Raw genomic sequence first — 140,258 nt, 5'->3', positions numbered from 1 at the left:
ATGCAGAGGAGAGAAGGATGTGGGATGTTGAAAGGGGTGGGCTGAATCAGAAAAATGGAGAAAAGAATGGAGAAAATGAGGCAGTCAGTTCCTCAGACATGAGAGAGAGACAGTTGAAAAAGGCACAAAGCAAGAATAATAGCAGCTGGGACTCTCCATCCATCAACTCCACCATCCCCACAGGCCTCCTGCTACATCTTCTCTCTGACTCAGTGCTGATTGGATTTTTATTTTATCTGAGTTACAGATGGCATTCTTCACAAAATAACAATACACAAGAACCCATCAATGTAAATGCACCAACACTGTGACGTTAAAGGGAGAGTTTGGCTTCTGTGAAGTGGGGTTGTGTGTATCAACAGTGGGTGTGTTACCACAGTAGATGGTGGTCAGCATCTCCCCAGTTTAGAGAAGCAGACAGAACAACCAGCAGTAAAGTATCTGAAGTCAGCAGCAAAATGTGCTTTAGCCACCTAAAGTAATCAATATCAGTGGAAAACTTGAACATGTTTTCTTTGCCATCAGGGACAAGAAACTCAGCTTTCTTCAACATTACCTGGAGTTATTGGTATATGCTGCTTTGGTGCTTAACATCTTAGTTCAGAATCAAACTTCTGCATTCAAGCTTTCACTCAAAAACTCCCATGAGAGAAATTTGTGTCTGAACTGCAAACAAAAAGTCAAAGAAGAGCTTCAGAACAACCCCAAAGATGGTGAAAATGAAAGTCTGATCCTTGAGAAAGAAGCTGTAACAAAAGACATACTGTGAAAAAAGGACAAATAAATTTGTTTTCGGGATAAGATGAGATAAGATAAGATGAGACAAGATAAGATTAATCTAGACAAGATGACATAAAATCAGATGAGATGAAACAAGAGGAGATGAGATGAGATAAGATGATATAAAATCAAACCAGATAAAATCAGATGAGAAAAGATAAAATAAGATGAGATGAAATGATATAAAATCAGATAAGATAAAAAATGAGATGAGACAAGATAAAATAAGATGAGATGAGACGAGATGAAATACACACGTGGACAAAATTGTTGGTACCCCTCAGTTAAAGAAGGAAAAACCCACAATTCTCACTGAAATCACTTGAAACTCACAAAAGTAACAATAAATAAAAATTTATTGAAAATTAAATAATCAAAATCAGCCATCACTTTTGAATTGTTGATTAACATAATTATTTAAAAAAACAAACTAACGAAATAGGGCTGGACAAAAATGATGGTACCCATAACTTAATATTTTGTTGCACAACCTTTTGAGGCAATCACTGCAATTAAACGATTTCTGTATTTGTCAATGAGCGTTCTGCAGCTGTCAACAGGTATTTTGGCCCACTCCTCATGAGCAAACAGCTCCAGTTGTCTCAGGTTTGATGGGTGTCTTGTCCAAATGGCATGTTTCAGCTCCTTCCACATATGTTCAATGGGATTCAGATCTGGGCTCATAGAAGGCCACTTTAGAATAGTCCAACGCTTTTCTCTCAGCCATTCTTGGGTGTTTTTGGCTGTGTGTTTTGGATCGTTGTCCTGTTGGAAGACCCATGACCTGCGACTGAGACCAAGCTTTCTGACACTAGGCAGCACATTTCTCTCCAGAATGCCTTGATAGTCTTCAGATTTCATCGTACCTTGCACACTTTCAAGACACCCTGTGCCAGATGCAGCAAAGCAGCCCCAAAACATTACTGAGCCTCCTCCATGTTTCACCGTAGGGACAGTGTTCTTTTCTTCGTATGCTTGGTTTTTGAGTCTATGAACATAGAGTTGATGTGCCTTACCAAAAAGCTCCAGTTTGGTCTCATCTGTCCAAAGGACATTCTCCCAGAAGCTTTGTGGCTTGTCAACATGCATTTTTGCAAATTCCAGTCTGGCTTTTTTATGAGTTTTTTTCAGCAGTGGTGTCCTCCTTGGTCGTCTCCCATGAAGTCCACTTTGGCTCAAACAACGACGAATGGTGCGATCTGACACTGATGTACCTTGGCCTTGGAGTTCACCTTTAATTTCTTTGGAGGTTGCTCTGGGCTCTTTGGATACAATTCCAACGATCCGTCTCTTCAATTTGTCATCAATTTTCCTCTTGCGGCCACGTCCAGGGAGGTTGGCTACTGTCCTGTGGGTCTCGAACTTCTGAATAATATCAGCCACTGTTGTCACAGGAACTTCAAGCTGTTTAGAGATGGTCTTATAGCCTTTACCTTTAAGATGTTTGTCTATCATTTTTTTTCGGATGTCCTGGGACAATTCTCTCCTTCGCTTTCTGTTGTCCATGTTCAGTGTGGTACACACCTTTTCACCAAACAGCAGGGTGACTACTTGTCTCCCTTTAAATAGGCAGACTGACTGATTATGAGTTTGGAAACACCTGTGATGTCAATTAAATGACACACCTGAGTTAATCATGTCACTCTGGTCAAATAGTTTTCAATCTTTTATAGAGGTACCATCATTTTTGTCCAGGCCTGTTTCATTAGTTTGTTTTTTTTATAATTATGTTAATCAACAATTCAAAAGTGATGGCTGTTTTTGATTATTTAATTTTCAATAAATTTTTATTTATTGTTACTTTTGTGAGTTTCAAGTGATTTCAGTGAGAATTGTGGGTTTTTCCTTCTTTAACTGAGGGGTACCAACAATTTTGTCCACGTGTGTAATATACCATCAGATGAGATGAGATAAAATTATACAAGATGAGATACAATAAGATGAGATGTGATGAGATAAAATAAGATAAAATTAGATTACATAAAATCAGATGAGATGAGACAAGATGAGATGACATAAAATCAGATGAGATAAAATAAGATGAGACGAGATGAGATAATAGACAATCAGACAAGATGAGATAAAATTATGCAAGATGAGATATGATAAGATGAGATGCGATGAGATAAAATCAGATAAAATGAGAGGAAATTAGATCAAATCAGATGAGATGAGCCTTTATTTATACCACAATGGAAAGATTTGCATTGTTGTAGCAGCAAAGTGGGGTTGTGCAAAAAATTATGGAATGTCAGTACAAAAAATTAAAAAATTAACCAAAATGTACACAAGAACTAGTGCGAGAAATATCAGTATTGCGTGTAACAGCGGTATCATTTGATGAAATTTGATTTGATGACAAAGCTGATTGTGTAGTTCTGAATAGCATGTAAAACAACTGAATTTTTTCAGTTCTGCATCAATAAGGGCCTCCTGAAGGCAAAGTAGAATGATGAAAATATTGCAAATATAGCATACACTTAAAGAAACATGGATTTTTAGATAGACCAATTTGTTGCAATTTCACAGTTGACACATCCACATGTAAAGAACTGTCCCTTTAACTCCCCAGTAGAAACACTCCTTCCAAAGTGGCACCACAGTCACAGTGACCTAAGATGATGAGGAGATGAATGTTCATTACAATGTGTTTCCATGGCTACCAGTGGTTACCAAAAGACGGAGGTATTAGGTGCGACAAGGTAAATTTAAAAAAGCACAGAGGTCACTAAAAGATCCAACTCACCAAACTGTTTGCTCTGACTGTAATCTTACAATAACAGCACAACAAACCTTCCTGTCCTACATCCATGTCAGTGCACTCACTAAACTCTGTGGCCTCGACGAAAAAAAAAACCCTCAACTGTATTTTTTTCCCACAGTCTGTTCAAACTGACAGCCAACTTCAATCTTAGGCTGTGATTTTTTTTTTTTAAGTTTCCTGCATCCTAATTTATTTGAACAAACAAAAGCATTGCTGCACAGGGTTATTAACTGGTCCTGCAGCCACACCACAACAATCATCGTTTAAGCTGTTTCTAGTCTGGTCTGCAGATATCCAGACAATATTTGTGGGGAAGTAAATTCCCCAACAACCACCATGGAGCAGACGAGGCTGAAGGCAGATTGGTGCAAAGCCTCCGCTAAACATATCATTATATAAAGTCTACAACAACATACAGGCTTATACATACTGTTCTAATGAGAGATGGACAACTTTCTGCTATATGGTTAGGACTGTTTCCTAAAGGCCCTGAAGGCAACACCATAGTAGATGGCATGTTTAAAGATGTTTGGTTTTCTCTCTAAGTATAACTTTCTTTCTTTCTTTCTTTCTTTCTTTCTTTCTTTCTTTCTTTCTTTCTTTCTCCCTCCAGGCAGAAGAAAACCGAGGCCCATAGGAATGTGCTGATGGTTGAGTGTTTCATCTTGGTCTCACATTACCGCCCAGACTGAACCTCACTGACCCAACACACACACACACACACACACACACACACACACACACACACACACACACACACACACACACACACACACACACACACACACACACAGATGTTGGTATTTGTCACCGTGCCTGTATTTTGATGCCCCCGGTATCCATGGCAACTGGTGCGAGTGCAAACAGTGGACTGGAAAGATAGAAAGCTGTCCTGTAAGCACACTGGTGGTTTTTTATACCCCCTGTTTCTGATCCTAGATATACTGCCTTGGTACTGTACGTTCAGCTGGTAAACAGTCATCTGACAGAAACGTCTTTTTTCTGACTGAACTGCCAAAAATATCAACAGCTCTGTGGTGCTTTAAGTGCTTCATGCTTTGGGTAGTTGTCATATTTCTGAAATATTTCTTGCAAAATGTTGATTGGGTTTGTGACCACGTACATGATGTGGAATCTTCTCCCTCCTGTCTTTTAGTGTCAGCCATTTATTTTACAGACCATTTGTCTTACTCTAGTATGACAAGCAATGAAGTTCATAGTGTCTGAAGTTAATATAATGTTTTAACCTTATTTTCTGTGATCAGAAACATAATTTTGTCAAAATTTATACCTGGCATGTTTCGACGGAGCCTGACGAAGACGCATGCAAACAGTCAGGAAATGGAGAAATACTTTAGTGATGAGATTTGTAGAAACTGACAATATTATTCTAGATGTTCTGTCCTTTAAAGAACAGCTTTGTAAACTGCAGGGTGTTGTAGTGAAATGCTACTGTAGCTCACAGACTCAGTAGATTAAGTGGTAAATGTCAGAAAGATGGTGAAATGCAAAAATGATGGCATCATGCTAGCATTTAGAAAACACAAATCATACAAACTGATGAAATACGCCTGTCGCCGATTGGCCGGTGTTTGTGTTTTTGGTCAGAGAGGAGTTCAGGTTGCAACATCTTGTGTTGAAAATAAGCCTCTCTGCAGATAGGCTGAATAAATTCCACCTGGCTGTCAACGCTGAACCAAAACATTTGCTGCTCTTTAGTAAATTTCCAACACTGACGATGTTGTGGATTTTGGAAAACCCCGAGTGTCACCGAGGCCAGTCCAATCTTCCACTGAGGCCTGCTGCTGACTCACAGCGCTGCAGACTGTGTGTGTGCTGGACTGATTTACGATTTTACAGTTCCCAGCAGTTTTTCATTAGCTTCATTTTGAAATTTAACTCGAGTTTTAGTTTTCATTTTGTTTTTTATTATTGTAAAGGCTTTCTGAATCAACCGGTTTCAGCTCTATTACGGTGGGCTGGGAGAAATAATACGGGAGCAACTTGGGTGGAAGGAAGCAAAGAGGTCAGAAAAGTGGATTAGTCATTTGATTACTGCTGGTTTGAGGCCAGATACGGGAATCTTATCCTTGGAGACGAGTGTTTTCGAGTGATTCCTGACATAAATAGCCACAATAAATGAAAACGTATTGATTAAACTGAAATTTAGAGGACTAATTTGTTCCAATTCATACACAAGCTAAAGCAGCTTATTCATTTGAGGGAGCAATTTTTAATGACGAGTGCTTCTATTTGCTTTGCAAGCTCAGAGACAGTCTTTTGGAGCTGATGCTGGAGGTGGGATATAGTGTGTTCACACAGCTAGAAATGGTACTAGTATCTTCTGTGCTAATTATCCAACTGCTGCCTGTAACTACCAGCCTGGAAGGAGCCTCTGTAGAGAGTTTTATGTGTTGGAAACTTTTACTGTGTTAGAAATCATTTGCTATAGAACAGCACGTATTGATAGAATTATTTTTTGTTTTTATTACTACTGTATAATGAAATGAAACAGGAGACAAAAGATGCTTTTCAAGTATTATATCAAAATTATACAGCTACAGAATAAGGGAAAATATTCATAATCTAACCAAACCAGCATGTGCATTAACAAATAATAAAAATACCATCAGTTAGGAAGTTTGATCCAAGTAAGGATGTGGTTATGCTTTTACAGCAACAGAAATACCAGAAAAAACAGTCTAAACTCACTTTGGATTTTCAGTGATTTTGTGTAAGAAAACACCTGTGATTGTGGTTCCTTCCATTTGCCAGACAGGAAGTGACAGCAGGTAAATGTTAATCTTTGGTGCAAATAATCAAGATCCACATTTTTAACTTTTATGGGATGCTATAAAACTGGCTAAGGTGTCCCAAGAATACTGCAAAATAAGATGATTTAACAGCTTCACAACGCAGTACATACTGAATACTATGCTCAGCAGTAGTATACAGTAGGTCAGGGGTGTGAAACTCATTTTAGTTCAGCCCAAAGTGATCTCAAGTGGGCTGGACTAGTAAAATCATTACACAATCTATAAATAATTCCAATTTTCTCCCTGTTGTTTTAGTGCAAAATTGTTCATTCTGAAAATATTCAGATTTAATGACCTACATTTTTGCAAAACATTATGAACAACCGGAATTTTTCAACAATATTATGCCTGAGTTTATCACTTAGACATTACAGATCATAGAGTGTCGGCAAAAGCACAGAACATTTAGTCACAGGTATCTGGAACTGAACAATATTGTTATTTGACTCTATAGAGAAAACAGCTTAATATGCTCTCGATATTATTTAAAATTTACAGTTTTACAAATTTACAATTTGTAGTTGATGTCTTCGCTATAATTTTTACACTTTGCAAAGTCGTCCCGCCGGATTGGACCGTCTGGTGGGCCGGTTTAGGCCCACTTGCTAAATGTTTGACACCCCTGCAGTAAGAGGCTTGGAATCCAGCCCTTGTCTTTGGATATATCATTGTATAAATACTGCATTACTACACACATTACTTTTCAAAAGTTTGGGGTCACTTAGAAATGTCCTTATTTTTGAAAGAAGAGCATTTTTTTCAATGAAGATAATATTAAATTAATCAGAAATACAGTCCAGACTTTGTTATTGAGGTAAATGACTATTCTAGCTGGAAACAGACGATTTTTAATGGAATATCTCCATAGGGGTACAGAGGAACATTTCCAGCAACCATCACTCCTGTGTTCTAATGCTACATTGTGTTAGCTAATCATGTTGAAAGGCTAATTGATGATTAGAAAACCCTTGTGCAACTATGTCAGCACATGAATAAAAGTGTGAGCTTTCATGAAAAACACGAAACTGTGTGGGTGACACCAAACTTTTGAATGGTAGTGTACATATTGTGTGTTTCAATTTATCTAAAGGCATTTTTTAATTTTTTGTTTGTTTGTTTGTGTTCTTTTTCACACTCAGTCTCCATGCAAAGATACTTCAGCTGTTATTCAACAGATACTAGTAAAACAGGGACAATTACAGACATGCTGTCTTTAAAGCCCCATTAAACTTAATGTCATATAATTCCATCATCTCATCACACAAAGATGCACAAACATTGTCATTACCAGGCAGAACTGTGCACAGCAGTTTGGTTGTCGGTTTGTTTTAGATCTGTATGTGTCTCATGCCAGACATGTTTCCTGTGCTGAGAGCTGTGGAATTTGTGTTTTATTAGACAGGAAAATCTGGCATTAGAGGTTTGACAAACATAATTACACCAAACCATCTTTTCAACACATTCAGCACTATAGCTTTGTGTACTTGTCTGTGCTTCACACACAATGTGTCAGATACTGGTTTGTTTTGTAAGATCAGTGGAAACAGGCTGATTGTTATGCCCCAAACAATGGGCCTCATTCATGAACGCGTTCGTAGAAAAGCGTTCGTAAGAACGGCTTTAAGAACTCCCAAGAGAAAAGTACGCTGGATTCACGAAGCGTTCTTGACAAGCCAAATCTGTTCTTAGGAGGGAGATGCGCCGGATTCAAGAACAGTCTCTACGAACACCCTCCCATCTCATTAACATGCCATTTACATTGTATTGACTTGTAAATGTAAAAGGTACACCCTCTAAACTTCCTTATAAGGCAGCAGCAAGAGAGTGTTTGAGACACGTGAGCACTGGAGTGCAGGTGAAACTCCGCCCACCAGAGTGATGGTCATTTCTGCAGATGACAGAGCTTCAAACAGCCAATAAAGTCTGACCTGAGACAGCTAAACTTTTATACTCAGAAAGGGTGTGTGTCGTAATAAAACACCCTCTGCCTCTGCTGCAGTGACAGGTAAAACTGCCCAGGCCATGTCCGCCTTGTCTCCCCGGTCAGCGCGCGTGTGCACACCGGGGCGCGTGCACGTGGCGGCGGTCATCGCGCGTGCACGTCGTAGTGGTCATTGGCTTGTACCTCCCACAGACCTCCAAACACGTTAATGTAACCAAGTGCAGCTTCAGATCTAAAATCTGATTTTAAGTTTAACTGGCACTGAACTATAAAACCATTGATCACTAAAATTCACTTGAATAAATCTAGTTTTAAATTAAATAATTTGTGGTAATATTTGAATCATTTTAAGAAAGAAATTCAAATTTTTCGATCAGTTTTGACTGTAACAAAATTCTAAAAGAGCAGATTTTTTGTGCGTAAGAGTCCTCCTGAGTGTTCTTAGAATTTGTTCTTACTTTTAAGAACAGGTCAGTTAAGAACACGTTCGTGAATGCCAAAAATCTTCTTAAAAAGGCTCTAAGAACAGATTTGTTCTTAAGAACGCTTCATGAATGAGGCCCAATGACTGTCCAATCACAGGGATCCTACAGCCTAAGGCAATGAAGAAGTAAGACATTTTAAGACTTTTAATGTATTTTGGGACCAACTTCACTGCAATCGCAAAAAGAAGGAGAATAGACTGGATGTGATCTTCAGACCAATAGCAGACATGCAGATCCAGATGTTTGCTTACTCTACTTACTCTAAATTTGCTGACACAGATGACAATGTCTTGTCGGAATTGCATGCAACATGTAAGGGCAGTTTAAGGAACACTGAGTGGAAGAAATTTCCTACTTGTTCATTTGACCGGGATAATTGCTATTTTGGCACTGTCCTCAGACACACAGTACCTCTGCTTTCAGTGTATCATACACCTGATTACTGCCCATAGATCTGTTGCTGTTTGCCCTAATGCTGGTATCAGAGATGGGCATGGAGACCAGGGTAGAAAAGAACTGGGAAATATCTGGCATCTGTTGGCAGGTTTACTTGGCAGTTTCACGTTTCTCACTCTGCACGTGGAATTCCACTGCTGTGATTCTCATCTCACTCAGCTTGAAACACGTCCTGAACAAAATACACTGGAATCATATACACGGCCTCATAATTTGTCTGTGTAGATGCTCAGTTGTCCAGGGTATGATGCTCAAATAGAAATAGAAATAGAAATTCTTCTACTTGAGATAGCTCCTCTGTGCTGCAGAGGAACATTATCTAGTATTAGTTTCAGCCATGCTGCAAAATGTTGGTTGAATAGTCAACTTTCAATAAATTTCCAAATGAAGACAGCAAATCTGCTTTAAACATCCATAATAGGCTATGAGTGTTAACATGATCTGTGTGTTGCTTAGAAGCGTTTAGTAAATTACCTATATAAATAATCATTTTGAGTTTTTAGATTATTGTTTAGATGTCAGCAAAAGACTGGTTTTATACCAAATATGGTCTTATGTTTAGATTAGTGGATTCCATGCCTTTTACGGCTTTTAAAGATCCACAGGAACGAAGAAACACATCTTAGCAAGCAAGAAGACACCGAGGTCTGTCAAGATTTAGATTTTTCCACTTTAAAGTGATGTGTACAAGGCCATATTTCAATAGTTAGCGGGTCGTAACTTTTTAAAATGCCTTTATAAAAGCAAAACCACATTAGGAAAAGTAGAAGGAAGCTACTAATGTTAGCATGTCCAAATAACTAGCTTGCTATATTTTTTATACAACAGTCTCTGTCTAGTTTTAATCCCATTAAAAAGACAACTTCATTCTTGTGGGGTATGTAGCAGACAGTTGTATACTCAGAATCTTTTTTTAAACATGATTTTCCTTAAAAAACAAGCCTACTGAAGATACCGACTTACAGAATTAGCATGAGTTAGCTGGCTAGCTACAGCTAAACAAAAAAATCTGCAAGACAAAGTTGTCACTGGCAAGAAATGAGAAGCCTGTCTGAAAGCAAAGACATACAAGCCATGTTGTCATAAAATTGTCAAATGTATTCAAAAGGAAACTGAAGTAAAATTTAAAAAAGAAAAGAAACTGTGAATTAAGCTCCATTATCTTGCCTTTCAGCTAAGGCTGCATAGTGTTGTAAAAAGTTGGTGCTTTTACATGTTAGGCTACACTGAAGACGAAACAAATGTTGAACTTTATACAAGACCAAAATGGAACAAAAGCTTGAGGAAGTATTTTCAGTTGGGAAAACAGAAATTTGTGTTCCTTGTATATTTTATGTCTACTATGTCAGATCTTCCTTCCTTCTCCCATAATGTAGATTAACTCAAAAACCAACTCAAGCAAGTATAAAATCTTCAAATAGTGCTATTTCCTTTAACCTTTTCTGATGCAATACTTCAAAATGCGCAAAAAAAAATACATATATAGACATTGTCAATAAACTAAGAATTTAAATTAGTAAATCAGCCCTGATTGACAGCCATAGCAACAAGTGCTGCTGAGTTTGACCAAAAACAACACATAACCGCTTTAAAAACTGAAAACAAAGACGAGAAAAACGGAAAGAAAAGAAAAAGCACGGTAGCATTGTTGATGTCGTGTCGCTCAGTGGGTGTCAGTGGAGCAGCGACTGGTGGAAACAGCTTGGAAAAAAGACGAGGAGCGGCCTCAGTGCCAGCTCTGCTCTGCTGAGAGGTGAAAGGAATTACAGTTCTGTGATGCAAACGTGGCACCAGGAGCTGACCCCCTCCCTCAGCACACATCCCCCTCCTCACCCTCCACGCTTCCTCCCTCTTCCTGCCAAGCCAGCGCGACCACTCAGGCCCCAGGGGCAACTTGTGTGGCACAGTCAGACTCCCCTCCTCCTCTACCACCACCACAGCCTCACCCTCTCCTCCCCCTCACAGCTTCTCTGTAACACCAGTCTTATGTATTCTGCTCCTTTATGACTGTACATGTGCTTATTGACACATGTCCAGTGCCTAACCAGAACTTCACAGCACCATAACAGCTCTGTGAAGATCTACGTGAATATCAGATTGGCTCCTAACATTGTCGTATCATTTTTCCTTTGTTGCTGTGGTACCAGCTTATTAGTAACTAGACTCCCCTGTGTTTCAAACTGTCTCCAGCAAGCTTGACTGTACCTTAAAGCTTTTATTACATGTAGCCCCCTGACTGGGAAGTAGGAAGGACAAGAAAGATAAACAGAGATCACAGCTTGTTCTTCCCACACACACAAATGGAGCTGGTTCTCAGGGATTAAGAGAAATAGGGCTGGTCTGGTTTACAGGCACTCAGCGGGGTTAGTACATGGAGGTAAGGCCCATGTTTCATCAAAAGCTGCTTGTTAAAGGCAGTCGGTGGAAGTAGCACTCAGATCCTTTACTTGGGTGAAAGCACCGACTCCAGAGTTTCAAAATACTAAAGAACAGCAGTAGTATCAGCAAAAATACAGCCAAATGTTCAGAGACATATTATTCTACTTAGCACCTTTAAATTGCTACTGATGTAACAATGTGTTACCAACAATTTACAATTGTATCTACTTTAGGTGCTGCTAATTTCAGCAGTTTTATTTACCCAGCCCAGATGTTTGGCATCTCCCAAAGGTCACGACAGAATTCCAAGGCTTCCTGGAATTACCGAGAGTAAGAAGAAAAAAAACTAAACGAATGAAGTTGACTGATGAAAGTCTGTCAGAGGTTTATTGGTATTGGAGCATATGTTATTGAATTCTGTACATATCCACATGTAAATTCATCATGCTTCACATATTGTCTTTATTATACCTTTATTCTACATTTATTTTTAGCCTTATTGTACTTTTGTAATTCTTGCCCTGCCTGTTTCATGCTGTAGCTAGCTGCTGTAACATAATATTTCTCTGATAAGGGATCAATTAAGTTTATGTTTTTATGTTATATCATGGTATTGTAATGCTATGCTATGCTCCATTGTGTTATGTTACATTGTCAAATTTGTGTTATGTAATATATATGCTATGCTACATTATGCTCTGTTTATGCTATGCTATGTTATGTTTATGATATGCTATTCTACATTATGTTCGGTTTATGCTATGCTATGCTATGTTATGTCTATGCAATGCTATGCTACATTATGTTCTGTTTATACTATGCTATGTTATGTTATATATATGCTATGCTACATTATGTTCTGTTTATGCTATGCTATGTTATGTTTATGATATGCTATTCTACATTATGTTCTGTTTATGCTATGCTATGCTATGTTATGTCTATGCTATGCTGCGCTACGCTTTGTTATGTTTATGATATGCTATGCTACATTATGTTCTGTTTATGCTATGTCATGTTATGTTTATGATATGCTATGCTACATTATGTTCTGTTTATGCTATGCTATGTTATGTTTATGATATGCTATGCTATGCTACATTATGTTCTGTTTATGCTACTGTATGCTATGTTATGTTTATGATATGCTATGCTACATTATGTTCTGTTTATGCTATGCTATGTTATGTTATATATATGCTATGCTACATTATGTTCTGTTTATGCTCTGCTATGTTATGTTTATGATATGCTATTCTACATTATGTTCTGTTTATGCTATGCTATGTTATGCTATGTTATGTCTATGCTATGCTGCGCTATGTTATGTTTATGATATGCTATGCTACATTATGTTCTGTTTATGCTATGTTATGTTATGTTTATGATATGCTATGCTACATTATGTTCTGTTTATGTTATGCTATGCTATATTTTGCTATGTTATGTCTATGCTATGCTGCGCTATGTTATGTTTATGCTATGCTATGCTATGCTATGCTATGTTATGTTTATGCTATGCTATGCTGTTATGTTATGTTACATTATGCTAAGTTTATGTTTTGTTATGTTTATACTATGCTACGCTATGCTACATTATGCTATGTTTATGCTATTCTATGCTACGTTATGTTATCTTATCTTATGCATCAATATAAACTTTTTTTTAGACAGTGTGTCATCATGTAGTTTGTCAAGCAGCACTCCATTGTTTACAATACTCATCACTGTCGGCAGCATATATACAGTAGCAGAGCACACAATGGTGCGGAGTAAAGTGATGTCTTCATGGTATCTGGTAAGCTGTTTTTTCATTTTCCCTTTTTTATATAACTTTAATACTCTCAGCTTCTCTATTTTCTTTCTATCTCTCTCCAAATAGAGAGTTTTTTAAAAATTTCCCCAAAAATCAGCATTAGCATCAGCTCTAGAAATCCAGTCAAGCTTAAATACTGCCACTGGAAAAGCTAATAGCTTCCTTTTTCAGTCACTTGTCCCTGTCAAAATGAGCATAAACCACTGATTTAATTGTCCGTATAGTACTGAACAGTATTGTGCAGCAGTGTGTATTTGTACTTGAGTAAATGTTCTTAGTTACTTCCACCATTTAGTTTCACTGCGTGTATAGCCCTGATTTGGACTTATGCTGTGTTGTTTTTTTCAGAACAAATGAAGGCTTAACCTATTAAGGTAATAAATAAGGACAATTTATTGTAGGAGTTAAGGGACTGCGTATAAATTACTTGTGTGCTTTTGGGAGAAAGCTCATTCAGCTGATACAGTTCATGCCACTTCATTCATTTCAAACTACAGGTTGATTAAAGATTTTGTTAAGATAGTGTAGTCGTAGTTGTAAGATAGCCACCAAATCGCACAAAGGAAATGGAATTAACAATTGCCAGTATTTCTGGCACCCTGATCCTGGATTCCTAATATTACATCTGTAGTGTATTTTGTTGCTGTTTTCCTTTAATCTCCCTAGGGAAGGCTAAAATATGTAGATTTGGGTTGGCAAAACAGTTTAAAGACCCTCCACTGTTTTCTGTTGTAAATATGACTACTCTCCCTTCAGGAAACAGGAAAATAAATAAATAAATACACAACCTTAACCCTTTTATGACCCCTAATAATTCCTGTACAATCCCTGGATCTATCAGGCTTCTCCAGTTGCAATAGTCACATCCCGAAGAGATCAACAGTCTCCAGAGTTTTTACATCATTGGAAGGAACTGCATGCCTCAAAGTAAAAAGACTCGACCAGAGACTGGGAGGACCTGATGTGACCAAACTCTGGGACTACATACAAATCTCACAGTTACATGCTGTTTGCCTTAGCCAACTGAGCAGCCAGGACACCCACAGTCTGCACTTTTTCAGGCCGGACCGGGTTCTCATGCCATAAATGCGCTCATGTGCAAAGTTACTTTTCCAAATTTTCTAGGTATATTTGCAGGCCTGGTTTGCATTAATTCCCACATCCTATTATCAAGCCTTTTTATTTGTCATAGAAAGTAAATGGGGGAGAACTCTCTGCCCCATGAAATTTCATCTGGCATTTAACTGCTGTAATCCAGCGTGAACGTAATGAAGAGATTCAGATTTCAACCATGTTTAAACAACTGCATTTTGGTTGCACCCATCTATTGTGTGTAGAGGATACATGTATTTATTTAGGAGCTGCTGAAATAGTGGTTATACACTCTGTGACTTGGTATCCAGCAAAGTTATTCACTTCAAGAGCTTTTACTGACGAAGTAATGCCAAAAGAGAACCATGCATTGTCTCAAATGGAACAGTTTGAAACTTATACTGAGAAAAAGGAACCAGAGATTAAAGACAAAGTTTAGGTGTGGTATGACTGCATGGAAAATACATCCACACAAACACAGGCCAAATGAAACAAAAGCACATTAAAGGCACTAGACATTGACCACAACTTGCATAACATAATTTATCCCAGAGTTTGGAGCTGGAAATGACATCACACCCAAGTTGACGAGTTGACTGCATTCCAGTAAAAGTCAGAAAATCAGCATAGACCCCCTCAGGAGAACCTTTGTTCTCAGGTTAGCCATGGTTAGCAATACGAATTGATTATAATGCATTATGCAGTATTTTAAACACACAAACATGGCAGCTACATGTATACAGATTTGGATGGTGCTAATAAACAGTATATTTTTTACAGCTTTTACTGGTGTTGATGCACTGAACAGTCACATTTGGATTTCGAAGGTTGGATTGGTGCGGTTCTTTTGACTTTCTGAGGTGTTGCAGTTGAAATTTTTTACTGGGAACTCAGAACTTGTGACAGTTCAAACTGAACACACCCTGACTCCTTGTCCCATTGTGGATAAAGCAGGCAATAAGGGAACAAAGAAGGATCTGCTGTTTTGATTTTGACATACACTACCATTCAAAAGTTTGGGGTCACCCAGGCAATTTCATGTTTCCCATGAAAACTCACACTTTTATTCATGTGCTAACATAACTGGACAAGGGTTTTCTAATCATCAATTAGCCTTTCAACATCATTAGTGAACTCAATGTAGTATTAGAACACAGGAGTGATGGTTGCTGGAAATGGGCATCTGTAGCCCTATATAGATATTCTGTTAACCCTTTGATGTAGCCTAGCCGCGCTAGACCCATGCTCTGAAGACGCAAGGGTCTAGGCACGCTCGACAGGGAGGGAGGTGGGCTAAAAGGTTGTCTATCAAATCACTCTGCAGCAATTGGGTAGGCATACAACCAATCAGCGCAACGAATAGGCTCCTAGAGCGTCGGAAATCAGAGGATGCGGTAGTTCGGTGAAGCCTTATTTATACAGTCAATGGGTGAAGCTCAAGTATATTACAGACATGTTAACAGAAAGATTATTCAGAGTCGGTGCTAATGGAGCTCAACGACTGTTGTCGTTTTTGTTGTCGACCCTGGCAGAGAATTAAATTCGTTGCCGTGGGTTGTCTAGCGCGGCTAGGCTAGTTGTTTCCGGTTGTTTCTGTCAGAATCGTCGCGCCTCCGTCGTCACTTAGTTACGCCCGCCTTCTGACTCTACACTTCATGGTGAATCGTCCGGCCAGTTTTAGGAGCATCCAACCTCGAGCCTTATGGAGGGTAACTAGATCCACCCTGGCAGAGAATTAAATTCGTTGCCGTGGGTTGTCTAGCGCGGCTAGGCTACCTTTGATGCACAACATGGATCAAAAGTGACCCATATACAACGGAAAATGGGTATCTCTTGACTCATGTTGTGCATCAAAGGGTTAAAAATCAGTCATTTCCAGCTAGAATAGTCATTTACTACATTAACAATGTCTACACTGTATTTCTGATTAATTTAATGTTATCTTCACTGAAAAAAAAGCTTTTCTTTCAAAAATAAGGACATTTCTGAATGACCCCAAACTCTGGAAAGTAGTGTATGTTTTAAGTTTCTGTGAGCAACAATCAGAAGCACAAGTTGGTAGAGCATCAGCATCTCAGACAAAAACAGACAGGTCTGTCAGTCACACCTCTCCCCTCTATTTAGATACAATTACATCCAGTAAGGTGACGATAGCTAATAAGAAATGATCCAGCCACAACCATTAGCCCACACTAGCATTGTTACAGACACAACAGTCAACTCAAGTGACTAACTAAAGGCAATGTCAACTCAAGTGACGTTATTGTCACTTCACATGTCCTCTGTTCAATTTGTCATTGTTCCACAATCTGTCGGGTAGATATGAGCAGAGACAGAGAATCAAAGTAGAGCCTCAAAACAGCAGAGACCTACAAAATACACAGTTTCAAAGGAAGGGACTCACATGCACATGTGGTCAGACCAGCTGCAAAACAGAGAACAAAGACGCTGGGATTATATCACACAGAGTGACCTCATTCCCTGCTAAGGATGTCAGTACTCTGCTGCATCTTTACGTGGCAGACAGTTTGGTTGCTGGTACATTTATGTTTAAAATCTTTCATATTGCACCTTTAACTAACCTCCAATGACTTACACTGCTAGAGTCGTGCTAAGCTAATGTAGTACCCTTTTAAAGCCCACATCCTGTGAAAATAACATTGACTTACAATTAAGTAAACACAAAGGAAGCATTTACAATATTTAAATAAATACACTAGTCCCTTTAAGTTGATGCTGGAGCCAGATAATCAAGTTGTCCAATCTAACAGAGGTAGTTCTGTTTGGTGAAATGTTATATAAGAAATAAATAGATGCTTATGTTCTGTCACTGTGGTTTCCATTTTGTCCTGTAGTTGTGCTTGAGTGAAACACAACTGAATCTGTGTAAAACTTTACATGATTTTTATCAGGTTTAAGGACTAAAAATAAAACACGTCTCTTCTAGGGTGAGTGCTGGATCAGCCTTCCAGTGCAATGCTCCGTGACTGAGAAACACAAGCACAAATCGTCTCGTAAAGCTGCAATGATAGTCAGATGTCATCACCAACCACAGACTGAAAAAAACACGGCCATGCAAGACGATAGGACATAATCTAGTGACATAAATTGTCATTTTTCCACTATCCTGCCATGTCATGCGGTTTGGCTGCAGTGATATGTAGGCCAGCAGTAATTATGCTATACTGGGGTGTGTGTGCATGTGTGTTTCCATCAAAAATGTAACTGCCCTTCTTCTGTCACAACCAAGTAATTTATATGGTTTGTTCTGAAGAAAATCACTGCAGTGATGCTGTCTGACTCTCTGACAGGAGGCCAGGAAGACTCTCCTGACATTTTATCCATCATTATACCGCAGTAATAAACTTTATTTATAAGGCACAATTACTAAGCGCCTCAAATTGGTAATAAGAGAGCATGGCACAGAATAAAACCAAATTTGAGGAAAAACTAAATGCATAAATCAACATTTGTTTGCTGTCTTTGTCATGCCTTGTTTATGTATGTGAACTGGTGTCCCTGGAGATTTTTTAAACTGCTCATTTTGATTTTATGGCTGAGATCACTTAATTTTTATTCACCTTGTGTAACATTACATAAAAATACAGTTTAGCACACAATCTTTGGGTGAAACCTGCAAATTTTGCTTATTTCATGACAATAAAACAAACCCAGATCACCAACATCCTAAACAAGTACCTCCATATATATGGATTTGCATTCACAAGCCTCACTACGGTCAGAAAATCAAGCCCTGCAGACAAAAACTGACATATAATTTAACTTTGGTAAAAAAAAAAAAAAAGAGTGCTGTTTGCCATCAGCCTATTGCCACTTGCAGCTTCCCCCCATTGCAAAAAAAAAAAAAAAAAGCACTATAATGGAATTCTTTCCATGGTTGCATCTGAATCACCATACAATTATAATGTAACATTTTCAAAAAGAAAACCAGACATGATTTTTAATGTGACAGATTGCTCTTCTTCAGCATGTTGCTGCCCTCCGCCTGATGTTTCATGACCACATCGAAATGAGCGGCTTCCTGGAAATTATGTAAAGGGACTCAAAGCTGCTGGTCGGGCCTGAGCTGAATCCAGTCTGAGGTTTTACTGCTACTGTCTTAATTAGTCTGGAACGACTGTGGTGGCTGAATCTTTAGATAGATGCTGCTGCATGATGAAGGGGGCAAATTTACAACTCTTACACCAAAATTTAGCTCGTCGCAGATACACGAGTGGTTTTTAACACAGATACGAAACAGCAAGTAAACATAAAATACACTACCATTCAAAAGCTTGGGGTCACTAAAAGGTCCTTATTTTTGAAAGAAAATCTGTTTTCAGTGTAGATAACATTAAATCAGTCAGAAATACTGTCCACACATTGTTAATATGGTAAAAGACTATTCTAGCTGGAAATGGCTGATTTTTAATGGAATGTCTACATAGGGGAACATAGGAACATTTCCAGCAACCATCACTCCTGTGTTCTAATGCTGCATTGTGTTAGCTAATGGTGTTGAAAGGCTAAATAATGATTAGAAAACCACTGTGCAATTTTGTAAGTGCATGAATTAAAGTGTGAGTTTACATGGACACATGAAAAGGTCTGGGTGACCCCAAACTTTTGAACTGTAGTGCAGATACCTTGATGCCACTAAGAGTTTTTCCATCGAAGTGACAGTATTTTTTCACTGACTATTTGAAGATGTTGTTTGATTGTTCACATTTTGACCATATTTCACCAGAATTTGTGAATAATAGTCTATCATAATTCTGTTGTCTACCCAACAACAACAGATCTAGCAAGGTGGAGAAATAAGAAAAACGATGGTGCAAGCAGGGAATGCATTTGCAACATTTTTATCACGTAGCGACGCTGGGAGTGGATAAAGTGTGCAGACTGTTCAACAAGCAGATGCTGCAACACCGTCAGTCTATTATAATCAATAAAACAGCTACATCTAAAACAAGAAAAACACTCAGAGAGTGCAGCCAAGGCCTTTGTATAATTTCCAACAGATAAGTCCCAATCAGTCAGCAGCGGTGGATTTGTAGTAGGATCACAATCACGTGATCGTCAGCAGGCAGCTGACGTAGTGTTCGCTTGTTGTCATAGTTACAGTGATGCTATGCTGCTATCTTGCAACGATACAGAAATCTTTAACAAATCCATGGATCCAGACTATAAGGCGCATCACTTTCAAAATCTAATCACTTGGTCCCTGTGTCATTTCTGACCTTCCCTGAAAATTTCATCCAAACCAGGTATTCTGTTTTTGAGTAATGTTGCTAACAGACAAACGTGCTCCACCATGTTCCTTGGTAAAGTAATGAAAGCAGTGAGTCAATACAGCAAAGATTTACATTACAAGCATAAAACAAGTCAGTTTTCTATTTATATTATTTATGCATGGCTCATAGAGTTGTTTTTTTTTTTAATCAAACTGCATCTATATAGGATGCTACAATTTGGTATTGAACAAAGCTTTATCTTTGGAGTCTTGATCATCCTGTCAGCAAATATTTTGTTAGCAGGTGTCTCTACTGTAGTCTGGAGATGTTCATTTACTTCTATTGCACAAACTTTCAATCTCATCATCTTGTTTTATTGAAACCTTACATCTTGTGTGCTGCAGTTTTAGGTGTCTCTTTTTCAACCTTCAAACAAATGTAGATGAAACAAATGATCAAAATGATTCAACATATTTGTGTTTTGTAACATGCTGATGTTGTATTTTAAGTATTTAAGGTCAAACATCAGCCATTTTTTTTAACCAGAAATTAAAATCCCAGTTGGTACTGAGTGGAAACACACTGCTTTTTTCGTTTGCCAGGATTCTCCTACGTTCATGCAATTCATCTTTTCATTTATCAGAAGAAATTTGAATTATATCTCCTTAAAAAATGTCTCTAAGTTCTTCAGTTAATACACCACTTTATTTGCATCATGGATGACGGTTTGTTTTGATTTCCCAGCCAGTCTGACTCAGACCTGAAACCTTCCAGTCTAAGTTCTGCTGCTCTGACCTCCAGGTGACCATGGCCTCACTTCTTCCCTTCAGTTGGGGAAATCTGCCTGTGATAAGGTTCATATCAGAGTCTAATACCCTGTGGGCCTCGGGGAGATTCACCTAAGCTACAGTCTGGTACAGTAAAAGCTCTGAGACAGTCTTCTGATTAGAAAGAAGCCTTCTGATTGGCTGCAGGGCAATGAGGAGATGGTTACTTTGCTTCTGGGGGATGAGTCAGTGTGTCTTGTACCGTAAACCTGAATGTGGGAGGAGTGTGTGTGTTTACCTGGCACACTTGGCCAGCTTTGTGGGGTGGGAAGGTGGGTCAGGACTAACGTAGCTCTCAGCTGGTGTCTTGGCTCAGAACTCAGGTTGCACTTAATTGGGTTTCTGATTCATCTAGGTGCAGTTGTCCATGTGTGTGCGTCTGTGTTTTGTGTATCTGAAACATGAACATCCAGCACTAGATCCATCTGCTGCTGTCCTACTTCAACCAGGAACATGATGTATGTCACTGCAGACTTTCCTGTCACAGCTTATTGGCCTCTTTACAATGAAACGTGAACTAGTTGTGAACTCGTTGTGTTTAAAGACTGCTCTGGACTGGGTTGTATCAGCTAAATGTATTTCATTAATGTTAGCTGAGTGTAAAGTCAATTTGTAGTTCATAGTTAGCACAAACTACATTAAAAGTAGTGTTTTAGCAAGCATGGCCACACCATTAAAAGCCTTTTACTACGCCAAGCAACGGTGGAGTTATGTGATGATCCATCTGTCTGTCTGTCTGTCTGTAGGCAACATTACTCAAAAAGAGACAAATGGATTTGGATGAAACTTTAAAGGAAGGTTAGAAATGACACAAGGACCAACTAGATTTTGGCAGTGATGCAGCTTATAGTCTGGATCCACGGATTTGTTAAAGATTTCTGTGTCATTGTGAGATAGCAGCGCAGCGTCACTGAAACTATGACGCTACGTCAGCTGCCTGCTGATGATCACATGATTGTGATCCCCCCTTCAAATCCACCACTGCAAACTTATCGGGACTTATCCATTGGATATGATACAAGGAACAATTGATTAAATTGTGGGGTTTCTGCTGCCCGCTACATATTTAGGTCACTCGATTTGGTGTCCGTATATAATGTACACATGCACAACACACGCCTGTGCTCAGCACAATGTCATTTTGTTCGTGGGTACATCTATATTAAATAGCCACATTCTATGGTGCTGTGATTTCTGACCCAAATTTTTCAAGATTTTAGTCATCGGAAATTATATAACGACTGAGCAGCCTTGGTGGAGTACTGCGCTCTCTGAGTGCTTTTCTTGTCTTTCTTAGATTTAGATCTAGACAGTTGTCTGCCTGTTTGGTGGATCCAAATCTTTTTCATTCATAATTCATTAAAATGTCATCTTCTGAGCCTTTTCTATCCTGATTCACTCACTATTCTGAGACCAATACTAAAACATGCCCCAAATTTGTTACTTGATACTGTACACTCTGTCAGCATATCAAATTATCTTGAAATAAAACTCCAATTATGAACATGTCATGCGTAGGTGTAGGTTTAGTTTGAATACTGGAGGGGCATATAAAGCAGGAGATCTGGGGGTCATTCTGAAGGACGTTTTGAGTGTCAGACATTTTACTTACCTGTTGGTGAATTTTTTACACCACCTTGTGCCTTTTCTATATCAATTTTGGGTGGGACTGAGTTCACTTATGGGAGGAAAAACAAATTCAGTCACCAAGTAAAAATCAGAAGTATATCTTTTGTGTTTTCTGTTTGGTGAAGTTGTGTGCGGTCAAGAGTTTATGTCTACACACAAGCCATGCCAGTCAAACTCTCAAAATGTTGGTTTGGAGACATTTTGAGAAAAATGTCTTCCTATCAGAGCTCCGTCTCCTTCCCCCCTCTGGCTCCTCCGTGGTTATCAAGTCGCCTGCATGCGTTCGGCGCCAGAGGAGAGGAGGAACCACCACTGATTGAGATCACAACATTGTGTGTGTGTCTGTGTGGGTGTGGGTGTGTGTGGTGAGGATAATTACGTTTGCCACAAAAGATTCAGTGGTTGCATGGTCTCATAATTCATATTTTGGGAACAAAAAAAAAAGACCCAGTCCTGTAGGAAAAGAAGATCTTCCTCTGTTGGAGGCATTGCTGGATCTATGAGTAGAGAAGGGCATAGTGTTGTTTTCAAAATAAAAGTCCTCTGCTTCTTTCATGTTTTTAATAGTGGGTCAGACCCATCTCCAGAATTTACTCTTCCTACTATTGAGGAACAAAGCTCAGAGATCAAAAAAACACCAGAAATGACTATTACTTTTTTAGTGTGTTGTTTTGTCTTCGTTGATATTTTGAATCTGTAGTTGTTTTGTGCCTCTGTGGACAATTTACTTCTCCATGTGGTTGTTTTGCTTCTCTTTGTGCTTCTTTTGTTGTCTCTTTGTAGATATTTTGTACCTTCTTGTGATTGTTTTGTTTTGCTGTGGACATTTTGTCTCTTTGTGTTTGTTTTTTGCCTGTTGGGGTATTTGTCTCAATGCTAGATTTGTATCTATATGAGGTTGTTTTGTGTCTCTTTTGAGAGATTATGTGGTTGGTTTGCTTCTCTTTGTGCTTGTTTTGTGTCTCTATGGATATTTTGTGTCACTTTATGGTTGTTTTGTGTTTCCTTTTGATTATTTTGTGTCTTCTTGTGGTTATTTTTTGTCTCTGTGGTCATTTTTGAGACATTTTCCACTCTTTGTGTGTTTTTTTGTATGTCTTTGAGGGGGTTTTTGTGTTTTTTTTGTTTCTGTCTCTTTCTTTTTTTACTTCTGTTTGAGGTTCTTTTGTTTCTCTTTGTAGATATGCTGTATCTCTTTATGCTTGTTTTGTGTTTGCTATCGACATTTTGTCTCTTTGCAGTTATTTTTTTGTTGTTGCGGTTGTTTTGAATCTCTTTGAGGAAATTTTGCATAGCTTTGAGATTTTTTTTCTCTCTTTGCCATAATTTTGCATCCAAATGAGATTGTTTTGTTTCTGTTGACAGTTTTTTTTTTTAATCTCTTTTTGGGTTTTTTTGCTTCTGTTTGTGGTTGTTTTGTGTCTCTTTGTGTACATTTTGCATGTGTTTGAAGTTGTTTTGAATCTGTTTCAGGATGTTTTGTCTCTCTGCTGCAGTTTTGTATCTAAATGAGATTGTTTTGTGTCTCTGTTGACAGTTTTTTTAAATCTCTTTTTGGCTGTTTTGCTTCTGTTTGTAGTTGTTTTGTGTCTCTTTGTGTACATTTTAAATCTCTGAGGTTGTTTTGGGACCCTGAGGTTGCTTGTCTTCTTTTTGTGTTTCTGTTTGAGAATGTTTTGTGTTGCATCAATGACAATTTCTATGTCTTTGTTGTTGTTTTATGTCTGTGAGTTTTTTTCAGAATGTTTTATGCCGTTGTGTTTTGTACTTTGTATTGCCGTTTGTATGTTTTTGTTTCTTGTGGTCAGTTTGTGTTGTTTAGTCTTTTTTCACATTTGCATCTCTTTGTGGACATTTTGTGTTGTTAGGTGTTACGTTGATTTTTTTGTGTATTTTTGTGGTTGTTTTGTGTTGCTGTGTCTCATCTTTTTGCAGTCGTGTCTCTGTAGCTGTTTGATTTACTTTTCAACAAGAAATCTTAAGGTCATTCAAACACAGGCTCTGGATTAGGGCCGTCAGACACATTGGGCCCCTGGTCTTGCGCCAGACAGACCTGTTAGTAATCCTCCAAGCTTCCCGCCATGCTAAGCCTTGGAAACCTGCCTTGTCTTCTAACACCTTCCATTGGCTCTGCTCCCACTGGGCGTTGTGACGTGGTCTGTCAGACCATCGGGTGACCAGGTTCACTGTAGTAGTTTACGAGTATTAGGTGACTAGCACACATACCATAGTATTAGACGAGGTTTAGGTATGAGGCAGGTGAGCGTTAGGTAAGTGGATGAGGCTCTAGTGAGAGCAGGAATCCAGGGATTAGATTTAAAGCCACCATAACTAACCCTACAAGCACATGCTTGCACACACACACACACACACACACACACACACACACACACACACACACACACACACACACACACACACACACACACACACACACACACACACACACAGGCCAGCCAGCTCTGGGCTGAGAGGATTTAACTTCTTCATCTATTCTGGTTAAAGTCCTCTGTTATTCTGGACAAAAGTCTGCTTTGCATAACAATCTCCTGTATTTATCCCACAGAGAGCACACACACTCCTCTCATAAACATCCTGATGACTCATGAATGACCTCCAGTTCCTGTAAGTCAGAGCAGTAGATTATTGTAGGTTCACCAGCATCAAGTCCGCATCACACTGAAAGGGATCAGTGTTTAGAAATAATGGTGGGCTTTGTTGAAAGGCAAGCCAGCATGACACTGATCCAGGAGCTGCAGCAGGGAGAATTAATAAGAAAACAAATTTGTGTTCGCAGTCAAAGCACCAGAGATACACTGGAAACAGTTCTGAACTGTTTACTGCAGCTATAAAACAAATCACATTTGGAAATTCCCCCAAATGAAGTCCTTATGCCAGTCGCAAGGTAATCAAGCCAATCAGAGCAGGAAAAACAAAAATTAAAACTAGATTTTATGTCAAAATATTTTCTTTAAAGAAAAATTATGATGAGGGGAAAACAGCAAATATCTAAAGCGATGTAAGCTGCACAATAGTCCGTGGTGGAGGGAAAAATGAGTCAGGAAATGAATAGAAATTAGAGCAATGCTTTGAACTCAAACACGGCAAGTAGCAGTGAGAGTGTTTCTGTAAGGTCATCTAGGGACCGAGAGTCTTCCAGTGGAAACACACAAAGGGCCCTAACAATGTGGCGTAGGCTTAAAAGGCTGCTTAGGAGTGTTTTTGTTGTCTGTTAATTAACAAAAATTAGATTTATGTCTTTTTTCCTGTGACGTTCTTGTGAAAGAAAGGCTTTGCTAAAGTATGGTTCACCTGACGTATAGTTGGGAAAGTGCTGGCGATGCTAGCCTTTTGGTGAAGCTAATACGCTAAATCTGGATCACAACAATATGTAAACAGATTCTAATATAATACTCTCCATGCTGTCATTGATTTCACAAAAAACGGCTTGCCTAAACTTGTACTGCCCTTCAAAATATATAAATATTAAACATTTTCTTTATATCCACGTTAAAGCTAATATTTAACAGCACATTAGCTTACAAATGATAATGTTATATCAGACCTTACTGCATGCTACAGTGAAAATGTTAATTACACACCTTCAAAAGGTTAAAATAATATAAACTATGAACATAAACCCATTAGCTGGTTAGCAGATGAGTATGAGATCTACAAATGGACCCTTCTCAAACTGTCCATGCAAACAAACGCTGCTAGGTTGTGTTCGATGGAAGACCCCAGATAGCTGCTACTTTTCAGACATATCTGCTACATGATTAATTTGGCTCCCTCAACCAGGACAAAAAAAATAAAAAAATAATCACCTTAGCATCAATGGTAGAATTGATTGAGTCCATGTTAAATATATTAGCTTAACCATGTTTAAGTCTAATATTGAACTGTGTTCTCCCACAATATTCCTTTCAACGGGAAATGGTTCTGTAGACACAACTACCTAAAAGAGACAAGCCACAGTTGATGGATGTAGGATACAACCTCTGTACAATACTGCTGTCTGCAAATAGAACTTGTTATATTCTTTTATAACACCGTAAATCAAATATCTATTAAACCAGACTTCTACCTGGTCAAAATATAACAGATATCTTGAATTTCAGATTTGCATAGTCAAAATGTTGCAGGCATACTATACAAAGATACATTATATTAGGATTTATTTTTTAAAAAGGCACTGCTAGCACTGACTAACACTGAAAATGATATCACCATTGGAATAATACAATATTGATATTAATACCATTTATTGTGCAATAAATGCATGAACTGTGCTTGACTTTTAAGAAAGAGAGATGAATTCTCAGGCTCTGAAGAACTGAATACATGAGGGACACACCCAGGGACAGGTCAAGCTGGAAAGTTCTTACACATACATGCACCAAAATGATAGAGATTTTGCTTTGCTTCACAGTGTGTTCCTATTTCCTTGTAAGGTAACAACTAATTGCACTGAAACTGCTAACTCAAGGTTGTTTAAGGGTGAAAACCATAACAATCCTCCCTATGAGACACCTGCATCCTCCCTATGAGATACAATCAGTGGCTGCCTCATCACAGCTAACAAGGAATAAAATTGACGGGTAGAGAGTGGGAAGAGGGTGCTAGGAGGGTTCTTTTTACAGGGTGTGGTTATAGGGGATCGGATAGATCGTGTGTCAAGAGATATGAACATATCTGTGCACCAACTAATGGGAGAACTAAGTGTAAACCACAGTTTATCCCCACCTTTAGCTAGTCACATTTCAATATCTGAATTATATGTTAGTGTTCTGCAACCGATCACATTTCACCATACTGTATAAAATGTTCTGTTAATATCTGACTTTATCCTTCTCTGGAAGGCAGTACCAAACAGAAAAGGTCCTACACTGATACTAGAAAATGAGCAGCTTAATTGGAGAGAAGTAGTTTGTGTTCTATCTCCAAAAAATGAACATGCAATCTCAAAATTACTTCCGCTAAACACTGCTTAAATGCTTTGCTGGACCAATAACACAACAAATTTTTATTGTTTTATTATATAGTGGATGAACTTTATAGCTGAGAATTTAAACAGCACAACAAAATGACCGATTCACAGTATAGAGCAGCATAGAGATGGTTAATAGATGTTCCCATCAGGGCCCTGCTGACCATTGAGCTTCAGAGTTAGCTTTTGCTCTGTAAGCTAATGGTCAGTAGAAATGGAAGCCACAGAAGTTGTAATTACAGCCTATAAGTTGGGAATTTCCATTTCTAAAGGGAACATAGTGCTTATGTCTGCTGGGGGCGGTATGGTGGAGATTTGCTGGTGAGTCCAACTTTTTCTGGACATTTTTATTTTACTTCCATTTTTGATTGACCACCTCCTGTGGGGAAGATTCCAGCATACGGACAGAAGTTAACTAATTTGTGGGTGCAGCTTTAATTTGTGATTCAGTTTGACAAGCTGGGTTTGTTTGGGGAGATTTTTGTACAAAATAAGATCAAAACAGAGTTCCAATGTTGTCATGTGACTAATGAATCAATAATCAGCGCTAAAACTAAGTAACTAAATACAATTATAGGACGAACAAGAAATTCAACTCACACCATTTCAGTCACGACTTTGGAAAGGATTAGTGTTAAACTTTATCATGTCCACTTCAGTGGTTTTGCTGCACTCAGAAAAAAAATGAGACACTCGCATAACGATGTGGGAGTTGCATAAAACACACGACTGACATCCAAAGTCAAACTAAAATCAGAAGTCTGTGTGACAACATTACGACCCTTAGACATCAGCCTGTGTCCAACCTCTCAGAAACCCTGTGCTGTGGCATCAGGGTCATGGGTCTGATGGTGGGGAACATAGACTGAGAATAAGGCTGACTGGGCGAGTGACCGCAAACACAGCGCTCCCTGTGAAATTCCACCGTCAATAGGGGCTTTTTCCAGGCCCGGTGCGCCACAACCCCACCGAGATCCTTGGTTGGCTGGACTTACAGAGAACCAGTCCAGAGCTGTACTACTTGAAAAGTCCTGTCTCCATGTAGCTGCTGCAAAAGATGGAATAATGATGGGCACAATTTACATAAAAGTAAGAAAACCTTCTGTTGGCTGTTTGCTATGACAGATTATTCACTAAAGCTGAACACAGCTGTTGAGGTTTCTGCTCTTAACACTTAGTCACTGCAGCTTCCTTCCTCCCAGGCATGAAGTGACGCAATTTACAGTTTTGGTGAGTTTGTAATAAACGGAAGGTACTTATCATTAGCGCTGCTGCATGCTCTAGTTAAAAAGCAAGAGAGAAGAGCGCCACCTACAGAAACTCAAACTTCATGAATAGAAATTGCTAGAAACACTGTTGGATTACCTTCCCCCCATGCTGTTTGATTAACAGGTGGCTGCTGGGAAATGCAGTGCAGAAACAGAGTAAAGGTAATGTGAATGTTGCTGGATTGTGTGTAAGAGTACATTTATGTCCAGACTGTCATCTTTAAATGCAACACTCAGTTTGATGCTAGTTAAAGAGCATTTTGGTGAATCAAGAAGTAAAGCTGTATAGCAAACATGCAAAGATACTAAACTACAATATGTGCCCTTTTGAAAAAGTATTTCTTACACTGCATATTTTTTCCCCTGAAGAATCTCTAACTGGCCAACGCTGCTTTCAAGGGACACACATGCTGTAAATCATCAGATTCTCGTCTAAAACCTTTGACCAGGACACACAGTTCACTCAACTATTTGCACAAGAGCACAGCGCCATCTTGTGGTTCTGATAAATCTGGACTTGCAGGTATGGAAACACCTCATTTTTAGTGGAAAAACTTAAACACTGCTTTTGTTTTTTAAATAGGTTGATTTTATCCAACAGTTTAAAAGCATGTATATTAATTTACCAAGTGTGAAATAATCTATAAGTGTCATTCATCACGTTTGAGCTTTAGATATGACTGTTCTAAGAAAGCTTCATCCAGCTGCTTTTTCTTTTGAGAATTTGAAATATTAAAGACAGGGATAAAAATGTATTGAATGTTATTTGCTACGAAAAATTACCCATTATGGGTTTTTATTGAACTTAATTATACAGTTATGCAGACAAATTATCACATATCACTTACTCATGTTCAGATGTGTAAAAATGTACTAAGATGTGTAAGACAAGATGTAATTATGTTGATTTGTGCAACAACAGTGTCCATTTGCTTTCATCCTGACTGATGTTTAACCCATTAAGGTTTCTCAATGAATGAAGAAAGATACAATACTTTCAACTGCAAAGTTCTCTAAGCAATCTCAGTTAAGAAAACATCTCAAAATGTGGAAGAGTGAGTTTGAGTTCTCATTTGGTTTTGTTTGAATTTCGTTCAGGAGCCTGAATATGTAAAAATTCTAGCAATTCACAAACATTAGCTAAAGTCTGAAAAAAATAAACCTACTTTTAGCTCATCTGTTCTCTTAATTGTTTGAAAGCTATCATGTGAGTTTCAGTTAAAGGTTAGATTTATACAGAAACTGAATCATATATTCATGTTTATGTTTTAGCGCATAATCATCTGAAAGTAAGAATTGTGGTGCTTCCATTACCTTCAAATTAGCCCTCCATATCTCCAGAAGGAGGAGGTGTTTTTCTACAATGTCCACTAGAGGTGGACGTATCAATCCAAATATGTTTTTCGTATTCATCATTACAAAAATAACTGTGTGCCAAAAATTTTATATAAAAATGCATCTTCAAAGAGCATTTCCTATTTCTGTGACAGAAGTATTACACAAATATTGACCAAACTGTCAAAAATGAATGCTGTTAAAGGAGGTTATCCCCCTCACATTGTGATTGTGCTTTCATCAGCATCCCACAGTCTTTCTCATCTGATTCATAGAAAACCTACCCAGGAATTAGTCTGATTCTTAGATCTCATCTTCATTCCAGATGTGGACGACCATATAGACCAATGAACCTTTGTTCTAAACCTACCAGCTACTGAAAAAGTTAGTCTGAAATATCGGTATCGGTGATAGTGGCCCTGCATTTACTTCGTATTGGATCGATACCAAATCTTGCAGTATCGCACACCACTAATGTCCACCATGTTGCATCTACAGTGGCCCAGAATGGACAAAATAACAGTGGCTCTAGGAAGGGGCTGCCAGGAGCCACCTTACTGCCAGATGCCACAAAAACTCACACACTGGTCATTTAATGTTGACGTTTTAAACATCTTCAAACACTTGAAATTTGCCGGAAGTTGACTTGAGCACTACTTTGAGCACTTGTCCTATTACACATTTTTTAAGTGCCAAACTTTTTGCAAACTTAGACTAAATGTCACTTGAAACGCTGAATCTGTCTTAAACCCTAACTATCCATGCTAACGGAGGTGAAGTAGTTTAGGACACAGTAGAGTAAAATTCACAACTTTAAACGGACACAAATGTTGCTGCACTATGCATCAAACAAGATCTTTCTTGAACTTTGTCTGTCTGACCTCTGTGTCTGACGATGACTCAGATTTTAGATGTGATTTGCTGAGAGGAATCAGACTTACAGAGTAACCTTGAGGATTTTTTTCTGAAGCCAGGGACACAACATATGTAAGATAAAGTCTCTGTCCTGCATTAAGGGGGCAGAAGAGCAATTATTGCATAGGCAATAAACTGAGGGTGTATTACATAGACTCTATATATAAGATAGACATAGCCACAGTGACGTGACTCATTGGTTTGTGGATGGCTGTTTCAAAGCCTTGGCCATTACCATTTGATCTTTTGAAGCCAGATGTGAATAGCCTGTGGTGTAAAGACTTAAAACTTGCTACACATGCCAAAATGGTTGTCATCTGTCAATCATAAAGTAGCCACGCCCTAAAGCACACCCTGTTTATCGTAAATATAACTTTAAATCAGACCATAATTTATTAAATGAGCACCATGGAGTATTTACCCTGTTTATCGTAAATATAACTTTAAATCAGACCATAATTTATTAAATGAGCACCATGGAGTATTAAAGAAGACTTGACACCAGCAAATAAAAGTTTTAAGACCTTAAAACAGTTACTGATGTAAAAAATCAAGTGAGGAGTAGGGTCAAGGGTCTTCATGCAATCTCAGCATCTGAAGAACTGAAGACCCTGTGGATTACTTTAATTCTAATGTCACCATAACAGGAAAATCCTCAGTGTTTTCATGTTGTGCAAACAGTATCACTAACTTTGATTGTAGGCCCACAGGTCAGAGCTCTGTGGAAACTGTAAAGTTAAAGGACTCTCAAAAACCAACAAACAGCTTAAACTCAGCAGGTGTTTACATCGTTTTTCCCTCTCCTGCTTTGTGTGCTTAGGTATGCTGCATTTATATACAGCAGATTTCCTCCCAAAAAGCTGTTTTCATTTACATATTTTTACACAAGTATAAAGTAGTGACTGGAATGCATCCCATTAACACAACACCTTCAACAGGGGTCACTTCAGAGCCATTTCCTGCAATGTTGTCTGACAAACTCACCGTACATGAGTTAAAAACAAAGTCGTGCTGGGTATCCTGTGGTATTTCCATGCCAAATGATTGCTCAGATAGGAAGTTTGCAGCAACGATAAGTCCTCATCTCTGCAGTGTGGTAAATTATTTTGCTTCAAGTTGTCAATCAGATGCAGAGTTTTCTTCTTGGTGGCAACGTGGACAGCAGCAACTTGTTTAGAACAGGGCTAAAAGCAGTGATGGTGAAAAAATCTTTGCAGCATTTTGAGCTGAAGAACACTCTGGGGACGTGAGATTTGTCTTAATTTGCTGGAAAGGGGCACAATGAGACATTTAAAGGCGATGTAGACTCAGGGTTCACCCACACAGGTATTAACCACTCTCTGGGGGTTCTGTGTTACTCATGTCTCCTCGTCATGTTTCAGATCCTGCTGCTGAGGATGTGATGATGGGAAGAGACGTGAGGACAAAGGAGCTAAAGCTGCCAAATGAGAAACCCTTCATTCCTGAAGTGATGCCAATCACTTATGAGCTGCATCACCTGTTAAGAGAAATCCACCCTCACATTTACTCGCAATCCACAGCAGAATTTTCACATCTCAAAACGACCTCCATGTACGATACACCTGTCTGTCCTCACTCTAAGCTCCTCTTTTATTGAGCGAGATTTGAGTAACTGGAAATTACAAGGGGCTAAAGTGTTTAGAAACAGGGTGCTTGTATTGCTTTGTCCATTTTGAGAAAGGAAAATTAATAAACTAATAGATGGTAGAAAACCAAAAATGTCCCTTTTTGAACAAGAAAAGCACTCAGCACGCAGTACTATGCCAAGGCTGCTCAGTCGTATCATTTCCCACGGATGAAGTCTTTAACGAAAAATGACCTTACGATGAGCGCAGGTGTGTGTTATGCATGTGTACGTTATGTACGGATACTGAATCGCGAAACCTAAATATGTAGCTGGTGGCGGGAATTGACGGGGCTCGGAAACACCCCCACATTTTAATCATCTGTTCCTGGTATCATTTCCAACATATAAGTCCCAATAAACCTGCAGCGGTGGATTTGTAGTAGGATCGCAGTCGTGACCACAGCAGGCAGCTGACGTAACGTTTACTTGTTGTCATAGTTACAGTGACGTTCCTCTATCTCGTAATGATACAGAAATCTTTAACAAATCCGCGGATCCAGACTATAAGCTGCATCACTGCGAAAATCTAATGAAGTGGTCCTTCTGTCATTTCTGACCTTCCCTGAAAATTTCATCCAAATCTCTTTGTCCCTTTTTGACTAATGTTGTGCACAGACAGATTCACTGAAGGACAAACGTACGCCAATCATCACATAACTCTGCCGCGATCCTTGGCGAAGTAAAAATCACCTTCTGTGTTGAAGAGTGAAGGGCATTGGTTTTAGTAGTTGCTACAGCACTATGCAATGGCGTCTCTTTTATAGTTCCATGATCTTAAAACTCTGCAATCCTTTTCATATTGTAGTATCACGAGGCCCCTTTAAGTTTAACATGATACAATGGTGCCTGCTAAATCTTACCTCCTGAAGTACTGAAAAAAAGAGCACAAAGTGAGGACGGACACAGGGATGTGCAGTCAGATAAATGGGGACAAACACCCAGTCGTGGTTCACCTCAGCGAGGATGCTGTAACAGGAGCCGCTATCGATAAAGTTGTCAGCAGAGCGTTTCCCATCCTGATGCTCAGTGACCTTCACAGCTGAGACAAGAAGAGCTGAATGCTAAACGAACACAGCGGAATGAAGGTGTGCCAGCATTTATAATGTTTAGATATTTATTCTGTAAAAGACAATGAGGCCCAATGGTCAAGGCGACAGCTGGGAATACATTTCAAAGTGATAGACATGAATATTTAAAGCCACTGACAGTGGCAGCTGATTATCTGACACAGGAATCAGATCATAGCAGGCTTGTACCTGTAGTTTGACATTACTTTAACAATACTTATGGCTGGTGCTCTATGAAATCTGCAAAATCAGACATAAAAATGAGGTCTATGTCTATTGTATTGCACATACAGAGAGAAATGCTCATTCAAGTTTGCATACAATGATTACCAAATTTCCCTTTAAGAACCACAGGTAAAGGGAAAGCAGAAAACAAAACGCTCTGGATGTAAATAGGAAACTGTAATGAGCATCAAGGCTGAAACTGGTTAAAAAAGATAAAACAGAATGAAAACGTTCTTGATATGGTGAGCTGTGGCTCAGTTCAGGTTTATTCCTCCCACTGATGGAGAATGATGTGTCAGGAAGGAGCGGTGAATGAAAGCAAAGCCCACCAAGACCCTGAATAATCACAAGAAACCCAAATCTGTCAGTGCTATGTTAGTAACTGACACACAGAAGCAGAGTGGTTTTGCTTCTCTAGGCAGATTTAAGGTTTGCAAATTTAGAAAAACTTCAAGGTTTCAGGAAAAAAATGTACAAAATTTACACGTCAAATAAACTATGTTCATGTTACTTGTAATTTTAAATCCAGTTTCAAAATGTGAATATAAATTGATTCTATATATTCAGCTGGATTCATTTTGCAGTGGTTAAATGTCACAGTTAGGTATTCAGTGGCTTTTAAAGTGAAAACAATTATGGCCTTATTTCCATACATATAGGACAAACTAAGAGCATCAATGACACGCTTGATCTGTTTTTAGTCCTGTCTTGTTTTATGTGCTAACACTCAGCTCACTGACAGCTAATCAGACGTACGACAAAATGATTGGAAATGAAAAACAGATAAAGTTCTATTTCATGATATGCACGTGATTCATTAGTATTAGAAACCAAATGCAACTCAGTGGATTTTCACAGCACTCAGACACAAATCTGTCACAAACGGAGCTGGAGTGAGGCCTGATGGAAACTTCAGCCTGGAGCTGCCAGCATAAATTCATGGCTTTGTGCTACAATGTGCAGGCAAAAGCAGTACTGCACTGCTCAGTGCGAAATTGAAATACCCTTTGAATCACAAGCAAGATGTCTTGAGAAAAGACTTTTTGACACTGTGACATAAATTTGTCGCTTTGTTCCCTCTCATACTCAGTGAATTTACCAGAAAGCGACCACATAAAAGGCGTCACGACCTAAATTGGAGAATCTGGTTTATCTGCCAGGAAGGAAAATGTGATGACTGTTACTTTTCAAACATGGTGTCAACTTTTCGCTTTCATATCAAACCCGTGAACTTTTGATGAGGGGCTGTTAAAGAGGCACAGCAGCAATTTAGTATTTAAATTCAGAAAGTTGTGGGACAAATAGTTTGAAAAATGGTCTCAATTAAAGCAGCAGATCCTGTGATATCCACACTATAAACCCTTGTAACATCTCAAGTTCCAAAAAACCACCTATATTTCCCACAATGCAACTGAATAGAATGGTAGATTTGAGTCTTTTTGCCTGGGTAACGCCCATATCCTTAAAACTCCACACCTACAGTTTGCAATGGGAGCTTTGTGCTGTAAATGGCTAATCTCCAAGCCCTTTTTGAAGAGATGATCATCACATCATTAAAGTTAATTTCTCTTCAGCAGTACCTTGAATTTTCTATCCGAAGAACCCCCCCCAAAAGATCTGCGTCTTCACCATGGTATAGAGACCAGCTCAGTTTAGGCAAATTAGTCACAACTATACAACAAACTGATCAAATCCAGTCCATTAAGTAGCAGTAATGTTGCTAGTTCCTGCAGTGAAAATACAACTATCATTAAATGTTACGCACTGTCCCGTAGCAAGTAAATTGACTGTAAAGTTTAGAACACTGGAGTGTACTTGCAGGTCATGCCACTAAATCAAAAATATTCCCTGTGAGGCTCACTAGTACTTCTGGATAACCTGAAAAATCTGCAGCTTTTTGTAGCCTTTAGCTTTTCACTCACCGCTCCATAACAAAGCATCTGTATGCTGGTGAAGAAAATGGACAACTATTTTTCCTCAAAGTAACCAAACCACATCAAGAAAAAAAGGCAATTACATTCATCAAGTGGTGAAAAGAAGGACAACTACCTCTAAAGCAACTGAAGTGATTATATAAGGGCTGTGCTCCCTCCTGGTGGTGGTGGGGGTCATTAAGGGGAACGCAGCTGTTAAGACAATACTTGTTGCATGGGAGTTTCTCTTTCCCTTCACAGACAGCAATAATGACTTAATCTCCGATTTGTACACCACTATTGTCTTTGTGAGCTACATCAAATTCCAATGTATTATGGGTCGAACACGCACCCATCATATGTTTTGTCTACGAGACTTATGAAATCTTAAAAAAAGGCAGCAGTTATAGCTTAGATTGATCTAAGAGTTCCTGAATTTAAAAAATACAGAAGGCTTAGCCTAGCGGTAAAACCTACGTCTTTCCGGACATTAACCCTTTTTTTGTCTTGTAGAAGGCACACAAACTACCACAAAAGTATAGTAACAATGTTTAAATGTGCAAAAAAGCTCAGTTTACAATATTTCCTCAATTAAAGAAGGAAGGAAAATGAGAAAGAAAATGTTCAGCGTCACGCTCTTTGCCTTCCTTTCTTGTTTCTGTGGAGGAGAAAAAGATGGCAGAGCACAGTTGATAGGTGTCATAGTAGAAATGTGCTTTAGAACCAACACCTCTGCATTTCCTCCATTGGCACGTAGGTCAGACAAAAGGGCAGAGTTTAGTCATAATGTGCACATTTCATATGTGGCTTTAAAGGCTGTGAGCTCTGCTTCAATTCAAGATGGCTCAAAGCAGGTGAAGATCTCCAGACTTAGTGTGACAACTGGAACAACTCGGCAGAGGAACACATTGAACATGGTACGTGAAAGAAAGCAGCATTTGAGTCACTCTCTTATTTATTTATTTTTTGCCTAAAAATAGTTTTGTACCTCCACAGTTTAATTTTTATTCAGTAACAGTGTCTGTTGTCAAAAAGAATAAGTTATCCAGCACTGGAGGCACATCTGGTCCTTCATCTGCATGACTCCTCCATCGTTCCTCTTTGTCCTGTTATTCAGAAGCAGGGGAGGAGGCCGTGGTGGTCGGTGACAGCTTGGGGGCTCGGAGGGCCTGCGGGTTGACGATGACCTGGATCACAAAGTCCTTCTGGATCTTAGTGTCTTGTAGCCGCGTCTTGTCTGTGAGTAGCTTCCCGGAGAAGAACCAGCGTTGGTGGGTGGCATCGATGTCTTCCTGGGCCTGCAGCTGCTTCTTCAGCTGCCCGATGGTGTCGGCCATGCTGACGCTGAGGCGTAGATCCTTTCCTGTGGACAGTCGAACCTACAGAGGAACAGGGCGTGGAAGAGTCAATCAAGAGCTACCTGGAGTGGTGTAGTGGAGTCAAAGTTTATTTTGGTTGCTGAAAACCCTACCCATTTGCCAAACAATTGACTGGTGACAGAGAAAAAATCTGGATGTTGTCAGTAGATTAACTGAATTGACTTCTACCTGCTAGCGTTTTTTGCTTAAATGAGCTACAGATAAAGACAAAAAGCCAGCTTTTTGGTCATAGATTTGAACACAACACAACTCCACTGATGACTTCATTAACATGGTGTTGATTAGTCTGGAGCTGACTCAGATCTTCAGTAAATGTTAAATAAGTTACAATTAGCAGTTTCCACTGGGTTGTGTGATATCAAAGTTGTGGAAAAAAAAAAACAGGTCTTAAAAGGTTAGATTACTCCCACTGCCAAATATAATGCATTCATCCTGGAAGGTTGTTGATACTGATCTTTTCTCTTTATGAAAGTAACACTGGTGATTGTCTAACCAATGAGAACATATGTAAAACCTGCTGACTAAAGACCTGGTGGACACAGTGACTCACAATCGAGGTTGGTTACTCTTCCAAGGAACACGACGGAGTTATGTGACAATCTGCGTTGGTCTGTCTGTCGGTTAGCAACATTACTCAAAACGGAATAACAGATTTGGATGAAATTTTCAGGGGAGGTCAGAAATGACACAGGGATCACCTCATTAAATTTTAGCAGGGATGGATCCTATAGTCTGGATCCATGGATTTGTTAAGGATTTCTGTATCAGTGTGAGATAGCGGTTGTGCATCACTGTAACTATGACATCAAGTGAACACCGTCAGCTGATGATCACATGACTGAAATTCTACTACAAATCGAATGCTGTGGACTTATTTGTTGGAAATGATAAAAGGAACAAATGACTAAATTGTGGGGGTGTTTCTGAGTCCCATCACTTCCCGCTGCCTGATACATATTTAGGTCACGCGATTCAGTAACCATACACAATGTACACATGCATAACACACACATGTTCTCAGCACAAGGTCATTTTGTTTGTGGGTACATCTAAACTAAATGGCCACAATCTCTGGCGCCGTGATTTTTGCTATGAATTTTTTCGACTGTGCAACCTTTTTGGAGTACTGAGTTCTTTTCTTGTTTTCATATGGTACAGATGGATTATAAGTTGCATATCTGCCAGTGTATCATCTTCCTCAAAATCTATTTCCACTTTTTATTCTGTGTGCTGACTAATAACGACAGGAAGTTAACATTTGCTGTCGCAATTCTGTCCAAAGTTGCCTTTCTTTTTGCCGCTTCAAACTACTGAAAGACCAAACAGAGAAAGACCAGGAATTTGCACAGATTATCCCAATTGCAGAAATGATCAGTGCATTGTAATGGTTTGAGACGTGCATTTATGCTTTAGTTATTAAATGTTATACAGTCACAGTTTTAATTTATGCACATTGTTTAGCATGCATGTGTTCATACAGAGGTGAAACACTTGATATACTTGAAGCAACTCAGTGCAGGTTTTAGGAGTTGTGTACTCATCATGGTACCTTGAGCTGGAATTCCTTCTTGGGTGCTACTGGGGGTTCAGGGCTGTCGCTGGGGTCCTCATCACTACGCTCTGAGATGAGGTTGATGGGTGGCGCCAGGCAGTAGACAGGCAGCTGGTAGCGGTTTCCGAGTTCATCATAACACTCTGTCAGAGTACCTGGGGAGGGATGTCAAAGAAAACAAGACAGGCTGTCACTCAAAATTACTGATACAGAAATGTGATAACCACCTGGGTTGTCCTACATATGTACAGCTTCGATAAACCAGTTCTTTCTGTGATTTGTGTATTTCACAGAATTATGAGTATAAAGATGTCCTTTGTATTAAATCTGAAATGGTTAAGAACTGTGTGTTTTGCAGACTGCGTTTCTGTCCTCACCATGTGGCAGTGTGATGCTAGCTCCATCCACTATAGCCTGGGCTAACTCATGGTCGTTACACTCCAGGGCCACGGCAGCGGCTTTCAGGGCATCCCAGATCTCCTTTCTGCCCTCAAAGGCTGGTGCTGTGTCCCAGAATTCATCTCTCTTGCTCCGTAGCTGACCCTCCGTCATTGGATAGTCGCTCTTCCACTTGGGCCGATCTTTTTTAAGAGGCTCGTTACGTCCTGCAATTGATAATAGATAGACAAGTTAATTAGTGTATATCTTATGACTCAGATTTTTTTAATGCACTGATTGTTACTGATAAAGCCTAAAGTTAATAGTGGAGGATGTAGGCATAAGATGGTGCATTTTCGGGTTGGAAGCATTAAACTTTCCACACTTATAAAGTAACCCCAGGTGAACATTTCTAGATGGGGAGGCAAGCCGTCTGAGCCCCCTGGTGGCCACCGCAGGAACTAACATTTTTCTACCTGGCGAGCGTCACAAAAACTGTTATATATGGTCATTTTTTAAAATATTTTTTTCTTCTGCATGTGTTTTAAGCAGAAAATCTCATTTAGAAACCCCAAGTGAACATTTCTAAAGAGTTGACAGGCAGTAGGCACCACCTGGTGGCAACCGCAAAAACTATAATTTCATTACCTGGCAAGCGTCAGTTAAACTGTTAAAAGTGAGCAAATCTATCTCAAATTTTCATTCTCTGTATGTTGGAAGCAGAATATTTGGCACATTTGTAAACACAGATAAGCATCTAAGGAGAGGAAGATAATCCCTGATTGACATTGCAGGAGCTTAACCTTTTTTCCGAATGTCCATGAAACTGTTAGATATGATTTAAATGATTAAATATGACACCGTTATTTTCATATTTCATCTTAATAATTTGGAAGCATAAAGAAATTAGCATGTTTGAAAAGTAGTGTAAGTGAACATGATTTTATAGAGAGGCATACTGCCAGATTTCTCTGGTGGCCATATCATCAGCTGAAATTATGATACAAACATGCATGAAATCGAAATTCAAAATTTCAGTGAATGTTGCTTTACACAACTATGGTTAGGGAGTAAGCTGGTCAAACTATCAAGTGGTCCATCCGTATGGCTTGTGAAATATTTTATGATACAGTGAAAGCCATGGAAATCTACAGGAACCAAACGCAAGACAACTGACATGGCCATTAATGATGGCAGTTGTTGCGTGGTCCAGTCTGGGTATAGGCAGAGTAGATGATGGGCAGACGAAACCTAGTGAGACAAGACGGGATATTGCGGCTACACTCAAGTTTAAGTTGTCTGTCTGGAAGCAATGGCCTTCACAGTGGCAGAGGCCTGTGCACTTGAGCTCTGCATTGTAGCAGGTACACGCACCTCTGCACGAAACCCTACAGTTACAATGGATGAGCTCATAGCACATCTCATGAGCCTGTTGGAGGGTGGTCCACTTTGGAGTCCACCGGCAAGATCCCTCATCCCATTCCCAACCAAACAAGGAAGGGCTAGGTAGAGGTGCTGCTTTTTCAAGGGATTTGCCCCACATGTGTCCTCCTTGGTATGTGGCTCTAAGGATGTGCTGTCTGAGTGCAGCTCCTGCTGGAGGGATGCCGTCAAATGTTTTAGACTTTCTTGAGAACATATGCTGTCTGGCCTCATTGACACTGGAAAGTTCACTTGTGCGGTCATACATTACCATAACAAATCTCTCAACAAGAGCAACCACATCCTCTGGTAAATCATTTGGCGTATCTGCCAAGAAAGAGAATGCGTCTGTTGCCTCTGGGAAGGCGGTCCAGGTATCCCAGGCCCTCTTCTTCCCTCTACTGGAAAAGAAGGATGTGACATTGCATCCTGTAAAGGCATGGAAGAAGAGTAGGGCGCGTGCCTTGGGTGGTGACAGAGCAGAAGCAATCTCATGTACAGCAATGTATCTTTGGCTTTTCCCAGTGCCAAACAAAATCCACAGCTCTGAAATAATGAAACTGTGAAAGAAAGCAATAGCAAGAACGACAACATCCGTGTCCACAGTCCTGATCAAGATACATGTGTGGCCTTTGCTGGCTCCATCCATTACATGGAGCATGATGCGTGTATCAGCCTCTTCCTGAGTACACGGTTCTGGCTTAGATTTGTCTGCTACTCCTGAACTGCAGACAACATTCTCTTTCACTGTGCACAGGACTTGCTTATGTTCCACTTCAATTACAGCAACATGCTCAGTAAGAAGTGAGAACAGTTCTGTCTTATTGTCATTGTTTCGGAGAAAGCTCTGCCAGTTTGGAGGGATCTGATTGGTGAGAGCAACACGTCTACGCACACCAGACCCTCGCTTCTCCCTGGTTGATGTCTTCAGGCTATGCTTGTCATACACATCAAAGACCACATCGACTTTGTCCACACTCTCCAGGAGATTGCGAATGTGAGGCAGAAAGACTTGTGAGACATAGTCCGAGAATGTCTTTGAAGTGTTTGGTTTGAGAGAGTGTGCTAGCATGGCACCATCCAGAACAGCTGTGGTGGCCTTTGCCTCGGTGATATCAGAGTCAGCTAGCAAGTCAGCTTTCTTGCCAGGTCTCATTGCCCCTGACTTTGCCATATTTTCAGCAGTTTTGGTGATGTTCGCCAGGTAGTAAAATCATATTACCTTCGGTTGCCACCAGGTGGTGCCTAGTCATTGTCCACTGTTCAGAAATGTTCATCTGGGATTTCTAAATGTGTTAGCTTAGATTTTCTCCTTTCAACACACACAGAAAAAAAGACAAAAAAAATGACCATATCTAACAGTTTTATTGATGCTCGCCAGGTAGAAAAATTATAGTTCCTGTGGTGGCCACCAGGGGGCTCTGACGGCTTGCCTCCCCATCCAGAAATGTTCACCTGGGGTTACTTTATAAGTGTGAAAAGTTTGATGCTTCCAACCTGAAAGTGCACGAAATGACCCCGAGGCTGGTCTTAGCTCCCCCACTATAATGCTTAGCTCAGAACTTAGAAATTTAAAGATAGAAGCTTTAAGCTTCACACTAATAACTCAAAAGTTTCGTTACAAACATAAACAGGCATGCTGCTATTGCATAAAGCGTCTGTGTGTTAAATTAGGGTCAATTTTTAACACAGAGAATTTTGTGCCACCACCTAAAAAGTTTGAACCAGCGCCAAAGGAAATTCACCAGCACAGAATGATAAAAATAGAAAATGAAACAAATCTTAAGAATTCAAAAAAATCCATTCTTTAAGAAAGTGTTTTGTTAATTGAGGTTTCATTTACTTAAGTTTACCATCTGTTTATGACCATTTATAATTAATGGGCCCCAAAACACTCATGTGGAGCCAGAACAAACCCAGATACTCTGTATATTTCTGTATCTAAACAACCTGAAGGTGCCCTGTGCAGCTTCCTTGGTAAAAGGGGAAAAAATGCATCTTTACTGTTAGTGTCTCCCAGCAAAAGACTGTACACATCCTCAGTGTGTAACAGACATGCTGAATGCACAGGCTCATTTAAAGCAGTGCTCTGTACCACTATAGGATGTCAGACAGGGATCCTATGCCAACACTAACCTAGTTTTTTTGCAGTTTCTCTGCAATCTAGCTGTGCAATTTCTATCTTCAAACAGAAAGACAGAGGAGATCTGGAATGCACACAACAGTTTAGAGACACCACTTTCTGTTGGACCTCATAACAATGTGAAAATGTGCACCACAGAATGCAGAAAATAAGCAGGTTGATAAAAAGCAGAATCAAATTCTGTACTTTTATCTGTCAACAGTAATAAGCAGAGCTGGCAGCAGACAGAAATGCAAGCTGTCACCAGAGACAGAGAACATCCCACCCTGCCCCAACATGTCATCCAAATCTAAAATTAGGAGGTCATTCAGAGTTTGCAATATGCATGAAGCATGTGTAGCCTATATCTGTCTATGTAACCTTACCTGTGCTTCCCACCATTCAATATTAACACAACGCACACCTCGACCAGGAGAGCACTTACTGAAGTGAAGAGAATACACAAGGGTCACGCAAACACACGACGCCAGCATCAGACAGCTGACAATCCTGCCAGCTATGATTTGCCACCAATGAATCTCTTCATGATTTACTGCACCAGCTTGCTGTCCTATGTGGTAGAGTTCCTCTAATATAACAGGCTGCTACTTAAAAAGAATCAGTGTGTTAAAGAGGTGCCAAATGTTAGCTGTTTCAGTTCGTTTTCAAAAGCCTCTTTTACTTCATTTTAAAATTAAGTACTTAACCTGCATAAATCTATATTTACAATTGTTGGTGGGCAGAGATGCCAGAAACCGAAGTGTAGAGTGATGGAAAATGAAGAGGAGTATAAAGAGAGACAGCACACATCCAAGAGGTTGCCTTTCTTTCAAACTAATTATTTATAGTGCAGGCAGCTCAGGAGGAGTAATTTGGAGGACATGGGCTGGTGTAGGATTAGCATTTGGAGTAGAGTGAATCCCAAGACAGGCAAAAGGGCTTCCTCAACAACACTCAGTTAAAGTACAAATGGGCATGTGGTGTCTATGCAAGACACAAGTAGGATTTGTGGCTGTGGTCCATGTAGTGCAACACAAGACACACATCCAAATGTAGATACATAATACTGTATGATCATGTATAAAAGCACAACAAAATATACCTCTTCTCAAACAACAAGCCCAAGCACCTACCATGCGTAGACCAGATGAGCATTTAGCAGTCAATGACTTGTGGTGCAACCTTTTAGAATAAACACATTATTAATACGACTACCACTCAATATGATCTCTCTGAAAGGCTTCTGGCAGATCATCCTGCTTCCACTTTGTGGCAAAATCACTTTGGCTGAACAGGTAGTGGAAATATTATCAAAAATGCAATGCGACACGTGTACTACTTTGATAGTGCCACAATATGTCATTATAAATGAAGCATTGTGGTGCTACAGAGATGTTAGAGAATATTGTTGTTTGGGACAGACTGCAGAACAAAAAAAAATCCCATGACCATTTTTGATAGTTGTTGCAGGGGACAAAAAAAAAAAAAAGTGAAATATCACAACTGCCAACTCGTACTGCAATATCTGTTTAAAAAAATGTCTATATCTATATGATTTTTGTTGCATAATGTTCACCCTAGTAAAAGAGAGCAGAAAAATGGATTTTGTGACGTTTTGAAATACTGACAGGTGGATTTCATTACAATCACAAGTGAGGTAAGCCGATTCTCCATGTTTTCAGTCTTTATGGTGAGCTAACTGGTTTCACTAGTATTTACTTTTACATTACACTTTCATCAAAAAAATGGAATATTTCCCAAAATAGTAAACATTAAATAATGACACACTTGTTCATTTGATTATGTGTGTCCTCAGATTATATATCATCTCTGGGACATGTACACAACACACATTACAACACATGACAAAACTTAAGTCTAACTATATATCATGTAAGACAGAATATCCTCTAGAACAACGGTTCTCAACCCTGTTCCTCAGGACCCACTGTCCTGCATGTTTTAGATGTTTTCCTGCTCCAACACACCTGATTCAAATGATCAGCTCGTCATCAGGCTTCTGCAGAGGCTTGATGACGAGCTGATCATTTGAATCAGGTGTGTTGGAGCAGGGAAGCATCTAAAACATGCAGGACAGTGGGTCCTGAGGAACAGGGTTGAGAACCGTTGTTCTAGAACACGGGTGTCAAACATGCGGCCTGCAGATCAAAATCAGTCCGTCAAAGGGTCCAATCTGGCCTGCAGGACAAATTTGTGAAGTGTAAAAATTACAGACAGGACATTAACTGCAAACTGTAAGTTTGTAAAACTATAAATTTAGAGTAATTTCCTGACCTTGACAAGTTGCTTTGATCATAAAGTAAAATACTAGATTGCTCATTGTTCTTTTGTGTCTGATTTTTGTCATTTTTTTTTTTGTCTGAATTCCGTCATTTGTCTCATGTTTTTGTCGTTTTATGGTTTTTTGTTGTTTTGCGTTTCCTTTTTGTCTTATTTTTGTGATTTTATGCTTCATTTGTTGTTCTGTGTTTTTGTCATTTTTTTTACTATTTTTATCTAGCTTGAGTTGTCTACTTTTTTGTCATTTTGTTTCTTGCCTTTGTTATTTTTGTTTTGTTTGTGTCATTTGTATAATTTCTTGTTTCATTTTGTCATTTGTCACTTTGTAACTTGTCAAATTTTTTGTAGATTTTTTGTTTGGTTTCGTGTAGTTCGTCTCGTTAATTTTTTCGCTTTTGTCATTTTGTGTCTCATTTTGTCATTTTATTCCTCGTTTTGTGCATCATTTTTGTCATTTTGTTTTTTTGTCTCACCTATGTTGTTTGTCCATTTTTTGTCGCTTTAACTTTTTTGTAAAATTTCTTTGTCTCTTTTGTTTGGTGTCCTTTGTCCCATATTTTGTCATTTTTTTCTCGTTTTTGTCGATTTGTGTCTCATTTTTGTAATATTTTGTCTTGTTTTGGTGTTTGTTTTGTCCGACTTTGTCATTTTGATCACAAAGTAAAATACTATATCGACTGAATCAATCATCAACTATTTTGATAATTGATCCATCGGTTTAAGTAACATTTTAAGAAAATGCTAAATATATGAGAATATTTTCTGGTTTCTTTACTTCTGTTTGACAGTAAACTGACCATGCTTGGGCTATGGATAAAACAACACATTGGAGGATATCATTTTCAGCTTTGTGAAACAATGATCGACATTTCTCATCATTTTCAGACATTTTAAAGACCAAACAGCGAATCAATTAATTGAGAAATAATGGACAGATTAATCAAGAGTGCAAATAAGTTTCAGCACTAATCACAAGAGACCAATAGCAGTAGTCATAGGAGCTTTTCTCATCTTGTTTGGATCTCTATTGACTTGTTTTGTGCATGCACTGTCATTACATTTTTATTATTACCTTTTTCGATCCGAATTCCTCATAAAAAGTCTTTACAAAGTGAACTAAACTGTGTACAAAAGAAAATGTCGACTGAAACCGCATTCTAAAAATGTAAAGGTTATAGGAAAGTACTGCAGAGACTGCCCCATGGTTAGATGGCTCGAGTGCAGAAATAAAATCCATGGAAATACATGTGGTTTTGTGTGTGCATGTGTGAAAAGCAGGGTGTAACAAAAGGAAGTGATTCAAAGACTGACCTCGTTTAACCAAAACTGAGACATAAAGCAAAGCATTGCAGACACATGAAGCAATATCAGGGTGTTTTCATCCTGCTGGGCTCATAAAACAGGTGCCACGTGATGAGGCTACAGTGAAGTGTGTTGTATTTATGAATGTTAATGAAATGTGTCATAAACAATGTGCGAGGACACAAAGCTTCTCTGAGCTGGATGTGGGCGCACAAACAAAAACCGCACATCCAGCAGCTACAGGTGGCTGGTAAAAGATTACCTGATTCTTGGAACTTAAGCATAATGTTGCTTTGGCCTTGTAAAAGACATTTAACAGCCTCCCACATTCTCCGACATGAGGCAAATAATGAAAGTGGGGTGTTATTCTGCGTTTCTCTTTAGAAGCAAACATCAGTGAATGTTCACTGAAGCAGATCAACAGTGGTTAGATGAGAAGAGTTCTCTTTAACCCAACACACACTGGATAGATGTCTGACTGCTTCCTCAGAACACACACTCTCCCACGCGGGCTGCTATCGCTGTAGTCGATCATCTTATCGACACAATGTTTCCTTCAGCTTTCTGCAGCTGAAGATAAAGTCAGCCTCTGAACCTTGCAAAACTCCTCCATAGCCTCCATGAAGCTACTTTTGACAACATGCTCAGCAGAATAGGAGCAACTGGATTTTTTTCTGCCACTGTTCACCACTCACTCTCCTTAGAACTGGGCAGCTTGTCTCAAGACTTGTGTGCTTTTGCAATGGGCTTCTGTTGTGACTTATTGTTTTAATGTATGACTGTTATGTCTTTTTTTCTTTTTACCGAGGGACTGTGGATGTAAATTAGCATTGTGCTATAATCCGGCATATTTACTTCCATTGCTGTATAAATAGGCGTTCATTAATGTCCACTGTCCCCTACCAAATAAATACAATAAATAACTGAATAAAAAACTACTTGAACTGTTGTTTGAACGTTTTTTTAAACTGTGATGTGAGAGTATGCACACTTATAAATCACAAGAAAGCACTCCCTTTAAAAAAAAAGTACTATCAGTTAAAAGAAGCATAAAAAGTACCCAGTAAAAAGTACAGTGTAATGAAGTACTGTGTAAAATAAATTAGAATTTAAATACAATATTGCACATGGTTATTCAAGTACTGCACATGAGGTTGAGATATTGGACACATTTTGGAGCTTGCACTGAGAAAAAAAACTAACAAAAATGACAAAAGTACAGCGCAGCCCACACAGAGGCTGCTATCTTGGATATATCATCATGCAAGCTAAAATATGTTCTCTGCTCGTTCTGTTTGATTAATGCGACTACAACAGCAAGAAAACCTTCTATAGCTACTGACGTCAACTCATCGGGCCATAAAACAGAATCAGAGTACAAAGTAAAGGCTCCATCCAAAATAGTACATTTTTAATTTAAAATGAACATTTTAGTCTCATTCAGAAATACTCTGGATCATTTCAATAATTTCTGCTCATCCATCTCTGAATGAATATTTCTAAAAGTTAGCTTAATATATTAATACTTTCCAGGCTTACTTTAAAAAAAAAACTGCACACTTTCAAACAAATTATTTTGCTCATTGAAATTTGAGGTTATGTTGGATTTTTGGAACTAGAAAAGGTACAAACTTCACATTTTCACTGTCAAGTCAGCCTGACAAGAACAAGAACATTGATTGAGCAACACATTAACAAAATATTGATAATGAAGAAGTCAGCTGGGGATATTTCTGAACAGTATGCACTGCATGTCAAATTAATACAAAATAAAATGGACTTTTTGAATACTGGTAATTGGTAGATAGCCTCATCCAAGTAGAACAGAGCTCTATTTGGGCCAAAAAATTGTCTGTAGTTTGGGACACTAGGCCTAAATGTAGCAATCCTTAGGCACATTAAAGCAAATACGGTATTAATGTAGACAAGTTAATACTGATTAATTGAGAGTCGACATCATCTTTGCAGCCTGTGTCCTAAAATTGCATTGACTAACCTGCACTCTCAAATTACTTTCAGAGAGAAATGTATTTTTTCTCAGAATATGTTTGTTTTTAGCCTAGGCGCGCTAGACAACCCACGGCAACGAATTAATTCTCTGCCAGGGAGGGTCTAGTTACCCTCCATAAGGGTCGAGGCTGGATTCTCCTAAAACTGGCCGGACCAATCACCATGAAGTGTAGAGTCAGAAGGCGGGCGTAACGAAGTGACGACAGAGGCACGACGATTCTGACAGAAACAACCGGCGCACAATAAACAGTTATCTTTCGACTCGGCTTTTGGCCACAGCCCTTAAAGATTTGAAGCTAAAATTCAACTTGAAAGATAAACAAAGGACGGCACTTAAGTGTTTCATTGAGAAGAAAGACGTATTGGGACTTATGCCGATGGGATATGGCAAATCCTTAATATACCAGTTTGGCTCCGCGGCTCCGCTGGTTGGGAAGCTAACGGGACTTAGCCACAATCTGCCGGTGCTCAAGGAACTACATCAGCCTATTCGTTGCGCTGATTGGTGTATACCTAACCAATTGCTGCAGAGGGATTTGATAGACAACCTTTTAGCCCGCCTCCCTCCCTGTCGAGCTTCCCTAGACCCTTGTGCCATCAGAAACATGGGTGTAGCGTGGCTAGACTATGTTTGTTTGTGACATATGAGAAATGTTGTTGCTTTGCAGTAAAACAGTCCTATGTTAGATGTGGTGGGACTTGCCACCCTGGAACCCAGAGAAAAGCAGGAGATGCTTCAAACGTGTTGTGAAGCAGTTGCTTTTAACCCAAACCATGGTATTTTCTGTAATCTAACTACATAGTTTTGGTGCCTAAACCTAACCAAGCGAGTGAGAACAAAACTTATTTCTAAGAATAATCATCCCACACCGGACACAAAGCTCTGTCTACTGGGTCAGAGTCCTGGAGTGGATTTTCTGGCTCTCACACTGGAAGCTAAACCACAGTCTGACCTTTTAGGAGGAGAAAATACACTTTTTTTCAAAGCTTAAATGAGGATGCTGTTCAGTTGTATAGAAACATCATTATTGTGAGGCTGATTTTTTTTTTTTAGATACATTGGATAGCTGTCTAAATTTTAACCAGTGCCAGAGTTGCTTTTTAATACCAACCACCACCACTTCCATAATAGTCTCTTTAGTGTGACAAAAGGTACCTGCTTTAAAGGAGTACGCTTTTTAAAATAAACTAGACATGTTGTCCGACCTTGTTCTGTCTGAGAGTATTGCAGCCTTGAGATTACAAATGAGTCTTTTGTGTTCCTCAGACTGTGATGCAAAGGCTCCATGAACAACGCAACACAAATCACTGAGATATCTCATCCAAAGAAAATAAGAACAAAATCTTCAATGCGTGGCAAGACCTGGAACCAATTAACCTAAATGGTGAAAAATTGCAGCTGACCTCCTCTTCTCACATGTCCGTCTGTCTGTCTGTCTGAGGGTGTGTCGAGCTGCATATATTCAGTTCCGTTGGAGAAGCCAGCCAGTGATGCAGCAGGACATGATGCGACTTGTTTTTGATCGAACCTCGGTCTAGTAGGGAGTGTCTGTTGATACCAATCAGGGCGGGAAATTACCATGAGCCACCGCCAAAAACTCTGGGAATCTTGGCTGTGATGGCTTCAACTTTTTAAATAGCCATTTCAGCACAAAACAAAGAAAGACAAATTACTTTAATTATTGCCCCTTAAAATTAATATTAGGTGTGAATTTATGAATGAAGCCATGCAGTCAGAAGTCCAGAAAGTCTACTTTAATTTCTCCTTTTATGGATGCACAAAGCTGGAATGAACATTAAAAAATCTCCTGTTGTTCTGATGTAAACTGGAGACAATCCATGCTGGAAAGAAGACTCTCTGCAAAACTTTCCATCAGCAACAAACAAGGGGGACAGAACCTGCATCCAAATGAATAACAGACATTTACATTCCTAAACAGCCACTATAAAGTGAACACTGAGCTGAACGGTAATTACACTGCATTTACACATACAACTAAGAATACGTCTTCAGCAATCAACAGAAAGCTGAGAAAGTCTCAGCTGAAATCGCTGCCTTTTCACCATTTCACTTTGGAGTAAAACAACCATTTACTACAGTAACTTACTGTATTTGCTGAACTGGCAAACTTTAGCCACCTCAGCAGGAGGCCGATGGTCTTTTTCTATCCTACTTGAGTCTGTAAAGCCTCTAATCATCCAATAAAAAGTAAGCATTTTCACATGTGCCAACATCCATCATAAAAGGTCATGTTAAATATCATTGTCATTGTTGTTTGAGGTCGAAACTATGCAGAAATTCACAGCGTCTGCCAATTGTGTTGCACGGCGCCTGCGTGTTCAGTTTAGTCTAGTTGCAAATATAACATCTACTCTTGTTAAATACTGAAGCAACAACCCAGATTCCATCTGTCACTATGGAAGACAAGTGCAAAAGAACAAAAGGAGGCAGTACACCAGTATTTATCTTCAGAAGAATGTTATCTTCCAGGAAGGTGCGTAACTAATAGACATGAACTCAAGATCCCGGTGTGAAACAAAAATAAATCTGCATATCACCAACTTCCGAGAATCAGTGTCACCTCTGCTACTTTGTTAGCAGCTGCCACAACGTCGTGCTTCAACTCTAACCACACAGAAATATGGTGATGACAAAACTATCATATTAGCAATTTTAAGATAGCATTTCTTCCTGTAAGTTTGCCGTTGTGGGACTAGGAAGGAGGCTTATACTGACAGATGAGAAAATTGTGAGCCTTGTTACAGATGCAGTGTCACAGGGCAGCTACACCCCATTGTAAAGATGAACTTCCTGTAAGTAATGACTGGAGAGAAGTGGTTTTATGCTCTGCAGACGGGGCAAACGCATGTAAGGTGACACACAAGTTCAGTCCGGACAGCACACTGGCGAACTTCAAAGAATGTGTCTCGAGCAGTCTGAGGAAACCTACATCCTATCCAAAATGAAACAGTGCAATATGATATCAATCCTTCCTCTTTACTTGCAGTTGTGCAATGTATTATACAAACACTTCAGCTTTTCTAACTGCCCATTATGATCGCCATCTAATCAACCCACATGAGCTTTGTATACACATCCATACAAGCTTTGAAATTTGCAGTTCTAAGTGGGAAATCATGTGAATGGAAATGGCTCCCTGGCCACAGAGAAAGACCACCCAGAGTGATAGCACTATGTTCCTCTGTATAGCAGCAATCAGCTCCTCAACAGAAAACAATGGTGAGTAAGGGAACCCAATCGCAAATCGTGACTTGATATGTATTTAGAGTAACAATCGGAGGAAGGAGTGAAAAATGCCTGGATACAGCGACTCTCTGGCAACCTATACACTTCTCTGTATGGTGAAACTACTAAATATGCATACAAAGAAGCAGGACTGGAAGAGTTAACACACTGAACTGCATACCTGAAAATCAAAACCAGAATGAGACTTTAAATTCCTGAGATTTACTGAAGCACCCTACATACACACACACTACTAACATATTCGAGTCTTACCTCCTCGTCCACCATTCCTGGATGAGCCTCGGCTCTGTGTGTCCTCCCAGCCTTCCCAGTATCTTCCCACACATCCCCCCATGGTTAGCGGGCTGCGGATTGTTTCCCCAGGTCTCACTAGCTGAACTGGGGGCCCATTACGGACGAAGCAGATGAACTAGGTCCGATGAGGAGGACGGGTCGCAGGTACAAAACGATGAAAGCTCGATTTGTCATCCGTAACTACAAAGAGTGGTGGGAGTGAAGACGTTAAAGATCGCCGAGCTGATCTGAACGTTGGAGGTGTCTTAATGTGCGTCTTCTCTCTTTAGGAATAAATGTGTTTGACTAGACCCCACAAGATGCACAGTTTGCGACCCGCACAAGTGTTACAAGTTTGTTTGCCTAACCAGCAACATCTGCCAATCAGGTATTTCAAACTGTTAAGACAAATCAGCAGTTATCGAACTTGCCTGTTCACTTGGGTTAGTTCTAAATGTTTGAGTCCCAACAACGCGCACCTCTCGCTAACAGGCTAACAGGGCCAACCAGCTAGCTACAACATCAGTAAACACAAACTTCTGCGCACTCGGGATAATTTCCCCGCAAGTTGAGTCTCTTCCAAACGCGGGAGGTATTCACAGTTTTCTCCCAGCACTCGTTGCCAAGCGGTGCTTCAGTTCTTTCATGGTGTCTCCAGATTTTTTCTCTTTAAACCCCCCAAAACGTTACTTCCCTCTCTGCTGGCAAAAGGTGACTAGCGGCGGTGAGCTAGCGCCACCGAACTTTTTTACGCCTGCGCGTAAGCACGCAGGCAGGTGTTGATTTCCCTGACGTCAGGACTAAACGCTATTATGAATGGAAGAGTCTGCAAATACATTCGTTGTCGATAACAGTTTCATATAGCTGTTATACGCAGTTATTTTTTTACTCGGTATATCTTTTGTACTAATACTGGTGATCATAAATATTGGAAATTTTAGCGATTCAAAAGCACACAGTGCCTCAGTGAAAGCGGAGAAAGAATCAATAATGAACAGCAGTGAGCATTAACTTTTTGCTATTTGTGCTCTTCGTAGTATTTTGGAATTCGGACGGTACGTGAAGGCAGCACCAAAAAATAAACGCTGAAGGTTTATTTTAACAATTTAGCAAACGTTTACATGTAAAAAAAACATGCATACAAATGAATTGGTTTCGACGTACAACTGCATTGTTGGTTAATGATCCTATTTTATAAAATCTGATGTAAAATTCGAGACTTTTGCGTTTCACCCTAAACTTTTCGCGCATGCGTGGTGCCGGTGGCGTTACAGGGGGCACGATGGCTGCGGACAGTGCTTTGCTACTGTCTCTGGTGGAGGAATTTGTCTCCGGACTACAGGACAGCAAGGCCAAGGATGCAGCAAAAGGTAAGTAAGTCTTAATCATGTTTTGCTTGACACATTCGCAGAACAGTTTGGTCGAGGAAACGCCGCTGAGGCTGCGGAGCTGCGCTTCAAGGATGCGCAACATAATGGTTAACTAGCTAACTTAGCGCCACAACATCCTGTGTGCTGCTTCTACCTCACAAGACAAACCACATATGTTCTGACAGTCGTCTGCTCATTGTATCACCTCAACAGCACACCCTGAATATAAACCTACCGCTGTATTGTACTGTCACTCGAGTAGAGGTCTGAATTTAATGCTAGTCTTTATGGTTGAACCGCGTGCTGCTTGCTAGCTGCTGTGTTTGTGTCCGTTTGAAAATATCCTGTCAATGAACTCTGCAAGCTCATCTTTGAACTTCCAAATACGACTAGTTCATATGTAGTTAAGTCCAACAGATTACTTGATTATCTCTGTGTGTACGTTTTTTGTTTGGTATTTTAGCAGTTTGTGTCTCCAGTTTGCTAAACTTGGCTTTTTATTCAGGTGTGAAAGATGGACAGTTTACAGTACTGCAGCTGGTGGAAGCACTTGGGTAAGCTGACTGCATTACAGGTAAAAGCCAGAAAATTAGAATATTTTCATAAACTTGATTTATTTCCGTAATTGCGAACAAAAGGTATAACTTTTACATTATATGTAATCATTGCACGCAGACTGATGCACTTCAAATGTTTATTTATTTAATTTTGATGATCATAGGTGGCAACAAATGAAAATCCGACATTCCGTGGGTCAGAAAATTAGAATATTACCTGAGGCCAATACAAAAACAGGATTTGTAGAAATGTTGGCCAACTGAAAAGTATGAACGTGAAAAATATGAGCATGTACAGTACTCAATACTTGGTTGGAGCTCCTTTTGCCTCAATGACTGCATTAATGCGGCGTGGCATGGAGTCGATCAGTTTCTGGCACTGCTCAGGTGTTATGAGAGCCCAGGTTGCTTTGATAGTGGCCTTCAGCTCTTCTGCATTTTTGGGTCTGGCATTCTGCATCTTCCTCTTAACAATACCCCACAGATTTTCGATGGGGCTAAGGTCGGGCGAGTTGGCTGGCCAATTGAGTACAGAAATATCATGGTCCTTAAACCAGGCACTGGTAGATTTGGCACTGTGTGCAGGCGCCAAGTCCTGTTGGAACATAAAATCCCCACCTCCATAAAGCAGGTCAGCAGCAGGAAGCATGAAGTGCTCTAAAACTTGCTGGTAGACGGCTGCGTTGACCTTGGATCTCAGGAAACAGAGTGGACCGACACCAGCAGATGACATGGCACCCCAAACCATCACTGATGGTGGAAACTTCACACTACTTCAGGCAACGTGGATCCTGTGCCTCTCCTGTCCTCCTCCAGACTCTGGGACCTCGATTTCCAAAGGCAATGCAAAATTTGCTTTCATCAGAAAACATAACTTTGGACCACTCAGCTGCAGTCCAGCTCTTTTTTTCCTTAGCCCAGGTGAGACGCTTTGCGCGCTGTTTCTTGTTCAAAAGAGGCTTGACACGAGGTATGCGGCAGTTGAAACCCATGTCTTTCATGCGTCTCTTGGTGGTGGATTTTGAAGCACTGACTCCTGCAGCAGTCCAGTCCTTGTGAATCTCCCCCACATTTTTGAATGGGTTTTTTTTCACAATCTTCACCAGGGCGCGGTGATCCCTGTCGCTTGTACACTTTTTCCTACCACAGTTTTTCCTACCCTTTGCCTCTCCATTAATGTGTTTGGACACAGAGCTTTGAGAACAGCCAACCTTTTCAGCAATAACCTTTTGAGTCTTGCCCTCCTTGTGCAATGTGTCAATGGTTGCCTTTTGGACAGCTGTCAAATCTGAAGTCTTCCCCATGTTTGTGTAAGCTTCAGAACTGGACTGAGAGACCATTTAAAGCCCTTTGCAGGTGTTTTGAGTTAATCAGCTGGTTAGTGGGTGGCACCAGGTGTCTTCAAACTTGACCCATTTCACAATATTCTAATTTTCTGACCCACGGAATGTCGGATTTTCATTTGTTGCCACCTATGATCATCAAAATTAAATAAATAAACATTTGAAGTGCATCAGTCTGCGTGCAATGATTACATATAATGTAAAAGTTATACCTTTTGTTCGCAATTACGGAAATAAATCAAGTTTATGAAAATATTCTAATTTTCTGGCTTTTACCTGTATATCTAACAACAGTAACACAAGCAAAACAGAAACATCAACTTCATATGATTTCATTTTACCCAAATCTAATGCTGACTTTAGTGAAAGAAGCAGGTTTCACTCAAAAGTGATGAGATAAGCCCCTTTAATACCATAACCATATCACCAAGGTATGAGGCAGACATGCAATTAGGGTTTAACCTGATTATTGCATCCAGTTATTTTGGAGTAAAATGAATACAAAATGTGAGACAGTGAGGTCAAGAAAAATTATAGCCCCTTCACTGGGTTGCTATGCTCAACCCATGTTCCATATGAATATCACAGTAACTGCAGGCTAGTCCAGTGGCTCTTGAATTAATTTTATTTATGATGATTGACAGAGGTTTAATCATATGTAAAGATGGTCATTGGAAATGCTTGTTTTCATACATTGTGTGCCTTGCAGCAAAAACGTTTTAGTCAGACTAGAGTTGTCAGTTTTTAGCTACCAGCTACAGTGAGCTTGTATGTTTTGTAGGTTTTTAATTCTCTTTTTAAGTTTTAGTAATAGTTTTTAATATTAAAGTGACTTCCCCAGTAGTCCATGAGAAAAGATGCACATGCTGATGAGGAGAAAAAGTTCACCCATAAAGTCCCATAACACAATAAAAATACTCAGGTTAAACTTGCTGCCTGAAGGTGAAATGCCACACTGAGTGCTCTGAGCAGAGTTTTGGATCCATATGCTAACTTTACTGAAGTTATCTAAATTAAGATATAATATTGAATTCCTTTCTCAAGATGAGATGTTATCATTTTTTCCTGCATATCACCTCAGTTGTCCTCTGAAAAGTCTCTTCTTAATGAGTCCCTTTATGTGAAGGTGTTGTTTTCCTTCTGATTATATCTACTTATGACTTTTATTTGTATTTATGTATTAGATGATTGTAGTAAAACATATCTTTTCTGCTCTTGGAATTCTGTACTTAGTAGGCATGAGATTTGACAATTATCTAATGCATAAAAGGGGCTCCTAAAGACTCCATTATATGCAAGTGTGAGGTCTTTCTCATGAAAGCATTAGACACCACTTTTGAAATATCTCCATTACATTTTGGACTTCAGTTAGAGGTTTCTTTTAAACTCAGCCTGATTTGTTCTTCCATTAATATTTAATAATAATTGGTACTTTCATTTCCTCTGCTGCTGTAGACTCAGTCTGACCAGCTCTCAGGCTCCCACTCGAGCCCGAGGAGTCCAGCTTCTCTCTGAAGTTCTAAAGGAGTGCTATGGAGAGCTCACAGAGAGAGAAGGTATTCCTCTTCTCCTATGTTTGTGAAGATTATGTCTGTCTCACTCTTTTTTTATTTCTAGATATTGTGTGTCTCGGTCCTATAAACAATAGTAACACTGTATGTGAGTGCAATCTTCAGAAAGAGAGTCAAATCAGAATTCTATCAGAACAACTGCAGTCTGATTGCTGTGTAAAAATGTATGTAAACATCGATTTTATCCTGTTTTCTTTCTCTACAGTCGAAGTTCTTATTGCCTTCTATGAAAACCGTCTTAAGGACCATTATGTCATCACACCACCTGTGTTACAGGGACTCAGAGCACTGGTGAGTCCGTCTGTAATAGATTTTCAGTGACAAATCTCTATCATCCTGCAGGATGTTAAGCTCTCAAGTTTGTGTCCACTTGACATGTTTGCAAATCAGTTTGAGAAGTTGCAGATGTGATAGCACCGGACCAATATTGTGTGTGTCTGTGTGTGTGTTTTCAGACTAGATGTACAACGTTACCTCCCGGCTCAGCTGTGTCCATGCTGAGGTCTTTGTTCCAGGACGTTCATGTACAGGTGAAACTCATCTTTTGACAAAGATATTGCAGCAAGCAGATTTTATGTAAAACTTATCAAAGATTTTGCATTTATGTTTAAAACAATATCTGCACAGTTTCTTCATTTTAATAGTTGCTCAACAAAAATATAAAGTAAATGAATGTAGCCTTTAAGTCAACTGTTTGTTGCTGCTTTTGTGGAGCCTTTGCATTTTCATGTTATCTCTGACTAAATGAATGAATAAAAATGTATAATATGCTTAAGTGAATGAAACCCCAATTAATCTTACTATTTCAATCTTACTATTTTGGTGCTTGTGAGTTTCTGTTGCTGGCTAAAGTCTCTTAAGTATGCAACATTTCCTCTATGCAGAAAAGTCCTTGGTAACAACAGTGTGTGTTTGACTAAGTGAATGCAGTTAACTGTCTCTTCAGTCATAATACACGGAAACCCACACCCTTGAAATATTTAACCACACTTGTTGTGTGAGGATGATTGCTATGTTTCCTATGTGTTCTGCAAAGCACTTCTTCTTTTAATAAATATGTTTTGTTGGTAAAATTAACTCAGACAGGTTGTAAAGTTCCTGAACAATTATACATTCCGAGCTCACTTGATGTGTTTCTTTTCGTCCAGTCTTTGATGCTTGCAGAAAGAGCTTGTGTCTACAGCATGCTCATCAACCTCATGGACACCAGAGAGGATGGTAAGAGACAACAGACAGGTTTGGATTTGATTCACAGGAACTCAAGAGAGTTGGGCTGCTCTGGGGGAAGAAACAAAAAGATGTTGAACATACTGGTGATTCAAAACAGTACAGAGGGAGTTTTGTCAGAAATCTCAACAGTTGGCAGAGTAATCGGTGTCGTCATTTCTCATCTGAGAGCTGTAAAACTTAGAATGGAAAATGGTGTTACGCCCTCTTCTGCTTTGTTTGGCAGGTCACTAATGGAGCATGTTTTACATAGACATACTGTATACGATGCAGATACAGGTTAGACTTTAAAGTGGTTGTGTGTAGTTATGAAGAAAATACAAGCAAATGGGATGACACGGTGTGACAGAATGTCTGACTCCCTGTTTTATACTTCTATATAAATAAAAGTAATAATATTCTTCCCTGTATCTGTGGAAATCACAAATTTATAAAGATATATGACAACAAGAAAAGCACTCAGAGCGCAGTACTCTGCCAAGACTGCTCAGTCGTATCATTTCCAGAGGATGAAATCTTGAAAACAATTATGACAGATATCATGGCACTATAGAATGTGGTCATTTAATATAGATGTACCCACAAACAAAATGACCATCCTCTGAGTACAGGTGTGTGTTATGCATGTGTTTATTATGCTCGAATACCGAATAGTGTGACGTAAATATGTAGCGGTCGGCGAGAATTGATGGGACTCGGAAACACTCCCACAATTTAATCAATTGTTTCTTGTATCATTTCCAACTTATAAGTCCTGACAAGTCCGTAGTGGTGGATTTGTAGTAGGATCGCAATCATGTGATAGTCAGCAGGCAGCTGACATAGTGTTCACTTGTTGTCATAGTTACAGTGACGCTGTGCTGCTATCTTGCAATGATACAAAACTCCTTAGCAAATCTGTGGATCCAGACTATAAGATGCACAGCTGCCAAAATCTAATGAGTTGGTCCTTGTGTTATTTCTGACCTTCCCTGAAAATTTCATCCAAATCCGTTAATCCGTTTTTGAGTAATGTTGTGTACAGACAGCTGAACCCACGCATAACTCAGCTGAGGCTCCGCCCCCTTGGCAGAGGAATTACCCTTACCCTGGCTACTTGTGTTTTAGTATTTATTTATATTTCGTTTGGGGAAATGAATTCTTTTGTGATTTTTGGATCGGTATTAAATTCCCTCAAACAGTGTTGTACTGTAAACCGTACATGAGGGATTCTCAAAGTTTGTACAGAATAACAAATCAGTCCAGTCATTTTCTGTTTAAAAAAACAAAAAAATCCGCTGATCCATAAATTGCTGACGTTGAATCCTTTAGCTGGAGATTATTCAGAGTGATCCTGTCCCCAGATGATTGTGTTTTTGTGTGACTCATTTCCCTATCATTGACATCATTGTCATGGAAACATTAATTGTTATACAGAATACTGTGTGTTGTTGCTGTCGAGTTGCGCATTAATGTTACACCAGAGAATTTGCCGTCGGCTTCTAAATCGCAGATACAGAGTGTGTCTTGTTTTTCTCCAGTTTCTACAGCTTGTGTTAATGTGAGAATATGTCAGAATCAGAAATAAATCGACTGTCTGAGCTGTATCTGCTTCGGACTCATTCTGGTCTAGTCACAAGAGATGTGACCTTTGTAGTATAATCATGCATCAGAGTTCAGGAGTCACATTGATGCAACTGACTGCAGGCAAATAGTTCTATTTCCCTCAATATGCCTGTTACTTAATAGAGTTTTGCTATCACTAATCGTTCCAGATTTTGACCTTTAGTGTAAAGGAGATGCAGACTTTTGAGTAGGAAGCTTTAGATTCTGCTTCCTCCTTCCTTTTAGGGAAGAGCTAAAACTGACTTTGGTTGTGTAACTCCTCCAACATGGTGGAATTTCCCATTTAGGAATTCATCAGTTCAACCATTATGTAGTAAACCTGTGTTTATCGCAGATGTCTTGTAAAACTTACTCCAAATGGTGTCCTCCTGCTTTACTTTCTCACAGAACTGAAAGGTTTGGGGTCTGACTTTGTATTTGGTTTTGTCCAATCCATGGACGGGGAGAGAGATCCTCGCAACCTCCTGTTAGCCTTCCAGATCGCCAAAAACATCATCCACAGAGGATACGATCTAGGTGAGAACACATACAGTGCGATCTTGCTTTTGTTCTCTCTGTATCTCTGTTCCTTTTTCCAGCCTATTTACTGTGTAAATAGTTATGCAACTATTTTGCCTCCTGTTCATTTCCTGTCTGCTGCCTCAGGTAAATTCACAGAGGAGCTGTTCGAAGTGACGTCCTGCTATTTCCCCATCGACTTCACCCCTGTAAGTCCCTGTTTGCTCAGCTGGTTTGGACTGAGAACCGACGAAAGCAAAAGAGCGTAGCAGACAGAAATGTCATCACCGACTTCCTGTGACCTCAGACAAACAATAATACAGCACTTACCTCCCTGCCTGCTCACGCACACTTCACATCTCTTCGCCAGAAAGGATCACAGCTCTCTGTGAAGAAAACAGCACATTGGCACAAAACCTCTCATGTAGTGTAAACATTCTCTTATTAGATTGTAGCAGAACAAGATGTGAGGTTTAGAATAAGAGAAAGCACATTTCACCATGTGTTTGTATAGATGTTCTAATCCAGCAGAAGTCATCCATCTCAGCTGAAAATGAGAACCTTCCAAAAGTACACGATCAGCATTAGTGTAGTTAACATGGTTTCAGATGACGCATTAACCGTTATTTACAGAATTTTCAAATAAGTCCATTACAACCCTAAATGCATTTTCACTGTGGAACCCTTGAAGACAAGAAATCCCATATCATCTCTGCAGTGCATAGCTCCAAACAGTCCACAGTCAGATTAATTGAAAAATCTGTTATTCAGAGACGGTGCACTAGTGGTACATTATTACCTGTAGACTTTTCAGTTTGAAAAAAATATTTATTATCCTCAAGTAAAAAAATCTCATTTGACAAAAATGGTTAAAAAGTAGAAATTTTGATGTATAAATTGTCAGTTCTTATAATTTTGGCACCAACAGTTATCATTTGTGGGGTGTCAAAAATTCCTCTGCAGGAACAATCTCGTTATTGTAGTTGTTGGAGCCTGTGAGGTTTTTTATGTTTGTTTGGTTTTTTTTTTTTGGCATTTTAGTCAAAAAAATGATTATGGCCTTTTTTAATTGACTTGTTTCAGTTATTTTGTAAAATGCAAATGCCACCAGGCTGTAGAGTCATACTGATTGTATCACAGTAACTCACCAGTATTTCTGCTTTTGTGTGTTGTGTTAACATCCAGCAAGCAAGCTTTTTTATGTAGCACCTTATCACACATAGTGCTATTTATGGAGCCTGATGAGCGTCAGCATTGGACACGTTAACCCGGCATTTGGTTCATTCTACATCGCCAGTTCTGCTTACCAAAAGTGGCCCACTAGGCGGCTCGTATTCCAAATCCAGCTTCTTACCCATTTAAAGTTTGAGATTAGGTTGATATCGTTTCAGCCCCAAGAACTCTAATCATTCTCTTTACCTGATAAAACTGCCAGACTCTGAGCGCCATGGTCAAATAAATAAATGTTGAAATTGCTTTACAGGCAATTGTAGAAAAATTAAATGAAATGAAAAGAATAAATTAAGAAGCACAAACAGTACAGACAAGTTGGACAAAAGTGCACATCCATTTTTAGAATAGTTTAAACTTATTGACTAAAACAACTAAAAAAAGACAAGATATGATAAAATAAAAGCATATAAGACAAAATATACAATTAAACACAAACAAATTGAATGAAAGGGCAGACAAATTTAACTTGGGACAGTGTGGAAAAGAACAGTCTTTAGCTTCTTAAAAAAAGGTTATATTTGAGGCAAATCTCATTTCTTGGAGCAGTTTGTTTAAAAAATGAGCTGCATAGTGACAAACATCATTTCACCTACCTAAATAGTCACTGACTTACCGGTAATATGTTCTGTCTTAGTCAGTCCCTCCGGGATTTCGCTGGCGTTTTTCGTGATTGTTGCGGCTGAAAATGCCTGAATTCGCGGCAGCTTTTCTAAAAAATTGCGATAAAAGTTTTGATGTTTTAAGCTTATTTATTGTGATGAAATTGCGGCAGACAGTGACAACTGCTAAAAAGCTGCATTTTTTCCAGCTTGTAGAACATGTTTCAACACTGTAATTGACAATATTTATTCCGAAATTAATTATTTTGCGTTCCAACCCATTTCCACAAAAGCTGGCACACCACGGTGGGACATTAGCAGCAGCCAGATACTGTTTTAACATGAAGTGGTTGGTAGATTTGCGGCACAAAATGCTAATTTACTATTGAATGAATCATATTCGGACATATCTGTCAGTGGCTTAAAAAGTTAATTTCACATCCTGGCACACACGTGTTCACACACACACACACGCTCACGGCTTGTCACGTCAACTGACAACAGCACTGAGAGAGCACAGTCCTCCTTCTGCATGTGTACATACCGAATCGTGTGACCTAAATAAGTTGCCGGCCGCGGGAATTGATGGGACTCAGAGACACCCCCACAATTTAATCAACTGTTCCTTGTATAATTTCCAATACGTCCACAGTGGTAGATTTGTAGTAGGATAACAATCATGTGATCGTCAGCAGGCCGCTGAGGTACTTGTTGCCATGGTTACCATGCCGCTATGAGACGCTGTGCCACTACCTCAATGGGAAATCCTTAACAAATCCGTGGATCCAAACTTTAAGCCGTATCACTGCCGAAGTCTAATCACTTGGTCCTTGTGTTATTTCTGACTGACCCTGAAAATTTCATTTAAATCCCTGAGTCTGTTTTTGAGTGATATGGTAACAGAGGAAGGATTCACAGGCGCTGATCGTCACATAACTCTGCCGTGTTCTTAGGTGGAATAAATAATTTTACCTTCATTGTTTCAGTGCTCTAATGGATCTGGATGCAACAGTTTCCATCATGGTGATTTATGTGGTCCGTTGTCTGATCATTTCAGCCGTTCTAATATGTTTCGTGTTTTTTTTAAGTGTATCAATCGATGATTTTTTTTCTTTTTTGTATTCCATCACGGTATTGCACGGGTATAAAACAGTTTCGCTCCGCTTTGGTGAAGAACATCAGTGAATTAATTGTTTATCACGGTCTTCAGCAGTAAGTTTTGTTGGTAAATGAGAGACATTAGTATCGCACATGTCTGCATCTTCAAACCATAAACAAGGAAGTGAATTCGGTGACGTACGTGCATTAGGTTTGCGCTGGGGACTGCTCTGATCGGTGGAACCCACGGGAGGCGGGCCAAAATTGCGGGAAAGTTGCGGTGATTGGACAAAATTGCAAGGCCATGCAAAATTCGCGGAGATTAGTTGATTTCGCGTGAATTCGCACGATCGCAACATTGCGACTTCCTGGAGGGACTGCTTAGTGCTGCTGTCTATAAAGAGAAAATCTTTGCAATGCCAGTAAATTAACTGACATTACCACCAATTATTAGCATAGATTGGATCTATATTTTAGCCACAGACTGGTTGTATTACATTGCAGTCGTTCAACAGATGTGACTTGCAGAAAGTGCATTTAGCCTTATTTGACACCTTGCATAACTGCAGGGCCTCTTGGTCATCTACACATTATATCTGTGACTGTATGGGAGCTTCTTTGTGTTTTAATAGCTTATCTGTCTCCTCTTACTTTGCCCATAACCCATCCCAGCCTCCTAACGACCCCCACGGCATCACCAAGGAAGAGCTAATTCAGGAGCTGAGGGGCGTCCTCACCGGGACTCCAAAATTTGCTGAGGTAGGACGAAAACTATTTACATTTTAGTTTTTGGAGGGATTGTGCACCCTGAGATGACAATTAATGTTTAAAAGAGGTTTCAGCTCTAATTTGTACTGCACTCTTACAGTTCCTGTTGCCTCTCATCATCGAGAAGCTGGACTCAGACGTTCCGAGTGCGAAGCTGGACTCACTGCAGACTCTGGTGAGAAACTAGAAATGTCCTGTGGTCATAACAGCACCTTGCAGGGTCTGAGATGTAAACACTTGACTGAAAATTTCCCAGCTTGTATTAGCAGCTGCAAGACATCCGTGTGGTGAACAAGATACAGATGATGATTTGTTTATAACCTCAGAGAAGCCATTGAGAGGCTTACAGCAGAGTCTCATACTGTACATAACTTGTGAAAGTGAAGCTGTGTGTTTCTAAAAAAGTCAATTTCACAGCTGACCACATTCATATTTTTCAGACTGCTTGTGTGTCACAGTACGAACACAAGGACTTGGCCGAATTCCTCGAGGGACTCTGGGCGTCACTGCGCCGAGAGGTTTGTTTGAGATAAATTTATGTGCAAACAGCAAGACTACGTGTGTGTATTTGGTGACTTAGTTAAGAAACAATCGAAAAAATGTGTTTCCTTTCTTGTGTGGAGATGGAATTGAACTTATTTAGTTGCTTTTCCCCTACTACACCCTGAAAATAGACCTTAAGCATATCAGCTGTCTTAATTTGGAAATATTGGATAGGACTATGCAGTGTTTGCTTTATTACTTTGCATTAAACTCCAAATTATGACTCAAGACATCCAAAAAGATAACTTTTAAACTTCTAACTATCGTAATAATATATGATTAATTACAGTTTGTGACAACTTGCTCATACAGTGAAATTATATGTGAAAAAATCAACACACAAAAGCGTCATATTTCCCTTCTTTACTAGTCTTTAACTATCCAGACCAGAGTGAACAAATGGCTGTCTAATCTCCTCTAAGTGAAGTTAAAGGTCGCTCTTGTTGTTTGATTGCAGGTGTTTCAAACATCCAGCGAGAACGTTGAGTCTGCAGGCCTCGCTGCTCTCACCGCACTCACTTCCTGCCTGTCTCGCTCAGTCCTCAACTCTGACTCAGAAGACTCTCTCAGCTCCTTCCTGGATCTCATTCTCAAAGGTGAAGTGCAGCTTTAGTGTGCATGCTTGATCAAAACCCGAAAAAACGAAGTGTAAATAAAAACCTGGAATGTGAACGGTTGTGAAAAGTAGTGATTCTGTCAAAACTGTGAATGAGTCAGAGAGAAGCTAAATGTTAGTAAAAAGGACTGTGGGGCTGTTTACTGCTGTATAACTCTGCTTAAGTAGCTGGGCAGGAAACCCGTTTTTCTATTTTTATACCACAGTGCCTGTTCCTTTATTTCATTTTAGCTTTTTCAACTTTACTGTCACATCAGATGACGAGTTGTTTCTTTACATTAAAGTAAGTATTAGAAGCCTTTATGTACAGTGTCAATATTTTAGATAATCAAACTTTTCACTAGCCATGTTTACATTCTTCTTAATATTCCTCTGATATTCAGAATAAGAGCCCGGTCAGAATAAAAATGCCTCATGTAACCACCTAAATTGGAACACTCTGGCTAAATCAGAAGGAATTTTTAATCACATTAAGAGGGCTTATGTAAACCTTTTGATGATCGGTTCACTAGGAAAATATTAGCTGATAATAACTATGTAACACTTAATCCTATAGTTTGTTTCTAGTCGGATTAAATATATTCTTTCTGCATGTTTGCCCTTCGTTCCATTCTTAAACTCTGTGAGAACAGTTCTCCACTCATGCAGCCTTTGTATCAGACTTCCATCCACCGGCTCCTGGTCCTTGGTGGTTAAAAGATTGCAGTCTGTGCTGTTGAGATTGCTGCTTTATTTTAATAATTAGAAAATGTAAAAGCAGGTAGAACCCCTTAGTGCACATTCATGTTTTGATGAAGTACTTTGTGGCATAGAAGTGCGCATGTCATCAGACCACTTGATAGTGTTCATTACTGTAAAATTGAAAACTCTAATTAGAATGATTTCAATCATGTTGAAGAAATGTTGTCCGTGTAACCACAACTGCTCTCAGTGGCAGGAAAGCCGTCTGTACTTTTGCATGTACTTGGGTTTTATTTTTATTTTTTTACTGAAACTGTAATGTTGTTCCAGACTGCAAGCATCACCTGTGTGAGCCGGACTTAAAGCTTGTATGGCCCAGTGCCAAGCTGCTCCAGGCCACCTGCTGTGCCTCCAACAGGGCGAGTCACATCGTCACAACAGCCGTCATGCCCTCTCTCATCGACCAGTACAACAGCAGAACGCAGGTAAGAAGGTCAACTGATATCCACAAGTTTCTTAAGTTTCATATGAGCACTTTTTCAATTCTTTAATTTCACAGGATAACAAAATAAACTTGAGAAGATTCTAACCTAGCTCTTCGCAAGTATTCAGCATGTAGAGCACAATTTGAATCTCACGAGTCATAAAAAAAACATTTTACAGAGTCAACAAGGGGATGTACATTGACTGAAGTCTTTAGAAACAGGATGCTTTTATTGCTTTATCCATTATGAAAAAGAAAAAATAATAAATTAGTAGACAATATAAAACTAAAAGTGTCCCTTTTTGAACAAGAAAAGCACTAAGAGAGTGCAGTACTCCTCCAAGACTGCACTCAAAAACACCCCCACAATTTAATCAGTTGTTCCTTGTATAGTTTTCGATGGATAAGTCCTGATAAGTCCGCAGCGGTGGATTTGTAGTAGGATTGCAATCATGTGATCGTCAGCAGGCCGCTGATGTAGCCTTCACTTGTTGTCATAGTTACAGTGATGCTGTGCCGCTATCTCGCAGTGATACAGAAATCTTTAGCAAATCCGTGGCTTCAGACTATAAGCTGCATCACTGCAAAAATCTAATGAAGTGGTCCTTGTGTCATTTCTGACCTTTCCTGAAAATTTCATCCAAATCTGTTTTTTTAGCAATGTTGCGCACAGAGTAACAGACAGACAAACGTCGCCGATCGTCACACATCTCCACAGCCTTCCTTAGTGGAGAAATAAAGAAGGCCAGACAACATTTCATCCATCCACAAAGGATGGACAGTTTCTTCACCTATGTAGGGTGTGAATGTGACTATGAAACCCATTTTGACTACAATTTCACAAATTTGTACTTTTGTCAACGGACACAGAAAGTCATTTTTTCCATTATGTTAATTTCGTTAACAATTTCTGTCTATTCCTTTTTGTGAAGGAATCAGATGCCTGGTTATACATTTTTTACTAGCAGATATCAGAACACCAAATACAGTAGATATTTCCTGATTAAAAATCAGCATTTCCTAAGATAAGGGTTTTAAATTAAAATAGTATTTTAAAATTGAATATTTTTGCAATTGTTTTGTGTGTCTCTGTCCAGAATTTTTTTTATAGTTGGACATTCCCATACAGCATAGTGGTTGACATCTTGACTCTCACACAGTCTCCAACATTTAGGGTTCATATGAGCAAATTTAACGGTATTTCATAGTGATGAGAAGAGAGGTTGTAATTATGCAGACCCAAGGATTTAAAAGTAGGCCGTGTCCCTTCCCATGGAGGCTCTGAAGTGTTTCAGGAGAGCCTCATTGAATGGAAGTGGAAAAACTGTAACGTTAGTTATCAAAAATAGAGCACATAGAAGTCTAAATATGTTGTTTAGTTAAAGCGATAGTTCTGAGATACTGTAGTTCTGGGGAATTGCCTGTTTTTCCAACTTTCCCAGAGTCTGAGACTAATGAGGAGCTTTTCACAAGTATGTTGTGTAGTCTGAAGCTATGGAAAATAAGCAACATGAGGCTGTCTTGGCTCGGTTTCTGAGTGTCTGCGAGATCAGATAATGATCCCACAGGCATCCAGGAATTAAGCAGAACTAAGTGAGTAAACGATAAATGGGCGTGAAGTGGTGCCTTTTTTTCCTAAGTTTTGTTTGACTTGAGAACCACATCCTTAGGCTTTGGAAATTCCTGATCTAGACCGCTGGCATTTTTTAGATTAAATCTTGTTTCATAAAATAAAAAGTGTTTTCATGTGGTGTTGACGCCGTTAACTTTATAATAATCATTTTCTCTCTCTGCCAGTGCTCCCAGAGACGGACATTGCTGGAGGTGGTGCAGCGGTTCATCCAGTCAGTGAAAAGCAGCCAGTCTTCAGACAACGGTGAGTTTACTGCTGTCCTGCTTCACACTGATGTTGTTTGAGCTCCTCTGATCACAGCTGCACCTCGTTCCACTTTAACGAAAGAAATGATTCTCTCTGGGTAAATTATTCCGATTATGCACTGATTTATTTTGCCCTGCATTTGTTTCATATTTATATCTGCGTGTCTCCATTTGATGTAACTATTTTTACGTGATAGGTCATTGCTGCGTATGAAGCTAGTTAAGTTAAAACATCCCATACTATGACAAAGAAATATGAATATAAAGGCTCTAAAATGTGCAAAAACTAATAGTTATTTTTTTAATGATCATGATTTTTGCTGATGTACAGTCAAGTGTGTGTCTTTTTGTACTGTTAGTCCTAAAGGGTCTTCAAAAAAGGGTTTCTACTCCTTTTAAATGCTCTAACAGTGTATAGGCGCTGTATGTAGTATGTGATCAGTGAGACAGAAGACAGAATTAGTTTTCCTGACTTCTTAAAACAAGCTGTAGATTTCACCTCATCTGTTTCTGGTTTCTCTGTTTCGATTCTTCTCTTTAGATGAGAGCGTGCTGTCAGCCTTTAGGGAGGCTCTGTGTAGCATCGTGTTTTCAGCTCTCTCTGAGAGTGACTCCAGTCTGCAGATCACTGCCACCTCTGTGCTCACCTCACTGACACAGCTAACAGGTGAGTTGTGTTAAACTCTTACAACCTGTAACTGATGCCTGCTTGTGGTACCTCACTCAACTGACAACACAACCGCACTGAGAATTTTACTGTCACAGCTAAAGATTTATTTTTTTTCAATGTTAATGTTTGCGTCTTTTTTCTTGAATTATTCGATACGATATTTTGATTTATAATGCCTCCAACTATTATTTATGTTTTTATTGTGTTATCTCCTGCTTTGGTGTTTCTCTGCGTATTTTTCAGTTGTAAAACACTTTGTAGCCCAGGCTTTCAAAAGTAGAGTCAGAATTTGTTTTCCAAATAGTAAAAATGTCTCCTCTCTGTCTGTCTCTCAGGTCTGCTGTTAGACTCTGATATTGAATTAGCTATAGATCACCTGACAAGACTGTTGCTGACTGAGGAGGATGGCAGAGTCAGGTCAGCTCACAGTGGACATACTTCCATGAGTTTTTTTCCTTCGCTGTCATCTGTTTGACTCCTGTTCAGTTTAATTTGATACTTTTTGTAGTTCAGCTTAATTGTCTCTCAATGTCTTTGTCCTGTTTCTGCCTCCAGTGCTGCAGTGGTGGAGTGTGCTGGAGCCTTGGCAGAGCTACACCCTGCAGCTTTCATCGCGAAACTGATCCCAAGACTAAAGAACGAGGTGTTTTCTGGTAATTATGGAGTTAAAAATGACACACATGCAAATGCAGAAACATGCGCAAACACTGTATAGATATTTAGAATTGTATCACAGTGAATTTTAGTGGCTGTATTTAGATTTTTGTGGACACATCAACAGAAAACATACAAATATGAAATACAACATACACTGCATTTTTCTGACTTTATAGTCTGCATGAATATACCTGACAAACCTTGTCGTCTCCTCTGTTCAGAGCCCATGGCTCAAGACCACACAGAACCCTCTAAGCAACATTCCCATCATGCAATGCGTCAGCGGTGTTTGTCTGCTCTGGCTGCAGTATCCAAACAACCCAGTGTTGTCCAGGACAGCACACCTGTCCTCCTGGAGGTCCTCAGTTCAGCACACACAGGTAATGTGATGAGTTTCTGGCTTCAGATATTGATTCAGTTATTCCTACATGAATGGTGAAAGCCACCAGGGCTTAAGCTGTCCCAAGATAAACAGCAATTTGTATTTATGGATGGTGCAACATCTGAATCAAAATTCATCTCAGACCATAAAGATGTGTTCTTTGAACTTTCAAACATAAGTTTCCTTGAAGAAGGTATGAACTGTCCGTTTACGGGCAGAATGATTTGCAACTTTACAAGCTGAAGCATTCATTTGTGTAAAAATGCTGATGGTCAAGCAGAACAGTGATACGTGATATGGTAACTTCACCCCTCATATGCTGCATTGTAAGTATCAGTATTGCTAGCTGACACTTCAAGTCTCTCATCTGCACTGCAGTTGTTGTGAATGCATGCATCAGTTCCAGGAATGGTCTCACTTGCACAGATTCTCCAAACAAAGAGACCAAAATATCTTCAGGTAAATAACACGGTAATTTCCTGTTACCTGCAGGTAGCGCAAGTTTTTCGGTGGATGAAGTGGTGTTAGCGTGTCACAGTCTTCAGAGGATAGCAGAGCAGGTTGAGGACAGTGAGGAGACGGGACGTTGCTTCCATGATGTCATCATTCCTCGCCTGCTGTCTCTGGCGCTGCAGGCAGCACTGCAGGGTGAGCAGCTGATGAATCCAACTGATCATATTCTCCTCTTTTACCCTTCAGCATAAACATGCACTCCAGTCTCATCTAATAACTCATCCTCTACTCTGACTTCTACTATAGCCTCTGATAATTTGCTTCTTTAATTCACATTTTTACTACAGTCAGACATTTTCTGTCTTAACTTGTGTGTGTTTATTGGTGGCCTTAAGTGGTATTAGGTCTAAAAGCTAAGTCTTTTAAGAGATCAAATATGTCTTCTCTTATATGTCTTATACTTGTAAAACATGTAGTGAAAAGGTGGATTATTTATGCTTCAATTCCAACATTTTGCATTTTCTGTTTACGTCTTGCAGGTGAAGGGTCTCCTGGTGTTCGTAGTCCTCTGGTGGAGGAGGCAGTTCTGTCTGCTATGGTTCCTGTCATCAGTACTTCTTGTTCCAGGCTGCAGCCCACGTCCGTACAAACATGTTTTTTGATCTTTATTGTGAGCACTTGCCTTCATAGTAAAACTTTCCTTCTATCTGAATCAGTCTTAACTCATCCAAATGTAGAAACAAACTATGCAGTGTCGCACTTTGACAATCCAGAATATCACTTGTGAGACTGTAGAAGTAGCTTTGACCTGCTTTACATTCATTCATTTTTAACAGCTGCAGATCTAAATGTGTTATATACTGTTTCCGATCTGTTTTGCATCTTTTGTGTTCCTTTTATGTCTCTCTGATTTGTTTGCTTGATATAATCTGAGAGACTTTTCATGTGGTTTCCTTCTGGGCTGTTTCATGTCATCAGGATGGCAGCACAGACGGCATCGAGGGCTGCGTCTCTCTTCCTGGATGGTGATGTTTCCTTTTTGCCCGACAACTCCTTCCCTTCACACATTCAGCTGCTAAAGGTGTGTTGTTGTATGTGCGCACATGTCTATGTTGCTCGATGTCATAAAATCTTTAAATGTTCATGATGATCTGATTAGATATAATGAATACATCTTTTTCAGTTGAAGCAGTTTTATAATAGGGCAGCAAGTAACAAATATTAGTACATTTGTATCAATCAATTAGTTATTTGGTCTATTTAAATGTCAGGAAATGGTGAATATAAGGTTGAAACTCAAAAGGGCATTCTCAGCTGCTTTGGTTGATCCACAAACCAAAGATATTAAGTTTACTGCCATGGAGGAGGGAAGAAACCAGAAAATATTCTAATTTTAAAAGCTAGAATCAGAGAATTTTGACTTTCACAAATTATTCAATTGTCAAATCTGTTGGCAGTTCCTTTAATAGTTGACATCTAATTGATGAATTGTTTGCAGCTCGATATCATGACAGTCCAACAATATGCAGACCTATGCTGTTGTTCAAAAGTTTGGGGTCACCAAGACAATGTCATGTTTTACATGAAAACTCACGTTTTTATTCATGTGCTAACATAATTGCACAAGGGTTTTGTAATCATTATTTAGCCTTTCAACACCATTAGCTAACACAACGTAGCATTAGAACACAGGAGTGATGGTTGCTGGAAATGTTCCTCTGTACCCCTGTGTAGATATTCCACTAAAAATCAGCCGTTTGAAAGCTAGAATGGTCATTTACCACATTAACGATGTCTAGACTGTATTTCTGATTCATTTGCTGTTATTTTCATTGAAGCAAAATGCTTTTATTTAAAAAATAAGGACATTTCTAAGAGACCCTTAGCTTTTCAGCAGTAGTGTTTATATTATGTAAATACTGAAAATGTTTTAGGTGTTGATTCTAAATACACTCTAAGGATTTGCACAACTTCATTTTGTCATATGTTACTTTAAAAGTGTGATTCCTGAGACATGTAACATTTTCCCAGAAGCAGCAGGGAGACTCCTGGAGCCAGTCTCAACTGGTTTGTCTCCTCATGGGTTGTGTTTGTTCGTTACCTCGCAGTGTGAGTCTCAACAACACCTAATTCAGATTTTTCTAAAAATCTTGTTGAACTGTCTGAAGTTGTATTCTGAAAGCGTTGTGTGTTCTCCAGGTGGAGGTTCCTCAGATCGACCAGCTGCTGTCAGAGCTGGAGGAGATGAGCTGCACCTGCAGCCATCAGCTGTCATACACGTCTGCTGCAAAGTGCTTTGCTGGTCTGGTCAACAAGAGGCCGCCGGGTCAGTTAGTGCGGTTACTAGGCTGTATTGGCTGAACGAGATTGTGTTGGTTCGTTCCACTCACGTGGATCTACATGAACTCTGCTTTATAAGATATATCTATTGCTAATTAGTACCCAAAAAAAGTTTCTACTCACCGTTTCCAGTCATTTTTTAATAATTACCGTTTTTGTGCCGGTCTTTTTTTTACTGTGGCGTAGTGATATTTAGACGGGCGGACTAGGATTTGCAGTGCGTGCAGTGGTTTTTGGTCACGTGGACCAATAGGAGCCGAGTTCTGTTGCCGTGGTATCAGATCAAAACAACATGGCGTCGAGTGTATCTAGCACAGATACGAGCAAAGATGACGAAAAGACAAGGAAACCGCCTTCAAAAGTTACTAAAAAAGGATCGAAACGATGCTATATGCATCTCACAGATGTCCAGGGCGAAGACGTGCAGGACTTTACACGGCAACGGTGGGAAACTTACAGAACCTGCGTTTAGGCTGTATTGGGACCATGGAAAAAGTGCCTAGAAAGTGAATTTCGCTCCACTCCGCTGGATCTACGTGTTCAATGCATTTTTTCATAGGCAATACCCTTCTAGACTCTGGGTTAAAAGTTCTACTCAGAATATTTGTCCGAACTTTGTCACCAGCCAGAAATGTATCTTTATGAGAATACCCAAAAAACGAAAATCTGGTGCTGCTGTTTTTGCTTGTTTTAAGTGCTATGTTAATTCTGGCAACACAAAATCTTTATCAAATGTCATAAACGCATCTACCAAACACTTGAAACAAGTATCGGTGCCTTCGTGTACACATAGGTGAATTCAGAGGGAGAAATGTAGCTAATTTCTTGAATCAATGAGTATATCTTGCAATCCTGCATCACCAAACCTTTTTCTAAAATACCTAGGAAAGACATGCATGTATGAAACTCACCTAGTCGAATCACTAGCCGCTTCATGAAATCGTCATTTTTCCAGCAGATTTGTTGAGCTTTGGCATATATAGCTTGGTCAAAAACTAATACTACTAATATCTTCCAGTCATTGAGGCTTCACCGACAGAGATGTCAACTGTTAACACAATTCTGAAGAGAAGTGTTGCAGTTGCTGATCAGCTAGAACTGGACCAGGTATTATTAGTTTATGACCAAGCTATATATGCCAAAGCTCAACAAATCCGCTGCAAAAATGACGATTTCATGAAGCGGCTAGTGATTCGACTAGGTGAGTTTCATACATGCATGTCTTTCCTAGGTATTTTAGGAAAAAGGTTTGGTGATGCAGGATTGCAAGATATACTGATTGAGTCAGAAGTTGTTGCCCCAGGATCCATCAATGGGGTGATCAGTGTCATCAGTACAACCGCAGCATGAGGGCACACAAACTTATGTGTGAGAGTCCGCAACATATTTGTATGTGTATTAATCTATATTTTCATATTCAGAGTCACTGTCGTATTTGAATAAATGTTTTATACCGTACTTGTGAATGACTCTGACCTTTTGAGCATTTATTTTTTTGTCTTATTCCATTTTTGCCATTATTCCGATTTAGGAGGGCGTGGTAGCAATTCGGTTGATTTTCAGCCATTTATGGGCATGGTGTGCATTTTATATTTTATATCTTTCATTACACAGTAGATTGTGATATTTTTAATATGACACATAAGCTTTTAGCTAAATGTACTGTATATTTAATTGTGCTGGGTGCAAATCACTTAGGTTGAAGCGTTTCCTTCAAGAAATTAGCTACATTTCTCCCTCTGAATTCACCTATGTGTACACGAAGGCACCGATACTTGTTTCAAGTGTTTGGTAGATGCGTTTATGACATTTGATAAAGATTTTGTGTTGCCAGAATTAACATAGCACTTAAAACAAGCAAAAACAGCAGCACCAGATTTTCGTTTTTTGGGTATTCTCATAAAGATACATTTCTGGCTGGTGACAAAGTTCGGACAAATATTCTGAGTAGAACTTTTAACCCAGAGTCTAGAAGGGTATTGCCTATGAAAAAATGCATTGAACACGTAGATCCAGCGGAGTGGAGCGAAATTCACTTTCTTGGCACTTTTTCCATGGTCCCAATACAGCCTAAACGCAGGTTCTGTAAGTTTCCCACCGTTTCCGTGTAAAGTCCTGCACGTCTTCGTCCTGGACATCTGTGAGATGCATATAGCATCGTTTCGATCCTTTTTTAGTAACTTTTGAAGGCGGTTTCCTTGTCTTTTCGTCATCTTTGCTCGTATCTGTGCTAGATACACTCGACGCCATGTTGTTTTGATCTGATACCACGGCAACAGAACTCAGCTCCTATTGGTCCACGTGACCAAAAACCGCTGCACGCACTGCAAATCCTAGTCCGCCCGTCTAAATATCACTACGCCACAGTAAAAAAAAGACCGACACAAAAACGGTAATTATTGAAAAATGACTGGAAACGGTGAGTAGAAACTTTTTTTGGGTACTAATTAGCAATAGATATATCTTATAAAGCAGAGTTCATGTAGATCCACGTGAGTGGAACGAAATTCACTTTCTAGGCACTTTTTCCATGGTCCCATTACAGCCTATACACTCCTGTCAGAAGGCAGTTTTTTGTTTCCAACCCAAGAGATGAATCTTGTCCATTAATTGTGATAATTTTGTTTCATCTTCAGGTGATTCTCTTGACAGCCTGATACAGAGGACAATGAAGAGAGTCTGCAGTGAGTTGGACTCAACATCCTCCTCTGTTCGCATTCAGGCCTTCACACTTATGATCTGGGTAAATAACTCAGTGTCAGCATCTTTACCTCTGATTCTAAATCGTGCTTTCTCCAAATCTGCAAGCTTTCTTCAACAATGATAATACTAGTTTTGGTCAGAGAATTAAATAGCCGAATTTTATGCTTCTTGGGGTTTTATCCCTTTCCTGTTTGTTTTATATTGCTGCGTATTTGTGCATGTACAATGTCTAAAAACCTACTAAGCCAAAGTCCACACCTCTTCCACAGAAAACACTGCCGCTTACTTGTCTAAAATGCCTGGTTGCAAATTGAGACTTGTCTCACATTACTTACATCACCGTGTAACATCTGCATAACATCTGATTAGCAGCTTGTTTGATCACGTCCTCAGACAAAGACTGAGCAGCTTCCTCACAGTCTAACACTATTTTCCCACTAGAGCTGCTTCTACCACAGCTCTGCCTAAACTCATAGGTCTGGGTTTATGGTATGTAAGCGCTGTCGCCTCATTTTCGATGGACCAACTGACCAATCAGAGCAGGCAGGGCTTTTTAGGAGAAGGGCCTTAAAGAGACAGGAGCTAAACAGAGCATTTCAGACCTGAGGGTGAGAAGAGGTGCAATGTACAGTATGGGAATAATAATGTACTTTTAATTATAGCATGTAAACATATTCTCGTAGACCCCAAATATCATCTTAAGAACCTGTAAATGTCAAAACTATGAGGTTTTTAAGACTTTTTATACATTATTCTCATCAAGGGTAACATTTTACTTTATTATTTATTCACCATGATCTGTAAGTCAGTTACTCTAAGAATTGGTACCTTTACATATTAGTATAAGAAACAAATGCACTGACGTTTCTCTTGTCTCCAGGTTGCCAAGGCTCTGCTTCTACGATATCACCCTCTGTTCAAAACACTGACTGACAAGGTAAAACCAGTAAGCACCACTTACTGTTTCAGACTGTCATGTGCCAATGTAAAGTGGAAACAACTTGTGCATTTTGTCTTCTTTGCAGCTCTTCTCTCTGCTCGATGATACTGACCTGGGTCCGATGGCAGCAGACAGCTTCTCTCTGCTGATGAGCGACTTCACTGATGTCCTGAACCGTAGTTGCCATGCCGATGTGCGCATCATGTACCGCCAGCGCTTCTTCAGTGAGAATTCAGCCAAGTTGGTTCAGGGCTTCAACGCTGCAACACAAGGTAGCAGACGACAGCATTAAGATCTAATCTAATTCAGGATTTACATGAGATTTGAACGACGCTCCAACTCTACAAAAGAGAACAATTTCCACTCGGACTAAGGCTGAGGAGAGACTTAGCTTATGATTGTATGCTTCATCTGTTTGTCTTCTGTAACAGTTTGTATTAATTTTTTTTTCAATACTTGTATTGCCTTTGTCTCCACCAGAGAAGAAGTCGAACTATTTGAAGGCTCTGTCCAATATCGTTAATAAGCTGCCCAAGCAGGTTCAAGTCACTGAACTACCAGCGGTGAGTCAAACTTCACTGTCCGTAACCAAATGTTTTACATTGATAAGTGTTTATTACTCCGCCAAGGAACGGCGAAGTTATGTGATGATCAGTGTAGGTCTGTCTGCCTGCCTGTCTGTCTGTTAGCAACATTCACTCAAAAATGGATTTGGATGTAATTTTCAGGGAAGCTCAGAAATGACAAAAGGACCAACTGATTAGATTTTGGCAGTGATATAGCTTATAGTTTGGATCCGTGGATTTGTTAAAGATTTCTGTATCACTGGGAGATATCGGCATGGCGTCACTGTAACTATGACAAGTAAACACGACTTCAGCTGCCTACCGATGATCACATGACTGCGATCTTACTAAAAATCCACCACTGAGGATTTATCGGGACTTATCTGTTGGAAATGATTCGAGGAACAGCTGATTAAATTATGGGGGTGTTTTTGAGTACCATCAATTCCCTCCACTAGCAACATATTTAAGTCACACAATTCTGTATCCATACGTAACATACACATGCATAACACATGTCTGCGCTCGGCACAAGGTCATTTTGCTTGTGGATACATCTATATTAAATAGCCACATTCTGTAGTGCTATGATTTCTGCCACAAATTTTTTCAAGATTTTAGTCATTGGAAATGACAGTGACAAATGACAATGGCCGTGCAGCCTTGGAGGAGTACTGTGCTCTCTGAGTGCTTTTCTTGTTTTTATTACTCCGCCAAGGAACGTGCTTGACGACGTTAATCTGTACTTCCGTCTGTGTGCAACATTACTCAAAAACAGACCAACAGATTTGGATAAAATTTTCAGGGAAGGTCAGAAATGGCACAAGGACCAAGTGATTAGATTTTGGCAGTGATGCGGCTTATAGTCTGGATCCATGGATTTGTCAAAGATTTCTGTATCACTGTGAGATAGCGGCATGACGTCACTGTAACCATGATAACAAGTGAACACTACGTCAGCTGCCTGCTGATGATCACGATTTTGATCCTATAACAAATTGACTGCTGCAGACTTATCAGGATGTATCCGTCAGTAATGATAGAACCCCTGAGCAGCCTTGGTGGAGTGCTGCGCTCTCTGAGTACTTTTCTTGTTTTCATTTAAAAGGTTGCGCTGGGCTTCGTCAAACAGTCAGCAGTAATATTCAGTTTTTCGTCCCTGCACAGCTGCTCTCTCTGCTGCTGGAGGCCTTGACGTGTCCTGATCAGGGCGTCCAGCTGTCCACTCTGTCCTGTCTGGAGCCCGTCCTCATCAACCCACCATCAGCTCTCATTCAGCAGCTGGAGGCTTTAGTCAACAGGCTGCTGGCCCTCCTCTGCAGTCCAGCCATGGTGAGTGAGAGAACATTACCTCCACTACTTCCTGTTCTGTGTTGAGGCAGCCTCAGTCAAAGAGTAAAGATTAATTTAGTAGAGTGCCTGTATATCAGAGTGGCGACAACTGGGGATTTGACGCCATTTTGTTTCCATTCACTCAATCTGGAACGCGCAGCGCAAGGTGCACATTCACGAAAACGAGCTATTTGTGGATTCTTTACTGACTTCAAGACATGTTTTGGACAAAATATTTTACTGGCTTGTTTTGTCTGGATGTCCAAGGTTGGATTATGGCCGTTTTTTGTGGAATGTTTTCATCTGTGACTAGTTTTGAGCCTTCAAAGGTGAGTTGTGCTGCTTACGTTATTTGCTGTTTGTCGGACAAATGTGTTTATATTACCCGCTGTGGTAATCACATCTGAAAGTGGTTTATACCGGCGGATTCATGAGAATCTAAGCTTTCCATGGGTGTATAATGTTTCTATCATCGAGTTTGCAGCTTTGGTCAATTTAGCAAAATACGTTTGCACATACGGGCCGCTGAAGTTTAACGGGTTACCCCGTTAAACTTCAGCGGCCCGTATTTCATGCATCTCCATGCATGAAAATGGTCAAAGTCAAAATAACCACAACTGCCTAAAATCACATAAAAACTTTTCTATCTGTCATTCACCCATACATCATAACATGAAAGTACATACATGGGACTAACATGGCACAAAAACGATGATGAAGTCGGTTTCCATCCCACTCTCCGGACTTTATTTTCCCACAGTTTCCTTCTTTCTGGATCACTGGAAACCTAAACATGTGGAATCCATTCTCTGACTGATTTGTGCACCCAAAGGCACAACAGCCCGTCATTTGTCAGGTATTTAGGAAGCGAAAAAAGACCTAGAATTGCTCTCTGCGGTGTAAACAATGTTAAAAGGAAAACCCGGCGTTCATGAACTGGAAACAAAATGGCTCCTATACATCACGTGACCAAAATTTTTTGGACCCGTCATGTCGCCACTCTGGTTATACAGGCACTCTACTAATTAGATCACAGTGAACAATGTTCTTACTGGTACTTAGGCTATTATACAGCATGATGTCCACTCTGACAATACAGGCAATATACTGTATAACATGAATAAGCCAACAAAGGCATTTGTTATTTTCACTATTGGAGTCTATCTTAATTAGTTAGAGCTGCTTATTATAAGTATTAGCATGAATGCTGAGTAAAGGTCCTCCTGACAGCATATTGTGTGTTTTTTTTCTTTTGCAGAACGTACGGATTGCGTCATTGCGGTGCATCCACGCCCTTTCCCACTTCCCTGTGCATGAGGTAAAACTCTAAACGATTTAGATGCTTGAGAATTTTGTCAAGTTGGTACATATTCTCAAAGTTTACAGTCTCTTCTTGACCCTCGGTCAATAAAATTAAGATTAGAGGATTTTTTTCATAGAACATAAATTTTAGATCGGGGTTGTCAGACATACAGCCCGCGGGACAAAACTGGCCCACGGGATGACTTTGCGAAGTGTAAAAAATACAGAGACATTAACTGCAATAAAAGTACCTCCTATTTTCAATTTGTCCACTGTACTGCCACAACTTGAATGTATTTTTTTATGTATACATTTTATATATTTACAAGGCAGGAGCACAACTTAATGTTCTTCCTTAATAGTTTGCACTTTAGTTTGTGTCCTGTGATGTGTCTGGAGTACGACACAGATGTGGAAATGAATGTAAATTTAAAGTCATTTGTAGATCTTGACAAATTGTTTTGATCATAAAGTAAAATACTATATCGTTAATTTCCAGACACCTGTGACTGAATGTTTTGTGATTTTCTAGATACACTGTGATCTGTAAGTTGTAATGCATATGTACAAATGATAAACTGAGGAATAATACTGTTGAAATTCCACGTATTTTTCTTCAGAAATTTCCGTTTGTTACTCTGCCAAGGAACGTGGCAGTGTTATGTGACGATTGGCAAACGTGTCTATCTGTTTGGCTGTCTTTCTGTGCACAACGTTACTGAAAAACGGGTTTGGATGAAATTTTCAGGGAAGGTCAGAAATGACACCAAGACCAACTGATTAGATTTTGGCAGTGATGCACCGTATAGTCTGGATCCACGGATTTGTTCTAGTTTTTTGTATTGCGAGATAGCAGCATGGCGTCACTGTAACTATGACAACAAGTAAACACTACCTCAGCTGCCTGCTGATGATCACATGATTGTGATCCTCCAGCAAATCCACCTCTGAACTAAAATGAGTTTGACACCCTGCTTTAGATGCTTCCTTGCTGAATTTCAAACAGAACTTTCCATCCAATATGTTCCCTTCTAAAGCAGTTCTGATGCTGATTTCTGACACCATACATGTTAAAGTTTCCCCACATGTTTTACATGCTATAATTAGAGTTTAATTAGTTTATATTTTTCAAGTTGATGAAAAAATTCAATTTTGAGGAACGGCTCATTCTACTGGCTGCTGCTGTTTGCTACAGGGGTTTTATTTACCTCTTCTGACTTCAGTACCAAATACCGAGCTTGTCAAAGAGTGCCTGTACTTTTGTAAATCTTTTTAACTGTAATATTACACTCAGCTTAGCTGTCAACACACCACTGTAACAGAGATTTTTTTCTATTGCTGTGTTTCAGGTTCTACCATTTCGGGCTCGGGTTCTGCGAGCGTTGGCGAAACCTCTCGATGACAAGAAGAGGCTGGTGAGGGGCAAAGCTGTCCAGGCAAGAGGAGAGTGGTAAGAATCAGCAACTACTGTTAGAGATGGAGTAAATGTTTAGCTTTTTGCCATATAATCTACTGAGTATTGATTTGTGGCAAAATAAATCATAAACCTTCAGAGTTGGAGAATCAATGCCAAGCTGCTTCGAGACTGTTTTGGCAGCACATAGTGGTTCAACACCTTCTTATGACACTTAATGTTGGGTTTTCTTTAATTTGTCACCTCTGTACATTCTTACGTGTAACTGAATGAACTGCACCGTGTTTCTAATTAATTCTCTCTCATCTACCTGACAGGTTCCTCCTTGGAAGTCCTGGTGGAAGATGATTTTGTACCTCAAATGTCACCAAAATCAAGTGCAGGACCAGAAACCAAGTATTAAAGCTGTGCAACTCACTCAGCAGCTCTCCTCCTCAAGATTAACTCTCCAGTATCCTCCACCCCCGAACCTTCCAGCTTCCCTCAACCCTTCTACTCCTCCATCCTTTCGACCAGGATTACTCCCGTCTCATACGTTACACTGATACGTTTTTGTTTTGACTGTCTGTATTTACATGGACGCACAAGGGAGAGGATATGAAGCAGAGCGTATTTAGTCTAAGTTAAAGGATGAAATTAGTTGTTTGTTATTGTACAGTACGCTTCATGTTTGTCATCCTTCTCTCTACATATCAGAGCGAATGTGTCATGAAACTGAATTCTTTGTTAGATGTTAAGCACTGAACTTGCAAAACTTGAAAAATATGATTTAAAGTGCATTTAAAATCACAAGTGAGGTTACAGTGAAAAGAGCCACAGTAGTCGCAATAACACCACCACAGGAGTGAGTGGAATCAGGGAAATGAAGGACAACAACATTGAATTATTCAGCTGATCTTCTTTCAACTAACAAAATAATGAAATACCACACCAAGATTTTTCTTTCTTCATACATTCAAACATGTTCTGAAATAGTGAGATTAAGAACATGTGCACCACAATAAGATACTGTCAGATGAAGACACGCTGCTCCTGTATGAAGAGAGAAGGTAGACTGCGAGCTACCTGTGGAAAAGCGAACGTTTTGAGATCTCGGACTGCTGGAAAAGATCCGACGTGTAGCAGAATGAGGGCAGCAGTGAACCCAGCAGAGCCTTTTATCTCCTCATCTGATGAATGTGTAAATGAGCTGCGTCGTCTCAACAGCAGCTGCTTGGTTTGATTCGTGTCTCTTGGGAGATTGTGGATGTGCCAACTGTCCTCGCATAGAGAGTACTTCTGACATGAGTGAAATTTTAGGATACGTTTTACATAATTAAATAACCGTTTTGGTAAATGTACTTTAAGATTGTAAGTTATGTGAACAGTCTGTCAAACGTCCGCCTTGTTTTTCAACAAATATTGACGCTGTGTCGTTGTTAATGTTTAGTCATTTCAGAAAGGTTGGCTGACTTTGGACCTCACATTAATTATGCCAAGGAAATAAGACGATATATAATATGTCTTAACTTAAGATGTCATTAAAAGTTCTCTTTTTAATTTACCCACAGAGCTGCTGATGCATTTTTTAAAGACGAAGAGTATTCGGAGAGCGCAGTACTCCGCCAAGGCTGCTCAGTCGTATCATTTCTGACAGCTGAAATCACGGCATTATAGAATGTGACCATTTAATATAGATGTACCCACAAACAAAATGACCTTGTGCCGAACACAGGAGTGTGTTGTGCATGTGTACGTTATGTACAGATACCGAGGTGCCTCAGAAGGTAACTTATCTATGTGAAATACAGCAAATAACCGTCTAAAGCAGAAGTGTCAAACTCATGTTAGTTCAGGGGCCACATGTTGCCGTTTTGAATCTCAAGTGGGCCAGAACAGTAAAATCACAGCATAATAACCAATAAACAACTTCAGTTTTTTCCCTTTGTTTTAGTGCAAAAACTACAAGTACATTCTGAAAACGTTCACATTCAATAAACTACCTTTTTGCGCCAAGGCTGCTCAGTCGTATCATTTCCAACGGCTGAAATCTTTAATAAAAGATGATCTTGCGCTGAGCACAGACATGCGTTATGCACATGTACGTTATGTACGGATACCAAATCACATGACCTAGATATATGTAGCGGCCGGTGGGAATTGAGGGGTCTTGGAAACACCCCCACAATTTAATTAGTTCCTTGTATGATTTCCGACGGATAAGTCCTGATAAGTCCACAACGGTCGATTTGTAGAATGATCACAATCATGATCGTCAGCAGGGCGCGGATGTAGTGTGCAAAGTCAATATTCACTCGTTGTCATGGTTACATTAACGCCGTGCCACTATTTCGCAATGATACAGAAATCTTTAACAAATCTGTGGGTCCAGACTGTAAGCCACATCACTGCCAAAATCTAATCAGGTGGTCCTTTCTGACCTTCTCTAAAAATTTGATCCAAATCTGTTGGTCTTTTTTTGAGCAATGTTGCACACAGACAGACGGACAGACGCTGATCATTACATAACTCCCGCACTTCTTGGCGGAGTAAAAATGGAAACACATTAAATAAGAAATTGCAAAAAACATGTTTTATTTCAAAAGGAAAATTCAAACCAGAGCACAGCTCCTGCTGATTACAAATGATATCATAGGTGGATGTCATGTTTCTATGGCAACTACACATCCAACTCGTCCTAGTGACTGTCACTGATATGAACACGTTGCAGTAAAAAATCTTAAAGGGAATTTTTTTTTCAAAAAAGAATTATATTTCACAGTGCCTGATTGACTCATTTAAGAGGCTCAATTTCAAGGCTGAAGATCCAAACAAGGCACACAACTTCTTCACCAGTATCCAAAACTGAAATGTCAAAGATGAGAAACTGGGCCTTGTGTAGTTTTTTTTAGAAGGTGGAGTCAGTGATTCCATTATTCTTATTAATACACTTTGTCAGATTCAGATTCTCATCCTGACACCTGTCTGTTCAGTGTAGGTCAAAATCTGGTGTTGGTACACAACTCTGACTCTGTAAATACAAAACAACCTAAGGGTCTCAAACCGATTCACACAACGTTATTCCACTACTGACTCCACTAATTAATTCACTCCACCTTTAAACTGTTAAGCAAGCAAAAGATTCAAGTCAGAAATTGAAGAAAAGTGAATCAAACTCTTGGTTTTTTGCTCTTTGGCACCAGAACAAAAGCTCAGACCAGTTTTTCAATCAATCTCATCATCACACGCTTTCAAAACACAGTTTACCTGTAGGTGTAAACATGGTGGGTGATAAACATGAAAACAACATGTTTGAGAATTATTTCAATAATCACAGGAAACCCATCAAACAAATCCAAAAACAATATTGAGAATATGGTTTCATCTCATGATTTTAAGACACATCAACAGTTACTATAGACAAATTATACAATAAAAGCTTAAAGACCTTTGGAATAAACAGGCAAGATCAGTCACTGAGTCCATGATCAGTACAGTAGTTATTGGTGCTGTGTTCTGCACTTTTATCATCAGTGAATCATTAGCACATTCATGCTGGCACAGTACAACAGTGTAAACACAGGAGAGCTTCTCTGAAAAGACTGCCAGTCTTTCTTTTATGTCTCTCGCCAATAAGTCACATTTAAAGGGAAATCTGCTGAACTGTTTCACAACATGAATTAAGAACAGAGTGCTGCTCTTATAGTGGAGACTAAGGTTAACGGGATAAAGCTGTTTTCAAATGGAAAATACACCGCCTGTCCAAAAAAATGCCACTTGGATTTAACTAGGCAAATAGGTAAGAGCCTTCCATGAGACAATTACTGCAGTGATGAATATGTTTCAGCTGCAACAACTTATTTCACCCTAGCTGATGCAGTGAGGAATTCTCATTTCTTCAACAAGGACATTGATCTGTCTCAGAAGGGTCAAATTATTGGCCTGCATCAAGCAAAGAAAACAACTAAGGAGATTTCTGAAAATACTAAAATCAGGTTAAGAACCGTCCAACGTATTATTAAAACCTGAAGGATAACCATCATCTTTGAGGAACAAATGTGGTCGGAACTCACAGCGTATTTAATAATTAAAGTAAGAGCATTTCCACACACACAATGCAAAGGGTACTCAAGGGATTGGGACTAAACAGCTGTGTATCTCTGAGAAAACCACTGATCAGTGAGGTTAATCAGAAAAAAAGGCTTCAGTTTGCTCGGTAGCATAAAGATTGGACTCTGGAACAGTGAAAGAACGTCACGTGATCTGATGAGTCCAGATTTACCCTGTTCCAAAATGATGAGTGCATCAGGACAAGAAGAGAGGCAGATGAAGTGACGCACTCATCATGGCTAGTGCCTACAAGCCTGTGGGGGTTAGGGTCATGATCTGGGGTTGGTCAGGTTCAGCGACATTTTGTTCCCAAAGAATAAGGTCAGCCGACTACCTAAATATACTGAATGACCAGGTCTTTTCATCAGTGGAGTTTTTCTTCTTTGATAGCATGGACATGTTCCAAGATGACGATGTCAGGATTCATGGGGCTCACATTGAGAATGAGTGGATCAGGGAGCATGAGACATCATTTACACATGGATTGGCCTCCACAGAGTCCAGACCTCAGCCCCACTGAGAATCTTTGGGATGCGCTGGAGAACACTTTGTCCGACTCTCCCATCATCAATATAAGATCTTGGTAGAAAATTAATCCAACTCTGGACAGAAATAAATGCTTTGACATTACAAAAGCATATATTGAAACGACGCCACGGCGGATGAGTGCCGTACTAAAAGCTAAAGGCAGTCCAATGAAATATTAGAGAGAGCAACATTTCTTTTGGATGGGCAGTGTAAAACACCTCTCGGCAAACACAGAAAATTATTAATAATTAATTAAAGAAACAAGCTGAGTTTCAGTGTAATATAGTCTAAATTTGTTCACATTACCAGCACAGCTGGAGTTGAATGGCCGCTATCAATCATGTTTAAGTTTACAATGTGCTGATTTGATGTTTGAAAAATGCAACACAAACACCTTTAATAAGCTGTACCTGCATGTTACAGTGTTTCCATCCATCCGTCTCACACACTTGTAAGAAAGAGTCTGTTAAGTTGGTTTTCAGTCCAAATAATGTACAATTCACAGTCGAGTCTTGACTGATGGTTGGATTTATGCTGGAGGAGGATGCTGACCAGCAGCACCCACTCATCCAATCAGTCAGCAGCTCTGCAGTCTTAGGTTAGACCTCCTGAACAAGGCTGACGGGTGATAGATTGATCTTAAAAAGTTGAATCAGTAGTGCTTTCCATGTGCTCCTACGTGAGTAACAACACGTCTTCTGTTCCTTGTCTCATGATTGTAGGAGCAGATGAACCAGATTCTCGCTGCAGCACTCAAAGTTCAGAAATGAGTGCCACATCAGCCATGTTGCTTGTAGTGGAAATGTTGCTTTAAGGTTTTTGATGTGGTAGAGGAATCAAACCCTGCCAATCAGATGGCCATGGGGTCTCTCCTGGTGAAGTTACAGTCCCACATGATGCCGTCTCCACTGGGAAGATGGTTGGAAGGTAACAGGACCCGAGTGAACCAGTGACTGAGGAGCAGAAGAACAAATGAGCTGAAATGTGGCTGCAAACAATTCATTTTACACTGTTTCATTATGATCATTTTAAATGGAGAAACCTCACATAAAGACTGTTTCAACTTGTACAGATGCTCTAGGCATTGATAGGCATTAAGATGGCAGTACACAAATGGTCAGTTGTCTTGTGAATGAGAGCTCATTAAGAAAAGGACAAATGCTGTAACAACTCCAGCTGCAGCGTGTCCTTCTCTAAAGGATGGTGACCACCAGCTTGCTCTATTTATATCTAGTGGAGGGGGGATGTCTCTCTGGGGAACAGCCATCATCAGTTGTTGATGTTCTTTAAAAAAGTCTTTATGGCAAACGACTGGCAGGGATCTGATCTGAACACTTAACTTGGTCCCATCAGTCAGGCCTGGTAACAAAAGTTATATATGGCAATTTCCCAGAAATGCTGAACAGTTCTTTTGAATTGTGTTTTGAAAAAGTCCAAAAACTCTTAAACCTTAAAGTCCATGTAAAGATATTTTTCTCTCTATCTAAACACATCAAACACATCAGCAAATGACTGTTGAAAACTTGTGAAAAGACTTATGTAGCACCGAACTGTGGAATTAGTCTCTTAAACTGCAAGATGTGAGCTTAATTCTTATAGCAGGGAACAGAACAGATGATTACTGCTTTACACAGACTTCTAACAAGCTTCACAGATGTTAGACTTTTTTGTTCAGCACATGTTCAGCTTGGTAAACTAGACTCTGTTGTTTTTCCAAAAGAAGCTTAAAAATGTTTTGACTTTTGTTTATCTATCTCTAGGTGGGATAATTCAGGAAGCTCTTGGATATGAAGCAGTGGCTGAACTCACCTTCTTTTCTCCACACCAAACAGTAGCTTCAAGTTGTTCATTTTACCGTGATTATATGGATTCCTGAACACCTGCATTGCAAGAGAAGAAACAGTGACAGAAATTGTTGTATTGTCTAAATACATATCTTCAATAGTTTGCAGCAGGTGAAGGAACATGACCACACTGACCAATTTTAAAATTGTTGAAAACATCTGAGATGATGCAAGTACACAAATCAATGAAATACGAGTATGTAACACTACTCGGTGGCTTGGTGGTTAGCACTTTCGCCTTGCAGCTAGAAGATCTCCGGTTCACGTCCCCATCTTCCTGGGGTCTTTCTGCATGAAGTTTGCATGTTCTCCCTGAACTGAGTTAACTGGTAACTCCGGTGTGAATGCGAGTGTGATTGCTGTAGCCCTGTGATAGACTGGTCATCTGTCCAGGGTGTCCTCTGTCTTCACCCTAGACAGCTGGGATAGACTCCAGCCCCCCACGACCCAAATGAGGGTAAAGCGGTGTGTAGCTAATGGATGGATGGTATATAGCACAGATTTCTTTGTTGTTTTTAAAAATATTTTATTGCCGAAATGTTACTTATTTTACCAATAAGAATCTACCTTCTTCTAATGGCATCTCATGAGATGTTTAATATTTGTCACGGAGTCAAAGAGAGACCAAAGACACTGTTGGATATAGAGTCTTTTGCCTGTGGATCGCAAGAACTCCAAATATTTGACCAGTTTGGAACTGCATTCAGCCTGCCTTCAGCAGTGTGTCTTTTATCTTGGGCATGGTGCAAAAACCATGTAAGTATGGTTAAGTATTAGTAGTATGGTGTAAGTATTAGAGCCCGACTGATTTATCGGCTGGCCGATTAAATCGGTTGATTATAGCCCTTTTCAAAATAATTGTCATCAGCCCGAGTTTTGTCGATTAAACGCCGATCTATTCTTAATTTCTTATAAAACAGTAAATGCTTTTAAGTGTTGGAGTTGTGCAGAATGATATCGTTGTGCTGTTTGTCCAACATATGGAGCTCTGACTCCATTTAATCTTCAGTCCTCACTGCGGTCTTCTCAGTAACGTACAGGAGTAAGATACAGACAGGCTCCAGGAGTAGGTTGAGCCAACAAGTAAGTTTATAACGACATTAACAGTGACTCAACATGTCTCCCGTTTCAGTTTAACTCTTTTTGTCATGCATCGTGACGAGTGAAGCGCACTTTGTTGTGTCGGTCATGCTTTTCATTTACGCTGCATTGCTAATGTTGTGCTAACCTAGCTTAAGTTACTCTCTGTCTGTTTATGTTAGCAATAACATCGCTGCAGTTATGCCAGCCTAGCATAGCGTTAACTAACAGCTTAAAAGCCAGTAAGCAACTGCAGAAATAATGTAAGTGTACAAAATATCTGAGAGTAAAGAATGACCGTTCATCACTCCATCAGCTGTGTGTTGAGGCGCATTTAAGGAGGAGCATGGAAAATGTGATTTAATGTTAAAGGGAATCAGAAGGCTGCATAAATAATGTTTTACCAGTAACTTCACTCATTGTATTGCTTACAATACAATGATACAATTGTATTGCTTTTATATATATAAAATTTATTTTTTTAAAGTTATATAATTTCCCAGAGGTTTAATTCTTTGTTGCATGTTTTTGTACTTGAAAATTTATGGAGTAAGATTACTGTCAAAAGTATTCATCCACGATTCTAACCATTCGTATTCGTAATGTTAAACATTTGTATGTTAATAAAAAACTTGTACACAAAATTCTGCTGTCATATGCATGAGTTTGATAAATTAAGGGTTAGGATTGTTTTTACGAGTATGAACCTAAAAGTTGTGAGTGCAACTCTAATTTCTACGACTACGAAGTCTTCCCTGTGAGGACGAATTCAAGTTTATGGGTACGAGTAGAAAAATACTGGAATGACGTCACATAGGTCACAGGGGAAGGTAATCGAACACCGATTGCTCCAAACGCGCATGCGCCATTTATAAAGAGTAGACGCCGGGTGGACCCGGTGGACCTACCGGGGCAGGTGACGCCTCACAGGTCAAGTAAATAACACATCCAACTTCTTGTAATTTATTTATTTCATGAAACTGTACTGTTTTAATTGATATACAGTTTATGGACGAAAGACGGTACTGCTTAGCTTGCACGCTAACGAGCCGGGCCGGTGACACATTAGCCTTCTAATGCAAGGAGGCTAATGAGGAGGCTAAGGAGGCTTAATAACAAAACAAACATAATTTGAGATTATGAATCGTGGCAATTGGCGTATGAATCAGCCCATTGTACAGCCTAAATTGCTGTAAATGAAGTCCAGTTTTAGTTCTTTGCAAACTCAGACACGTGCATTAGTTTAGTTTACAGTGAATCTGGCGGAGTTCGGTAAAGTTGGAAAGATATTCACAGATTCGGACTTCCGGCATCAATAACTCATGAGATATATGTTGTCAAAACATGAACGATGCCTCTTTCAAATCGTTGTAAGGTAGACAATGTGCTACAAGGCCAATTTTATCAAAAGTCGCTGTATTTCAAGCTACAGAAATAACATTGGCGTCTATGAGCAGCCGGCAGTGCAACGAGTGAACAGGGACCGTCTGCAAATAGCAAAACCGCTGCAACAGCGAAAGGAGACACTACACATTTATTCAATAACTTTACTCTTGTACCCTGTAGAGCCACTAAAATCACTGGAGCCATGAATCGGCTGCGGCTGGTCATACTACAACTCTTTGTTTGGTGCTAAATGAAAAATTGAATTTTAAGGATTTTTTATGATTATTTTATGAGTATTAAAATTCAGTAACTTCACTCTTACACACTGTACAGTCACCAAAATCACTGGAGCCATCAATTGTCTCCTGCTGGTCATACTACAACTCTTGCTTTGGCGCTAAATGAAAAATCTGAATTTTAAGGAATTTGTATTTTTTATAATTATCATTTTATTAGTAATAAAATTCAATAACTTCACTCTTACACACTGTACAATCACCAAAATCACTGGAGCCATCAATTGTCTCCAGCTGGTCATACTACAACTCTTTGTTTGGTGCTAAATTAAAAATCAGAATTTTAAGGAATTTTTATGTTTTGTATGATTATTTTATGAGTATTAAAATGGCACTTTTCTTCATGTATGTGGTATATTTTATATAACACACAGGAAAAATGGCATAAGGGCATAATGTACTTGTTTGTCCAAACACATAATTCTGTATAGTAATGGAATTTACAATCCTTTCCGAAGAGAGTATCAGATAACACCAATATACCAAACAAACTGTTTAGACTGTCACCTCAAGTACTGATGATTGAGAAGAAAGACGATAAGACACTTTATTGCAAAGTTTCAGTGTCAATTGATTCATTTATACCATAATGTTAAACTGAGAGTAATATTTTTCTAGTTAAGGACTGTACAGACAATACTTGGAGGTAATAAACCTGACGGTCTGACCAGCACAGGTCACAGCAAGTACACTATGCCCTTATGCCATTTTTCCTGTGTGTTATATAAAATATACCACATACATGAAGAAAAATGCCATTTTAATACTCATAAAATAATCATACAGAACATAAAAATTCCTTAAAATTCAGATTTTTAATTTAGCGCCAAAGCAAGAGTTGTAGTTTGACCAGCAAGAGCCCATTCATGGCTCCAGTGATTTTGGTGGCTCTACAGTGAAGTTATTGAATATATGTGTAGTGTCTCTTTTCGCTGTTGCAGCGGTTTTGCTATTTGCAGACGGTCCCTGTTCACTCGTTGCACCGCCGGCTGCTCATAGACGCCAATGTTATTTCTGTAGCTTGAAATACAGCGACTTTTGATAAAATTGGCCTTGTAGCACATTGTCTACCTTACAACGATTTGAAAGAGGCATCGTTCATGTTTTGACAACATATATCTCATGAGTTATTGATGCCGGAAGTCCGAATCTGTGAATATCTTTCCAACTTTACCGAACTCCGCCAGATTCATTGTAAACTAAACTAATGCACGTGTCTGAGTTTGCAAAGAACTAAAACTGGACTTCATTTACAGCAATTTAGGCTGATTCATACGCCAATTGCCACGATTCATAATCTCACATTGTGTTTGTTTTGTTATTAAGCCTCCTTGCATTAGAAGGCTAATGTGTCACCGGCCCGGCTCGTTAGCGTGCAAGCTAAGCAGTACCGTCTTTCGTCCATAAACTGTATATCAATTAAAACAGTACAGTTTCATGAAATAAATAAATTACAAGAAGTTGGATGTGTTATTTACTTGACCTGTGAGGCGTCACCTGCCCCGGTAGGTCCACCCGGCGTCTACTCTTTATAAATGGCGCATGCGCGTTTGGAGCAATTGGTGTTCGATTACCTTCCCCTGTGACCTATGTGACGTCATTCCAGTATTTTTCTACTCGTACCCATAAACTTGAATTCGTCCTCACAGGGAAGACTTCGTAGTCGTAGAAATTAGAGTTGCACTCACAACTTTTAGGTTCATACTCGTAAAAACAATCCTAACCCTTAATTTATCAAACTCATGCATATGACAGCAGAATTTTGTGTACAAATTTTTTATTAACATACAAATGTTTAACATTACGAATACGAATGGTTAGAATCGTGGATGAATACTTTTGACAGTAATCTTACTCCATAAAAATTCCTCTCTGTTGTAAAATTAAACAAATACTACAGGACAAAGTACTGTAAAACAGTCAAATGTTCTGCCTGTAGTTCATATCTTTGTTGTTGTAAGTGTTAAGGGACCAAAAAAGAAGTTATTTTATTCATTATATATATATATATATATTTTTAATTCATTGACCGATTAATTGGCTATCAGAATTTTTTTCTGCCAATTATTGGAATCGGCCTCAAAAAATCTATATCGGTTGGGCCATATTAAGTATTAAAATGGTAAGAAAGGCCCAAGCAGCAGGTATGGATGTACTACGTAGAATGCATACTGATGTATTTCACCTGATTTTGCTTAAGGGTATACTTACTTTGCCCTTCTCCCTCAGTCTTTTGACCTCTTTGCGGTTGATGTGTCGCTCCACGCTGGTCTCTCCTCTGCTGATGAGCAAACTATGCCACAAGGTGAGTCCTCCTAGAGCTACTGCCACTGAGCTTCAGGGAGGAGGTGAAGAAATGTTACAACCTGAGCTGTCTGTGTGATGGTTTCAACTTTATGAAACAGAGGAATCACCTGGTCAGCACCCAGAGGAAGATGACGCTCTTATGAGCAGTGGTTTCTTTGAAGGTGAAGTCTGGAGGAGGCGTCTGGTAGTAAGACTAAAGGGGATGGGAAAAAGACTGTCAATCTGGTGTCAAATATTGGAAAAATAAATTCATAGATGTCCCCAGGTGATGTCACAGATCAGGTTTCAGGCCCTTCAGAGTGTTTTTTTAAGTGACCATTTGGTTGTATCCACTGGCACACAGGTCTTAGAGGAGGAGAGCATACTTGCATAAAATATACTAACTCTAGGGCACCCTGGTAGCTCAACTGGTTGAGTGGGTGACCCATAAACAGGGGCTGTAGTCCCTGATGCAGCAGTGATGGGTTTGAGTCTGACCCACGGCCGTTTGCTGCATGCCATTCCCCCACTCTTCTCCCCACGTTTTCTGTCTCTCTCTCTCCACTGTCCTATATAATAAAGCTTCAAAAGGTCCAAAAAATAACTTAAAAAACCCCCAAAACATATTAACTCTGGTTGGAGGACATTAAACATCACAGAAGTCTCTGTCATGGTGGTCATTGCTAGCGAAACACGCACAATGCGCCCTGATTGCCAGAATGGAACTGCCTGTAGTTTTAGGCTGTTACAGTACTAAACATAGATCACATATAATAAGAACCAGGTACTACAACTAAAGTACAATACATGTTCTGACATGCATGTAGAAAATACAGGTTTTTGTCTGGGCTGCGAAACCAAAGTACACTCTACCCTCTAAAACTACATGTCAGACTGTGTAAAAATTACAGAGGAGACACTAACAGCAAATTGTAAATTTGTAAAACTATAAATTTAAAATAATTTCTAGACCATGACAAGTTGATTTCATCCTAAAGTGAAATACTAGATTGCTCATGGTTCTTTTGTCTTTTTGTGTCCCGCTCCTTGTTTGCGTCTGTCATTTTTTGTCGTTTCTGTTGTTTTTCCATTCCTTGTTGCTTTTTAACTTTTTTGTCTAATTTTCTGACTCTTGTTTTGTTTCACGTCGTTTCATTTTTTGTCGTTTTGCGTCTCATTTTGTGCCTGATTTTTGTAATATTTTGTCTTGTTTTTATGTTTTTTTGTCTGACTTTTGTCATTTTGATCATAAAGTAAAATACTATATCATTCAGTTCCACATACCTGTGACTAAATGTTTTGTTCCTTTGTAGAAACATTGTGATCTGGAAGTTGTAATGTGTAAATGATAAACTGAGGCATAATGTTGTTGAAATTGAAGTTATTTTTCGTAAGAAATTTCATGTTGTTTTGTAAAAAGATAATTCTTTAAATGTGAACATTTTCAGAATGTACTTTTTTGCACTAAAACAAAGAAAAAATGTGGGGTTGTTGTTACTTATAGGTTATTATGCTGGGATTTTACTGTCCGGCCCACTTCAGACAAAATTGGGCAAATGTGGCCCTGAACTAAAATGACACATCTGTGATCAAGTCACCGCTTGAATGCAGAAATGCAATTTTTTTTCCATAATGAATTGTAGAGCTATTCAAGTCTCAAGGATATACATTTTGTTTATTTCAGTAATTTCAATGTACTTGAAAGGAGTAATATCTTGAAAATGTTATTAGATTGGGATTAAATACTAAATATTCAATGACTTAAATAAGATCGAGGGTAAACAGTTTGATCAGGCCATCCCTAAAAATAACAGAAAAAATATATGTAATGCTGTTTCACTGACAGATGTGTCTTACAGCTGTTTAAGCTCTTTGCTTTTCCAACCCATTTTGGCTCAGCATCAAACATTCCATACAATATAAGTAAGTTACAAGTTTAACGAGCTCGGTCCTGTTCGTACTTGGTGATCTTTGAACACAGACGTCATCCAAACTTTAAACCTAATTGGTATTCAAAGCCAAGAGTTGTTTGTTTACCAGCTGGGGCACTTAATCAGAGGTAAATATGAGAGCAGAGGGCGAAGATGGATCGTTTTCAGGTTTCCCGTTTCGTCTGCCATTTGCCACCTGAGCTCAAATTCTGCCTTCTTACTATGTATGACAGGTGCTGCGGTACAAAACATTTCATCATAGCTCCTCATCTTAACTGGGCAGAGTGGTATCATTAGCAACACCTAGACAAGCATCATGGAAAGTGTTCATTAATCTGGTTAAATGCATATAAACTGGCAGTAGCCTAGAAGTTAAGGACAAAAGTCTCTCTTTGCAGCCTCACCTCTATGGCATTGTAGGCATCCAGAAACAAGTTCCTGCTGCTGATGCTGCAGTAAATGCAGCCCAGAGTCATGTAAAGGCAGAAGGAGTAGAAGTAGCGATGGTTGAAATGGCCCACACAGTTGTTCAACCATGCTGGAAATGTGTTTAGTTCAACATGTACGACAAGTGAAACATCACAAAGCACAACACTTAAAAGGTAAAACAAAATAATAATAAATAAACCCTAAGGTTTCAATAGGGTCCTAGGCACCGCGGTGCCTTGGACAGTCGGTGCCCGTGCACCACCTGTCCTCGGCATCATCGGTGCTCGGACCCTAATTAACATTCATTGTCATTCTCCTCTTGGTTTGTTGCCGATTACAAGGATACGACAGTGATGGTCCATCTTCAAAACACACCTGTAACATAACAAACATCATTGTGATGAATTAAAAGGATGGTAAACTGACTTGATTTGCCAAAAGAAGAATAATCTAATGATCTTACACATTGCAGATGCTACAGTGGTGTGTCCTTGGTGGTTTTGGTGTGATACATTTCTTACAGATGGACACGGAGGGGATGTGAATTTTGTCCTGAAATAAATAAAATGCAACAATAAAGAGGATATATTAAAGCCTGAATGGAAAAACAGAAGTCCGACTAACCACACGGTTTCAAAAAGTAAATGGACATACCCACATTCTGTACATTTAAAGAGCCCATATTCTGCACTGATTGTTACTATTGCCGTATGTTTTTGTGTCCGTCTGTTATTCCATCTGTTAGCAACAGTACTCAAAAATGGAATAATAGATTTGGATGAAATTTTCAGGGAAGGTCAGAAATGACACAAGGGCCACCTGATTAGATTTTGGCAGTGATGCAGCTTTTAGTCTGGATACATGGATTTGTTAAATATTTCTGTCATTGCGAGATAGCGGCACAGCGTCACTGCAACTATGACAACAAGTGAATGCTACGTCAGCTGTCAGCTGCCTGCTGACGATCACATGATTGCGATACTACAAATCCACCGCTGCAGATTTATCGGGATTTATTCATTTGGTGTCCGTATATAACGTACACATGCATAACATACACCTATGCTCAACACAAGGTCATTTTGTTTGTGGGTACATCTATATTAGATGGCTCCATTCCACAGTACCGTGATTTCTGATCATCAATAACTAATAATCAAATGCTATATTTCTTAAAAAAAAAAAAAAAAAAAAAAAGCTGCATTTCTGACAATATCATATGGGGGAATGAAGAGTCCTGGCGGAGCACTGTGCTCTCCGAGTGCTTTTCTTGTTATCTTTGGGAACTAAAGATAACGCTTTAACGTTTAAAAAACAAAAAACTAACAAACACACTGTACACACACCATTTTAGTCCCTGTCGTTGCTCTTTGAAAAAGCTAGTCTACTCTGATTGGTCAGCTGTCCCAATGAAAGCAAGGCAATACCGTTTAGGAACCACAACGACAAATCTATGCGTATAGGAGCTCTAGCAGAAGCAATTCTAGAGGGAACTAATGGCAGGCTGCAAGCTGCTTACTATTCATTTGAGGGTGAAACTAGCTCAAGGCTAGCATTATGCAAATGTGTTACATGATGATGTAAATAAGAAACACCAGAAGAGCCAGGACGTCACAGGCCTGTACGGAAGCAGCGTTTTCTGTCGGAGATAAGAACTATCTGTAGTGTGGACTTTGCAAGTTTCAAGACCTTTTACATGCACAAAAAAGAGCTATATCACACAGTGATGGAAAGGGAAAACCCCCAAAACGTAGTGCATGGGTTCCCGAAGTACGCGGTCTTCTTCTGTCTTCAAATAAAATACTGATCACACAGCAGCTTTCTTTTACTAGTTGAAACATTCTGAAGGAAATATAAACTCAAGAGTGCTTGCTGCCAGTTTCTAGTGTAGCTTCACATTAGTTTACAACAGAAAATACTGGCCCATTTTTTTCACGAAATATGGCGCCCTCCATAATTACTGGCACCCCTGGTTAAGATGTGTTCTTTAGCTTCAAATAAATTAAAATTTTTTCTAAATAATATCAGACCATAATGAAAAAAAGAGGAAAATCTAACCAGTCCAAACGCCACAGAAGACGTCACACACGTACAGTAGTAGTCTTGCTGTGAGGTGCTTGGTACCTTTGGTGGGTGTCCCGGTGAGGTGGTAGTGGCCTTGTAGTAATGAAAGACCACCATGATGAGAAGCCAGTGGCCACAGCAGAGGTGCCAGACAATCCAGTGCACAGGGTAAGTGCTGATGATTGTGGGTAGGACAAACAGGTAGACGATGACCACAACCGAGGACGTCAGCATCGTGACGAGAGAGACAAACACCTGACAGAGAGGGAGAGAGAGAAAAGAAGGGTGACGGTCAGGAAAGTAGTGAGGAGTGTAGAAATAAAAAAGGACAGAAGAGAACTGACCACTCCAAACCAGCGAGTCACGTTATCCACGATCCAGTAGACGGGTTCGAACGCACAGTCCAGCAGAGTGTCTGAGTTGGTGAGGCTGTTGTAATAAAGCGACTGGAGCAGCAGTTTGCTGTAAGTCCACAGCTCCAACAACCTGCCGCTGATCCACGGTTTGCTGGCGCCGCCTCGGCCTCCCCTCTGCAGGCGGCACAACCGGCACCAGCGCATTGCGAGTCGCATGGCCCGGGAGAGCTGCCACCTCCAGTTGCTGCCCATACGCATGAGGCCGCCTCCCCTCCTAAACACTCTGCCTTCCAGACACACACAAACACACAGACACACAGACCAGCAGTTACAAACACAGGCTGCGTAAAACAGCAGCTCCTCGTAGCGCAGCCTGATGCCCGCTGAGGTTTCCATCGTCGTGTCCACCTCCTTCTGGAGAAGTCAGAGTGCTGAGACTAGGCAGCTTTGATACGAGAGAAGAGGCAGCACAAGGGACTTCTGCTCTTAGAAAGTGTTCCCTTTCCTCAATAACACCACAGTCATTGAAGTACAGTGACATCTGTCCATCAAAGCCAACAAGGACAGGAGCTATCAGGTAATGAGCTACGCCCATCAGCTCCTACAAATAAACTTCTCCTGTAAATAATTCACAGCAAATCCAGATCTGCAGGCCAAAAACCTCTTCGAAAACAGCAGGGGAGATGCAGAGTGGTAACCCTATAAGAGGGAAATGCAACGGGATGAATGTCTTAAGAAGGAAATAAAGTGGATACCTGATCCTGAGGCATCATTTCATGAAAGTGAGTATTGGTTACTAAGATAAGACTTGTTCAGGTTCCCCAAAATAGGATGGCATTAATAATGAGAGATGCTAATCAGGGACCTTTAGTAGACAGTAAAAGTAAGGCCATCTTTGTTCACTTTTAGCTGCAACTGAGCTCCACTGCTAAATGATGTCTGTAAATGGTGATTGTTTTCTTCTGCACTATTGGAAATTTTTGATTGTCTGAAATTAATATGCAACACTTCTATCAAAGTTGAACATGATGACTCTGTTTTTTAATTCTATCCTCATTCAAACACTTAACATTAACAAATTATGACCACATTAATTCAGCATTACATTAGTGTAATTGCTCTGCACACATATGGAAGCTCATCTTTGCCAAGAAAAAACAAGCGAAAACAACATTTTAAAAACATCAAACTAAAGATTATTTTGTAATTAATTATGACAATGCTTCTGTTGATTTATCAGTTAACAATTTTGTCTACAAAATGTAAAAAAAATGTGCAAAAACATTCATTCACAATTCCTGAGAGCCCAAAGAACAATCTTTCATTGACTCTTTGATTTCTCCAACCAATAACTAAACAACCAAAGATATTTATTTATGACTCAAAAATACAAAGAAAATTATCTTCATATTTAAGATGCTCATATCAAAGATTGGTTTGCTCTTTTTTTCCCCTTTTTTCACTTTCACAGAAACAAAAATTGGGTTCAGGAAAAGTTGCCAACTAATTGTATGCATCTACTAAGATATATCTGCAGGTGTACAGGGAGTCCTTGATTTACGTGGGAGTTCCGTTGCTACAGCCCGACGTGAGTTGATTTTCGCTCTAAGTCAAAAATGTAAAATGTAAACAAAGTCGTCATGAGCATCACGATATCGATCAGTTCTTTGGAAAAGTCACGAATACCAATGACTTTCATGCAGTTCCATGGACATGGCTTTCCTTTTCTTCGAAGCACTGCCATCAGAAGAATCTGACTTCCGCTTGGAAGCCACAATGAAGGGCAAAAGTTAGTGAATGTAGCACAATCCAAGGTGGCGTACGACTGGTGAATGTAAACAAAACCGTTTTATAGCGCCACGTAATGCCGTATTCATCTACTCCGCTCGTCAACTAGTTCCATGTAACTAGTTCCGATGTAACAACAAAACACCATAGGTCGAGGACGTCGTAAACTGAGGACCCCCTGTATTACTACACAATTAAATTACTTTTACTTAAAATTCGAGTTAATTTAATGGTAAGTTTGAAAATGAGACTAGACCTGACTTCACATCAACTTCTTAATTTCTTCAGTGAATTTTGATCTAAAAAAATTGCAGTTTTCCATGCCGCCAGTCCAACACCAAATGATATTAGGTGGACTTTTAAAACACTCGGCAAAAACAATCAGCTGTGGAATCGATTTGAATCAGCTTCATTCTCAGTGGGATAGATTTGGTCTGTGTCTGGTGTGACTACTGAGTTCAGATCTTCCCAAAGGAATCAAACCAAGAGAGGCTTGCAAATCCCCTCAGTGTCATAATTTTATCTTAAAATCGCATAATGTGGTTTATTTTTGTCATTCTAAATATTTTATATGTTTCCTCTTGCTGACAGAAATGGGCTTCCATACATGTAAGACCTTAAAGCTCAACTCAACAGGCTGCTGGCTGACTAAATGAGGTGTTTAAAGTCACTATATTAATTTCCATTTTCTGTATCTGGCAGACAAAAGGAACATGAGTGTCACACAGCATGGCACTGCTGTCTCTATGGCAACTCGCTGTCCTAAATCTGGACTTAGAAGAAAGGCAGATCCCTGAGAGTGTCTTTGTAATAAGCTTTAGTTTGTCCTCTTCCTGTGCAGTGTCTCGGTCCCTTTGGGTCACAGCAGAGGAGGAAGCGGCTGCCAATTATCACATTTTGACACATAACAAATCGACTATACAACTGAAGGGATATTTATCACCATTTTGTCATCTGTTGAGAACTACAGCACGTATTGGTATGACGCGTCTTCACTAATTTTCTCTTGTATTTATGTAACAGAGTAAATACTTTGGATTTTGGCTGCTACTGAGAGTTTAGGGAAGCCATAAGTCACTCTGGACAGTCAGACTTTGCCAAAAATCTGTCAATATTGTACATTCCATACAGCAGTCGTCAATTATTTCACCATTTACAGATATCTGAAGATAACCATTAGCACCAGCTCTCTTTTTAGTCTTTTAGTTTTGAGTAATTTCAGTGACTTTGATTGAGCTGCACAGTTGCTGATTGATTTAACCAGGCTGTGAAGCTGTTGGACTGCAGCAGTAAAAGGTTTTATAATCTCTGTTCCTTCAGCTACAAAGTAATAAACTGCAGCAAACTGTGCATCAGAATCTACATATATTAAGCTCAACAATAACAAGCTAACAGCGATTCTGACCTTCACTAAAGCTGCTGTTTTATTGGATTGTCATTTGTGACTATTTATTTCTGTTACTTGGCATATTCATGCAGTGTCTGCTCTGAATGTGAAGTCACACTTACTACATGTTAGGGAGGCTGTGATGAGACATTAACAACAAGGAAAACAGCTCCACCCGATTTCATTACTGCTCAGAATTGCAAGATGTTTATTAATTTTCCTTTCTATCTCCCAGAGGCAACTGGAGAGCAGTGCAAAATCTTCAAAATCTTACTCTTGGTCTACAACGCACTGAATGGTCTTATTAGCTCCATATGAAATATTCAGAGCCCTCAGGTCATCAGGGACAGCTTTACTGTGTGCTCCCAGAGTCAGAATAAAAAAAACAGTGAGGTAGTATTCAGCTGTTATGCACCTCACCTGTGGAACAAACGTCCTGAACACCTGAGGTCTGCTCAAACTATCAGCTCGTTTAAATCAGGTCAGGAAATGATACTGTTTACTGCAGCTTTCTCTAAGATGCTCAATCTGTTTTCTTTTGTTATGTGCTTTTATGATCTTAATGTCTACTTTTAAGTTTTATTTCTATAATTTTTATGTATGCCTACCTTTAAATCATGAATTCTCTTGTGTGTGAATTTTGCAACATAAATAAATTTGTGTTGCCTTCAGTGAGTCATGGGGGGGGGGGGGGTGAGTTGTATCTGAACAGGGGTTGGAAGGAGGACAAATCATTCTACATTTGATATGCATCAAGGTGAGATCATCCCTTTACACATCCCTTTATTTGGTTTAATTTGTGTGTAAATGTAATCTATGTGTTTTTGATTGTGCTAACATTAAATTTATCATCTGTGTAACATGACAAATAAAGAGGTTAAATGTAGAAAAAGATGTTTGAGTTCAAATTTAATGTCTTTATTTTAAAAAAGAGTAAATAATGATGATCAAAATGATCAGTAATTACTGACATTGACTGAAATTTACAATTTTATCAGAATAAATTCTTCATTTATATTGCCTAGCCCTGTCATTGGATCCAGAGAACATCTGATTTTTAATATCTGTATTTATAATGAGGCACTCCTAAGCCAATTTATTGGCATTTGCTCTGAAAAATATCTAGAACCCAAAACTATTTAAAATAGTGTATTTTTCCGTCTCAAAACACACGTTGCAGTGAAATTGTGTCTTTTTTTTCAAGCCTACATCCCTAGCTGAGTAAAATGAAAACAAGATGTATACATTTAGTCACATGCCATTCATTAATCCCAGACCAACTAATCCACCCTGCAGTTTGGATTATATATCATGTGACAGTAACAGAAACACAACATCCTCATGTTGTTTCCATTGATAATATTGAGTTAATAAAGAAGATATTAATGTCTGTCTCTGGTTTATTAGCTGTACAAACATCAGAGGATCAAACACCTTTGTCCATATGATGGCAGAACAAGTCTACAGACGACTGAGACAAAATAATATATCAGTTGTCCTCATGGAAATAGCTGAAACTGACTGAATTCTAACCATCACGCATCACAAATATCTAATTAAGACAACAGCGTTAAATAATTCCTCCATTTAGCTACAATATGCTGTAACGCTAGCCGGCTAACGGTTAGCTGCCTCCAAACACCAGCGTTCAGGGCTCCTAATTAAAACCGAAACACTGCCTCGGGTCAAACAGGACACCGACAGACTTTACCTGGTCAGGAGAACGGGGCGGAGAGCTCCAACTGCCCGGTCAGGTCATGTTGAGGTCGGGCTCAAGGTTTAACGTCTCCGCTGACTGCTGCAGAAGCAGACCGACGGCATCGAGCGGTTCAACGTACAGTGCAACCTCCCTCACGAAGATCGTATATTAGACAGATGAGTCAACAAACACCACGAATAACACGTCTCTGGCGCTATGTCGGCAGTGAAATATTTTAATCACCGTGTGGCACCGGGTGTCAACAACTGTCCCAGCAAGGGTAACTCCAAAATCACATAAAATAACGGACACGTCATGAAAATCCATTCAGTAGTCAAAATATTGGCCCAAAGTGGCACCTCTCTCCTCTCTCGGTCTTCTCTCCGGTGAAAGTTAAAGCGCTATGTATTCTGGGAAATGAAGTTATATTGTGCAACGTTAGTTAATTAAAATGCCCATCATAACACTCTGTCGTTATCTCAAATGTTAAAATGACACCTTATTATATACCCACTGTGGTTTTGCTTAATGTGACAACAATAAATATGTAACAAAACGCTAATATGACAACAAAAACGGCGTTTTACCACAATTCGGCTTAACCAGGAAGTCCAAAAATGTCACATGACGTAGAAAAATGGCTGCGGTGCAGTGGTAAGATGCTTTTTTTCTTCTGATAAAAACTACTTGTTATCTACATAAATCAATTATATCGTCAATATATCGATACTGTGTGGCATTTGAGAACATGATTGCAGTGTAAATATGTGTATTGCGCGCTTTAGTGAAAGTTACCGTCCCAAATGAAAGGCCAACTTTTTTTTGCAGCTTTTCAACATCACATTACCAACAAAAGCCACTGCAGTATTATTGAGTCTTTTTATTACTGTGTCCTGTTTGGCTGTAATTTGGTTGTAGCTTCTGAGGGAGTGTCATGGTTGCTACACAGGTTAACTAGCACTCTCACATCCTGCTCGTTTCCATTTTACACTATAAATTATCTCTGGATAAACTCTCAAATACAGAGCAAAATGCAGTGCTCGTCCAAGGTTTTAGCATTTGCTCCTTTCTTTATATCTGTATTAAAAATCACTTTTGCTAAATGTCTACTGTTGTAAAATAAAGTTATTCTAAATACCCTGGAATAAATATGTTAGCAAGACAGAAACTTGTTAGGTTTTTAGATGGATAGCACCTCTATTTATGAGATAATGATTAGCATCTATGTGCAGATTTTAGCCTATAGAATTAACTAGACCCTGACTGATGTTGATATTGGCCTGTCACATATATTGATATTAGCATTAGAGAAAAAGATGCTTGTGTTAATTTAAAAATTAGGCCTTCAAATAGTTTGTCCTGCACAGCGACTCCCATTCCGTTGTTTACAATATTCTCAGCACTACCTGCAGCACATGTAGCAGAGTAGAGCTCCAGAAATAACATATATGTACGTTTCATCCAAGCAATAGTAGTGATATATTTTTCAACATATGACAGGTTCAGAGGTGTTCTAGTTTCAAGATGCTATTGCAAAATGGTCAAAAAATGCTGGGAGTCATTAATTTAGTTTTTCACTGTGAAGCACTTTGGTCACCCTTTGGGCTCTTGTAAAGAGCTATAGAAATAAACTTTGATTGATTGATTGATTGATTGACTGAATTCCTTAAAGCTGTAGTTACATGTAAGATCTTTTTGCCTTTGGGTGTAGTTTTAGTTTAAATATTTTGGGCTGCCATGTGTTCACATTTGTCTCTCATGACGACACCTGCCAGCGCATACCTTCATCTGTGTGTTTAAGGAAAGTTCTCATTAAGTAATGGGACATAAGAAGCACTTGCAAACGAGGAGTGCATCAGAGTGACTCTTCAATAACCTGGTTTGCTTTGCTGTCTGTCTGTTGTGCGACCAGGCGTTCCCGTGGACGCAACTATGATGCAGAGCTGCAGAAGTATCGCCCTGAGGCAGCTCTGGTGGAGTTTGGAGACTACCATCCCCTCAAACCCATCATGGTATCAGTGTCCTGCTCTTGTTCAGCTGTATCACTATAACCTCTACAAATGCAATCAGATATCCCAAAAAAACACCTCATAACCCCTCATTTAGCTTACTCCTTGCGTAATTGGTTTTATTTAACACACATTTATAGCAAACTAAATAAATGACCAAATGTATGATAGAATTTTTTTTAAAAATCCAGCCAGTATGGATGAAAAATATTTTTTTTGAAATAATGAATGACCTAAAACATGAGAGAAAGAACATTGGTATAATCCTTTAAAGCTGACACAACTTTGACCCTCTCCTTTCCATTCAGGTGACAGATACAAAGACTCGCCGTGGAGCCCGTAAAGGCAGCACCTCCTCCTCTTCATCCTCTTCTTCCTCAGCACCCGCAGACCCCCTCAGCTCCATGCTGGACGGTACCGACCCTCTGTCCATGTTTGCTGCCGCCTCGGTCAGCGAGACTCCTGCCATGTCACACAGCAGCTCCACAGGGGTTAGTTCATACTGCAGACAGAGAAGCTTAAAAACAAACCTGCAGGGAAAAACTCATATTATAGTCATTAGATATCGCCATTATTAATGTTCAAATGCTGTTCAACGTTCACGGAAATGGAGACAGATAACAAATTTGATTGCTGTGCTTTCAGGACCTGGGGAGGAAGAGGAGGGAGAAGGAGGAAGAGGTAGTGGGACCAGATTTTGAGCATTGGTTATCAAAGCGGGGTGAAATCCTGGCCAGGTTCACCACCACCGAGAAACTGTCAATTGTAAGTCGCAACAGTAATGATGAAGTTGTTCTGTGGTCGACGGGGCTTGTGTAGGTTATTTAACAGACTGTAAGAGCTTTTTAATGGGACATACATTGCAGCTGCGGTTTAATTTTTGACAGTCTACTAGTGGCAGAATGACAGAAAACAAACAACACAGCCCACAATTATTCCTCTCAATTTATTCTATTATCGATATTTTATTTTGTCAGTACAGTACTTACCAGCTGTATTTAGCAGTAGACTCTAATGATATAATCAGTCAGAGTCCCAACCTGGACCTCTGGGTTTTAGTCTTTGGATGAAATGACTATTAAAACATTTTTAATGTGACAGAGGTCAGTTAAAACACTGCAAATGCAAGAAAAGCGATTCCACAAAGCCTCAAAATAACCACAGAGAGATAGTCTGGAGATTTGGAGGACCTAGTTCTTGTCTTTGCCCCACAATCCTCCTATGCCTGGATGAGGAATGGGATGTACTACTACTGATGATATATGATGTTTTAAAAAAAATCTTACTGTTATGTTATTTATATGATGATATAATATTAACAATAATTATGATCATATATTTTTTTAAAAATCTAAAAAGGTTACAATAATATGATTAGTGTGATCCTTTTGGCCATAACAATTTTGTGGCTTAAATCTAATATTGTGACATGCCTAGATTGGGCATGGATAAGTGGCAGAAAACTAATGGAAGTTTCAAAAAAATAATGGTTAAAAAGTGCATTTCTTTTGATGATAAAGTTTTTGCTAAACTCAACATTTGCTAGTAGCTGTGTCCTGACGGTCAGAAGTTTTGACATTTTCTTGCCGGATGTCTACAGCAAACAAGAAAAAAACGTTCACAACATTCGTAGATCCAATCTTTTAATACTTGGTTACTGTGAATAGTCATGGTTTATAACACTAAAACCTAATTCTAATGTCTTTGTTGTCACAGAATCTCTTCATGGGCTCTGACAGAGGTAAGACCTGAGTTTGTGTAGAACATAATAAACTTCATTAGGACATCATGCCACTTTAGAAGCCTATAAAATGCCTGATGATATTTTGCATGTGTCATATTGCCAGTAAATCCTTTGACAAAATCAGAAAGTACTGATCTAGCTCTTCAAAGCCTGATGCGTGTTTTTCCTCAGTGCCATAAAGCTTCATCATAGTTTAGAAACACTTGAAGGAGCCACACTCCCACACTGTTCCTTCACTTTAGTTTTGTTTGACTCAGCCCCTGTCCTGCTGCTAATGCATCAAATACACAACTGACAGTGGCTCACAACAAATATGCCATGCACTTCTGTTTGAGTATGTAAATGCAAAAGTTGCTAAACAGTGCACATCATAAATATACACAAAATGGACTGTTTGGGTTTTAACAGGCTTATTTCAATCCAATAACCTGTTTCTAGGCTAATTAAATGATCTGAAATATGTCTGCACAATGTAGATTTGAATCATATTAATTTTTTATTTTACCACTCTATTTCAAGAAAGCCAATAAAGCAGCATTTTTTTCACTTCTGCCTCAGGAAAGGCTCTCAGTCCAGGATCATCAGCTGTTTCAGAGAAAGTTCGCACTCGTCTGGAGGAGCTGGATGATCTGGAGGAGGTGAGTTTGTCAGACATTTTATAAGCACTGAATGTCTGCTTACAGATGTGCATTTGTCATGAACTTGAATGAAAATGGTCAATTAATGTGGCTTAAAAAGATTTCAACCTCAATGTCCTCTTCTCAGGTTTTAATATAATTTCAGCTAGGCACAAGCTATTTTAGATCAGGGATGTGACCTGCATATTTGTGTGTTCAGGGGTCCCAGAGGGAGCTGCTGAACCTCTCCCAGCAGGATTACGCCAACCGCATCGAGGAGCTGAACCAGTCCCTGAAGGAGGCCTGGGCCTCCGACCAGAAGGTCAAAGCTCTGAAGATTGTCATCCAGGTAATCCAATGTTCGGAAACATTGATCCCTAGAATAAAAGTCAGATGTATACAGTCTTGAAGATAGAGCTTGTTCAGTCGTTGATAGACTTTAATAAAATGCGGCAACATTAACTGGTGTTTATTTTAGGATTATCATGATTTGTGATGTGTGTTCCAGTGCTCCAAGCTTTTGTCTGACACCTCTGTGATCCAGTTCTACCCCAGCAAGTTTGTTCTCATCACTGATATCCTCGACACTTTTGGTGTGTGAAGTGGCCTCATTTACTTCAGTAGTTAATCATTTTAAGAATTTGTAAGTTCTCTGACTGTGTTCTTCTTGTTTGTAGGCCGACTGGTGTACGACAGAATCTGGACCATGTGTTCAGACCCACGACCCTTACCCGGTACCAACTTATAGAAATAGTGTCAACTTAACTGTTATTTATGCCTGTGAATGTGCTTATTTTTATGGTATTTTGACTTTCTTGTCAGCTTTTTAGTTGACATTGTATTGATTGATTTATTATTTGCATGTCATTTGATTTTGTTCCACCTCAGACGGCTTCACAGTTGAAGATGTGAACGACACGGCCAAGGAAACATGTCTCAACTGGTTCTTTAAGATCGCCTCCATCAGAGAACTTCTGCCTAGACTGTATCCTTCATCAGCGTCACACAATGTAGATCTGTCTTTGAGAAATATTCTCAAATCATCAGGACTTGAAATTTATTTATCTCCCATTTGAGCCCCCTTTGTATTGACTTAAGATTTTACATTTACCAAAAAAAGATTTCTTTAATGTAGCAATTGCCTATAAATTTTGGAAGTATCTCTTCAGTGAAAGTTCAGAGGCAGTTACTACAATTATCTACAATATATTCTATGGTGTCCTTCATCCTCTACCTTTGTAATCAGAATTATTGACATGGAGTGGTCTACAAAATAGTCCATTAGCTTTTACATATAGAAGGACATGTGTACATATTCTTGTCTTGAGAAGGACTTATTTTTACCTTTACCTGAACTGAAATCAGATCTGGTTTTTAATTTATTGAACACTTGATTTTGGTTGTGAAAAGAATATATTATGCACAAAAATGTCTCTTTAACCTTAAAGCACAGATATGTTGAAGCTGCCATCCTCAAGTGTAACCGCTTCCTCAACAAATCGTGAGTCTTTGTAGTTTCTCTTTAGGGTACATAATGATGTAGCTTGAATGTTTTTTAAAAACTGCATTAAATAGCCTTTAGACATTACAGTGATGCAATATAAGATTTATAATACAACATACAGGTTTGTAATATGGAGTCAAATATTTGGATTACTACCAAAAAACTGGTTAGAGTTAGTTTGCTAAACAATTCTGTCCATCCATTATCTATACACCCCTTAATCCTCATTAGGGTCACGGGGTGAACTTAGGGTGAAGGTAGGGGACACCCTGGACAGGTCGCAGGGCCACATATACAGACAAACAATCACACTTCCCATTCACACCTACAGACACTTTAGAATCTCCAGTTAACCTCAGCATGTTTTTTGGACTGTGGGAAGAAGCTGAAGAACACAGAGAAAACCCACACATGCACAGGGAGAACATGCAAACTCCATGCAGAAAGATCCCAAGCCCAGTACAGGACACGAACTGTAGAGGCGACAGTGCTAACCACCGAGCCACTGTGCAGTCCACCAATTCTAATACATTTGTTTTATTAAACTAATCCACGACCAATGCTGGATTTTTTAGGGTTGATACAGACTGATTTTCATCCCTAAAATTGTTAATCATTTTTATATTATCAATACATCAGCTAATATTCTTTATATATATACGTATATATACATACATACATACATACATACATACATAGTATGTATGTATGTATGTATGTATTACATACATACATACACACATACATGTATGTATGTATATGTATATGTTAGTTATGCTGAAAAATAAGCAGCTAGAAAACAACCTGACATACCACACTTGACTCCGCACCACTGTCTGCTCAGCTGTGATACATGCTCTGCTACTTGTACTACAGACAGTAGTGAGAGTATATTAACAATAAAGTTAATCGCAAGCATCATTTTCTGCATTATTTTTATAAAAAGAGTTTTTGTGTTTGACACATATCAGGGGACATATACCCCAATGCTGATGCATCTGTGGTAGGCCACTATCAGTAAATAATATCAGACAATGAATATATCAGTTAGGCTTGACATTGAACATAGCAAATTGTCCGTCCTGCTACAGTATTTTTACTTTCTACCTCCATTTTTTCCTCCGCATTCCACAGTGGCATTCAGGAGACCCTCCCTCGGTTGACGGCAATGATCAGAGGTATCGGAGATCCTTTGGTGGCTGCGTATGCCAGAGCTTACCTCTGCAGGGTGAGATGTGATCAATCAATTCATTCATTTATTTATTCATCCCACATATTAAGTCCCTCCTGTTCCCAGCTGAGCCTTTCTCTTTCAGCTAAATTAAAATGTCATTTTTCAATCTAGGTGGGCATGGAGGTGGCTCCCCACCTCAAAGACAGCCTGAACCGCAACTTCTTCGACCTGCTCGGCACCTTCAAGCAGATCAGTGCAGAGAGCGTCCAGAACCAGCTGGTCCTGCAGAGGGTGGAGGTCCCTGAGTACCTGACGCTCTACTCTCCTGCCATCAACTGGATCCTGCAGTGTATCGCCTACAGAGCTCCAGAGGTATTTAGCAGGACTTATTCACATGCAAACAGAAAGAGGAAGAGTATTGCCAAAAAATGTTCACTTTTAGTAGTTTAATTGCAAATGTTGAGCATGTGTAAGCATTTATGGAGCCACAAACTTAGTAGAATTGCTGCTCTTAATGATGTTTTTGTTTTCACTTTAGCCTCTGCTAACGGAGATGATGGAGAGATGCAAGACGCTAGGAAATAAGTGAGTTTTTTAGCAACAAAATAATAATGAAAATGTTAATTTAATGTGTTTGCTTTTTTCCTGTCAGTGAAAAGATTATTTTGTACAAGATGTATATATATATATATTATCTTTCCTCTAAATAGTTTTGACATCATTTCAGAACTCTGGTCTGTAAGATGTTTGTTTATATAAAGTTAACAGTTTATTACTCCACCATGGAACGTGACCTTCTGCGTGCATTTGTCCTTCCGTCTGTTAATCTGTCCATGCGCAGCATTACTCAAAAATGGACTAATGGACTTGGATGAAATTTTCAGGGAAGGTCAGAAATGACACACGATTTGATATCTGTACATAATGTACACGTGTATAACACACGCCTATACTCAGCGCAAGGTCATTTTGTTTGTGGGTACATCTGTATTAAATGGTCACATTCTATGTTGCTGTGATTTCGACCACACATTCGTCAGAAATGATACAACGACTGAGCAGCCTTGGTGGAGTACTGCGCTCCCTGAGTTATATTTTGTAATGCCGTGGGGCTGATAGATCAGTTATGCCTTATACCAGATAGAGTTAAAAAGTTCCAAGACTGTGCCTGTAAAAACTGTCAATGTCTTAAATTTAACCATCCCATGAAGTCGTCTTGTTGTACAGCGATGCACAGCTCCCTGTGCTCCTGCAACATTTAAAACACTCTGGAGCTGGTGATGTACAGACAGTGTCCTTTTTAACCATCGTGTTCCGTTTTCCAACAGTGCCTTGCTTCTGAATTCAGTTATGAGGGCCTTCAGGCCGGAGTTTGTCGCAGTCAGAGCTACTGACTTCATCAGTATGATAAAAGAGTGTGACGAGTCTGGCTTTCCAAAGGTCAGAGCAACTCTAATGTGCTTCACCAGACAATATCATGACTTACATTTTTGATTTTTGCTTCTGACCCAGACAGTCTGTAAAGTGTTTACTGTAAATTGTTAATGTAAAAGTTGAGAATGGGGTAGAAGTTTGCAAACTAGTTAAGAATACAGGAGCATGTTCTGTTGTTGAGGTCACTGGCTGAAATATGAATGAACGTTTACCTGTCGCCTCCTCCTCAGCATCTGTTGTTCGGATCTCTGGGGCGCAGTCTGGCCTGTGCAGATCCTCCAGAATCTGAGAGGCTCACAATCCTGAATGAAGCCTGGAAGGTCATCACCAAAGTCCGCAGTCCTCAGGTAACACTGAAGCTAGTGTTCATTAAGACACTAGTGTTCATTAAGACTGTTGTTTCAATCAAAATACTCAAAATTTATTTGTGGTTTTCAGGATTACATCAACTGCGCTGAAATCTGGGTGGAGTTCACCTGCCGACACTTTACAGTGAGCACAGCACTGTGAAAAGACTCTTGATCATTTAAAATTGTGTTGCCTTTCTTAACTCTGTTTCTCTCTTTTACTCTCAGAAACGAGAAGTCAACACAGTTCTGGCTGACATCATCAAACACATGACGCCTGACCGAGCATTCGAGGACGCCTATCCTCAGGTTGACAGAATGATTTACGTTGTTGCATTGAATCTAAAATCCTCATCTTCTCTTCATCTGCTCTGTACTGACTCTGTTTTGTTTTTGTTCTACATGCAGCTGCAGTCAGTGATCAGGAAGATCCTCACCTACTTCCATGATTTCTCCCTCCTCTTCTCCATGGTCAGCTTCTTCAGTTTAAAATGGTTCATAGCACTCTAAACAAGCTGAAAGCGTCCTGTGATTTCCCTTCATCAAGCCGCACTTTCACAGTTTTCCAATTTTCTGTTCCTCAGGAGCGTTTCCTGCCATTCCTCGACATGTTCCAGAAGGACAGTGTGAGGGTGGAGGTCTGCAAATCCATCATGGAGGTCTTCATCAAGTAAGAGTTTGTTGAAATCAGAAGATGTGTCAAGTAGCCCACAGAAAAAATGTTAACCTCAAAAAAATCTGCTTTTAATTTGTCTCAATCTGTTGTTTTGTGTCCTGCAGACACCAGGTGGAGCTCACCAGAGACCCAGTCATCCTCAACGCCATGCTGCACATCTGCAAGACCATGCACGACTCTGTCAAGTGTGTTATATACCTTTAAGTAATTACTTTGTTGCTGTACACATTGGAGACTTTTTCGTCTTGTTGTTACACAATTACAGTTTGAATTTAAGTCTGAGTGAAAATCAGTAATTTTGACTGCCTATTTGTCTCCCCAGTTTGAGTTCTGTTAGCATTGTCAGTCATATTTCGTCCCTCTGAACAGCCTGGTGACTGTTTTCAGTCAGTAACTCTTCTGCACTTTGTCCTGCAGTGCTCTTACTCTTGAGGATGAGAAAAGATCTTTGGCTCTGCTGATCATCGGCTTCATCCGCATGGTGAGACTTCTCTTCTGTTGGTGTATTAGATTTCTTTATGGTCAACACATCCCATGACACACTCAACTGTTTCTCATCAGTCACTCGGTACTTTATGGTTTCAGTAAGCTGTCAGTGTCTCCACATCAAAGCCACTGGTTTCTGCTGAAGACATGCATCTTTAAAATGGCTCTAGACAGACAGACGGACAGATAGACAGCTTAGTAACCAGACTGACATTAACTATATAGTTTTATTTTTTAAGAGACGAAGTGATTTCCTATGTAAGACAGTCATTTTAGTTTTTAGCAAATGTAGGTCAATCAGAAGTAAATCAGGTAGTTTTTGGGGACTATTTTCCACTGCAGATCCATCCATATTTGATGGCCTTGTACACCAAGTGTTTATAGCAGCAGGACGGTTGATGTGGAAGTCATTCAGTATGTGTTTGTATTAATGAAGAACATTTCACCCACTATTGCCTAAATATGTGCTTTTAATTGATTTTGGTCATCAACTAAGAACAATGACAATGAGAAGCTTCACAAGAGTTTGAACATTGACAGAAGTTTCAGGCCTGGATGGATCTGAAATGAAGCAATCAAGGTGTTGTTGAGGGGTGGACTTTCATCTTGAATCTGAGTGGTTTGATTACAATAATGCATTACCTGTTTAGGAATATATTTTCACAGTCTTAAAGAGAATTGGACCACTAACTGCTTCACAGATATGTGTTAATGGGATCAATTTATCTTTGGGATTTGGAGATATACAGTAAAAACATAGAGAATTTCACAAAAGCACTCTTCTGTACTATCACCGTTTCCCTTCTAAAGCTTTTCAGCCTTGGTGTTTGACAAGCCTCAAACATCCATCCATCCTCTATACACCGCTTTATCCTCACTAGGGTCACGGGGGGTGCTGGAGTCTATCCCAGCTGACTCGGGCGAAGGCAGGGGACACCCTGGACAGGTCCCAGTCTGTCACAGGGCTACATATACAGACAAACAATCACACTCACATTCACACCTACAGGCAATTTAGAGTTATCAATTAACCTCAGCATACTTTTGGACTGTGGGAGGAAGCCGGAGTACCCGGAGAAAACCCACACATGCACAGGGAGAACATGCAAACTCCATGCAGAAAGATCCCAGGCCCACAGCCTCAAACATGAAATCTTTTATTTAATAATTAAAATGACAAACATCAAGCAAGTAAATATGTTATTACATTTTTTTTTAGTAAAACAAGAAATGTTTCCTCACTTTTTGTTCTGTGTCTCTGTTCAGGTTTCGTTTGGTCGTGACTTTGAGCAGCAGCTGAGTTTCTGTGTGGAGGCCAGAGCCACCTTCTGTAACCTGGAGCCAGTTCTGGTGCAGCTCATCCACGTCAGTATAAGTCTGTTTGTATGTTTTGTTTCAATACTGATGCACACAAACCGTCTTCTTTATGTAACCTTGTCATTTCCAGACGGTGAACCAGCTGGCCATGGAGACCCTGAGAGTGGTGAGAGGGAGTCACTCCCGGAAAACTGCTGCTTTTGTCAGAGTGAGTCAAACACACACAGCTTCTGATCACTGCAGACCTCCATACATTCCTGCAGGATGAGATTTCTGCAGCCTGAGAGAAACAAGAGCTTCATCACTGCTGGTTAATGGATTTGCGTCTCTGCCTCTCCTGCAGGCGTGTGCTGCCTACAGTTTCATCACCATCCCGTCTCTCAGCAGCATCTTCAGTCGTCTCAGCCTCTACCTGCTGTCTGGACAGGTTGCTTTGGCTAACCAGTGTCTCTCCCAGTGTAAGCAGCTGCTGTGTTTCAGATTTTAAACTGAAAGTAAAACTCAAGACTTACTGTTTAAAGCTTTGGCCTTCTGTCTGAAGCTGTTTCAACAATATCCTACTCTTTAGGGATTCACTTCTTCCTTCTTTTTTTATACGTTCTACCTTCCTGTCTGCTTTGTCTTTTCCTGATCTTTTGTTTCCTCTCCTTGGTCATCTGTCGTTTCCACCTGTATTTCCCAACTTCTCCCATCTCTCCTCCTTCCTATCTTCCTTTTGTTCCTCCTTTTCTTCCTCCCTTAATCTTTCCGTCTGTCTCCCCTCTCCTCCAGCGGATGCTTTCCTTCAGGCAGCAGTCAGTATTCTTCCAGAGGTTCCTCGCTCCATCAGCATAGAGGGGAAACTTCGTTCTTCTGAGAGCTTCCTTCTGGACTTCATCAACAACTTCTTGGCAACGCTGCTGGTTGTCCCGGTAACACTTCATTCCTTCTCATCAGCCTCTCAGTACAGACGTTTTATGAGACCTAGTTGGATTCTCTTTGTTCATCATTTGATCATGTTTTTTGGAAATGCAGTTTGGCCGTTGGGGTTTCAACCATTTGTATAATAGTATTTTACACATTTAATGTGAACTATTTTGGGCTACATTTATGACTGTGAATGTTCCCACTGTTTATTTAAAACTAAAACCATCTGCCTTTTACAGGTCTGTTCCAAAAATGTTGGGAATAATTGTATTTTTACAAGCTAGACAATATGCAGGAGTCTGTTGTTCTCATTCCTTTCTAACACTTGTGTCATGAAATAAATGTGAGAAAAGTTCCTTTGTCTTTCCAGGAGATGTAACACATCTATAATCTCCCCATTATTCCCTGTATAGTTTGACAAATGTGTGTGTGTTTACAGGACCATCCGGAGCATGGGGTGCTCTACTTAGTCCGCGGCCTGCTCAACATGGTCCAGGATTACACCTGGGAGGACAACAGTGATGCAAAGGTGCGGGTTTACATCAGCGCTCTGCCTCTGCTGGCCGCCATGAGCCAGGAAACATATCTCTACTCCATCCCCAAAGGTAACAACACACATTTTTGTACACATTTAGATTATCAGGTTGCGATTGTAGTTCATCTTCTACTCAGTGACTTTCTCTGTATTTTTTGTCAGTTATTGCAAGATTGTTTTTATGTTATGGCAAACCTGTTCATCAAAAGCCTTAATCCCAACTAAATGTAGTTTTCTCTGTGTCCTGGTCTCAGTGGACTCCAATGAGACACTATATGGAGGAGATCCCAAGTTTCTATCAGAGATCAACAAGCTGTGTGAGACTCTGATCGGACAGATCCTGGACCACCTGAAGGCGCTCGGTCGGGACGAGGTCAGAACAGAAACAACTGACTGTCACCAGCATTGGCTCAGTTTTTTGTAATGGTGCTTTCATTTTTGTTATATTGTCAACAAAGCTGTGAAGCTTTCATTGTAAAGAATTTTTACTCTGCCAAGGAATGCAACGGAGGGATGTGACAGTCGGTGTGGGTCTGTCTGTCTGTTTGCAACATTACTCAAAAATGGACTAACGGATTTGGATGAAATTTTCAGGGAAGGTCAGAATTGACAGAAGGATTAACCAGTGAGATTTGGCAGTGATGTAGCTCATAGTCTGGATCCACAGATTTGTTAAAGATTTCTGTATTATTGCGAGTTAGCGACATAGCGTTACTGTAACTATGACAACAAGTGAACGCTACATCAGCTGCCTGCTGGCGATCACATGATTACGATCCTACTACAAATCAACCCCTGTGGACTTATCTGTCGGGAATGATACAAGAAGCAATTGATTAAATTGAGGGGGTGTTTACAAGTCCCTTCAATTCCCGCTTCCCACTATTATCTTTAGGTCATGGGACTCGGTATCCGTATATAACGTACACATGCGTAACACGTGCCTGTGCTCAGTGTAAGGCCGTTTTGTTTGTGGGTGCATCTATATTAAATGACCACATTCTATGTTGCCATGATTTCTGATCATTAGTAACTAATTAACAACTGCTGCATTTCTAAAAAGAGTGCTGCATTTCTGACAATGCCACATGGGGAAGTGAACAGCCTTGTGAAGTACTGCGCTCTCTGACTGTTTCTGTTTTGTTACAATGTGATCACAGTTTTGATGATGATCCAGATTTGAGGTTTAAAACCAAAGTTATTGTGCTGCCTTTCTGAAAAACATTGCACTGACACCTTTTGTCTCGCCGTCTTGCAGCAGAGCCCCCGCCGTCAAGGTGCTCTAGCTTTCTCCCTGTTTGGTGTCCTGTTGGCTCACGGTGATCTGAGGAACAACAAGCTGAGCCAGCTGGCCGTCAACCTGTGGAACCTCAGCCACAAACACGGATACTGTGAGACTCGGATCTCTGTGAGTTGAAGTTTTACAGATTCTCCTCCGAATTAGTTTTTGCCTGCACTTGGTTCAGATTACAGCCTCATTAATCTGTTAGGCAGACTAGATTTGTGGCCATCTTTATCATTTAAAGTGTAATGTGTCAGGCAGGAGTTGCTCAGTGCATACCTATCCTTCCAATATTTGAAGCAAACATTACTTTGGCAGACTATGGTGGTTCTGAACAGTTCCATTTGGAGCTGTTGGCTGCTTCCAGTGATGCCTAAAAAATTGCTCTTTAGTGTAACAGTGGTGTTGCTATCGAGGGATCATCCTGCCATCTGAAGGGAGATATTACAGTCTGGTGGATTTGCACATAATAGCATAAAGTCAACAAAATTACTTGTTTGGACTCTTCTATTTGTCAGCTCTGGCCTTTCAAGGTTCAGAATGATTTGAAAGAGAAGGTGGCACATTCAGCCATTTCCGACCCTTGAAAAGTCCATTTTTACAAATCTGGAAAGAAACATTAACACCAGCATTGACGCATTTCATCACAGTTAAGTCACTTAGTTTGCAACTCAACATGGTTTTAGGTGTGCAGTCCTTCTTTAAACAACAGCCTAAATCACTTTTTCTTGTGAATGAAGCCTGACCTCTTGTCTCTGTCTGCTGCAGGTTCGGACTCTGGAGTACATCAAACATCAGGCTCAGCAGCCTGACATGGTTCACCTGTCAGATACAGTCCAGAGACTCGCACTGCAGTCCCGCACCTGAACAACATCCTCAGTAATGTTTGTAAAATCATTTAAGTGTTCCAGGTAAATTGGTGTAAATAAAACTAACAAGAAGCACAAAGTAGTTTAAAAATGTCATGTTTTGTTTTTTTGTGAGGAACATTTGAAGGGATGTGAATGCATGAAAAGCCATTTGTATCATATTCACACCACTTATCTCAGATTGCAGTGGCTCTCTAGTGTTTCAGAACTCAACTCCAAAGTGATTTATCAGTGTGTGAACTGGCCAAGAATGTCTCTTCCCTCTGCTCCACTTAAAACCACAAGAGTCAAACGGACTTTTCCAGCAGCCTAAAACATTATTTGTTGGGGCAGAGCAGACTCCACACATCTTGGTATCAGAAGCTACACGTCTGTCCTCTGAACATAAAAGATAAGTTACTTTAGCCCAAATACCCACTCTGTGGCATTGATATTGGTTGTCTAGTTCTCTACCAACGTTTGAAATACACTGCATGATGCAATAAAAAATGACGAGGAAGCTGTTGGACATTCTCAAACTCTTCTCAGTTGTAGTTTATTTACTGAATTAGTGAACTGTTGAAAAGGCAAACACTCCGCTTTAGTTCTCAAAGGACAAAAATCATCAAAAACAAACAGCTGTGATGATGTTCACTGACACAGTAGGCCTTTGGTCACACACTTTATCCAGGTGATAACAGGACAATTCTGACTGAAGTGGCTTTCAGGTTAACAACAAAAAAAAAAAATCAGTTTCATTCCTTCCTCCTTTCAGTTCCAGCTTCACATAAAGGACACTGTAACATTTAACACTGAATAAAATAAATCTTGTGCCATTATGGGCCCCAGAACACATTCTGATGTCATCCTCCCAGTTGATCTCTTCAGAAAATGTGTTCGTTTCCAAGGAACCTAAAAGCCATTTAGGCCTGAATTTCGCTTCAGATGGTGGACCTCCGTGGTGCAGCAGAGAAGCCTGCAGGACGAGCCGGGCACCACAGAGAAAACTTGGAACTTAATCATTTATTTGTGTTTGCAGGTTTTTGCATTAGAATTTTAGATTTTACATTTCTAATAAATCACTGCGGTTACATCACTCTTTCCTACATCGTCAGCATCAACACTAGACAGATGCTACCACAGCAGAGCACATACACCCACAAACCAACACCATCCTATCTGCCCTTCTGTGGCCCTGTGACATTACACCAGCCAGTCCTGTATGGAACACCAAAAAGGTCAATATTAAATACATGAAATATCACAAATTATGAACCATGTGTGAAACATTTAAATGAACCAAAATTATGCAATGTAATACAATTAATAAAAAGAGCTAATCATCGTTCTTTTCCTCTTAGAGGTCATTTTAAATAGTTACTCCAAAATTAACTGCATTTTAACTATTGTAATGAATTATTTGATGAATTGGTTCATATGTATATTTCATTCTATTGGTTCATTTGTCATTTAAGATGTCTTTATTAATATTGGCCATTTAGGATTTCCATAACCCAGCACAGATGATCCCAAAAGTACATAAACATTAATCTAGATTGGAAGACCTCTCGATATTCCCACTTTCCTGGTATTTAATGATATTTTTGACATTGCAGGGGAGAATGAAACCCTTTTAATATTTTGACTCATCGCTGGGGCTTTAAAAGAAACTGCAGACTGACAAGAGCTGGACTGATCGAATGTCACTACAAGGACAAAAAGAAGTTGACGACAGATTGATGTGAGCAAAGAACAAAGCTGCGTTCTCAGACGGCCGATAAATTTAACACTGATCAACAGCAGCGACTGGAGGAATTGAGCTTCTTAGTGTGCACCGACTGAGCTTCTGTTCCATTATTGGTCGTTTCGAGGAGGATTTGTCTGACAGAAATGGAGTAGATGGGTAAGCAGCAGATTTAAATATTAGCATTTCATAGCATGCAACACATTGTCCCAGCATTGAATCTTGCTTCTCACTCAAGTGCTTCGAGTTAGTCATTGCTAGAATTTGATTTCTTAAAACTGTAACAAAAAGCCTGGATTCTTTTTCCTCACAGACAAATCCACGTGAAGATGTAAAGGAGCCCAGCAGCAATTGAACAAGTGCACAATAAAAAGTCAGGCTGCTACAATGGAGCTATTTGTATACAGACAACTGTATGTTCGCAGTCATTTGAACAAAACAAAAAAAAGACACTACAGCCTACACCTACATTACAAAAGGAATTGTTTGTTTGGTTGATATTCAAGGTGCAACATGACCTCTGAAAATAGCATACACAGACTGTGATGTCTTTTTAAGTCCATAAAACTAGAGATGCAATGCTGAAATGTAGCCTTGGCTAAAAGTACAATTTAATTTACTACCAAAAGAAGAGACTTTTAACGGAACAAGTTGTTGAAAAATGCAGCAACATCAACGCTCTGATGGAGCTCTGTGTGCCTGCATGACAAACAAAACATGTCGAGAATTGTAGTGAACTGAACAACCCTCTTAAAATGATGGAAACAGCATTATGAAGAGGGGTTACGTTTGTGAGGCTGTTTTCCCCAGCTGGAGACTCCAACCACGCCCATCTCCTGGGAGCAGGTTTTCACGGGGAGAAGACAGTTCATTATCTCTTGTTTAAAAAGCAAACACCCCGAAACAGACATCAAGAGTCCCAAACTAACAAAAATGATGGTTAAAATAAAATAAGATAGTCTTACAATAATTCAGCACGGGAAGAGTTTTGCAGTTTGGCGCAGTCAGTCCAGGCAGTGCTGTCGGAGATGCTTTGGCGGCACGATACTTGTTCTGATTTTGGACCGGATGGTTGGGAGAATGGAGGGAGGGTTTTTTAGAGAAACGGCACGCCTCTGAAAACACGGACCAGTGCCTCGCCTTGACTCCGATGTGGAGGTGAAGGAGGGAGGCGGAGTGGTCTTCCTCTTTTTTTTTGTGGTTGTTTGTTCGTTGACCTTGTCCCAGGCTGCAGGCTCAGTCTAGTTCTATGGGGCTGCTGTCCTCCTGGGCTTCTTCAGCACCGTCATCATCCTCACCCGAACCCATCAGGCTGTTCAGCAGATTTCCTGTTGGATGCAACATAGTGAGCGTCACTCTTTTAAGAGAATCAATCAAAATCAAGTGCATATAAATCATAATAATTTACAAAATTACAATGTACTGAGATTAACCCTCTTAAGAAAAAAAAGCCAGTAGGACATTTACCAGAGGCAGAAACTGTAAAAACAGAGAGGATCCACAGATTCTGAAACGTCCTTGAACTACTCATTTGTGGTGTCCCGTTCCATCATGAAACCAAACCAAATATAAGCCTAAAATTGTGAACCAATTTCTCTAACCAGATGATGTAAAATAAATAAACAACTAAATAAAAGTCTGCACACCTTAGCACAACCAAGAAGCAATTACTGACACCACTGTGACCAACAGTCATGACAAAAATTGTCTCACTTTTGGCTAAACCGGGTCGACCTGCAGTCTGTGTTTAAACAGAGTCTATAAGAGACAAGAATGGAAACGAATGAAAAATGCATCGTCCAGCTTTTTTCCAGTATTGGTAACACCTGTGGGCACAAAATGTTGTGGTTGCTGATTCCAGTTTCTTTTTTTCAGTTTTTGTAAAATAAACAGTATAATTGTGTGGTTGCTGATTCCAGTTTCTTTTTTTCAGTTTTTGTAAAATAAACAGTATAATTGTGGGGTTTTTTTTTAATGACATTACAACGGTTCTACTGCTAGGAAAACTTTTCTGAGTTTTTCTACCTCTTGCCATGTTTTGTGCAGGACTTTATACTGCAGTAAATAAAAAAAATGAAGCTACCGTGACAAAAGCACAAAAAAACACCTGGAAACCGCTTGGGGTTCAAAAGGATAAATGTTGTATGTTACATATTGAATGAGTAGTTTTTCTGTTTAGAAAATGTCCTGCAGAGATGTCACTTAGTTTAGCACAAAGATCAGACAGAGCTTGGCTTGTAATGGAGAAGATTAAAAAAAAAAAAAAATCAGATGTACTGCTGATTGTTCTAAATCCGCTGGTAAAAGCTCACATGAAGTTTACAATCTTTGTAATATCACCTACATTTGGCACATTTGAATTTAACCTCAACCCAACCAGATTTTTAGAACCATTATCTAAGTGGTTTATCTAAAAGGTTCCGTTTCCCACTCAGCATTGATGTGGAAATGGTTAAATTCTATTTCCTCAAATTAGCACAGTAGTTACTAGTGTAGCAGCAGACTAAACATCGCCCCCATGCTGCATTACAATAATCCTCCAGCCATGCCAAACTGAAAAGGAGCCTTTTCTTTTGATAACTCTTCTGTTTGAAATCCCATCCCAACAATTTTAGTGGTATTTCTACTGACAAGGACTGGAAAAAGGTGTCTGAAATACTCAACTATAAAGTCAGATTACACACATCCAGTGTTAGGAAAAACCATCTATTCAGGTATTCTGTTTGCATTGGTAAAGGGCCATGTTTTTCTTGCAAACACTAGTTAGATCAATTGGTATTTAGACCAGTTATTTAACGTTAGTAGTTTTCCATTTGAAGTTTTGCTTCTTATGTTTGTTCTCATTTGAGTGTACTTGTAAGGAAAGGTTTGAGCATCATGTACATGTCATTTATACCCTGAATTAGAAAACAAGGGATTTAATTAGTTAAATCAGGTTCCAGTCCAGGTCTGTGAAAGTCACAACTGCATCTTTTGCATTCAGATATCCTGCATTTGGTTTCTTTCATTAAGATTCTTTTCATTTATTTTTAACATCTTCATTAACTGCTCATTCAAGCAGCTCTATGAATAATCTGAAGAAAGTGAGACTGAAGAGACATTTCTTTGCAAAATCCCCATTTAGGAGTCAAAAATCCTGAAAAGCTGCCATTTATCTTAACAGCTGGTGAGCAGTATATGCCACCCAATAACCTCACAATTAAAGTATAAATTCCTCGACTAAGTCACAAGCTGTCTCTGCAGTAATTGTTAACATCTGCTCAAATGAAAAGCCTTGGTCAACTCACCTAGGAGTCCCCCGTATGATGGAGACTGTTTGGGTGGAACACCAAAGAAAAGCTGTCCTATTCTGTCGAGATACTGTTGAACCGGTAAAATGTAAAAAGATGGAGGGGGAAAGAAAAAAAAAAAGAAAGAGTGTTAGAGCCCAGAGCAAAAATCATGTGTACTTGAAATAATAGCATTAAATAAATAAGACAATATTTTAATTCTACAATTCTACAATTTAATTTAGCAGACGCTTTTGTCCAAAGCGACGTACAACACAAGCAAGAATTCAGACATAAGGAAAAACCTGTAGTAAGTGCAAAAGTGCTTCAAGTACGATTGGTCAAAGGTGTTGCCATCAAGTTGCAGAAGAATTGCTAACCACCCCCCCTTTTTTTTTTCAACTTTGTCAGCGCTAAATAAGTGCTGGGTTTTGGACCCCCTGACTTATTCTACCCTTAAGGTGGAGTCGAATTAAGTGCCTAGGTGTTCTCTGAACAACTGAGTTTTCAATTGTCTCTTAAAAGTAGAAAGGGACTCAACAGAACGCACAGAGTTTGGTAGTTTGTTCCACCATTTGGGAACAACAGAGGAGAAGAGTCTGGCTAGAGATTTCGAGCCGTACTGGGCTGGAAGCACCAGGCGTCTCTCACGTGCAGAGCGAAGTGGGCGTGAAGGGGAGCAGACCTGGATCAGGGAATCCAGGTAGGCTGGGGCCGTTCTTGTAAATGTTTTGTAAGCCAGGAGGAGAGTTTTGAATTTGATTCTGGTTGCAACTGGAAGCCAGTGAAGGGAGATGAACAGGGGAGTGACATGAGCTCTTTTGGGCTGGTTGAAGACCAGACGTGCTGCTGCATTCTGGATCATCTGTAGAGGTTTGACTGTACATGCAGGGAGACCTGCCAGAAGAGAGCTGCAGTAGTCAATGCGTGACATCACAAGAGCCTGAACCAGAAGTTGTGTGGCCTGTTGGGTCAGGAAGGATCTGATCTTCCTGATGTTGTAGAGGGCATAACGACAAGATCGAGAAACTGAGGCCACGTGAACCTTAAAGGTCAGCTGGTCATCAATCATGACACCTAGGTTTCTGGCTGAGTTTGTGGGCACAAGTAGGCTCGAGTGAAGTTGGACACTGATCTGAGGCTGAACAGATGGACAAGCTGGAAAGACCATGAGTTCATCTTAAGACAGATTTAGCTGAAGGTGCCGTTCCTTCATCCATGTGGAGATATCAGCCAGACATGCTGATATCCGAGCTGAAACTGTTGTGTCGTCAGGTGGAAAAGAGGGGAAAAGCTGAGTGTCTTCAGCATAACAGTGGTAGGAGAAGCCATGGGAGCAGATCACTGCACCAAGTGAGGTGGTGTACAGAGAGAAGAGTAAGGGACCAAGCACTGAGCCCTGAGGGACTCCTGTTGATAGGTCATGTGACCTTGACACCTCCCCTCGCCATGACACTCTGAAGGATCTGCCTGTGAGGTGAGGACTTGAACCACAACAGGACAGAACCTGAGATGCCGAGCTCAGAGAGTGTGGAGAGGAGGATTTGATGGTTCATGGTGTCAAAGGCAGCAGACAAGTCCAGCAGCAGTAGGACAGAGGACTGACCAGCAGCTCTCGCCAGCTGCAGAGATTCTGTGACTGATAGGAGTGCAGTCTTAGTGGAGTGGTCGCACCTGAAGCCTGACTGAAAGGGGTCAAGTTGGTTATTGTTCTGCAGATGTTCAGAGACTTGGTTAAATACTGAGCGCTCCAGTATTTTCAACAGGAATGGTAGAAGTGAGACTAGTTGACACATGTTTTTCTTTTTTTTTTAAAAACTCAAATAAGTTTAGAGTCAGAGTCAGAGTATAAAGGCACATTAAACATGGTCGCATTATTCAGAATCATTTACTACAGGAGTCTGGGTGAAGAAAATACCAGGCGTCAAGCAGAATAATAACACTCACCTCATTGTACATGGGGTCCCTCTTCAGAGAAGGCTGATACTGCTCACATAACACTGTGAAAACTGTTAATTTACCCCTAAAGAAAAAACAGAAAAGCTTTAAATGCTGTAAGTCATTATGTGAGATTAAGCTGAGTTTTTAGAGGTAAATAAAACATTTTCCTCACCCATCCACTGCCAGCAGCAGAAACCAGATAAAGTTTAGTAGAGGCTGGACAAAGGGAGGGCCCTTCTCTATGGACGGGTGTTTCTCTGTGTATGTGCTGAACACCACGGAAGCGCTGTTTTTGTTCTTTAAGCAGAGGAACCTGGAGGGGTTGTAAGAGGAGAAAAAGAGAGGACAGAAATAGAAATAGGACAGAGAATAAAGACATAAGCAGAAGAAGTGAAAGAACACAGCAAGTGTAACAGAACAGAATCACAGACAGCTCAAAGACTCTTTAAATGAACAGCTGACAGATAGAAAATGGATATGACTGCAAGTTGATATGCTTGAAAAGGAAACATCAATAACTTTCGCCTCTGCCCACAGTTTCTCAATACTACAGGTTAGCATAATTCTTGGATTACATGTAATGAGATTCACCCTGTCTTCATTTCTAGGTTGAAAGGCAGAGATTTCCAGTTTGGACACGGTTCTTAATAAACAGCAATGCTGCTTTGGAAATTATACGGTGTGATGACATAATCGGGTAAAATTAGTGTTTCAAAGTGTGAGTAACTGTTCACTTACTGTAGGACGGCCTGCGCCACAAACATGTCGACCTCACTGCGGAAGCCTCGTGATGCTGAATACTCCACCAGCATCTGTGCACAGCCCTCCCCATCAGACGAATGCAGGAAGTGATAGCGAGACTCACTGTAGTTTTGTTCTGAACAGACAAAAAATTTACATTTTAATTGTGAACATTCTAATATCCTCTGTGGGACATTCATTATCTATACACCGCTTAATCCTCTGTAGCATGCGCATGAAAAACGATATTAACAGCACACCAGCGAGGGTGTCATTTGATACCTTTCACACACTCAGGACATTCCATAGAGACACAATTAACCAACGACTGACTGTGGAAGAAGGAACTGCCAGCAATGGGGAACATATGTGATAAAAACAATTGTTTTTTTTGGAACGCGAATACATTTCATGACTAGGTAATAAGACTGTTGTAAATTTTCTTCTTTTCCAAGTGTGTGATTTTGAAAAAACGCAGAAAGGACATTTTGATTTCACTGTGTATATGTCATGCTGGAAAACACCATATTATTTAGAAGAAAAAACACAATTCTAAGGATCAATAAATACTTTGTTAACTCGCAAATTAAATCACGCAATCATCGGTACTGGCAAATGAAAGCGTAAAAATATCAACATTGGCCCAAAATGAACACTGACACATGATGCCTGTCAGACACAAAGTTTACAGTTTTGCTTTAAACATTGCACAAAAATAAATATGTCATATTTTACATTCAGGGGCTGCACAGTGGTTTGGTGGTAAGCACTGTTGCTTTGCACCTAGAAGATCCCTGGTTCATGTCCCAGCCTTCCTGGGATCTTTCAGCATGGAGTTTGGAGTTCTCCCTGTGTATGTGTGGGTTTTCTCCAGGTACTCCGGCTTCCTCCCACAGTCCAAAAACAAACTGAGGTTAATTGGTGATTCTAAATTGTCTGTACGTGTGAATGAAAGTGTGATTGTTTGTAGCTATATGTAGCCCTGTGATAGACCGGTGATCTGTCCAGGGTATCTCCTGCCTTCACCCTAAGTCAGATAGGATAGACTCCAGCCCCCCACGACCCCAATGAGGATTAAGCAGTGTATAGATGATGGATGGATGGAAATTTTACATTTAAATTGAAGCAGTTTAGTCTCAATGTGCCCAGTGAATGTGTGCTTTTATGAATCAGCGTATTTTGTGTCTTCACCTGCCAGCAGGACAATAAGATGTTAATCATACTACAACAGGCTTGATGTTCTTCGTGAATCAGCCGAGAGAAAATATGGGCAAGTGTCAGCATTGGGAAAAATGAACGGGAAAGTATCTGCATATCGGCATAAATCCAACATTGTGCATGTCTATTAATCACATTTATTATTACCAATCACCAGAAAAATGATTAAGTGATTACCTTTCCACAAGGTGACAGCCAGCAGCTGGTGTAGTTTTGGGTGGCCCAACTTGCCAGACCCTCCTGTGGACCATTTCAAGGCTCTGGACACAAATGCTACTCTCTCTGGAGAGTTCTGGTCCATCTGACTGAACAGCTTAGCAAGGCTTTCTGCTCCACAAACATACACAACCAAACACCACAACACCAGAGAAGGTGACTTGAAAGTTGAAATGTCCCATTACTGTTCTTTAGGAGGGAAGATTTCTTTGACTGTCACAATGATTTACTTGCTACAGTATTTGTCACTGGTTATACGAATCAATATCGCAAACAGATCAAGCAGATTAATGTCAAGCCAAATTATCAGTAGATCTGTAACAACTACGTATTATATAAAACACAATCAAGCATCCATTAATATTTAGCTATGCCAGTTATACCTGACTGCAATATAGCAATCAATGTTGCTGATCAGTGCATGAATAATGTATAGATTATGGCCTTTCTTAACATTCTAAGATAGAATATTCTTTTTTGTTTAAAGCAGTATTTATTTCAGAAAAAAGCAGACATTTACTTGTACATACTATACTAATTAATCAAAAGTACCTTTTAGTGAAAATGGAATCCACTTTAAAAGATGACATTTAAGGGCTCCTTATTCATAGATACACTTTATGAAAATCTTTGGTGTACATGAAGGGCAGTAACAACAATAAAATCCCATCACAGCTGATGCCAACATGACTTTCTCAATCACACAATAGGAGAACACATGCAAAATGCACAACACACTGTATAGCCAACATCAAATACAAAATGCATAGTTTAGTACACAATGTGTTTGAGATTAACTGGATTCTTTTCAAAAGAAACTTTAAAAGTCTTCCACCCACCCAATATGTCATCTTCCACTTTTGTCTCAGATTTCTCCAAAACCTCCAGCACCAGCATGGACAGATCTGCTGCACTGTTTTGCTGTAAAGCAAAAACACAACCGACTTAGTTTTTTTTTTAACTCTATACTGTTATAAAAAAAAATCATGAAGTAGGTCTAATAAGTGTGAAATCCATTAATTAATCATTCAACGGATACAAAATTGTGTATACTCAGGCTAAAATGTGGTAGTCTCTGCAGCATGCAAAAATATGTATTTACAGGTATGGAAACCTGATGATTAATCACAACCAATAATCAAAAGTTTTCCTTCTTGCGGGCAGAGCTTCACTGTTATTCTTGTAATATATTTACACAAAGTGAGATGATAAATACAACCAAACTGGACTACTATCTAACATGATAGGGCTTTTGAGAAAACAACCTAGAGCAGCATATACCTGGTTATAGCTGAAGAAGAGCAGAGCACCGTTGTACATCAGCTCCCTGGCCTCAGCATGTTTTGCCTGTGACATGTACCTATATAAAAACAAGAATATCAGCATGACACAGGATGATACTATCAGCTTATCATAAAAGACACGCTCTGTGCTGGCCTCGTTCAAGCTTATTCCTGCTTTCTCTGCACACCAGCTGAGATACAAAACAGAGTAGGAATGTGAATATGGCTTTAGGTATATTAACCGTCGTGCACACCACAGGTCAGCTACAATAACCTTAGACTGGCTACCTTTCATTTGCAGATGTTAAAATTACAACAACTATGAGTGTTTCCCAAGAGGAAGAGCAGGCCAATGCCAAATAAGTAGGAATATACTAAATTAACCCTGTGAAATACTTCAATTAAACCTAAACAACACAGTTTGTTAAATTGTGCTAAAGGCAGATAGTCAATCAATATGACAGCAGAACTGATCTGTCATAACCCCATATGTTGATGTTGGAATAGGGAGTTCTCACTGTACACCATTTAGTGTGTAACCGTTCCTTTAAGAAATAAGAGACACCAAGGACATCTTCTTCTAGGCTTAGTCCAAATTCGGAAAAGTTAGCAAGGTAAGCATTAATAGCTGTAAATCAAGACACAATATTTATACTAATCAAACCCGTGTCTAGCAATCATAGCCCAGACTGCGGCGGAGCAGAATGTGGCTACCTGGCTAAATGCTAACACAGCTGGACAGCCTCAACTAACATGTTTTGGTGGCGACAGACTTTAACACGACACTTATCCGCTACATTTAGGTGATTTGCAGGTTACGTATCTTGTCCAATAACACATAAAAAACAGACTGGCTAACTGTCTTTCATTAGCACTCTCGCTAACTCGAATTCGGCTATCACTAGCTTGCGGTTAGTGGTGTTGCTAAACAGCTAACTAGCCATAGTAGTTAGCCGTCCCGTTTTGCAAGAATGAAGCGACGATTGTCCAAACAAACACACGGACCGACGGGAGTGGGCGGGTCCGGTATGAAATTCAACCAATCAGAAAGAGGCAGGTATAGAAGCAAGGTTGACAGCCGAATGATCTGGAACAGGCAGGCCTCGGAGCAGAATGACAATTACAACTGAAGCTACGAGCTTTACACGAAGTCTTACCTAAAAAATAAAGTCCTGTACATCTGGTGTGCTTCATAGTAGTCCCCCTTTTCCACACTGGCTCGCAGTTTTCCTTCCACCCTCTGTACGCCTCCACGGTTCCTGGCACTGGAACACCTCAGAGACTCCTGCTCCGACATCGTCGTTCCTCCGCAACAGCAGCAGCACTGTGCGAATGTTGACACAGCGAACCCGGAAAGCTTTAAGCTCTACAGACCCTCGTGGCTTGCCGTAGCCGGTGTGTTGTGACGAATTGGAAGGAGACTGTGGGAACATGGGCAGATTTATGAAACCTTGTGATCAGCAAAGCACGTTGAAGGCAAGCATGGATGGGATAAAGTTAAGATTAGAGAGAATATAACTACATGGTGAAAGTGACGATTATGGCCGCGTGGCTTCATAAGGCTTGTCTGAGTACTTTCTCTCTCTGGAAAAGTATTTTTTATTATTTATTGTGTGCGAAGTAGCTGGTAAAAGAGTTCAATGTGTAGGTTTATGTCCTCAAAAACGTATTAATAAAAAATAATACACGTAATTGCAGTGTGTAGGAAATTGTGTGTCGCTAGAGACACAAAATTTCAAATAAAAATCACAGTCCAACAATCACACAACTGTCATTTTATTTATGTATTTATTTGTTCTGCTTTAAATATATTCACCTAGATGTATAATTTTGTAGGGCCTTGGCCATAATATTTATGTAGTTTTTAGCCTAACTGAAATTAGTTAAGGAACTTTGCGTAAAGTATAATACTGTAGGCCTTTACCTCATTATTTAAATTAATCAGGTAAATTAGTTTCATATGTAATATTTTTTATAATAATTATGCTAATTTGTATACTGTTTAATATTGTAGGGTCTTAACCTTAAAGCTGCTGTCCGGAGTTTCCGTTTGTTTTCAATTTATGTATCATTTTTTAACAAAGCTTAAATGTGTTAGTCTAGTTCGATACTGTAATATAAAGTTAGTATAACGCGATATGAAAATTTATTCCTGAGCTCCGCCTTCCTCTCATAGACCCCCATGTTATTCCAAAAAGCGCCGGTTGCTGCCGACCAATCAAGTTCGAGCTTCAGCTTTGTCATGCTGTCAATCAACGGTTACGCGCACAGCAAGCAAGCCCATGCAGAGGTGGGCGAGCTACGCGCTACGCAACCGCGCGCACATTTGTTTTGCTTGTGGAGAAGAGAGCATCAGGGATCAGCAACTTCCAGAAAAGTTACCAATCCCACGGCTTGTCAGGCCAAGAGACTGCAGGACGTTTTTTGGCTCGGGGTGCTCGCGTCGCTCCCCGACCACGGCCTCCATAGCCCGCCTGACGGCTTCGTTTAGATGCCCGACCTCTGGAGGGAGATGTTGGGGCGTCTGGGACATACTCTTCGTCAGAGGAGTCATGCAATTCTGAACTCTAGATAGAAATAAATAAACAATGAAACACATATACACGCGTAAATGCACTAAGTTTGATAAACAACGTCATCGAGAGGGATACACGAGTGTAATCACATATTGAAACTTTACTCGTTCGTCCTAGCAGATTCATGTCATTTTGGTATTAGGACAAGTTAGACTCAATACAGCATTCTAACGTAATTCCTTTATTATTTACTGAATGTACTAAATGTAGAAGAGGGGAAAACAGCAAAACAGGCGAGATGCTGCAGCACTCCTGGCACTTCTCTCATGTACTCCGCGCGTGCACAAATAAAGGGGCGAAATCAGAGGGAGGGAAGGTGTTACCACCGGTGTTTTGGGAGACGCTGCGATTCAAACTCCGGACAGCAGCTTTAATATTCAAATTACCAAAGCTAATTTGTATTAGCTTTTCGATTTTACAAATTTGTTTCTGCCACTATCTCGCTACTTCAAGGTTAAGACTCATCAACTACTGAAGACTCTTCACTACTGGCTTCATTTTCTAGAGCTGTGCAGAGTCAGAAAGATTATATCAGTATACTAAGAATGGGAGCAAACTATTTATTCTGAACTGCAACAAATTTTGGTTGACATTTAAGCTCAAAATGCCCGAACGAATATGAGGACAGTGAAGCTTCTTAAATGCTGCAAATGGGTCCAAATATGTGTTGCTTTTGAGGTAATTTATACAATGCATTCATTGTATAAGTTAGTTGAATATAAATTAATAATGGATTTGCAGTGTGGCAGACACATTTTTTAAAAAACTGCTTAAAATCATGAGGTCATTTTGTGAGCATACAATATTTAGCCTACCCGTAAACACTTCACATAAAGTTTTGACTTTCTTTATTCAGTAATATAAAATATGTGTTAACTTGATTAACCAGTCATTTAACAATTAATGGATCTCATTGTTTACTGCATGACTTACTATTTCCTTAAGACTTTGAAGAGCTCTGGAAATCCTGGTCAGAAAATCCAAACCACCACACTCTGACCATTTCTTTCTCAAGGCTGCTCATACACTGAAATACAGCAAATACTGCAAAAAATATTTATCCCTGTGTTATAATTTTCAATAAAATGTGTGCAATAATTGTATTTATTTATAGTGCAAAAACTGTAGGGTAATAATCAACATTCATACTGATGCGACAGCTACCTCTAGTGTTAGATTTTACCATTATTTAATTTACCTTTTGGTAATTTTCAAAGTTTTAGTTTATACTGTATGTCTGTCTAAATCCTCTATTTTGCACAATATGCAATGTTCTGTTCTATTTTGTTTCTGATTTTATATTTGCTGGTGAAAAGACTTTAACTTTCTCTCTTCACGTTTTAGCTTTGCTGATTTTTTTGAGAATTGATCTTTCTTGAGAGATAAATGATGAATACAGGTAGTTACATCGTTTGTACATCAATTTCAAAGATAAAAGTACAAGTTTAAATGTCAGCCAAGTGTGACAAATGAGTGTAAACATGACAAATTCCCCTTCCTTATTTCTGCCAAATGCTGCTCTTGGTGAGAACACCACCTCCAGGTCATCTTTCTCCTCTGCACAACTTTAAATATCTGATTTTTATCAAATGAATAAAAATTTCACGTCCACACAATGTACCTTTCAGTTTACTTTTTAAAATGCTACAAAGTAGGGTTATTTCACCATGACTGTATAACTCCTGCTTTTGGCTTTGTTCTAAAAAAGATGTTTCACCGCACACAGCTTTCAATGCCACTAAGCTGCTGCCGTCCATTCCCTTTCAGGAGGAAAGCTCTCTGTGACACCTTTGATTGTGATGCAGAGCCATGGTTAGTCTTTGTGTCATATCAGGGAATATTATGTGCAATCCATGTTTTGTATAGACTGCAGTTCAGAAACCCAAATCTTTCACTACAGTTGAATCGGGTACATCCAGCACATGCTAGCCATAAGCGAACACAAGGCTGATATCGAGGATGTTCTGCTGCCAGCTTAAACCCAACATGCACCAAAGAGTGATTCGGGTTCAGATTACACACACACTTACTTTTGTAGTTACATTTTTAACATTTTCTGTTGTTAAATATAGACAACATGGACATTTAAACAAAAAAAACTGTTTCTCGACTGTAGAGGCTAAAATATTCTCCCCTCAGGGACATTCATCACTAAGTCCTGTTGAACATTAGTGTTTCTTGGGGGATTGTGGACATTTATTTATCTCCCTATCTCACCGCACCTTCACTGCTCATGTGACACTCCGTCACATCAGTAAAGGACAGTCTTTCTGTCTATGTAAGTCACATTATCCTGAAAACATTCTACAAACTTTTGTTATTCTGATTTCCACAGTCCACAGTTCACAATGACCTGTTCAGCTGATCCCCTTTGTTTTTTTGAGGGAGTGAAAACCATGAGCGATGAAGGCACCTTTTAAGGAAACTGACGTATGTTCAGGGCGGTGCAGCATTCCAGACCCTTGAACTGGACATACATATAATCAAAGTGATGCTTTTTCATTAATGTGCATTGTTTAATTTTTCAGCATTCTAAAGCTTTGCAACAAAAATCAATGCAAAATATCTGCACTGGATCAAAAGCATCCAAAAAACTGAAAATACCACAGACACAAATTTGTGAAGGTGCAGATTGTGAACAACTGGGGAAACACTCACCACACCTGCCTCTACAGTTTTAGGGTACACAGTGAACTCCCCAATAATCAGCATTTTTTAAAACAAAATCATATCTGTAAGTATTTCCAAGGTAAATATAATAAAGATCTTACCGGTCAAGACAGGCTGCCATCCTCTCTTGGAGGTTTTTTCCTGTTAAAAGGGACTTTTTCCCTCCCCATTGTCACTAAAGGCTGCTCGGAAGGTTTCTTTCGCTAATACTTTATAGTTTTAACATATAAACCTGTCTGAACTAAATTGAACTGAAGATAAATCAGTCTCAAGCCACTTACATTTAGCTAAATTTGCTCTTTAAAAAACTGTATTTTGGGAATGTATTAAGACAAAATATATACAACCCCATGATATGATATACAACAAGAATGATAATGACGAGAAGAATAAAATATTATAGTTTTCATAATACATTAGATACATAATAGAATAGATATTTACATATAATATATTTAACATTTTTAATGACTAAAAACTAATTTTAAAAATAAAAAACAAATAAAAATAAATAAAAACTACACTATATTAAATGTATATTTTGTGTATTGTATATAGAATATAGTTCATGCTATATAAAAATAAATATATTTAGTTTGAATTACTCTATGTTTTGCTTAGAAATCAACGTAACTATCCGCCTTGCAAAAGCACGTACTGGTCTTATGACAGATCCAACAACTACTTCTACTTTATAAAATGTATTTCAGTACTTCCTATACGTATTTCAGGGCTGCAAAGTGGCTCGGAAACACAGTTAACATTATATGCAAACTGAACCAAAATAGTCATTGTTGCTAGTATAATGCTTGACTCTACTAATAAGTTGAATTGGTTCCCTTCCTAGAAGCAAATGTACATTTTTTGCATGTTGTTGGCTGCACACTGACTGTCGCATTGTGCTTTATGTAACTATAATAATATAACATAATAATCACTGCTTTATCATTACTGTTTTACCAGTTTGTGCACAATGTTTGCTGTGATTAAAAGTAACATTGTTTTTTGCTGAAATGCCTTTTCAATGATATTCCAGTCTCAGAATATTCTCTTTAGACCTATTTGACTTGCATTTGTCAGGCAGTTTCAGAAATTGATTTAAAGTAAAGGTCTTTGATTTTACAAACATAATTAAATACACTATGTGTTATCTACAGGCATACACTTTAGCTATTGTTAGTTAAAGTTTATATAGCATTTCAACAGGTATTTATTTTACAGCTGTATTTACACTTTGTTAATGTGTCATTGAATCATTGCAAACCGAACAAAGAAATTAGATCATCTGGAATGCAATAAATGGCAATAATAAGGATATACAGACAGACGATGGATTCAATCAGTAGATCAGAAACCTGTAGCTTCCTTTGGCTTCCTGACGTTCACAGAGTTGGACGCTAGAGGGAGTCAGAGACCGAGCAGCGACCTGTACTATAAACTATATATATATATATAAACTATAAAGCTCTACTTCCACCTTTATCTGTCTCTTCGGGTAAATATTACACTTACTACACTGAGGGTAGTGTTGTTGTGTGGCACATGACAGATTCTTATCACAGAGGAGCAGTAGTAAACCTGCGGGAGCGACTCTGTGGAGGAGGAGGAGGGTCTGTGCGTCCCACGGAGAGGAGGGTTTTCCGGGTAAAGTTTCCTTTGTGATTCGGAAGTGGCGGTGTGATGCCAAAGCCGTTTATTCTTACAGACACAACATACAAGTGGCGAACATGATAAGTAAGCATAAATATACAAATTAAATAGAATAGATATCTTGAGAGCAGTAGTGTCCTTCTCTAGCAGGAGAGAGCTGCAGCGTGACAGACGCTGAACATGTAGCTAGTGGTTAGCGGTAATGCCTGGCTGTTATGCTAACGGTAGCTAGCTAAGTTGGGGTGTCTATGTGCAGTCAGCAGGAAGGTTTCACATGTAGCCGGTGCTACCATTAACTACGATATTTTAGTGGTTGATAGCTTTTCACGTTGGTTATGTCGTCTGTATGTGCTTTTCAACAGTAGCCCGACTTTGGCTCGCTTTGAGAATGTTAACTCCCACCCAGACGAGCTAACAATAGCTTAGCACGTCTGTATGTTTTGGACAGTGACAGCTGTAGGCTGCGGCCCCATGACATTTGTGCAGAGGCCTCCTGAAATTCATCTGTCCCTTACTATCAGCTGTCATAAGTCTTGTTTTAAACCTATTTTACAATGCAAAGTACAAATGTTTTGTTTTGGTTTTTTTGCACATGCCAACACATAGTACTGCTCAGCATCATAATGTGTAGAGTGTTTCTGTGTAGATTCTCAGGCGTCCAGATCATGGTAATCCTAAGAGCTTTAGTAAAAAGCAACTGCATTTCTTGTTTTGGTTCTTGAATAGGTATTCAAGACGAGAAATGCAGTTGCTTTTCCTGAAGCTTTTAGGGATGCTGAGAATATCAGAGCAGCAAAAAAAAGATGGGTTGGGCAGCTAAATGGTTACCAGATATCTCCTTCTGAAGCTTTTCTCTTATTTTCTTCAGCAGAACCGTTCACAGCTCTGTACTGCTGAAATGGGAAAACAGCCCTTCAAGACTTTGTAATAGAGGTAAGCAACAAGCCAAGTTTGAAATTGCGTTTATGTCAGGGCAGGTATGAACCACATCCTTTACCTGCGTGCTTTGACCTAAAAAGCTGCTGAAATTGCTGCTTGTGGTTTTCCTGCATCTGACTGCTGTCGGGATGTGTGTACCTGTGTAACTGTGAGACATATCTGAAAGGCTAGTGTGGGCGTGTAGTGAGGAATGCTCTAGTACTTCGTATCTTTCTTCAGTGCATTGCACCAGAACAGTACGCTGTGCATGTTAGAACAGCTGCCATCTGTTGGGAGTGTTAGGATGAAGCAACTGATGTTGCAGTAAGCATCTCTGGGTTTTCATTTGAAATGTGCCAGTTTAATTAAATGTGCAAGATCTGATATCCAGGTCACTGTCTAAACCTGACTTTGATTGTGCAAGATTATAGCCTCAATATCAGCTGCAGAAATGTAAAGCCACACATACTTTCTCACATCTTGTTGACAGGAGATATGCATCTCAGAGTGATGTACCGCACTGAGACGGAGATCACATGTTGTCCTGAAGAAGCCACTGAGCACATTGTCTCACCATCTTTTCACAGTCGCTTTCATAGTTCTTAAGCATACACTTTGGTGTATCCAGTGTTTGTCAAAGTACTGAATGATTTCTTTCTTTCTTTATAGAGATATTTTGTCTCAATTCTTGATTGTTATTCATTTTGCACCACTGAATTTCACCGTCAGGTTATTTTCTAATTTTTTGAAACTCATTTCCTGCTTTGTTTTTTCTCAGACTGTGTAGAGAGGCTCGTACATAGCATAACTACCTTTGGCTTTTGCCGTGTAACATGATTTCACGTCTCTAATACAATGAGGTGCAAATCAGCATGCAGAACTCGCTTATGTCTCCTTGTGCTGCTGAGTCAGAGCTCTTCTTGGCAGCAGGTACGGTAGATTAGGAGATACTCAGGGGAAACGACAATCTGATGCTGTCATGACACTGTAGTTGCAGTCTTTCACTGTAGGATATCAGTCAGTTTGACATGTAAAGGATGTAACAGAATGGTGACAGAATGCTAATGAAGTTTCTTTGGATATGTTTGTAACTTATACCAGTGTGCCACAACATTAAAACCACTGACAGATGAGGTGAATTGTGCCGATCAAATGACACTGCAGGGTTGCACTGGCAAACTTTGGGTCCTGGCATTCATGTTGATGTTGACATGTACCACCTAAACACTGTTGCTAGGCACACCCTCCCATAGCAACAACAATCCCTCATGGTGGCGGCCTCCCTCAGGAAGACACTGCACCCCACCACATGAAAAGTACTGTTCAGAAATGGCTTTAAGAACATGATAAAGCTGTGACCAAGGCTCAAAGCTGCCCAGATCTCACTGAGATCAAGCATCCGCTAGATGCACTGCAACAAACTTGATCCATAGTGTTTCACCCTAAAAACCCACTGCACCCAAAGGATCCAGTGCCAAACACTGGAGGACACCTCCAGAAATGCTGTATACTTGTCCTGATCAGTCACAGCTGTTTTGGTGGCATGAAAGCAACCTATACAATATTTGGCAAGTGATCTGGTGTGTGTGTGTGTGTGTGTGTGTGTGTGTGTGTGTGTGTGTGTGTGTGTGTGTGTGTGTGTGTGTGTGTGTGTGTGTGTGTGTGTGTGTGTGTGTGTGTGTGTGTGTGTGTGTGTGTGTGTTCTTGTACTTGCTACATTGTGAGTACCATTTTCTGCATTTAACTATCAAAGTGAGGACATTTTTACAAAGTGAGGACATTTTGGCCGGTCCTCACTTTGAAACAACTATGTTTGAGGGTGAAGACTTGTTTTTAGAGAACAGGTATGAATTGAGGTTTGGTTAGGGTTAGGGTAAGGATTAAGTTTAGGCAATCAGTTGTGATGGTTAAGGTTAGGGTAAGGCTCTAGGAAATGCATTACGCTTATGGATGTCCTCACTAAGATAGAAGTACAAACGTGTGTGTATACACACACACACACACAGACAATCTGGTACGATCCTCTTCCTCATAAACAATCACACTGTGGTTAGTCATTACGACACAATGACAACCCTCTCATTTCACTCTCATCTTATTAGAAAAAATATGGGACCTAAGGAGGTATATGTGTAATTGTAGAGCTTTTAATAACTCAAGACCATTGCTCTTTTATTAAATGAAGTATTTGTTGTTCTGTATCCCTCAAAGTAATATAGAATACAAAATAGGTATTGTATTTGCACTAATATCAAAAAGTTCAAATTATACCCACCTCTCCTGGCCAGAAAAGATTTACATATCTTTCTCATGTATTCTGTTTTTGTTTTGTATTTTTATCCACTTTCAGAAAACTAATATTCTAAATATTTCCCAAAGGGAGTAAGCCCATTCACTGGTATCATGATAGGTCTGCAAATGTTTTTGACACATCTGTTTAGATTTACCCAATAAAAATAGTTGTTATATTCATCAAAGAGCGCATAGTGTCTACACATTTAAAATCTGACATGATAAACATTCAGACATCCATAAGGCCAGCAGCATCAAACAAAAAAATGTAGTGTCATGTGGCCAGTGTGCTGTTATTCAGACATGTGCACCAGTGCTTGATTGTGAGAGAGTGACATCTCAGACAACACTGCCTCATTGTTTTCAGGCCTGCTGTGCAGTAATGACAGAATCCCCACCAGAACCCCACAGCGAGAAAACACATATTTGCAGCGAGAGCGAGAGATCAACACACAGCTACACGTCCTGCCTTTGTAAACGGCCATTAGTGACTAGCTGCCCGAGTAACCAGCCTGCTCAGTCCAGAAGAGCGTTTCATAAAGTGAGATAACCAGTTACACCAGACTTACACTAGTAAATCAGGAAAATCTTCCATAAAGTGGGTTTAAAAGGCAAGGCTCTAATCATAGACAGGTTTGAGGCTTAGCTTCATCTAAAGCTTTACAAGGTCATAATAGAAGTATACCTGCCAGCCTGAAATGATGCTTTTTCACTCATTGTTGCTCTACTGTGAACATAATTGTGAGTCATACTGAGTGTATGTCAGACTTTTTGACACAACTTTGCACACTGGCTCACTGTCGCACTGTCATGGCTTACTGGGACGCCTTTTTTGACACCTCTGTTTTTCTCACAGTGGTGTGTTTGCCGTGCAGTGGGCGTGAGCAAGCTGTACTGACCTAGTACAGTCCCTTACAGCAGAGGAAAAAGCACCAATGATTTTACATAAAATTGTCATATGAGAAGAAATCCATGTGGTGAAAAGCAATTATTCAGTGCAACTTCATTTACACTGCACTTATCAAACAAATCAAATGCAGTTCAAAGTGTTTTACAAGCGACTGATAAAACACAGGAGGTCACAAATAGATTTAGAGTAGCGGTCGACCGAAATGCTTTTTTCGGGGCTGACGCTGACACAAACTATTAGTAAACAAGTCAATGTTTGAAACTGATTGTACGTTTGCATAATAAGAAAAAATATTGGTGTGAAAATTTAAAAGAACACAAACAGCAACACAAAACTTTTTTGAAATGACATTGTTTATGTTTTATATACATAATTAAAAGAGAGCTGTTCAACATTTACTCTTTAGTCTAATAGACTGTTACAGTTTGGTGACTAGATAAAGAGAGCAGGCTGCCACAGTAATGCAGTGCATTTTTCAATCATTTTATTTTGATCAAGCATGAGTTAAAATAAAAACAATCCTGTGCTACCGTTAATTGCAAAAAATACCAAATATGGGATCTGATTATGGTCTGATCTGAGAATTAGTCAACCCCTCATTTAGACGCCAAGACATGTAGTGTATTTAGACACTGTATGGGGTCTCAGTCACACAATGAGAGTTATGTTGCTAAAAATTGTTTAGCTCAATGATGTATTTTTTGCTCCTTCAGGGTTTTTATTTTCGGTCAGGATACTCAGAAAAATCACATTGTTCTGACTTACAAAGAGAGGGCTGCAACAAGCAGGGGTGTCTTCCTGTTATATGCATAAAATGTTCTTGAACCTTCTGACTTGACTCTTGTTTTAGTTTGTATTAGCTATATGGGACCATGTGAGTCAAGCGTTTTACAGAAATCCCCATTTCAACTTTCTACTCAACTTTCAACTTCAATTTCATTGTCCCCATGGGGGAGATTGTCTTGCAGCCAGATGCAACACAGAACACATCCAAACAGGCACATTTTATAGCTCCCTTTGTGGAATGCCTCCAGCTTTGATGGTGAATGGTTCGATTAGTCAAATGTATGAAATCACGCTGAGGTTGTTAAGAAGTTAAAGGGGAAAAAACAACTTTTAAAGCCCTTTTTAAACTAGCATCCACAGCAACAGCTGTAAAAGCTCAAACATGTAAATTCTTCCGTGATGGCTGATTTAATCCCTAGCCTACAGCCCTGCATTCTTCCTCTTTGCCCAGTTTTGTGTGTGTGTGTGTGTTTGTAAGACAGAGTCAGTTCTCTTGGACTGACTCTTTATACTTGTTAAAGCCTGTAAAAGTTCCCTGGATGCTATTTATGTTTGTTTTTAAAGCATGACTTTGTTAGAGCTCAACTCCGATTGGCCAGTAAAGACAAGCCGATGTCTTAGATTTTTTTCAAATACAGAGAAACCGTTACATTGTTCACACTTCTGACTGATTAAGTGATAAAACAGTCCTTTTATATTAATATTTTTTTGACTTAAGGGCATGTTGTCTACAGGTTTCAACATTTTTCACTGGAAAGTACAGTATATAGCTCAGTAAAGCAAACTGGCAGTGAAAGATGCGGCTCGCCTTTTTCCATTTATTGATTTAATTTCTGTTAAATGGCATTTTAGACACTTTATAAAGGGAACTTTATTTCCTTCTCACTGTCGCGAAGTACTTGCTCAAAAGAAATCCTAAGAAATCTTTAGATTTGTTGGATTTCTTTGATTAAGATTAATGAAATGCTTTGAGATCTTATATGTAATGAATTGACGCTATAGAAATAATATTGAATTAAATTTAATTTCAGATAGAAAAAGCTTCTCGTTAAATTGAAGTGGTTATTTCCTTTAGTCTCTGTACTCTAATCTTTTGATGAGGCATTAAATGTTTAATGTCATATTTTAATACAGATCTCTCCGTCACCCTGGCAACGGTCGACTCACACAAAGGGGAGGAGCCGGGTCCCAGCAGTATGGAGGTTGCTGGGGCACCAGGCTCGGCCCCGAGCCCTCAGAGCGAGGCAGTGACCAACGAGCTCCAGGAACTGTCCCTTCAGCCTGCTACCAGTCTGCTGCCTCTGCAGGAGCGCAAGAATGGTGAGATCATGCATGCAAACTCTTTGTTTTTCAGTCACCAGTACTTAAGTAACACATTTTGGCGCTTGGTGTAAATGGGTGTCCAAGAGGCTGCAACTGACATCAGTCAATTGGTGTGGACTTATTTATTGTAGACACACAGTCCAGCCTCATGGGACATTAACTGTGATGTCAATGAACTATGTTCAGACACATTGTAAGTAAAATATTTAAGGATGGACAAATGATTTCTGACATGGTGACTTCCCAGAGTTGTAGAAAAAG

At 39.6% G+C, this 140,258-nt stretch overlaps 5 protein-coding genes across 8 annotated transcripts; 2 read left to right on the top strand and 3 right to left on the bottom strand.

The window, feature by feature from the left end:
- Window positions 1–33,472: 33,472 nt before the first annotated feature.
- On the bottom strand, window positions 33,473–52,334 carry ubtd1b (ubiquitin domain containing 1b). The gene is made up of 4 exons (XM_022208920.2): window positions 51,568–52,334; window positions 38,890–39,117; window positions 38,510–38,667; window positions 33,473–36,960 (listed from the first exon to the last, which is right to left on the bottom strand). Exons 1-4 carry the CDS (start codon window positions 51,647–51,649, stop codon window positions 36,691–36,693), a joined length of 738 nt encoding a protein of 245 aa, XP_022064612.2. The 5' UTR covers window positions 51,650–52,334; the 3' UTR covers window positions 33,473–36,690.
- A 491-nt stretch (window positions 52,335–52,825) lies between these two features.
- Window positions 52,826–81,961, top strand: mms19 (MMS19 homolog, cytosolic iron-sulfur assembly component). 2 transcript variants are annotated; one of them, XM_051939935.1, is made up of 31 exons: window positions 52,826–52,958; window positions 53,464–53,512; window positions 56,314–56,414; window positions 56,635–56,720; window positions 56,885–56,959; window positions 57,578–57,647; window positions 59,649–59,777; window positions 59,907–59,968; window positions 63,362–63,448; window positions 63,558–63,632; window positions 63,898–63,975; window positions 64,458–64,596; window positions 65,628–65,782; window positions 67,579–67,657; window positions 68,201–68,326; window positions 68,665–68,746; window positions 68,885–68,982; window positions 69,208–69,366; window positions 69,861–70,016; window positions 70,361–70,460; window positions 70,800–70,902; window positions 71,856–71,930; window positions 72,021–72,147; window positions 74,798–74,904; window positions 75,745–75,801; window positions 75,890–76,076; window positions 76,285–76,367; window positions 77,538–77,702; window positions 78,961–79,020; window positions 80,354–80,454; window positions 80,736–81,961. In XM_051939935.1, exons 1-31 carry the CDS (start codon window positions 52,838–52,840, stop codon window positions 80,764–80,766), a joined length of 3,123 nt encoding a protein of 1,040 aa, XP_051795895.1. In that variant the 5' UTR covers window positions 52,826–52,837; the 3' UTR covers window positions 80,767–81,961. The 2 variants fall into 2 exon arrangements, with proteins under 2 accessions (XP_051795895.1, XP_051795894.1); XM_051939934.1 differs by having other exon boundaries at window positions 52,827–52,958; window positions 71,853–71,930.
- A 1,014-nt stretch (window positions 81,962–82,975) lies between these two features.
- zdhhc16b (zinc finger DHHC-type palmitoyltransferase 16b) lies at window positions 82,976–101,910 on the bottom strand. Of its 2 annotated transcripts, none has more exons than XM_022214734.2 (10): window positions 101,594–101,910; window positions 96,696–96,994; window positions 96,412–96,606; window positions 94,751–94,839; window positions 94,634–94,662; window positions 94,263–94,396; window positions 92,056–92,141; window positions 91,853–91,976; window positions 86,845–86,915; window positions 82,976–85,988 (listed from the first exon to the last, which is right to left on the bottom strand). In XM_022214734.2, exons 2-10 carry the CDS (start codon window positions 96,963–96,965, stop codon window positions 85,886–85,888), a joined length of 1,101 nt encoding a protein of 366 aa, XP_022070426.1. In that variant the 5' UTR covers window positions 96,966–96,994; window positions 101,594–101,910; the 3' UTR covers window positions 82,976–85,885. The 2 variants fall into 2 exon arrangements, with proteins under 2 accessions (XP_022070426.1, XP_022070427.1); XM_022214735.2 differs by having other exon boundaries at window positions 96,696–96,990; window positions 101,594–101,909.
- A 275-nt stretch (window positions 101,911–102,185) lies between these two features.
- Window positions 102,186–116,563, top strand: vps35l (VPS35 endosomal protein sorting factor like). 2 transcript variants are annotated; one of them, XM_051939936.1, is made up of 30 exons: window positions 102,186–102,235; window positions 103,494–103,593; window positions 103,899–104,081; window positions 104,236–104,355; window positions 105,307–105,331; window positions 105,893–105,972; window positions 106,172–106,300; window positions 106,460–106,544; window positions 106,629–106,685; window positions 106,840–106,936; window positions 107,405–107,452; window positions 108,590–108,683; window positions 108,801–109,001; window positions 109,168–109,214; window positions 109,958–110,069; window positions 110,294–110,410; window positions 110,502–110,555; window positions 110,639–110,719; window positions 110,819–110,881; window positions 110,995–111,080; window positions 111,191–111,271; window positions 111,504–111,567; window positions 112,839–112,937; window positions 113,020–113,097; window positions 113,233–113,347; window positions 113,661–113,800; window positions 114,235–114,400; window positions 114,585–114,703; window positions 115,592–115,738; window positions 116,381–116,563. In XM_051939936.1, exons 1-30 carry the CDS (start codon window positions 102,219–102,221, stop codon window positions 116,477–116,479), a joined length of 2,904 nt encoding a protein of 967 aa, XP_051795896.1. In that variant the 5' UTR covers window positions 102,186–102,218; the 3' UTR covers window positions 116,480–116,563. The 2 variants fall into 2 exon arrangements, with proteins under 2 accessions (XP_051795896.1, XP_022070429.2); XM_022214737.2 differs by having other exon boundaries at window positions 115,589–115,738.
- A 421-nt stretch (window positions 116,564–116,984) lies between these two features.
- get4 (guided entry of tail-anchored proteins factor 4) lies at window positions 116,985–128,233 on the bottom strand. The gene is made up of 9 exons (XM_022214738.2): window positions 128,030–128,233; window positions 126,871–126,949; window positions 126,429–126,510; window positions 125,551–125,700; window positions 124,153–124,291; window positions 123,587–123,727; window positions 123,421–123,496; window positions 121,492–121,564; window positions 116,985–119,532 (listed from the first exon to the last, which is right to left on the bottom strand). The coding sequence occupies exons 1-9, from the start codon at window positions 128,167–128,169 to the stop codon at window positions 119,441–119,443; spliced, it is 972 nt and encodes a 323-aa protein (XP_022070430.1). The 5' UTR covers window positions 128,170–128,233; the 3' UTR covers window positions 116,985–119,440.
- Between the last annotated feature and the right edge of the window lie 12,025 nt (window positions 128,234–140,258).

The sequence above is a fragment of the Acanthochromis polyacanthus genome, chromosome 19, assembly GCF_021347895.1.
Source record: "Acanthochromis polyacanthus isolate Apoly-LR-REF ecotype Palm Island chromosome 19, KAUST_Apoly_ChrSc, whole genome shotgun sequence".
Taxonomy (NCBI): Eukaryota; Metazoa; Chordata; class Actinopteri; family Pomacentridae; genus Acanthochromis; species Acanthochromis polyacanthus.
Note: the sequence above shows the minus strand (reverse complement) of the source record. Positions and strands in the feature narration are given on the sequence as shown.

Excerpts from the sequence above, each read along its gene's own strand:
- mms19 (XM_051939934.1), top strand. The coding sequence starts at position 52,838 with ATGCGTGGTGCCGGTGGCGTTACAGGGGGCACGATGGCTGCGGACAGT. Across the intron at positions 63,449-63,557 it reads GGACTCCAAAATTTGCTGAG|TTCCTGTTGCCTCTCATCAT; the intron begins GTAGGACGAAAA and ends GCACTCTTACAG. Across the intron at positions 70,903-71,852 it reads CACACATTCAGCTGCTAAAG|AAGCAGCAGGGAGACTCCTG; the intron begins GTGTGTTGTTGT and ends ACATTTTCCCAG.
- get4 (XM_022214738.2), bottom strand. The coding sequence starts at position 128,169 with ATGTCGGAGCAGGAGTCTCTGAGGTGTTCCAGTGCCAGGAACCGTGGA. Across the intron at positions 126,950-128,029 it reads TACAGGACTTTATTTTTTAG|GTACATGTCACAGGCAAAAC; the intron begins GTAAGACTTCGT and ends GTTTTTATATAG. Across the intron at positions 119,533-121,491 it reads ATCATACGGGGGACTCCTAG|GAAATCTGCTGAACAGCCTG; the intron begins GTGAGTTGACCA and ends TGCATCCAACAG.
- ubtd1b (XM_022208920.2), bottom strand. The coding sequence starts at position 51,649 with ATGGGGGGATGTGTGGGAAGATACTGGGAAGGCTGGGAGGACACACAG. Across the intron at positions 39,118-51,567 it reads CAGGAATGGTGGACGAGGAG|GACGTAACGAGCCTCTTAAA; the intron begins GTAAGACTCGAA and ends TATCAATTGCAG. Across the intron at positions 36,961-38,509 it reads AGAAGGAATTCCAGCTCAAG|GTTCGACTGTCCACAGGAAA; the intron begins GTACCATGATGA and ends GTTCCTCTGTAG.
- vps35l (XM_022214737.2), top strand. Across the intron at positions 106,937-107,404 it reads AGAGAACTTCTGCCTAGACT|ATATGTTGAAGCTGCCATCC; the intron begins GTATCCTTCATC and ends CTTAAAGCACAG. Across the intron at positions 110,556-110,638 it reads TCACCTGCCGACACTTTACA|AAACGAGAAGTCAACACAGT; the intron begins GTGAGCACAGCA and ends TTTTACTCTCAG.
- zdhhc16b (XM_022214734.2), bottom strand. The coding sequence starts at position 96,965 with ATGCGTATGGGCAGCAACTGGAGGTGGCAGCTCTCCCGGGCCATGCGA. Across the intron at positions 94,840-96,411 it reads CACCGGGACACCCACCAAAG|GACAAAATTCACATCCCCTC; the intron begins GTACCAAGCACC and ends TATTTATTTCAG. Across the intron at positions 85,989-86,844 it reads TTTGGTGTGGAGAAAAGAAG|TCACTGGTTCACTCGGGTCC; the intron begins GTGAGTTCAGCC and ends TCTGCTCCTCAG.